The sequence below is a fragment of the Acinonyx jubatus genome, chromosome X (genome assembly GCF_027475565.1).
Source record: "Acinonyx jubatus isolate Ajub_Pintada_27869175 chromosome X, VMU_Ajub_asm_v1.0, whole genome shotgun sequence".
Taxonomy (NCBI): domain Eukaryota; kingdom Metazoa; phylum Chordata; class Mammalia; order Carnivora; family Felidae; genus Acinonyx; species Acinonyx jubatus.
The window spans coordinates 51446241-51562640 of NC_069389.1; the positions used below are offsets into that span (position 1 = coordinate 51446241).

The following is a 116400-nucleotide window of genomic DNA, read 5'->3' on the forward strand; positions in this document are numbered from 1 at the left end:
GTTCTTAAAAGAAGTTTGGTTATTGAGAGAAGATGGCAGTGGAGTATGAGGACCTTAGGCTTGCCTGGTCCCCCATGAACACAACTGGATAATGAAAAATTATCCTAAATACACCAGAAATCAATATGAAGACTGACAGAACAAACTCCACAATTAAAGGGAGAGAAGAAGCTCCATCAAAGAAAGTAGGAAGTGTGTAGTTGGGGTTTAGGGGAGAAACAGATCATGGGTACTGTGGAGAGGAGGGAGCCATTGTCATGGAGAAGAGAGAGAGAAGTCATGGTGTGAGAGAGAGAAGCACACAGAGAAATGTACAAGGAGAATGTTTCCACAAAAGTATTGGCTTGGAAAATGAGAGGGGCAGAATTTTGTGAGTTCTTGCAACCAGTGGGGCTTAAAGCCTGGACTTGTAAAGGTCAGTGGGTTTGGCTGGGTTAGAGTCTGGAAGACACTGTGCTGCTTGTGGAGAGAAGGCAGGAAAACAAGCCAGGAACAGACAGTATGGAAACAGCAATTTTAAGTTCCTGGATCACGGAGTGGAGAGATTATTTGCTCTCCTCAGAGCATGTCACTGAGAGGCAGCATTCATGGAGACACCTCTCTGGGAACAAAGGAGCTGGCTGGAAACATTTCCCTACCATGACCTTCAGCATAAACACAGAACAACTTGTGGGAAGGATTGCAGCACTGACACTGACTGCCTAACTTCCTTACACAATACCCCATTCCCCAGTGCTCTGGCAGGACTGCTTCTCAGTTAAGCTTGCCTCAGTCCCAGTGCAGAAAGCCTATCCCCTAGGAGATCAACACAAACCCATGGACACATCACATCTCTGAAACAGAGAGTTTTGTAGTTATACTGGAGTTGGTGTCAGGTCTCATTTCACAAGCTGACCAGAGCACACCTAGTTAAAACTCACCACATTCAGGGGGCACCTAGGTGGCTCAGTTAAGCATTCGACTTCAGCTTGGGTCATGATCTCACTGTTCATGAGATCGAGCCCCGCTTTGGGCTCTGTGCTGACAGCTCAGAGCCTGGATCCTGCTTTGGATTCTGTGTCTCCCTCTCTCACTGCTTCTCCCCCACTCGTGCTCTGTCTCTGTATCTCTCTCAAAAATAAATATACATTAAAAATTAAAAACAAAAAACAACACATTCAGGCCTGGGACCACACACTGCCCACAAAAACCAAGGAGAGCCTCTGCGGGTGAGTGGTCTGAAGGATAGAGCAGCCAAAACACAATAGCAGATCATACATAGCACATACCAGAGACACGCCATGAAATGTCAGGCCCTGGATAGCACATGATCTCTTCTTTATAATGCCATTGCTTTTTTTTTTTAATTTAAATTCAAGTTAGTTAACATAAAGTGTAGTCTTGGCTTCTGGAGTAGAAACCAGTGATCATTTCTTACATATGACACCCAGTGCTCATCCCCAAAAAATGTCCTCCTTAAATCCCTTCAAATATTTAAACCACCCCCCACCCACACCTCCTCCAACAACCCTTAGTTTATTCTTTGTATTTAAGAGTCTGATATGGTTTGCCTCTCTCTCTTTTATCTTATTTTTTCTTCCCTTCCCCTATGTTCATCTGTTTTGTTTCTTAAATTCTACATATGAAAACATGATATTTACCTTTCTCTGACTTATTTCGCTTAGGATAATACCCTCTAGTTCCATCCACATTGTTGCAAATGGCTAGATTATATTCCTTTATATGGCTGAGTAATATTCCACTGTATATATGCACCACATCTTCTTTATCCATTTCTCAGTCAATGGACATTTGGGCTCTTTCCATTATTTGGCAATTGTTGATGGCACTGCTATAAACATTGAAGTGCATGTGCTCCTTCGAATCAGCACTTTTGTATCCTTTGGATAAATACCTAGCGGTGCAATTCCTGGATTGTAGGGTATTTCTATTTTTTACTTTTTGAGGACCCTCCATATTGTTTTCAAGAGTGTTCACACTCTTCTGACCGACAGTGCAAAAGAGTTCCCCTTTCTCCGTATCCTCACTAACGTCTGTTGTTTCCTGAGTTGTTAATTTTAGCTATTCTGACAGGTGTGTGGTGATTTCTCATTGTGGTTTTGATCTGTATTTCCCTGATGATGACTGATGATGAGTGATATTGAGCATCTTTTCATGTGTCTCTTAGCATAAGGCCATTAGTTTTAGAAGCAAGAGACATAACTGGCTTTTCTAATACAGAGAAAAAAGGTTGAGACTTAGACAAAATGTGAAGATGGAGGAATTTATCTGAAATGAAAGAACAAGATAAAGTCCAGGCCAAAGATCTAAGTGAAACAAATATAAGTAACACACTTGATGGAGAATATAAAGGAACAATCCTAAGGATACTCAATGGGATTGAGAAAAGAATAGAAGACATCAGTGAAACCCTTACCACATAGATTAAAAGAATTAAAAAAAAAAGAATCAATTACACATGAAGAGTGCAATAATCAAGATTAGAAACAGGCTTAATGCAATGAACATCAGGCTGGAAGAAGCAGAGGGAAAAATTAGTGGCTCAGAAGACAAAGTAATGGGAAAAAATGCAGCTGAATAAAAGAGAGAAAAAAGAATTATGCACAGGAGAATATACTTAGGGAACTCAGTGACCATCAATTGTAGTAACATTTGGATTATAGGAGTCTCAAGAAGAACAGAGAAAAGGGGGAAGAAAATTTACTTGAGGAAATAATAGCTGGAAACTTCCCAAATCTGGGGAAGGAAACAGACATCCAGATCCAGGAGGCACAGAGAACTCCCATCAAGATCAACAAAGTCAGGCCAAGTCATATTCTAATTAAATTTCCAAGATATAGTGACAAAGAAAAAACCTTAAAGGCAGCAAGAAAAAGAGGTCCCTAACTTATGAGGGAAGACTCAAAGGAGAAACTTGGCAAACCAGAAGGGAGTATCATAATATATACAAAGTGCTGAATGAGAAAAATCTGCAGCCAAGAATATTCTATACAGCATGGCCATAATTCAGAATAGAAGGAGAGATAAAGAGTTTCCCAGGCAAACAAAAAGTAAAGGATCTTGTAACCACCAAACCAGCCCATCAAGACATAAAATATGTCCCCCTTTAATATAAAGGGGACTCTTTGAATGCAAAGGAGAAACCCAAAGTGACAAAAACAAGAAAAGATCAGAGAAAATCTCCAGAAGCAATGGCAAAACAGGTAATAAAATAGCAATAAATACATATCTATCAATAATTACTTTGAATGTAAATGGGCAAAATGCTCCAATCAAAAGACATAGGGTGTCAGAATGGATTAAAAAAAAAAAACAAGACCCATGTATATGCTGTCTATAAGAGACTCATTTGAGACCTAAATCCTAAAGTGATGGGATGGTGTAACATTTATCATGCAAATGGATGTAATAAGAAAGCCAGAGTAGCAATACTTATATCTGACAAAATAGACTTTAAAACAAAGACTAACAGAAGACAAAGAAGGACACCATATAATCATAAAAAGAACAATCCATCAAAAGATTAACAATTGTAACTATTTAATCACTCAACATGGTAGCACCCAAATACATAAAGCAATTAATAATAAATATAAAAGAACTAATTAATAATGTTAGAACTTTAAATCCCCACTTACATCAATAGATCATCTAAACAGAAATAATCAAGGAAATAATAGCTTTGAATGACACACTGGACCAAATTTACTTAACAAATACATTAAGAACATTCCATCCTTAAACAGCAAAATAAACATTATTTTCAAGTGCACATGTTCACAAAACGGGTCTCAACAAATACAAGATTGAAATCATACCAGGCACCTTTTCTGACTAAAACACTATGAAGCTAGAAGTCAACCACAGAAGAACTCTGGAAAGACCACAAATATTTGAAGGGAAAACAACATGCTACTGAACAATTAATAAGTCAATCAGGAAATCAAATAAGAAATATGGGGCTCCTGGGTGGCTCAGTCAGTTGAGCGTCTGACTTCAGCTCAGGTTGTGATCTCACGGTCTGTGAGTTTGAGCCCCGCATCAAGCTCTGTGCTGACAGCTCAGAGCCTGGAGCCTCCTTCGGATTCTGCGTCTCCCTCTCTCTCTGCCCCTCCCCCACTCATGCTCTGTCTCTCTCTGTCTCAAAAATAAATAAAAATTAAAAAAATATATATTAAAAAAAGAAATAAAAAATATATGGAAACAAATGTAAATTAAAACCAAACGGTCTGAAACATTTGGAATGCAGTGAATGCAGTCCTAAGAGGGAAGTATATAGCAATATAGGCCTATACCAAAAAGCAAGAAAAATCTCAAATAAACAACCTGATGTTATACCTAAGGGAGCTAGAAAAAGAACAACAAACAAAACCTAAAGCTAGCAGAAGGAAGGAAATAATAAAAATCACAACAGAAATAAGTTATATAGAAACAAATAGAAACCCCAAATAAAACAGATCAGTGAAAGCAGGAGCTGTTTCTTTGAAAAAAAATTAATAAAATTGGTAAACCTCTAACCAAACTTATCAAAAAGAAAAGAGAAAGGACCCAAATAAGTAGAATCACAAATGACAGAGGAGAAATAACAACCAACACTCAGAAGTACAAACAGTTTTAAGAGAATATTATAAAAAACTATATGTCAATAAATTGGACAACCTAGAAGAAATGGATGAATTACTAGAAACATATTAACTACCAAAAAGAAACAGGAAGAAATAGAAAAAATGAACATACCAATAACCAGCAAATAAACTGAATCTTTAGTAAAAAATATACCAACAGAATGAGAGAAGAATATTTGCAAATGGTATATCTGATAAAGGGTTAGTATTCAAAAAAATAAGTAATTTATAAAAAACACTCAAAAAACAAATAATCCAGTTAAAAAATGGGCAGAAGACATGAATAGACATTTTTTTCCAAAGATGACATACAGATGGCCAACAGACACATGAAAAGATGCTCAACATCACTCATCAATAAGGAAATACAAAACAAAACTACAGTGAGACAGTATCTCACACTAGTCAGAATGGCTAAAATTAACAACACAAGAAAAAACAGGTGTTGGTGAGGAGGTGGCAAAAGGGGAACCTTCTTGCACTGTTGGTGGGAATGCAAACTGGTGAAGCCACTCTGGAAAACAATATGGATGTTCCTCAAATAGTTAAAAATAAAGCTACCCTACAATCCAGCAATTGTACTAGTAGGTATTTATGGAAAGAATTCAAAAGTACTTATTCAAAAGGATATATGCATCCCGATGTTTATGGTATTATTATAGCCAAATAATGTAACAGCCCATGTGTCTATTGACCGATTAGTGGATAAAGAAGATATGGTATGTATACCAAATTGAATAATACTCATCCATAAAAAAGAATCAAATTTTCCCATTTGCAACAACATGGATGGAGCTGGACAGTATTATGTGAAATGAAATGAGTCAGTCAGAGAAAGACAAGTACCTTATAGTTTCACTCATATGTGGGATTTAAGAAACTAAACAGACAAAAGAGGGAAAAAAGAGAGAGAGAGAAGCAAACCAAGAAACAAACTCATAACTTTAGAGAACAAAATGATGGTTATCAGAGGGGAGGCCAGTGAGGTGATAGGTTAAATAGGTGATGGGGATTAAGGAGGGCACTTGTGATGAGCACTGTGTGATATAGATGGAAGTGTTGAATCACTAAATTGTTCCCCTGAACCTAATATTGCACTAATTATATACCTGAAACTAACCTGTATGTTAACTTGAATTTAATAAAAACTTAAAAAATAAAACATTTTCATCACCATAAAAATAAACCCTGTGTATCTTATCAGTCACTTCCCATTATTATTACAAAGATAGGGATGATACTGTCCCCACATTCAAAATATTAATTATCCTATGGGGAACATAATCATGAAAACAAATAATTAATGTCAATCTAGATTGCTGAGTGGAGGAGGCATGAACCATATCCCAGACTGGGGACAGAAGATGGTCAGGAAGATTTCCCAGTAAAGGTGTTCTTTAGCAAAGCCCTTAGCTTAGCTAATCAAAGCAAAGAGAAGGGTGACAGGGAAGCATTTCAGGCAGAGAGTAAATACAGATTATGGTGGCCAGAATTTTAATATGGCTGTAGGTCAGGGATATAGAGGTGGAGAGAAGCCAGAGTCTGGGGAGAGTGTGATAAGGGATGAAACAAGGACTTATATACTACAAAAATGAGTTTAGAATTAACTTCATAGGCACTGAGAGCCATGTAAGCGCCAAGAGTAACATTTGGCCAGGTTGGAGAATTTCATGGTGCTCCACCTCTCAGGGATTCCTGCTCAGGCTTCTAGCAAAGACTGGCTACTTCCTGGGTCCCTGGTAGGCTGGCCATGCTCCCTTTTTAAGGGTTTCTTTTATAAAGAGCTTTTTACATATTAGATATATTTATAATTCCTCTCTAACCCATCACCAAACAAAGCCCAATAAGGCCATAAAAATTAATTACATCTCAGTTCTTATTAAGACAATAAAGTCATATTTCCAATTTTTAACTCTCTGCTTCAGTTTCCCCTGTTTTTCCCCAGGCTTCTCTGAGGCTTTCTTGCTCTCTCCTCTTATTCCTGCCCTAGTGAAATTCATAGAGCCTCATTTCTACCAGGAGTCATGTTCCCCTTAATGGCCCAACATTTCTTAAAGCGATTTGTAGTAATAGGAAATATTCTCACATTTGTAGTTTCTAATAGCTTATTCTTCTGCAAACCTCATGAGAACTCCAGTACAATGGGTAATAGTTCCATTTTATTAAGAAGGAAGCTGAGTTCCAGAAAGTTGAAGTCAGAACCCAAGGTCACACGGCATTTCAGGGGCAGAATTGGGCCTTAAATCTATGTGGTCCAATGCATTACCACCAGACCAGACACCCTTTATTCACCTTCTTGGACTAATCTATTTGCTTTCTTCCCAGCTGGCCCTCACAAACCCCAAAAGAAGTTTTGCTAAAAAAAGTTTCTACTTCTTGTCCAGGGACCCTGACAAAGATGACTGAGAAGCGGCAGAGAGGCATTCAAACAGGCCCAGAAGGGCAGCATATCCCACCTTACCCTAATACCCAGAACCATGGTAGCAGGTTAGGTGAAGACCTTCAAGGCTGTAAATGATGAACATGTTCTAGTGTCCCTGCTCCTATGAAATTAAAAATGAAAATAATAAGCCATTGAAATCAGTGTAAAGAAGTTCATTAATATTCTGATATCTCTTAATATAACTTTTTATTTGAAGTTATTTATTTATGTTTATGTTTATTTATTTTTGAGAGAGAGATTATGAGTGGGGGAGGGCAGAGAGAAAGGGAGAGAGAGAATTCCAAGGAGGACTTTTGCTGCCAGCACAGAGCCCCATGGGGGGGGGGGGCTCGAACCCACAAACTGAACCATGAGATCACAACCTGAGTGGAAATCAAGAGTCGGACGCTTAACTGACTGAGCCACCCAGGAGCCCCTGAAGTCTTTTTAAATATCAAATATAAGGGTGCCCAGATGGCTCACTCAAGCATCCAACTCTTGATTTCAGTTGGAGCCCTGCACTGGGCTCTGTGCTGAACCTGCTTGGGATTCTTTATCTCTCTCTCTCTCTCTGCCGCTCCCCTGCTCGCTCTCTCTCTCTCTCTCTCTGTGTTTAAAAATAAATAAACATTAAGCACTTGCTTTGAGGGTGACTATTTGTTGGCCTATCTTCAGTACATGGTGGGTGTGTGTCTGGTGACAGCACCATGCAAATATGAGGGTTGCTTGGGCTCAATGCCATACTTACCTTGGTCCTCGGTCAGTCAGGCCTCCAGGGGGCCCTGCCAGCTCCCACCCCTGAGGAATTGGGTTCAGTAGGGGCTACCTCCAGGGCTCAATTCAGGCCTCATTCACAGGCTGTTGGCTTGATACAAAGGTTTAGGACAAAACAAGGAACTGAGGATCCCTCTCTTTTGTCTGGGTCCTACTCTCCCATTTTCTCTGCCTGTTTCTGATTCTATATATGTTTTACTTTTTCTTTTTGCTTTTTTCTTGCCCTCTGTATTTATTTCTATCTCTGAGTCTTTCTCCTTCTCTACCCCAATCTCAGATTCTGTTTCTCTTTTAATCTTATCCGTTCTGTTTCTCTACTTATTCTCGTTCCTTCTCTATTTTTTCATATCCCAGTGTCTCTTCCTTTGTTTCCTGACCTCTGTGAGCACGTGTCTTGGTTTGGTCTTTTCCCTGTCTTATTTTCTTTCCTATCCCAGAACCCACAGGGACTTCTAGAGAGCATAAGCTGCTGTATTTTGAACTTTCTTTCCAGGACAGTTAGGGATGGAGACTTAGGGCTAAATTTGAACTTTTTAGGCTTGGGTGGAGCCTCCAAAGAGACAGCTAAGGAAGGAGGGAAAACTGACTTACTTAGTAAGAGGATGGAGCCTAGGGTGGGAACTTGGCAAAGACTGTGAGTTCCAATGTTCAGTTAGTGTCCTAGTCCTGCCTTCTCTGACTAAGGCCTTGAGGCTATTTTTAGATGCTTTCAAAATATCCCAGAAGGCTCCTACCCCTCCATTCAGCCTGAGATGCCAAAGGATTCATTCATGATAAAAGAACTGAGGTCTACTTTCTATTCTTCCTCAGCTCCTACCAGCCCTGATAAAACAATAGTAATACTGCTCCAGAGTGGGACATGGAGGGAGAGGGGAGAAGTGGCAACCGATGATGAGCCAGCCAGAAAGCAGGAAGGAGGTGAATAAAGCACCTCACATTCCAAGACCTCAAAGTGTCCCAGCTGGGCGGGATACTAGAGGTCAGTTGGTCTTTCTCCCTCAATATGTGTATGTGGGGAATGCTGAAGAGGGTGCTATTAATATCTCTCAAAAGGAAGGGAGAAAGAAAGAATATCTTAGATCCATCTCCTTCACCTCTACCCTAGTTTTGTATTTCTGGCATGGATTCTGGACTCTCCCTGGGAAATCTAGTCTCTAGTAGTTTCTCTACTGGCCAGAGAAAACTTTCATATTTAAGGGTGGGGGTAGGAGTGGAAATCCAGCTCTGACTGTGTCGCTTCTGCTTAAAGAGTTCACTAGCTCTCCAGTACATATTGGATAAAATCCCAAACTTCTTAGCTTGACACAAAAGTCTAAACCTCATTGTGATTTAGTTCCCACTTATCTTTCCAAATTCTTCCCTTACTTGCAATGTTTCCCTTTGCAACCTTCAAAACTGACATTCTCCACATTCTCCTGACCTGACATTCTCTCTCTTTCTCTCTCAAACAAACAAAAAACAAACAAGCAAAAAACAATCCACAATAGTTAACACATGCCTACATGTAGAAATTCAAACAGCATAGTAAAATGAAAAGTAAAACCCCTCAAACTTTCCATGCCCTAATGCCATCCAAAGGCAACCATCTCTCCAACCTAATCCTTGTTATTCTATCCCTCTCTGATCCAGTGATAAGGGCCTCCTTGTTGTTCTAAGAACACATGAGCTACCACCTCAGGACCTTTGCCCTTGCTAATGCCTCTGCCTGGAATGCTCTTTCCCCAGACATTTTGCTTGTCCCTTCAGTTCCTTCATGTTGCTACTTAACTGTGGCCATCTCAGTGAGGCCTTCTCTGACCTCTTTATCTAAATTTAGTACTGCCCTCACATCCTTTATTTCCTCCCCTGCTTTATTATTTAGTACTTATTGCCATCTAATTTACTACCTATTAGACTGATTTATTTGTCTGTCTCTCCCACTAGAATGTAATGGCATGATGGCAATGATTTTTCTACACAGCTGTATCCTCAGTACCTAATAGAGCACGTATCAAATCATAGGTTTTCAATAAATATTCATTGAATGAAATTCAACAGGTGATAAACATAAATTCTCTTATGCATTTGAGACTATGAATAAATTCTATGCTGACCAACTGAATTTTTGTTCTTTCTTTGGTACCAAAGTGTTTTAATTACTGCAGTTTTTATGGTTGATATATGCTTTCACACTTCTCACTTGTGTACTTGCTGTTCCTTCTGCCTGGCATGAGCTTCCCTCTCCCTGGTCTATGTGGAGAACTGCTGCTTACTCTTCAAGTCTCAGCTGAAGCTCCACATTTTTGTGAAACTTTTCTGCTTCTGCAAGGCTTAATTAGATGCCCCTCCTCCATTATCCCATAATCTCTCTGTCATTTTATTTGTCATGCTGTACCTTGGTCATCTATTTACATATCTGCCTCACCTACTAAACTATAAGCTCCCTGAGGAACTACGGCTTGATGATGATATCCTTAGTGCCTAGCACAGTGCCTGGCATTCAGTAGGAGCAGCTGTAATCAGATCTGAATTTAAATCCAACTGTTCCAATTTATTGCTGTGTGATCTTGGGGAACTTACTTAACCCTGCTGAGTCCCAGTTTCATGTCCTGTAATATAGGCATCTTAATACCACATGGGGTCGTGGTGAGGATGCAATGAAATAACTCTGCATGTATAAAGTGCTGTAACAAATATGTGTACCTCTCATTAACTTGCTTGCTCTTTATGAGGAAAGTAGGGAAAATATTATGAGCTCCATTTTCCAGAGACCCTGAGAAGTGGAAGTGAATTTTCCAAGGCTGCAGAATAAATAAGTGGCAGAGCCAAGACCTCCATATGAATCTCCCAGGTTGGAAGCTTGCTCTCTGTCTGGGAAGTAAGAAGGTTATGTGCTCCAGGGTTCCTGGATCCTAAGGAAGCATGTAAATATGGTGTGCTGCCCTCAGAAAAGACTGGCACATCCTTGGCAGCATGCTTTTCCCCACTGAGGCGAATAGAGAGTGGTCCCCTTTTGCCCCCAGGTTTGTCTTAGCTTAGGTGTTCTTGGCTATCTTCTTAATCAGGGAAAAGGAGGCCATTTTTTACTGTCTGAAATAGGAGGGGGGGGTAGAACTATGAGAGTTTTTTTCCCATGAGGGGCAGCTAAAGCCTGGGCCTGCTCTGGGAGGATTCTGAGAGGGAAGGAAACCACAGGAACCTACACAGTACCGACACAGAAACCTACACATTACCTACTATTTGCCAGCCACTTTTCCATGGATCCATTCATTCAAGTAATAAACATTTGCTGTGCACCTGTCAGCATCTGTCAGGTGCTGCACTGGATGCTGGGAGTTTAGTGGTAATGAGACTGGAAGGGGAGGGTACAGATGACAAACAGGTAATAACTATAAAGAACACATAGTAGCCTTATCATTTTATGGATGAAGAAATTCGGTCTCAGAGAGGGAATATAAATTGGCCACAACACACAGCTAGTGCTGGGATCCAAAATGCATAATTGTCTAACTTTAAACCTGGTACTATTTCCACTATACCACCTACATCCCTGAACCTGCTGCCTCCAAATCATTTCCTTCACCCATCTGTCTTAGTACTTAGAATGACACCATTAGAGAGGTATTCCTATGGGGAATACCTCCAAGAATTACTTCCAAGAATTTCCTATCAACCTGTCCGGAAAACATACCTGCAAGCCTGAGAACATATATGCAGCTATTAGCATATCTCAGTTTATGAGTTTTAACCTAGCAGTCATCTAGCAGAAAGCAGAGGAGAGTAGATTCCAGGTGGTGAGTTCTGATGGAAGGCAGAGGTGGGAGGAGGAAAAGTATAATAGCTGGAATGAGGGTCTGAATGTATTAAAAGTAAATATGGATTGATATTTTTATAACCTTGGTAGTATAATACATAAATAACAAAATGAATATTGATAAAGGCTGGTGACCTAAAAATTAAGAAAATTGTGTTGCAAAAATTAAAATCAAAACACAAAGGACAAACTAGGGACAAATCGGCAAGATATTTGACATAAAAGGGGCTGACATCCTTAAAATATAAAGAAATTTTATAAATCAATAACTAAAAGATAAAACCTCAGGAAAAGTTGAGCAAATAATATGAATAAATAATTTATAAAAAAGAAATATAAATCACTAACTTAACATGAAAAGATGTTCAACTTCATTAGTAATTAAATAAATGAAAATCAAGATGAGATTGTTTTTCTTCTAGCATATTGGCAAATATTAAAATGACTAATACCCAGTATTGTTGGCATGTCAAGGTAAAAGTACTTGCATGCACTGTTTGTGGAAATGAGAGTCAGAACAATTTCTCTAAGGATTGTTTGGTGACATTGAAATTTATTTTATTTATTTTATTGAAATTTAAAATTTGCTTACACTTTGACCAACTGAGGAATAAATGTGGACCAGTGTGCAGAAATACATGCATAATGTTGTTTGATAGTACACAATAGGAAACATCCCAAGTGTCCTTTGATAGCAGAATGGTTAAATAGGCCATGGTATATCCATTCAATGACACCACTTAAAATGTTAAAATAGACTCATTTTAGTTGACATACACAGATGCCCATGAAATACTGTTGAGTGTAAAAAGCAGATTATATATCAATATGTAGAATGTAAATTATGGTGTGTGTGTGTGTGTGTGTGTGTGTGTGTGTGATACCCTGGACTATATTAATAGAAATATCATTTCTAGAAGAAGTTCATCTCTTTATTAGGCAGAGTCCAGGTCCAGCTTTGGACATGGCATGTTAACAGGCACACAGACAAATGACAAATTGGATCCTGTCCAAGAAGGAAGTGGGCTAAGAAGGAGTGGACCTAACTCAGAGAAATAGTTGAAGGAATTGGAGCCAGAGGTTAAAAATTCCAGGGAAACCAATTTTGGCTTAAATAAAAGAAGCTCTTTGAATGCCCTAACTCTCTTGTGATCAAGTAGACTGTCCAACTAAGGATTGGAGTCAGTTTCTCACCAATGAAGGTATGTAAAGAGAGGGTCACAGAGTCAGGTGGCCTCCAAGTCACTTTTCTTCTAGTTTTTGTGAGTCTCAGACTTGACAAATGCTGTGGGCCTACACTGCTGCCTGGGGCTGATGGGGAAGACAAGGGCAGGGGCCTAGAAGTGGGACCTGCAGTGAGTTAGAACAAAAAACACAATCACCCTGGCTTTCCAGCCAGACCCTTGCAGAGATCCTTTTTTTTTCCTTGCCTGGCTTCCCTGTCCCACCAGCCCCTTCCTTTTCCTACAACATCTGACCTGTGAGAACTGCAGAGCTTCCGGTAAGGAGACTGGAACTTCCACAGCTCTTTCTCCTACTGGGTCCTAATTTAAATTAGCTCCATTATTAGGCTGATAGGCAAGAGGTTACCTAGGTAGTGTGATTCCAAGGCTACTAGATCAATCCCTGTTTTAAGAGACCTCCCCAGTGTCTAATTTTTCACCATTAGTGCTTTGTTTTTTGAGTCTTGAATGCTTTCCAAAATTCTTTTGCAAAAATGCCAATAATTTCAGGAAGGAGACCACCGTAAACTGCTAGGAAAAGGAGAGGGATGGGGAAGGGGTTCTGTATTCTGCAGAAGGCCTCTTGTGAGTGTCTAGAGGAAATTTTGTATGTTGGAAGGCTAGGAAAGGAGAAGAGGGGAGAAGGCCTTTGGGGAGAAATTTTTCCATCCAAGGACCTAATCTATTTTGTGGTTAAAACTTAGAACAGCTAGACACAGTAGTTCCTAGGCTTGACTGCACATTAGAATCACCCAGAGAGCTTATAAAAATACTGGTGAACAGACTTTATTCAAGCCAGAGGATTCTATCTAATTGATCTGGCTTGGGGTCCAGGCATAGTAATTTTTGCAAATCTCCCCAGGTTTTTCTAACATTCAACCAATGCTGTGAACCACTAAGCTGTGAGAAGCCCAGTCAGATGTAATCCAGATTAGGGGAGAACAAACACGGCTAGATTAGCCTCCTGGTCCTCAGTAGGGCAGGATCATAGGGGAGAGATGATACTACTCCACTGCTCCCCAACTACATCTGCTTACCTCAAGAGTGATTATGAGCAGGAGGTCTAGTCAATTGTATAGATAACCAAACTTTCTGGTTTGCCTGGACTTTTCTCATTTTAAAACTGAAAGTCTCACATCCCTAGCAAACTGGAAAGGTTGGTGACTCTACAAAAGGTGACTGCAAGTATTTAAACCTTAAGTCATTTGAGCACTGATTGGGACAACCACTTCTTTCTCTCTCTTAGTTTTCTCTTCTTTACTAAAGAACACCAACAGCTTTTAAATGCTTGTTATGCCTCTCTCACTGGCTGCTATAAAATGAAACAATGCAAGTGAAAGAACTCAGTGATCTGTAAAACAATGCATACAATACTGGACAGAATGTTATAAATAATAAGCAGTACCTGCCAGGCTGGAAAGGTCACAGGACTATTGACAGTTAAATCTGTAATGTGCCTTGTGATGATAGAATGGCTCTCATTTATCCTTTTCTTCTCTTCCATGAGTTAATTTATCTCTTTCTCTACACTTAAAAAATTCTAGGATATCAGAGCTGGAATTGACCACTGACATCTTTCAGTCCTATACCACAATCAAATGGAGTGATGGAGGCCTAGAGAGGTAAAATAACTGATAATACAGATAACAAGATAATGCAGCTCACTAGTGGCAGAGCTAAAACTCAAACTCAGCACACCTTGGTGCCCAGCTCCTTCATTCCAGAGTCACAAAACATTGTCAAACAATATTCTTGACTCCCATAAGCCCATATGTCCTTTTGGAAGGCATCATATTTAATTTCTCCTACAAACACTGTCTGAGTTCAAAGAGAAAAAGAAGCTCAAGGAGCTGTGGGAGCTTAGGATAGGGGAACAAAATCCAGTCTGGAGAAGTGGCTATAGTCATGGAGGACATCTCAGATAAGGTGAACTGAGACTAAAAGAAAATTACTAATTTTTCGGGTAAACAGGGGCAGTGGGGGAAGGAGGAAGCAGAAGGGGAAAGGTATTTTAGATAATGGGAACAGCATGCCCAATAGCCGAAAGGAGTCAGAAAATATGGCTTTTCAGTTCAGTCTCAGTTTTTTATAACTGGAGGGCAGGATGATGGTTAAGTGGACAGATTAGGTTAGTCATATATGTCTTACTAAGGAGTTTGGGCTTTAGCTTGTAGGTGTAAGAACACCACTGAAAGTTTTTTTTTTTTTTTTGAGTCAGATATTTAACTCTCTTGAACCCAGTTTTAACTCCAGGGCAAATAGAGAAGGATTAACAAAAATAATGCAAAAGTTAGTTATCCTGAATCTCAGAACAGCACTAACACTTTCCTGGCCCAAGCTACCAGTAATGGAGCTGAAACTAAGCCATGACTGACTCATTTCTGCGATACTGGGCTGGGAGGAACCCAGCTCCTGTGTGAAGGTTTAGCCCCATCCTCCCCTATGTGGACAGAGCCAGGAAGAGTCTGAGCCCAGGCTGGCTGACCTTTCAGGTTGTCTCTCCCAGAGTATGCTCTGGGGGCAAGGGCCCAGAGCACCTGGCCCCTCTACCCTTGGCAGATACTGCTCCCTGGCAATGTGTCCCCATGGATCTCTTCTCTGGTCCTAGTCTCATCTGCACTGGGGGAATTTTCCCCATCTGTCTTCTGGGCTTTATGTAATGATCCCTCCTACTCTCAGGTCACCATAGCATGAGGTTCTCTTTTTTTCTTCTATTTGGAGTTTCCCTAAAGCATGTTCATTTAGTTGACAGTCTAATGGGGAATGACAGTCTAACAGGGAAGTCTAATGTACAATTACAGACAATTGTAATTAGAGGACAGTGGGCAAGTTTGGTGTCCAAAGCATAATGGGAGCACAGAAGCAGGAAGGGAGTTTCTGTGGGTCGTGGGGCAGCTTCCCAGTGAAAATGACTTTTGCCTTGGGTTAGCAAGGGCGAGTAGGAGTTGGCCAGGGAGAGAAGGATTATAAAACTGAGAGAACAATAGGCTCAAAGGAACAGAGCTGAGACCTACCCAAGGATGATTAGGTGTGGTTCCAACAGAGAGGAAACGAATGGTGGAGCAAGGGAGGGTAGGGAATGGGGGAGGAAATGTTGAGATAAGACAACTCAACTACTGTTGGGCCTCTTCACCTGGATGTTCATGGATACCTCAAGCTCACCATACCCAAAAACTTTATCATCTTTTCCTTACCCCACAAACTGGTTCTCTTCTAGGGTTTCTAATTACCTAGTCCTACCAGTTCTACCTCTTTAATCTCTCTCTAATTTATCCTCTTCTTTCCATTCTTAATACTACCTCCCTAGTCAGAACTGAAGAATAATGCCTTTCTTTTTCTTTTTTCTTTTTTTTTATATATATGAAATTTATTGTCAAATTGGTTTCCATACAACACCCAGTGCTCATCCCAAAAGGTGCCCTCCTCAATACCCATCACCCACCCTCCCCTCCCTCCCACCCCCCATCAACCCTCAGTTTGTTCTCAGTTTTTAAGAGTCTCTTATGTTTGGGCTCTCTCCCACTCTAACCTCTTTTTTTTTTTTCCTTCCCTTCCCCCATGGGTTTCTGTTAAGTTTCTTAGGATCCACATAAGAGTGAAACCATATGGTATCTGTCTTTCTCTGTCTGGCTTATTTCACTTAGCATCACACTCTCCAGTTCCATCCACGTTGCTACAAAAGGCCATATTTCATTCTTTCTCATTGCCACGTAGTATTCCATTGTGTATATAAACCACAATTTCTTTATCCATTAATCAGTTGATGGACATTTAGGCTCTTTCCATAATTTGAATGCCTTTCTTTTTCTATAAGAAAAAGTATGTGGCTGATCACATCTCCCTTTCCTCGTGGATTCCAGAAAGCTCAGGGATAAATTCATAGCTCAACTGTGTGAGCTCTAGTGGCTTCCATATCTTCCATATCTTACTAATTTCTTCTTCTCTTTTACCTTCATCAATAGGGTTCCTCAATTTTGACTTCCTGATTCTTACATTTTTCATTTTTATTTAAAATTGTTATTTATTTTTACTATTATTATTTTAATGTTTATTTATTTTTGACAGAGAGAGACAGAGCATGAGCGGGGAAGGGCAGAGAGAGAGGGAGACACAGAATCCGAAGCAGGCTTCGGGCTCTGAGCTGTCAGCACAGAGCCCAACGGCAGGGCTCAAACTTACAGTCCGTGAGATCATGACCTGAGCCAAAGTTGGACGTTCAACCGACTGAGCCACCCAGGTGCCCCAAATTGTTATTTATTTTTATAATTGTGTTGCTTTTCTGAGGTAAGTTGCCTCAGATCATTTGTGTAATGAGTGCAGAGATGGATAAATTGAGAGACGGTTGGCCTACAGGAGATAAAATAGCTCAGATCCTCATAATTTTTGTCTAAATTATTACAGTGGCTTCCAAACTGAGTTCTATACCCCACACTCTATCTCATCCCCTCTTATCTGTCTTCCTGTCTTGGAAGGAAGACAAAGTTAGTATTGCTTTCTAACATAGTATTACTTTCATAAGCAAAGTTAGTATTGCTTTCTAACATTACTTTAGAAAGCAATGTTATCCTTTCTAAAAGCAAAACTTTATTGTCACTCATGTGTTTTGAAAATATTAGCAGTTTCTCATCCTGAGAATAGCATTAAAAACCCTTATCATGAGGTTCAAGGCCCTTCGCAACCTTACCACCTCTCATTTATTTATACTTACCAAGTACCAACTATACCATGTGCCAAACACTGTGCTAGGCACTGGTATTCAATAGTGATTAAAAAATAGACACTGTTCCTATTCTCACAGAATTTATACATTTCTTGGGGGAGGCAGATATTACTCAACACTCAAATAAATGTATACTTAAAAACTGTGGTTAAGTTATCTGGAGGAAGACTGGCTAGTTCTCTGAAGACATATGGCAGGGACCCTTACTAAGTTTTAGAAAGTTCCACAAGAAATAATATTTTATCTAAAGAAAGGGTTGGGTTGGTGCTCACTAGGTAAGTTGTGAGAGTGGAGAAGCATGTGGCCCCTGCAGAATAAATAGCATTTTTGTAGGGGATGGATTAGAGGAAGGATGATAAATTTTAGAAACAGAAAGAAGGCCAGTGTGGCTGGGAGCCAAATAGCAACAGGGAGAATTTTTTTTTCAATATATGAAGTTTATTGTCAAATTGGTTTCCATACAACACCCAGTGCTCATCCCAAAAGGTGCCCTCTCAATACCCATTACCCACCCTCCCCTCCCTCCCACCCCCATCAACCCTCAGTTTGTTCTCAGTTTTTAAGAGTCTCTTATGCTTTGGCTCTCTTCCACTCTAACCTCTTTTTTTTTCCTTCCCCTCCCCCATGGGTTTCTGTTAAGTTTCTCAGGATCCACACAAGAGTGGAAACATATGGTATCTGCCTTTCTCTGTATGGCTTATTTCACTTAGCATCACACTTTCCAGTTCCATCCATGTTGCTACAAAAGGCCATATTTCATTCTTTCTCATTGCCACGTAGTACTCCATTGTGTATATAAACCACAATTTCTTTATCCATTCATCAGTTGATGGACATTTAGGCTCTTTCCATAATTTGGCTATTGTTGAGAGTGCTGCTATAAACACTGGGGTACAAGTGACCCTATGCATCAGTACTCCTGTATCCCTTGGGCAAATTCCTAGCAGTGCTATTGCTGGGTCATAGGGTAGGTCTATGTTTAATTTTTTGAGGAACCTCCACACTGTTTTCCGGAGTGGCTGCACCAATTTGCATTCCCACCAACAGTGCAAGAGGGTTCCCATTTCTCCACATCCTCTCCAGCATCTATAGTCTCCTGATTTGTTCATTTTGGCCACTCTGACTGGCGTGAGGTGATATCTGAGTGTGGTTTTGATTTGTATTTCCCTGATGAGGAGCGACGTTGAGCATCTTTTCATGTGCCTGTTGGCCATCTGGATGTCTTCTTTAGAGAAGTGTCAATTCATGTTTTCTGCCCATTTCTTCACTGGGTTATTTGTTTTTCAGGTGTGGAGTTTGGTGAGCTTGAGAGGCCTGAGAAAATTGAAACTTAAAAGCTTAAGTTATGGGAAACTGAAACCTAACCAAGCTCAACCAGCTTGTTCCGCTTCTGTACAATTGCTTGGCGCGCCCATGTATTCCTGATCAATCATTATTGCCTGGCACATCCATATATTCTTGATCAACCATTGTTACTTGGCACATCCGTATACTCCTGATCAATCATTGTTGCTTGGCACATCCGTGTATTCCTGATCAATCATTGTGATACCCGTACCCCCGGTTGTGGTCTGACCTAAAGGCAGGAACCAATCGAATACTGTTAAGTGTCCAACTTTAAACACCAACCAATCGCAGCTCTGTAACTGTGGAAAATTCCTGATTTCCCCATGACTTGTTTGTACCTGTCTATAAAAGGGGTGTAAAAAACCTCTCTCAGGGCCTCTTGGCGTTACCGGCAACGGGGGCGCAGAGGTCCAGGTTCGAACCTGCAATAAATGACCCTTGCTGCTTAGCTTTGACTCTGGACTCTGGTGGTTCATTTTTGGGGGTCTCTTAGACTCTGGGTGTTTCAAGCTCTTTATAGATTTTGGATACTAGCCCTTTGTCCGATATGTCATTTGCAAATATCTTTTCCCATTCCGTTGGTTGCCTTTTAGTTTTGTTGGTGGTTTCCTTTGCTGTGCAGAAGCTTTTGATCTTCATAAGGTCCCAGTAATTCACTTTTGCTTTTAATTCCCTTGCCTTTGGGGATGTGTCGAGTAAGAGATTGCTGCGGCTGAGGTCAGAGAGGTCTTTTCCTGCTTTCTCCTCTAGGGTTTGGATGGTTTCCTGTCTCACATTCAGGTCCTTTATCCATTTTGAGTTTATTTTTGTGAATGGTGTCAGAAAGTGGTCTAGTTTCAACCTTCTGCATGTTGCTGTCCAGTTCTCCCAGCACCATTTGTTAAAGAGACTGTCTTTTTTCCATTGAATGTTCTTTCCTGCTTTGTCAAAGATGAGTTGGCCATACCTTTGTGGGTCTAGTTCTGGGGCTTCTATTCTATTCCATTGGTCTATGTGTCTGTTTTTGTGCCAATCCCATGCTGTCTTGATGATTACAGCTTTGTAGTAGAGGCTAAAGTCTGGGATTGTGATGCCTCCTGCTTTGGTCTTCTTCTTCAAAATTACTTTGGCTATTTGAGGCCTTTTGTGGTTCCATATGAATTTTAGGATTGCTTGTTCTAGTTTTGAGAAGAATGCTGGTGCAATTTTGATTGGGATTGCATTGAATGTGTAGATAGCTTTGGGTAATATTGACATTTTGACAATATTTATTGTTCCAATCCATGAGCAGGGAATGTCTTTCCATTTCTTTATATCTTCTTCAATTTCTTTCATAAGCTTTCTATAGTTTTCAGCATACAGATATTTTACATCTTTGGTTAGATTTATTCCTAGGCATTTTATGCTTCTTGGTGCAACAAGAGGGAGAATTGATTGAGAGGTTAAAGAAGTAGGCAGGAACCAGACCACAAAGAGCTTTTAAAAGGTGGAGAGTGACATGATAAGATTTTAATATTGAAAAGATTACTCTGACTGATTTGTGGAGAATAGATTAGGGGAAAGCCAGAAAGGATGTGAGGAGATAAGTTAGGAACCTGCTACAGCTATCCATTCAACTTGGCTGGGACCAAAGTAGCAACAGTGGAGATGGAAAGAAGTGGACAGATTTGAAAACTAGTTAGGAGGCCCTTTGATAGGACTTGGCAGTAGACTTAACTGGCATGGGGTAAGGAAGAAGGAGGTGTTAAGGATGACTCTTGGGTTTCTGAAGGAGAACAGGTTTGATAGGGAAGATAGGAAGGGTTTTTGGAAATGTTGAATTGGAGGCATCTGTGAGGTGGAACCTGTTTGTCATATGATCTAATGCTACAGCCTCATCCAGATCCAACTTGTAGATTTCTAAATTTCTGTGATCTCTTTTGCTTCCTTGACTTTGTAGATTCTGTTCCTTCTATTTGATGCAACACTTTCCTTACCCCTCCCCTCCATTCCCACTTTCCAGGAGGAAGGAGGAGCTACAGGAAAGTCTTTAAGGTGTGACTGTGCAGGGTGTGTGCGTGTGTGTGTGTGTGTGTGTGTGTGTGTGTAGAATGAGTATAGTAGCTAAAAGTGTGGGTCCTGCATAGAGCATCTGGGCTGATATCCTGTCATCTTCAGGTGCCAATGGCCTTGAGCAAGTTACTTAATCTCTCTCAGCTTCAGCATCCTCATCTATAACATGCTGATAATAATACCTATGATTTGAGGTTGTGAGGATTAAATGAGATAATAATGCATATCAAGTCCTTAGCAAAGGGCTTGACACATAATAAGCACTCAATAAATATTGACTGTTGTTGAGTGTTTGTGTGGGTGTGTGGTGGGGAACTGATCTGAACAATGAAGACATCAGCCTGACTAGAGAAATTCAGCTGCACTTAAAAAGAGAAATGCAGTTGTAAGTGAAAGGTGGGTCTTGGCTGTGGATGAGGAGAGAGTGCCAAATATCACTGTCATCAAGTGAGCACCAAATCTAGGCTGGGAGGCCAAACCCTGTGATATTTCTACTCAGTGATATCTTTCACCAGGAGAAAATGGAGAAAAAGTAGTTGCTAAAATGCAGGGTGTATTACTTCCGCAAGGAGAAGGTTGGAATGCTCAGAATGTGGTCTAAGGGAAGAGATAAGATAGGTTCAGTATATGAGAGGTTGTGTTTAATGGAGTGGTGGCAGTAGGTTGTAGTTAAAAATATAAAATTATTATTGGATTTAGTGTCTGGAGAACTGGATTCTAATCTAGCTTTTATACTCACTGGATTTGTGGCCTTCAGGAGGGCTCATACCTTCTTTGAGCCTTTTTATGAAAAGCCCTACTATGGTAGGGCTAGTAATCTACCTTGCCATGGCAAGGAGTAAATGATACAATAAGATATAACACGTGCCAAACATACCACCACCACCACTGCAAATAACATATGAGCAAGCTTCCACCCTTGTACATGGCACAGAGAAGGTGCTCTAGAAAATGTTCTTGGTTGAAAATCATCATCTGTATATACGAAAGTATGAAAAAGAATATCTGTCATTATAGTCTAATGGGGAGTGTAATAGTTTTCTATGACTATTGTAATAAATCACTATGAACTTAGTAGCTTAAAGCAACACTAATTTATTCTCTTACAGTTCTTGAGGTCAGATGCCTAAAACGGGTTAGCAAGGCTGCATTGCTTCTGTAGACTAGAGGAGAATCCATTTCCTTGTCTTTTCCAGTTTCTTGGTTGTGAATAATCTCTCCATATCAAGGTCAGCTAATTAGTAACCTTAATTCCATCTGCAATCTTAATTCCTCTTTATTATATAATATAACACATCTCCAGGTCCTGGGATTAGGATGTGGACATCTTTGTTGGGACCATTATTCTGTTATTCTGCCTACTGTAGGAAGGTAGATATTAAGTAAACACATAGATAAAATACATTATTGCAAACGATAGTAACTGCTGTGAAGGAGACAAACATCTGGGATTGAGAATGAAGTGTTTTTCTTTTCTTGAAGGGGGGTAGAGGGCATTCTATTTTAGAAAGAATAGTTAAAGAAAGGAGTTATATTTAAGCTGAGATCTAAATGAAGAGAAAGAGCCAGTCATGCAAATAGCCAGAGGAAGAGTGTCCCCAAAAAAGTGTACCAGTCAGAAGGAACAGTATCTGCAGATGCCCTAAAGTGGGAAAAGTATGATACTGAACAAGAAGTGGAAGTATCCCTAGTCCAGCCTTGCCTAGGGAGTGGGAGAACTCAGGTAGGATCAGAATACCTTCAAGAGGTAAATGAGATGATAAATGGGTAAATATGATGAGGTAAAGTGATTTCATTACTTCCATCTCCATTTTCCATATAATCTATGATACCAGAGCCTTTAGGGATGAGAAGCAACCCCCCTAGACCATCAGGCAACCCTATGATCTCTAGGGTATACCGTGCTGATCCAGCTTCATAGAAAATGGAAACAACCAGAGTGTGGAGCACCAGAGAACTGGTACACTTACAGCTCTGGGACATAGCCAGTCAGTGGGTGGATCCAGACAGAGGTCCCTTTGCTAAAGAAGCCAGGATTATTTCATTTCTATGACAAACATTATCAATCAGGAAAGCCTGGAGCTGTGCAAGTTTCTGGGAGATGAGAAGAGAATAAAAGCCACAACCTTTGATTTTAGGAGATTTTGTTGGAGATCTGTAACTCATTTTGCAAGGGGAACAAGACCTCCCCAGTTTTCGGATCAGTTGCTAGAAGTATTTTTCCTGGGTCTCAGATCCTGCCCTGAGTCATTGTAGATACTCTGTCCAGGTTTGCTCTCAGCAGAGACACTTAACAGTCTCTATTTTTATTTTCCTCCCTTAGAATTATTCAGCTTCTGTTTTTAGGAGATGTCTCCACAGCAACAGAAGTATAGGAACTTTTGTTTTTTAACTAACTGGATTCATCCTTACTGCTCTTGAATCTGGAGACCCAGCAGAAGAACATTCGCATGGGAATCATGAGAGCTAGGTTTTCCCTGAACAAGTTCATTGGCTCCTCTTGGACTTAGTGTTCTTTATAAAATGGGGCATGTAGCCTAGCTAAAGGTGTGATATTCTAGGATTCTGATTTCTGTTTTCATCATTTCACAAGGATATGGAAGAGGTGGGGTTAGGCAATGATGAAAGATGAGGCTAGCTCTAAGATTCAGTGTTTCTATGAGTTAAACACAGAGTGCTCTCTCCAGGCTCTCTTTCTTCTCCTAAAAATTCTGACACAGAAAAATTGGCTGGATATCTTTGAGCCCAGTAATCTGGCATCACATTTGAGGTTTTGTTGATCTGAGTAAAGTACAGCCAGACCTCTCAGCCTCTAATCCCAAAGCTTTGGAGAAGAGGAGGCTGAGGGGGTTAGGTAGGGATATGTGTGTGAGAGGAAGTAGAGAACAGTTCTTCCTCTTCCCCTGAGGCATTACACCTGCCAGCAACACATCCTCTGGAGCCACTGAGGAGGTCCAGGGACACATGATGTGGCTGGTTCTGAGGGGCATGTCAAACTTGGTGGAGGGCCCTGCATTTTCCTCACTGAGACACATCTGGATATGACCTCTCATCTGCATGTATACACATGGCTGAGTTGATCATAAGCAAAGTGCCTTTGGGGGGATAGGAAGATGAAGAAGGGCTCTAAAAAATAGTTTGAAACCTGTGTTTCTCACAAACTGAGGGTTGATGGGGGGTGGGAGGGAGGGGAGGGTGAGTGATGGGTATTGAGGAGGGCACCTTTTGGGATGAGCACTGGGTGTTGTATGGAAACCAATTTGACAATAAACTTCATATATTGAAAAAAATAAACCGGTGTTTCTCAGATAAAATATATTAGAATGTTTTTTGATCTGAGACTGGAGGTTAAGGAATGAGAAAATGTGTTTCTGAGGTGAATTTACATATCAGCAACTGGAAAATACAATTTAGGCCCATCAACACACATACACTCAAGAGGACACATAAACAAGTATGGGAGCTATAGACAACACCCATATGGACAAACAGAGGCACATTTAAACCCCCAAAGACCTTGGAATTTACATTTCTATCCACATAGCTATGATCATCCATTTACCATATGTAAGCACTTCATGTTTTGCAAAAATGCTGCTCATGTTCAACTTTATATCTCCTTTGACAACAATCCTGGGAAGTATCAATTATTATTACCTGAGTTTTTACACATGAGAAAACTGGGGGTTGGGGTTAATCAATTGATTTGCCTAAATTTTTTGAACCAGTAAATGACATAACAGAGGCTAAAAATAGGTCTCCTGGTTCCAAATGCAGTGTTCTTTATGGTGTCTTGTCCAAGTGGCACTTTCTTTCCCTCTCTTATGCACATACAAAAAAAAATCATGCAGATATCTTGCTGCATATACATATATGCATATGAATAAACCGTCTACAATTCTAGCCATCAGCAGAGGGTATTGGGAAGTATTATTAAGGAGGCCTTCAGTAATGGGGGGAGGAGTCTGCCCAAACCCTTGAGCCATTCTTCCTCTGTTCCTTGTCCATTTACCTACACTTTTTCAGAGCATTGGAAATGGTTTCAATTGGCTTTGCTGAAATGAAGACTTTGATCCCCATATCTCAACATTTAGGATGTGAGGAATGGTAAAAAGAACACAATATTTCCATAATGTTTCTTGCCTGTCTCTTCCACCAGGCAGGGAGCTCTGTGAGAGTAGGGACTTCTGTCTTTTCATGTCTATATCCCTAGAGCTTAGTAGAGTGCATTGTGCATAGTAAGAATATACATACACATTTTCTGAATGAATAAAATGAGTGGCTGGATAATTAATAAAGTCAGATGGTTTAATTTCAGGTTCTTACTTGTAGTGTGATCATGACCAAGTGACATCACGTTTTTGAACCTCAGTTACCTTATCTGTCAAATAAAGATTAATACCTAACTTTCTACCTAAGATGTTCTTAGGAGTAAATGAGATAATGATTTGAAAGTGACTCTGTTACGCCACCATCTTTTCCATTTTTTCAAATGGGTAAGAAAAAGAAAACACAAGAAAAATGGGAAATAACAAAAAAAAGAAAGAGACTCTGTTTTGACTTGAAGGTTTTTAACATATTGTTTTTATAGACTCTCAGAGTATAAGAATCTCTTCTTCAACCTCCCAGAATGTGAGCTCTTCCAACCTTTGCTCACTTATCTCCTATTATGACTTCAGTACTTATTCAGTGACAGTCTTCAGTTTTAGACAGATATGATAAGAACGTTCTTCCTTGAATCTCTTTATATCTTTTTCCCAGCTCTTCTCTTTGGGGCCATATAGACATCATCTATTCCCTTTTCTTAGGGTGACCACTTTGAAGTCCAAATACATAGACAACATCCCCCTGAATCTTTTCAGAGTCAAACAACCTCAGGTCCTCCAACTGTTTTTCATGAATCCTGGGTCCCAGGCCCTTGAGAGCTAGCTCACTCTCTTATGGATATATCCCAATGTATGTGTCTCCCCTTAGAGTGGGAGGACCACAGCAGTATACACTTCTTCAAATGGGATCTGACCAGGGAAGAAAAAGGCAGAACTCTCTTTCCTTCTGGACCTTAGTCTTTTAGGTTTGAATTAACTCTCCTGGAAACCACAGCTCACTGCTAACATTTATGAAGTTCATTATCAAGTAAAACCTCAGAGGTCTTTTTTTCCAATATTTTATTTTATTTTATTTTATTTTATTTTATTTTATTTTATTTTATATACAGTGTTATATTAGTTTCAGGTGTGTAATATAGTGATTCAACAATTCCATACATTGCTTCAGAGGTCTTTTTAGCCATGCTTCTGCTAAGTCACATTTCCTCATCTTTTCCTCCTGAGGTTGACTATTTGGACTCTACCACAAATCTTACATTTGTTCTACTTTTAAGCTTTACCATTATTTGTTCTCATCATAAACCTTTGGATTCTAATTCTATTACTTACATTCTCTCCTAGATTCTTCTTTTCATTCTTTTTTGTTCTCTTCTTCCCCTTTTCTTCCTCCTTCTAGTCATGTTTCTCTTTTTTTAAACCATTTTATATGATTAAAAAAGTAATTCAGGCTCACTAAAAATTAAATAATATAGAAATATATACATTCTTAAAGAATTGTCTCTTTCTTCTCTAATCTCAGTTCTCTTTCTGGAGATAACAACTGATATGAGTTCTCTATGCATATTTCTCCTTTTCTGGGGACTTACAAACGTATGTGTAAACACATGGATATTTTAATTCATGAATAGTATCATATTATTCATATTGTTATTTAACCTGACAGTATAGTCATAGTAGTTCTTTTCATGCTAGTTTATGGTTTTAAAATGCTGAACAGCATCCTGTTAAATGAATATACCACTATATATATATATATATATATATATATATATATATATATATATATCATTAGCCCCCTAGTGAGAGATATTAAGGTTGTTTCCTTTAATTATCATAGTATCACAGTTCTTGTTAATTCCTCCTCATGCACAGTAGAGTGTTTCCCTAAGGTAGACTAGTAGCAGAGCTGGCACACACACACACACAAAAGGAAAAGAGAGTGTGTTGTAAGTGGGGGAAGGAGTAATGAGGTAGGAATAGGAGACTGTGTTCCATTAGTTTTGTCTCCTAACAGGAAAATTTGAGACTGTGTAAGTGGAAACTTGGGACCTTCCAAATCTGGACATAATACAACTTGATAGGCCAACAGTGCTGGACATGAGAATGGTAGATCCCTCTCTTCCAATGGCTTAGCTGAGCAATTTGTCCTGAGCTCCAAAGATATGCCTGGAAATGTGCTGAGCTCCTTCTGCATGGATCACAAAATTTTATCACTTTTCAGGAACAACTAAAGCCAGCCTGGAATGGAGGAAAAGAAAAAAAAAGGCAGCAGTTGACAAGACAAAGCAAGATGTGTGTGTGGTGGGGGGATACATGAGCACTGCAGACCTTGGGCACTGCAGGAGCTGGGGATAAGCAGAGAACACAAGGAGGGCAGGAGAGATCAAAGGAGGGACTTGTACAGAGATAAGAGTGAGCATGCTGTACTGTGTACATGTAGTGGGAATAGCCTGGCTCCAGGGGAAGGGCTGTGCTGCGGAGCTGTGGGAGAAAGAGAAGGCTACAAAGGTTAAGTGTGCATGTTGGGCACAGGAGGTCACCTGACGACTCTATGCACAGGTGATGGCTTCACTTCTGAAGATCACCATGATGCCTGTGATCCACAGATCCTAGATGGCCATGTGGAAGATAGCGTAGGTGGGGCATCTTGAGGGCAGGGAGACCAGGGAGCCACTGAAGGTTAACCTAGGGCACTGAATGTGAAGATGACAGGGAGAGAAGCCATGAAAGACAGACAAAAATCAGGGTCTGGTGGCTGGATGGTAGGAGCTGGGCAGAGGGGAGTTAAAGATGATGATAGTGTGCACATAAAGGACAGTGCAAACAGCAGAACCACCAACAGACACAGAGCCAAAAGGAAGGAGAGCTCCTGGGGAGGAAGAGGATCAACATCCCTTGTAGAGCCTCATATAGAACCAGGCACCTGGTCACTGCTGAAGGCATGGATGGAGTGGACAAATAGTTTCCTTCTAGGGGTATTTAGTTTGTGAACTGTGGGTCGTTCATGGAGGTTGCCATATGTTCAACAGGCTATTTGACCACATATGGTCTCTGGTCACTGGGGGTAGGACTGGGAGCTAGTGACTCTACTGGGAGACCCTTTCTGCAGGGCTAATTTCGTATTCCAAGAGGACACTGGCTCAAACTGAACTGATATTAGCTGGCTGGGAGCAGCTCTTAAAAAGTTTCCAGGCTTTTGGGGGGAAGGCCAGAGAAAAACTTGCTGTGGTCCTTTGATATGGTTAATAATAAATATTCCCAGGCACTTGATCTTGGCAAGATGCTGTATCATCACTGTTTATTATTGCCCACCTGCTATCTCAAGCTGTCTAGTCTGTCCACTGAAGTGCAGGGGTGAGATGAATCTTAAAATACATCTCCCTCCTCAAGTTTGCCTGGTCACAGGTCAGCTTGTGGAAAGGTTGTGGGAAGAATGTGGACTTTGGACTCACAAAACATGTGCCCAGATCCTTGTCCCATGATCAACAAACTGTGACTTTTGGATAAGTTGCTTCACTTCTCAAAGCTTCAAACTCTTCATTTGTACTTCTAAAGTTCCTTACTAGATATTGAAGTGTCCTCCCCACTGCTCAGCACTTGATAGGTACCTCATTAATGTTATCATGTCCCCTTTCACCTAGGGGCCTCATTAATGTTATTGTGTCCCCTTTCATCCAAATCCTAGCTTTTGCTTCCAACAAGTGGGTAGAAGATTAAGGATGATTAAAAGCAGTATTTCTCGACTGTGGAAGTTTGTATTCTCAACCATATTGTACCAGAAGGACCTATTTTCTTTGGGGAGACAGGAGTATATTCTTTTGCTTATTCTGTATTTGTTTAAAGGGTACAGCTAGCCTAGTGCTTGGGCTACTGACCCAGCAGAAGGAAGAGAGAGAGAGAGAAGGCTTCAGAGTTTGTGGCCTCAAGCTAATGTTTGCTGTTGTCTCTGTCATATTTCTCTTCTATGAATAGGGGAGAAGATCAGCTTCAGAGGCTTAGTTAATTCTTTCCTAACCATCAGCCAAGAGCAATTGTGCTGAGAGAAGCAGAAAAGATCTAATTTAGATGTAAAGGAGGACTTTCCAACAGTGATGAAAATGAAAAGCAGCCTTCAGAATGTTCTAAGTGATGGGGATCTTTCAACTATCCAATAAATGGGAGGGGGGTTGCTTCTTTATTCAAAATATCGCTGGATTCAGGACTCTGCCCTACCCAGTTCCTCTCTGGTATTGTCTCTCCTGCACTATTGTGTCCTCTAAAGGAGAAATACCATAGAGTGTAGGCTTCTTTATTGAAGTGAGTTTAAGTCTTAGGTAGGAGGTGATTAAAAGTCCAATCTCATTTTTCTCTTTAGCTTGGCATAGGCTTTCACACAAATATGCATTACACAATTCCTGCTTTCAGTTTCCTTGACTTTAGTATCCAGACTTGCCGCTGCTCCAGAATGGTCTTGGCCTCTCAGGAATGCTGAGCCTTTCCACCTGGACCACTTTCTGGCCCTAAGCCTCAAATTTTTCCCTTTGCATCTTTTATCCCTTGATTCAGATGCTCCCAGTTTCCTTGGACTCCAGCTCCAGAAATTTTCTGTGCCACCTTCTGTTCATACTAGCCCTTACCTACCTTTACTGTTTGAAAAATACTTCCCTATTCCTCATTGAACCTTCTGAATTCAGCTTTTCTGAAAATTCAAGTGTCTTTATACCTTTTACTTTCCTCACCCAGGGTAACCAATATGTTAGCCCTTATTCACATGTCTTCTCTCTGCAAACAGTGGCATATATCTCATCATATCTAAACCTAAGTGTGGAGATTACTCTGATCCCAGGAAGATTGAACTAACTCTCAATTCACATGGGATCATTACAGGGAATGGGGTGGGGGAGATCAGAAGTTCTGACCATATAGGTAAAAAGTGTTTTACAAAGAGGTAAGAAACAAAGGTGTGTTTCTCTGACCATCTTGAAGAACAAGAGAGCACCTCAGCTGCCTCTACTTTGCTTTGGAGATGGGGGGATAGCTGAGATGGGTCCCTTCTAGACATAGGGTTTTGAATGTAACCATCAAGTATGTCCAGATGCTTGACCATAATCGCCATACCCAGCTTCTGTCTGGTGAAGGTGGAGGGGTGTGGTTGGGACTACTTCCCTTGTTCTAGCTTTCAAAATTTCTTGCTTGTATTATCACAACAGCTTAACTGAGCTCTTTGTCCTCCCTATTATCCCTGAATCTGTCCTCTATGCTTGTTGCCCAATCTTGGGTAAGTTCTTTCCTTTTTTTGATCCTCAGTTTCCTCAACATGCATGGGGGCTGAACTAAACAGTTTCTGATCATCTATGCTTTCCTCCCTTTCCCATCCTTCTCCTCCTTAGTTTCCCCACCCTCTGACCTCCCTTTTTCCATTTAGACTCTTGTGCCCCTTTTCTCTTTTAATAGTGTGTTCAGCTGCTTGACATTCCCCAACCAGATTTCTCTTGTGTATTACAGGGAGTGTTGACATGGGACATGGGGAATGACACACAGGGAGTTTCCACTCTCCAGAATGGATAATGAAAGTTGAAGTCTCCAATCAACTTCCCCTCCTTTTGGCACTTAGCCTAGTTCAAGGCCCTAGTGGGCTTTAAGAGAACATAAATGGGTGAATCAGTGAGTTCCTTGAACTTCTGGGGGAAAAGAGGCATGGTAATGTCAAGGAATGTGATTGGCCATTATTGCTATCCCTGCTACTAAGGCTTTCTGGGAAGTGCTGCTCTTCCTTGAAGGGTCAACTGCTCAGCTCAAGGAAATAGTTTTGGTAGATAACTTTTTTTTCAATTCTTTAATACATCTAAAATACTTTTATTTTTTAAATTTTATTTTAAATTCCAGTATAGTTAATGCACAGTGTTATATTACTTTCAGGTATACAATATAGTGATTCAACAATTCCATACATCACCCAGTGCTTCTCACAAGTGCACTCCTTAATCCCCATCACTTGTTTAACCCATCTCCTCCATCCCCCTTCTGTCTGGTAACTATCAGTGTGTTCTCTATAGTTATGAGTCTGTTTCATGGTATGACTCTTTTTTTCACATATGATCATTTGTTTGTTTCTTAAATTCCACATATGCATGAGATTATATGGCATTTGACTTTCTCTGACTGACTTATTTCACTTAGCATTATACTTTCTAGCTCCATCCATGTCATTGCAAATGGCAAGATTTAATTCCCTTTTATGAATAAATAATGTTCCATTGTGTATATATATATATCACATCCTTTTTAACCATTCATCTATTGATGGACATGGGCTGCTTCCATAATTTGGCTATTGTAAATAATGCTGCTATAAATATAAGGGTGCATGTATCCCTTCGAATTAGTGGGTTTTTTTTGTTTTTTTTTGTTTTTTTTTTTTTTGGTAAACATACAGTAGTGCAATTACTGGATCATAGGGTAGTTGTATTTTTAACTTTTTGAGGAACCTTCATACTGTTTTCAAGAGTAGCTGCACGTTTGCATTCCCACCCCCAGTGCAAGAAGTTTCCTTTTTCTCCACATCTTCACCAACACTTGTTGTTTCTTGTGCTTTTCATTTTAGCCAATTTCTGACAGGTGTGAGGTGATATCTCCTTGCAGTTTTGATTTGCACTTCCCTGATGATGAGTTGGGCAGGGAACTTTGTGTATCCTAGCACACATCAATGAATCTTGACAGCAGTGAGAGAAACTGAGGCACACTGATTCATTAACATTGGTGAGTTGGGAAAGCAGAGGAGCAGGGAATAAGACTGCTGATTCCTGAATGAAAATGCAAAGCCAGTCTTTATACAACCCTGCTAGATTCATCTATTGTCCTAGGGAATCTACTTCTTTTCTCATCCTTTTATAATGTCAGAGTGGGAAAGGAACTTGGAAGCCCAGAACGCAGTCATTTCTTGCTCCAGAAGAGAAAACTCACGCTCAGATGGGGAAGGGAGTTACACAAGGCCATATAGTGGTCACAGAGTGAATTAGTGGCAAAGCTACAACTAGAGGCCAAGTGTCCTGACTACCCCTCTCAAATATCCATTCCACTGCTCCAAGTTGGCTCATCATCCTTGAGGTATGTGATGCCTTACTTTGTAAAGGATACTCAGACTATACTTTCACATGGTTGCTTGTGGATAGGAGAAAAAATAATTATGATCAGTCACTTTCAAAGTAAAACTCAAACTTATCCAGATAACAGCTGTAGTCTTGAACTCTGTTGTCCTGGGATTCTGGGGCCTTATGAAGTAGAATGAGTGCTGGCAGACAGACACATCTCAAAGGAGTGGACTGGGGGTGCATCCAACTTGGGCAATGATAGCCTTATTAGAAAGTAAACACAGAAATCATGAATATGTTGGGGGAGAGGATGAAGCATCAAGGCATTGATTTGAAGAAGATGAAGGCTGGGATTTGAAGGAAGGAAAATGAGTAGAGGGCAGATATAGAAAAGAAGCCCAATTCTGTTGAAAATGAGGATTGAGCAAGAATGGGGAGGAAATATGATGGGAAAAGGGATATAGAAACCTACAGAAGAGAATGAATGAAGTGTAGGAGGAGCTGAGGTAGTGTAGCCAAGAGAAGAGAAGTTTGGGGGGGGGGGTGGCATGTAATCTTTAGACCTCTAAGGAATTATTAAGGACAGTAGATGATTTGTGTGGCCACAGGGAGCAAAGCTGAGATCCACAGGAGAAAAGGAGTTCGGCTACACACAAGGACTTTCTGAGAATCAGAGCTGTCTTGAGAGGGCACAGACAGTTTTGGTAGGTAGTAAGCTCCCCATTAGTGGACACTTACTGTCAAGGGCTCTAAGCCTCTGCCAAGATTCAGCCCAGGGCCAGTCTCTGCTTTGGGGTGGGGCCAGATGGCCTGGATTCAAAGAGGTAGGGGCTGTGAAAGGGACGGGAGAAAGAGTGGGGCTGGGTCAGGGGTAGGAATCCCCGTTGGAGCTCCCAGGCCCAGCCTGAGCCCCACGTGGCTGCTGTGACCAGGCTGGGTTGGGCTGGGCTGGGCGGGGCCAGCGTCCGGCAAGAAGGCGGGCGCGAGGGCGGGGAGCCGCACGGAAGCCCGGCCACAGAAAGAAGCGGGCGACGCGACAGGGGCGGCTCTTTCCTGGGTGGGGTTTCTGAAGTCGTGGCCCGTTAGCAGGAAGCCGAGCAGTTGCCCTGACGCTAGCGAGGGACCCAATCCGAAACCCCAGTCCCGAGCCCGTGCTGTGTGTACTGTGTGCTCAGCGCTGCCCGACAGCTCCTAGCCGAACTTCCATCAACTCTGCCACTTTTGCAGCCACCATGCCTAAGACGGTGAGTCCTGAGGATGTACGCTGCTGCCTTGGGGGCTCTAGCTGACTCTGGTAGCCCCTTGCTGGTGGCTAGGAGCTTGGCCAGCAAACCGCCCACTCAGAACGCCGAGCCCTCCGCCAAGACCTGGGTTAGGGAGGGGCGAGAATGGAGTCCTCTGGTCTGGTGCGTCCTCGGGTGTGAGTGGGTGCTGGGCTAGAAGTGTGGACTAGGTGGGACCTGCCTCTTTCTCAGATTACAGTTTCCTCCGTGTGGGATGAGGCAGTAAGTAGGGTTCCTTGGGAGCCCGAGGTCTCTTCTTACCCCTGATGTGCTATGGGGGCAGGGGAAAGGAACACTTTCTCCAGTTCATGAATTGGTGCCTTTCTGAGGTGCAAAGCTGCCATGGTCCAGGAGGGGCCAGGGGAACTGAGAAGGAAGGAGGGGGTAGGAAGCTGCAATGGGCTGATCCCCCACCCCCACTCACCTTTCTCATAGCTTCCCCTGGCAGCTCCAGCTGTTTCTCACTAATAGGGGAAGAAAGAGTTGGTGGAGGAGAGAGTTGTGCAGGGACACATCAGAAGCTGTTTGCTTTTACCCAGGATCACTAATACTTAACTGGGCACCAGTCTGAGGAGAGGTCTGCTTTACTTCTAGGGTAGAAGACTGGTTTCTTCCTCCTCTCCACCGACAGATCCTTGCCCTTCCCATTGCTTAATGGGTCTCTATCTCCCCCTATCCCCTCCAGACTTTTCTGTGAGGTGTGGATTCTCCCTTGTGGGGCTGCACCTTTCTAAAATGGTGGTAGCTTCTAGGATTTGGTCTCCACCCCGCTGGCTGTTATGAGAAGAGCAGAAGCATCCTGGGAGTGGGGCCTAGGGAGGCCGGATGCCCAGAAGGGAGGGGTAGGGGAGGGGTGTGCCTGAATAATGAGTCCTGCTTGCTTTTGTGCAAGTCATGCCAAAAAGCTACTAGGGCCCTTTTCTTGTTCGGGAAGGCCTGGTGACCACACTGGCAAGCAGCTTGTTGTGCTTACAGACCCCTCTCCCTAGAGGACTACCTGAGCCTTGTAGAGCTGAGATAGTGACTAGTAGCCTTGAGAAGGGCCAAGGGTCCCTGGAGGAGAGGAGTGGGGTGCCTGGTTCTTCGGGTGTATGCTGAATTTGGTTGCCACGTTGCTGTATTCCAGCCTTTCTGTCAAGTCATTCTTGCCTTTCCAGAACCCTGTCCATCAAAACCACCAAGTTTTCAACAAGTATGTCCTTTTACCTTCTCTCCTTTAAATTGCTGTGGTGGTTTTATGACACGGGGTTTTCCCACACTTGGCTCCCCTTCCCCAACACACATAAAGTGAGAGAGAATGGTTTTGAAAAGAAAAAAGATGGAAAAAAAGCCCACTGTCTCTGCCAACACAGAAGATTATAAAGATCCTTTCAGGAGCCTCTTCTTGAGTTTAGCTCTCTGTGGGTGTTTTTACCTAAATAGATGGGTGGATCTCTGGGAACAGACTTTACCCTATGACCTCTCTTCACTAGTGGCATATTTCATGGTCAGTTCTAAGGTAGCTCACCTTTAAATGTAACTCGATGGGCCTAGAAATTGCCTCAGAGTTGCCTTAACCATCCCATCTCAGTCAGAAATGGCAAAGAAGAGCGTGGTGATCCTTTTCCTGGGCATGGAGAGAGACGAGAATGAGCTGTTTGAGGTCCAGGCTAGGGTACTGAAGTTACCTGAATACTGAAGGTATTTTTATGCAGATTGACAGAAACTTGAATCAGATTGGAAGAAGAGGGCTGAATTTTGATAGCCTGAAAACTTTGGAGAATTTTCCATGTTGTTCTGTTCAAGTAATGGTCAAATTTAGGAGAAATAACTATATCATGCTTATTAAGACCATAGAATCTTGACCTGAAAGGGACCTCTGAGACTGTCTAGTACAACTTTCTCCCCCTCCCCACCCAAATATTTCTTTTTTTAACTAATGAGGATATTAGGCTAACAGAAAGGAACCTACCTAAGGGCACATGGTGACAAAACCAAGATTGGGGTCCAAGGTTTTTGATGCTTATCCCATTGACCCTCTGTTCTGACTCAGTAATTGGGTTCTTGAAATTGAATCCCCTCTCCTGCCCAAAGCAAACTGCCCTCTGTTCTTAGGACTTCCTGGTCCTCAGATAAAAGAAAGTGGATAATTTAGGCAAAGTAACACTGGAATTTGTGTGTTCTCCTGGTGAGAGTTGAGGGTTTCACAAGGTGCCTCTTGTTATTTTTCTCATTCCTCATCACAATTCTGAGGCATCCAGGGGGCTTACACTAGTTCACTGCATGCCAGCTAGTAACTTTAGTGAAGGGAGAAAATTCTCTGTTTTCTGCTCCTTCTTTACTAGTTAGGCTATTAGGCTATTTCTGGAGTATGACAGATAGGGAAGGGTAATGGAAAAATCAAATCTGTTCATTCATATGAACCATGTCTGCAGTCTGTCAAGGCTGGGTTTCACTTTTACAGCCAATTGTCTCCCTTAGCCCAACTTCCATTAAATATATTAAAACATGCTCCTCTGTATCCTCTTTCTTCCAATTCTTGGATTATGCTTCTAGTTGCCAGTTTCCTAAGTCTGCTTTAGCAGCCAGAATGAAGAAGCTTATTAACTTGCTATCTACACTTTCTGCTGATAAGACAGTTGTAAAAACAAAGTCTTTCTCCTTCCCTGCCCTCTTTAATTTTTTTTTTTTTTGGTCACAAAGTCTTTAGGACTCCCTAAAAAGAGATTGTTTTTAATTTTCAAGGTGTTCTTGAGTTTTTGGTTTGTTAGAGTTGAAAAGGCTCTTCACAACTATCAAGTCTAACCCTTCTCATTGTATATATGGGAAAACTGAGACCCACAGATAGGGAGAGGCTGACCTAGAATGATGTAGCATGTCAGTAGTAAAGCCAGGACTTGAATCTAGGTCTTGAATCAGTCTTGGTAAAACCTTTTTATTTTGCTGAATTTTTAGCCCTAGCTCAATAGGTCAGGGGAAAGGTGATCAAGTGGTCATTAATGTGACCATCCATGTGAGCAGATATAGAGTCCAGCTTCTTGAAGTATTTGAAGGCTTCTGGATCTGCATTCAGCTAAACTTTAACAGGGACTGTGTGGACTATTTATTCTTCTGCCATTCCTAGCATTGCTTGAGCCACTGGAGTGGCACTAAAATGGTACTTCATGAATAGGAGGCAGAATATCAGTTTTTCAACCATTGAACCAGCCCTGCATACAGACTTTAGGGAAAGGAAAGGGATCAGGAATGGAAGTTATACATGAGAGAAGGTGATTCTTTGGATCCTGCATCTCTCCACTTCTTTATTTCCCCAGTTTACTCTACCATTTGTGAAAGTGTAGATGATAGAGCAGGAACTATCTTGGGGATTTCCTTTAGGCTTCTCCTTGAATAGCTTTCTGGACAGAGAGGGACTGGTTAGGCAAGAGGATCCTTGAAGGCAACAAATAATCTATACTTAGGCTTGGAGCGGGGAAGGTTGTTCTGTGAGTGGGTTGACAGAGGTGGTATTGACCACTAGTCTGCTAACTCTCCATTATTCTCTAGCTTCCCATAACAGTAGCTTGTTTTAAGGGTGTTATTTTTACTTTTCTCTCTTTCTGCTCTCAAGAGAATGCTTTACTGGATGTTGAAGGGATATTTAGAGGTCATCTGGTCTATCTCTCTAGCTCCACATCCAATTCTATGGATGAGATAAGATGACCCTTACATTTATTCTGAACTCTGTTCTAATAGTGTTGCTTGGCAATTGTCTGTCTAGGTTCCTTTGTGTCTTCTTGGGAGTCCCCCTTACTTGAATTTTCAGAGTCAAGATCCCCAGAGGGGAGAATATCTGGTTACCAACATGACCAGGGTTGGGCCTTTATGGCTAGAAGTTGCTGGAAATTGGCATTATTACAGGTTGGGAACAGTGTGTTTCTGATTTTTTAGAGATAGAATTGAATTTATAATGTACATCTTTCCTAATTCACAATCTTTTCTTGCTGCTACCATACCCACTCTTCTGCCCCAAAAGAAAAAAACAAAAAACAAAAAACAAAAAACAAAAACAGAGTACAAAGATGGTCTCCTTTGCGACAGTTTAGTGGTCAAGTAGAGAGGTGGTCTTATCATGATTGGCTGGCTTTGCTGTTCATCCTTCCCATTTCATGCTTGATAGAGCTGAAAAACTTTTCAATTACATGTTCTGATTTGTGTCATAGGAGCAGTCACTTGAAGGGTAGCTCAGGACTCCATTGGTTTGGAAAGTGGCAAGTAACACTAACCGGAGAATTTTTCTTCTCTTTTCATGTAAAAAAAACATCTTCCCTGTCCTTAATTAAGTGATCCAAATGAAGTGAATAGTTAGGCAAGTCCTTTATTCAGTCTCTTCAGTCTCTCCAATTTGTCATGAGGGTACTGAATTAGTAACAAATACACTCTAGGGATCTTAATGTCCTTGAGAGCCTTGATGATACAGCTTCAAGCCTCCCATTTATGTTTTTTTTTTCCTTAAGACATTTTTTCCCTCAAAATTTGAGTGCCTTCTATGTACCAGGCAGTGTGCTAGAATTTTCTGGATGTAAAAAGTTCAGCAGCACTTGCTAAAATGTACTTTTTTGTCCCCTTACACCTCTGGGGGCCTGTGTTTTCCTGGGTACTGAGTTCAGAATGGAGAATTTTTAGCTTGGGAGTTGGTTTGTTTCATTAGTAGCTCTGACAAGAACACTGGTATGAGTGTTCTTGGCTGCTTCTTCTTAAGTCTATGGAGGGAAAAGGACTATGTCTTTCCTTATGGAGGAACAAGAAACCAAATGACACTATATTGTGAAGGCTATGAGTTGACTGAAGAGCCTCAGGCAAACACTGAAATTCCTTCTCACTGGCTGCCAGTAGCATATACTCCCTGTAGTTCTGCTGAAATTCCAGGAAGCTTTTAGGTTATGTTTCAAATGTACTTTTAACCTTATGAGTGTGGTAGTTAGATATTGGTAAACTTTGAGGAACTGGTGGGCATAAACTAACCTCTCAAGATAACTACCACCAGTGAGCTGAGGGCTAGCTGTTGTGGGGTACAGCATTTCAAATGCATCTTTATTTAGGATGACCCAGAGCTTCCTCATCCTTAACCTTCACTTCAGCTGATTGTTATGGATTGTCTGGGTTTCTCACAGGAGTGTTTTAAACCACAGAGCAAATGACCTCATCTTAAACTTTTTAGTTCTACCTTTATGTTTTGGATGAGGATAGCAAAGTCCAGAAAAGGGAAGTGATATGAGTGAACTGATAATAAGGCTGGGACTAAACCAAAATTGCCTAGCCCCAGTGTAGAGGAGGAATTTTTGTCTGCCTTCTAAATGGCACTTGGTGCAGGGTACTCAGTGTTTTCTCCCTCTGTGCTGGGGTGACTTGACCATAGTGTTATTATGGTCATGGGAAGAGCAAGTCCTTCTGAATGTGTAGAACTGACCTCAGAGGTTACTTTATATGGAGATGATTAAGGCTCTGACAGTGCCTTTGGGACTCTGTAGCACTTCCCAGGAAGGTAAATGTTTTTTGCTTTGTCTGCAAAGGGTTGTAGAAAACAGATGCATGTGTGTTGAAGGGAGGTAAAGAAAGGAAACTAGTCACATTTTCCTGCTTGAGATTGGGCCTCAACTGTACTAAGAGTTTTTATGGACCAGAATTCTTTTCTGTACTCATAACTAGAGGAGTTATCCAGCTTGCTCAGGATCACATAAAGTTGGTAATAGTATTGAATGGAGAACTTGGCTTTCTTGATTACCAAGTTAGTGGTCTCTCACTGGATTTGCCTATCTTGGAAGAATGACTCTTTTCACCAAGGGACACAGACTTCCAGAGAATTGGCTCTGTGGTGATTACATTAACAAGATGGCTGCAGTGGAGTTCCCCTAAATAGCTTCTGCTCTAGCAGATTTCAGTCAGTGGGTGACTCAGTTCTTCTGGGGTCCCAGAATGACGTTTCTCTCTTCCTGCCCCCCTTCACCCAAATCCCTGCTTTCACTTTGCCTTTTTAGATTTATGACCTAGCAGTAGCACTGCTAGGAATTTACCCAAGGGATACAAGAGTGCTGATGCACAGGAGCACTTGTACTCCAATGTTTATAGTAGCACTTTCAACATAGTCAAATTATGGAAAGAGACTAAATGTCCATCAACTGACGAAGGGATAAAGAAGATGTGGTTTATATACACAATGGAATACTACTTGGCAATGAGAAAGAATGAAATCTGGCCATTTGCAGCAACATGGATGGAACTGGAGGGTATCATGCTAAGTGAAATAAGTCAGGCAGAGAAAGATACCATATGTTTTCACTCATATGAGGATCCTGAGAATCTTAACAGAAGGCCATGGGGGAGGGGAAGGGGGAAAATAGTTACAGAGAGGGAGGGAGACAAGCCATAAGAGACTCTTAAATACTGAGAACAAACTGAGGGTTGATGGGGGTGGGGGAGAGGGGAAAGTGGGTGATGGGCATTGAAAGGCACCTGTTGGGATGAGCACCGGGTGTTATATGGAAACCAGTTTAACAATAAATTATATTTAATATAAAAAAACTACAGTGTACTAAATTTAAAAAAAATAATAAATTTTGAGTTCTTCTCTTTCTGTATCTGACTCAGTCCTCAAGCTTGACCCATTCCTTGAGATAGGGGAACGTTATGGTATTTTCATTAGTATTTTGGTGGAAGTATTTGTTGTTGTCACAACCATTTGAATTCAGAATAGTCTCTTGGCCTCAACCCTCACTACTCATTTCTAATTGTTGCAGGCCAAACCTGGGGCAGGTGGATAACCGAAACAAAACAAAACCAAACCAAAAGACTTTTAAGGCCTTCATAGAAAGCTAACATAGAGCAGTGGGGAAAAGCACAGACTCTGGAACCAGACTGCTTGGGCTCAAATCCTAGCTCTGTGACCAATTATTTGTATACCCTTGGGCAAGTTACTTAACTTCTGTGTCTCATTTTCTTCAACTGTAAAGTGAAGACAATAATAGTACCTATCTCACAGGGTTGTTTGAGGACTGAATGGGCCAATTTGTGTAAAGTGCTTAGAACTGTGCCTAGCATCTAATAAGTTAGATGCAAATGTCAGTTATTATAACTACTTATGGAACTGAACTACTATATGCCCAGCCCTGTGCTAGGTAAAATGGTAAGAAAGAAGGCAGGCAGTTACATTCTCACCATTTATTGAGTGGTTACTAAGTACTCTTTACTATAAGGGATAGAAATAAGTGAACTGAGTATATAGTTCCTGCATTTATAGATGTCCCATTTAATTGGAGATTTAGAGCTAACTCACTTAAAAACATTTTAAGGAAAATAAATACTTTACATGACATTCTCTATAGATTTTCAGAAGAAGGGGGTTTAATGAACAGAACTTTGAAGGTGGGAGCAGTAGCTGTTCTCGGTGGGTGAGTGACATGCTTTTGGTACATGGGCATAAACCCTAGGCCAGTGCTCTCTTGAAAGTGAGTTTGTCTAAAATGAAGGAAGCCTTGAGGTGCTAATTGTTTCAAGGGGAGCCACAAAGTACATGTGACATAGACCAAGTTACTCTTTCTAGGGTCGGTGACAGCCAATAGTCCTGTCTCAAATGCCAAATGTTCTGAAGGGGTTTGTTGGGGAAGAACTGAACCTTGGGTTTTATAGAATTGGGTTAGTTACTGAAATAAATTTTACTGTCTTTGTTGCCCATGTAGGTATGTAAGAGACTTCTTCCTTCACATTTCCATATGAACTAAATCAAGGAATGGAGCTTAGTAATTACTTTTTAGGCCAGCAGCCTACAAACAGCTTTCAGTTTTCCCAATGGGCTTACTATGAGATAGGTATTTGGGAAAGATGGAAATGAGGGGATAATTTTTTAGTGTGTGATTGGAATAGGTTAAGGAGCATGTTATTTTCTGGCCAGGTCCCAGCTGTAGCATCTGGGCCTTAAACTTCAAGGAAAGACTTTTTGGGTGACTTTTAAAGCACAGTTCTTTGTGCCTGATGACAAAACCAGATCTGATGTTCCTTTCAGTGGACTTGTTGTGTTAACATAACTCCTAGGCCACAGATATGGTCATTTACCACTGAGCATGCTTAGTAGTAGTGTTTTGTCAGGTAGGTCCTATAATTGGTGACTTTAATTTTTTTAACATTTATTCATTTTTGAGGGACAGAGCATGAGTGGGGGGAGGGGAAGAGAGTGAGGGAGACACAGAATCTGAAGTAGGCTCCAGGCTTTGAGCTGTCAGCACAGAGCCTGACTTGGGGCTCAAAACCATGAACTGTGAGATCATGACCTGAGCTGAAGCCGGACGCTCAACCGACTGAACCACCCAGGCGCCCCTATAACTGGTGACTTTAAAGGCCAAATATTCTTTCTGTGTCTGGTGACCCTTCTACTTTGTGAGAATTTGGTATTTTGTGTGGCAGAGTATCAAGCAGGGCCTAATGGTAGAGAAAAGTTGAGGTGTGGGCATTTGGTCTCATAAAACAAGGAATAATCCAAAGAAATCCTTTCTTGGATATGTATTTGGGAGGTGACAGAGGTCAGGGCCTAGTAGGGGGAACAATGCATACCTATCAGGCTTGGTCAGCATTTCCTTCCCTCTCTTTTAGTCTGGGACTCCCTTAAATAACTGGGAAGGATCAGGCTTTATTTTTCTCCAGTGTAGTGTGTTTAGATAAGATTCCTGATTTTGCTGTCTTGGTCTAATCTGCCCCCTACCACTCCCTGCCACATTCCCCAACTCCTTGTCCTTTTTCAGACATCTCACCCGCAGGTTGGATGAAGTACACCAAGATGTTCTTACCTGTTGTAATCTTTGACTGTGGTTGACTATACTGTGGAATGAAGGTGTAGGGTAGGGGTCAAGGTAATAGCCAATTTGAGTGTCATCAGTTAAGTTGTACAAATCTTTGCTGTCTTCAAGGGTTTTTAAATGAGCAAAACTCCTCTCCAAACATCCTTGCTGATCTCTTGGGAGATTAATAACTCAGAAATTCCCTTGCTGAGAACAAAAACCACTTAGCCTTTTGCCTTTGAAATTTTCTTTCTTCTAACATGAAACTATCAGCAATATCAGAAATATGTAACCAGAGTAGGTCAAATCTGTCTTCCCCAGGTTTCTTACTCCTTCTGGAACCTGGGCAATGGTATGTCTAGCATATGCTTAGTGAGAACATCTGGCATTTTTCTTCAGAATTACACTATACCTCTCTGCTGGTACTTGGAGAGCTGTTCCAGCAGAGCCTGCGTTGGGCCTGGGGAAAATGTCTTTTGGTTGTCTTTCTGTCTGCCATAGCCTAGGCATTTTCCTAAGGTTGGGAGTTTGTCTCCTGGTCTTAGGCCAGTTGCCAGAGGAAACCAATGACTAAAAGCTTCCTCCCTCTGACGTCAGCTTTGGGAACCTTTCCTGATGATTCCCTACCAGTCAAGTATGCCTTATTTGGCTATTTTCTCCCCCCTCAAATGCCCTTTACCACCTCAACTAGTTCCCTGTTCTTTTTTTTTTTTTTTGGTACAGGGAACACATTTCTCAAGTTTATATAGTGCTACCTGCAAACTTTTCTTTTTTCCTAGTATAGGGCTTGCTTAGAACAGGTGGTGAGGCTCTTTGATTGAGGTGGGGGAGAAGTGGGAGAGGAGAGAGAAAGATGCAAATGCTCTGGAATTACCATAATTTCTCCATCCTTCTTTCATTTCTCCCCCTTCTTTCTTTTTTTTAAAGTTTTTAAATGTTTATTTATTTATTTTTGAGAGATACAGAGACAGAATGCGAGTGGGTTAGGGACAAAGAGAGAGGAAGACCAGAATCTGAAGCAGGCTCCAGGCTCCGAGCTGTCAGCACAGAGCCCGATGTGGAGCTATGAGATCATGACCTGAGCCGAAGTCGGATGCTCAGCCGACTGAGCCACCCAGGCGCCCCACTGTCCCCCTTCTCTCTTATCTCTCCTTGCCCTCTTGACTCAGCCTGGCCACCCCCTCTAGCTTCTTACTTAGATCTCTGATAACCTAGGGGTAGTCTTGCTTGACCTAAAAAGGCTCAGAGTGTGGGGGTGGGCAAGGTGGTGCTGGGGCTTTCAGCATCTTAAACTATTCCTTTGGAGTAAGTAAAACACTCCAGTTGGTAAATTCTTTGTGTGTGCCTTTTGTATGCCTAAACTTCTCACTTGGCTTTCCTGAATGGAATTGGTCCACTGTCTGTCTGCTTCCAATCCTCAGTCCTGAGCTGTCTAGCCCTAGGTTAGAAGAGCTGAGCTTTTTGACATTTAAAGCTTGAAGCACCTGTCTGGATGTTTTTTTTTTTTTCCTAATGCATTTTAATAGAAATGATGCAATGAAAAGAATAATGTACTTAATCAGGATATCTGGGTATTTAGTCTCTGCCTGTGTGACCTTGGGCAAGTAATTTCTATGGGCCTTAACTTTAATATCTATAAAATGAGAACATTGGATTTTTCTGTTATTATGATTTTTTTATTCCTATTCTTTAAGAAGATAGTAAGGGCTTCTTAGAAAGAGTGTTACAGAACAGAGAGTAGCAACTATTTGGAGAAGTTACCCTTTCTTTGCAATGGCATTGGGAACATTGCTTCTCCCCCCAGCTATCCATGTATAATTAACCCTCTTTATTTCAGTGAGTTCTTCTTAGAGATATTGGATCCACCTAACACAGAGATCACTGTGGGCATCCTGGCTTGGAGAGACAACTGTTGACTGAGTCCCTTGGGTGGGGCCTTGGAGTCCAGCCTGCAAACCGCAATTGCTGGTTATTTTGGGTCATTGGTGACTACAGGAAGAATAGAAGACCCTGAATTGGTCATTGTTCCAGCAGGGAAGGGGAAGACTAAGAAATAAACCAAAACTGAATGCTAATGAGATTTGACTTCCTTTACCACCTTCCTCCACAACTTAGCTACCTTAAGCCTATGAAGTTGCTTTTGGCCAAGTCTTAAATTGCTAATGTCCCCTTCCTCTTCCTCTGTTTGAGTCACTGATGTCTATGTTGCTCTTGGATGGGGAGAGCTAGGTGATGTGGGCTTGGAATAAAGGGGAGGAATTTCTAGTGAGAGAGATTGCCACATGCCTAGTGTTAAGCCTTCAACTGATTTTGCATTTTGTGAATATGGCTTCCTTTGGTGTTAGACCTGCAGATCAAAGGAGAGTGATTTCTGAATTTCCTGTCAAGGCCTAATAGGGTGATGAGGGCATAAGCAGGTTTCTAGAAATGATGTGCTCTTGGCTGGATCTGTTTTCACGCATCTTCTTCTTCCTCTTTACTGACATTTTGTAGTTCTACTTGTGAATCAAGGATCCCAGGCTGTATTTCAGCCACCTAGGAGTTGGCCATGAGTTTGATCTTCAACTGCCCTGAGCCCTCTTGAGGGAGGGCATGATATAAGTATTCTTAGTATCTGTCTTCCTTCCTTTGGAAACAAGTTCTTATGGCAGTTTAACCAGAGAAGGCTTAGTTGGGTAGAGCTGGGCAGTGGTTTTGGGTAGAAGATTCTTCCCCAACATTGGGCTAGAATAGCCTCTGGGCCATGTAAGAACTTGCTGCTGGGTGCAGACACCTTGCTGGCAGTATTTCCCTCCTATGGGCCTTGCATGTGTTGTTAACGATTCCAGCTGAAGGTGGTATATTAGAATGACTGTTGGTGAGGGAGGGTAAGCAAGCAAGTGGATGAGTGAAAAGGGGAGAAGGAAAGAAGAGTCAAACAGAAGAGTAGTAGTTATTTTTGTATTTCCCCTTTTTATAAAACCCAACATGGCATCATATGGCAAAGTTTAGTAAATAGAGGGAGAAATCTTTCATAAATCCACCATTTTAATAGAACAGTTATTATTTATGTATATTTCTTGTCATAGCTCATATGTGTATTATAATTTTCCATTGTGCATAGTGTACATAGTGTACTACATAGTAATAGTGTACTACTTCTTTTTTTAAAAAATAATGTGTATTTATTTATTTTTGAGAGAGAGAGAGAGAGTAAGTGGGAGGGGCAAGGAGAGAGAGGGAGAGAGAGAATCTCAAGCAGGCTCTGCACTGTCAGCACGGAGCCTGATGTGGGGCTCGAACTCACAAACCATGAGATCATGACCTGAGCCAAAACCAAGAGTCAGACACTTAACTGACTGAGCCACCCAGGTGCCCCCAAAAAAGTCCTACTTCTTTATCCTTACTTACTATATCACTAAAAGCTTAGGTAGATGCTTTTTAGTTTTTAAAATGAACACTTTAATGGCTTTATAAAATTCCATCCAATGGCTGTGCCATAATTTACCATTAACCTTTTGAGAGTCATTTAGATTACTCCCAGCATTTGCCAGTATTTATAACACTGCAGTAAATATGAAGAGGAGAAAATCTAAACTCCTTAGCATGGTATATAGAGAGAACCCTTTGATACCTGGCTTCATTCTAGCTCACTTTCCAGACTTAGCTCCCCACATGTATGCTATACTGTGGCTTTGTGGGATCAAAGTTTTTCAGGTAAACCATACCTTTTATATCTTTCAGCTCTAGCATGTCTTTTCTTTCAGTTTGAAATGTCAAGGGTGTCTTTTTCACCTCTCCCCACTCCATGTTACCTCCACTGGAAACTTTCTTTAATACTCCTAGGTAGTATTAGTTGCACCATCTTCTATGTGCTGACTGTACTTCTCTCATAGGAATTTCTGTTATGATACTTACCACGTGATGTTGCAACTGTCTGGGCTCCAAGACTTTCTCCTTCATTGGACTTGTTGTCTTGAAAGTTTATAATCCCCTTTGCTTCAAGAAGGGTCTCTTGTTCAGGCAGACGTGGTTAGGGATGGGTAGGTCTTTGAAGAATGTGTAGTCAGTGACAGACATGGAGGGGGAGAAGCAGCAGTAATGTATGCAAGGGATTCAACAGTGTTGGATTAGCACCTGGTGGGATATACTAGGTGCTAGTAATAGAGAAAATATACTTTGGAGTAGGAAAAGGGGCATTAGCACCTGTAGGGATAACAGGCCCCTGAGAGAGAGTCTTGTTGGTCTTGGCCCACCAGTGTAAACTTCTTAAATCATTTCAGATATCAGTTTCCTATCTGTAGTATGGAAAGAATGATAACACCCTACTTCTTAGGGTTATGGTAAACATTCAGGCACTAATGCATCTGGAAGTCCTCTGAGAGGTATGGAGCACAAGAGAGGGAGGGTAGGCCCAGGACTCTCCAGAATTTTTCTAGTTGTTCTATTAAAGTTCTTTCCTATGTGTGTTTCCTATTAAGCCTGTAAGCCCAGAATGCAAGATGCTATAGTTTCCCTGAGCAAGTCCCACAGCTTGGTGTTTTAGTGGAAGGTATGCAGGTAAGTCTCATCTCCCTACTCACCTGAGCAGCATCGCTCCAGGTAGCCTTCTTACAGCCTTACTCAAGAATGGCCCCAAATGGCTAGAAAGAGAGGTGGCACCTTCCCCTCCCAGCTATTTAGCATCAAATGAATGGTACTACAGTAGAGGGTTTCCTAACAACCCTTCAGCTAGAAGCAGAAGTATTTATTTATTTATTTATTTATTTATTTATTTATTTATTTATTTAAAAGTTTATGCATTTATTTTTGAGAGAGAGAGAGAGCACAAGTAGGGGAAAGGTGGAGAGAGAATCCCAAACAGGCTCTGTGCTGTTAGTGAGGAAGTCTGTCACAGGGCTCAAACTCATGAACCATGAGACCATGACCTGAGGGAGATCATAACCTGAGCTGAAATCAAGAGTAGGACATTTGGCCGACTCAGCCACCCAGGCACCTTGGGAGGTGGAAGTATTTATATAAGCTGCAGTGAAACTGGGTATCTTTCAGGCCTTGTGGTTAGAAGGACAAGCCTGCCATGGTTAGAAGGACAGGTCTCTGTGTCTGTCACTGACTATATGTTCCTTAGAGACTTGCCCATCCCACCTGTCTTGGGCAATTAGCTCATGGGGAACCATGAACCATGGCCAGATTTAAAGTCTTTGGATGGATATTCTCCTTCATCTAGTGTGCTTTTTGTTTTCTCCCCATACCACAATGGCTTCTTGATGCTGTCCTGGCCATTTGAAAACCCCTAAGTCACCCCGGGATTTTATGTTTTATAAGGGAAGCAAATGGTATGAATCTATGGAATATCCATTAACTATAAAACACAACAAGGAGAATGGACTTGCTCAAGATCCCATAATGAGTCAGGGACAGAATCAAGTCTTAAAGCCATGACTCTCAGGAGTATGTTCTTTCCATCCTATCAGCCTATCCCACTAGGAATGTAAACTTCATGAGAACAGGGAAAGTTTCCCACTACCCATTGTATCTCCAGTACCTAGCACAGTGTCTAACATTGAGGAGGTACTTAACAAATATATGTTGAATAGATACAGTAATAGCTACTGTTGTCAAGTCGGATTGTCTTTCATAGACTTCTTTAGCTAAGTCTACTGGAAAGCCAAACAAAATTCCAGTGGCCCACTATAAATTAGCTAATGTAGACCCAGCTGGACCCTGGCAGAATGGAGCTGTGTAGTGCCAAGGAATGGGGAGGAGTTGTCCCTCTTGTGTACCTTGGAGAGTTTGTTTACCTGTGAGTGGCCAGCTTGTTCACAGCCAATTTCCACTCCCTTTTTCCATGTCTTCACACTATGTAGTAGCATTCACACAAAAGGAGAATATTTGAATCAAAATTTTTAGTGAATTATAACAGGCATTTCTATCTGCCTTTGTGAAGCAACTCACACTTTGGCCATAGAGTACATATTTGAAGCATTACCCAGTTTTTAAATTTATTTTTTTATGTGTGCTGGTAACACAGGTAGGGCTACATTGTGCAATCTAATCCTGAGAGGTATGTGCTCCTGAGGTTTAGGAATTGAGTTGACTCCTATGCTCAGGGATGGGCATGGCCAGGCACAGATCAGGGAGGACAGCAGGGAATCATGTTTGGGAACTCAGCAGCTGTGTTCTTCTGCTTTTGCCACTGTTGCCACCACCACTGCCACCACCATCATCCAAGTTGCTTTAGGGCCCAGAGATGCATATCTTTGCAGATTTGGGCAAGTGTTAATCAAGGTAGGCTATGTTGGGAAACAAGAGAAGGTCTTCTTTTTTCTACACATTCCCAAGAATGGTATGTGACCAGTATTTTGGAAGTATAGATTGAAGCCTACTAGATAGAGTTGGGTGCTCCAAAATAGTTAAGCACCTCTGAAGGTCATCATGTCTTTAAATGCCTTCTCTATCTGTTTCTATACTGCTGAGCTAGACAACATATAGGGTATATTAACAGTCTGTGCTGTTTGGTAGGGCAGGCTTAAAGAAAGATTAATTTATTTTACAATTTGTGATTTGTTTTTTTTTTCATTATGAAACTAAGACATATTTGCTGTAAGAAATGAAACAGTACTGAAAAATATAAAATTTTCTGTCTTCTGCCCCTGACTATTCTTCAGAGAACCACCATTTACCAGTTATATTAACTTAGACTCCTTTATAAGTACATTTATACACATATAATTTTTTTTAATTCTCTAAAAAACATTTAATGTTTATTTTTGAGACAGAGAGAGGGAGACAGAGTGTGGGTGGGGGAGGGGCAGAGAGAGAGGGAGACAGAGAATCCAAGCAGGCTCCAGGTTCCCAGCTGTCAGCACAGAGCCTGATGTGGGGCTGGAAGTCATGAACTGTGAGGTCATGACCTAAGCTGAAGTCGGACGCTTAACTGTCTGAGCCACCCAGGTGCCCCTACACATATAATTTTAAACACACACATAAAACAAATCCATTCTGCAACTCTTTTTTAACTTATTTTGTGATGACCATCTTCTCATGTCAAATCAGATTTTAATGTCTGTATGGGCTCATTAATAAGCAAGTTATCAAATGGGTGGAACACTTAAAATCTATATAAATGAAAAGTGCCCATATTCTTTTTTGAGTGGAAAATAAAGAAGACATTGTAAGTGTTTGCCTTCCTGAGAGAGAAAGGCTTTATGGAGAAGGTGGGAATTGTGGACCCTTTTGTTAGCATGAAGGATGGGATGATGAAAACTATTTCCCTTTTCAAGTCCCACATCTAGAGATTGCTATTATTTCACCAGTGTCTAAATGATGTCAGTGGAATGATTGGCAGTAGGTAAACCACTTTCCTTTGCTTAATATGGACACTTCTCTCTCCTGTGGTTTTGCCAGTTTGGGGTAGCTTGATTCCAAACTGAGAGCTCTGTTCACCAGAAGACCTCTGCTACCATGGATGTTTGAGGTTAAGGAAAGAAGCTGGTGCATGCGTGTGTGTGTGTGTGTGTGTGTGTGTGTATGTGTGTGTGTGTGTGTGTGTGTGTGTGTGTGTGTGTGTTTGTGTTGGTGGTAGTCATGCACATATGCTTTTCCAGTCTTCTCCAGAGACGAGCAGTGAAGCTGGATTAGAATCCTCATCCACTATCCATACATATCAGGGATCTTGTCCAGGTGACAAGAAAGTGGAATTTTGTAGACTACTCAGCTGTAATTAAGCCATCCAGTTGAAGAGTTGAGGAGGATAGTGATTTGTGAAATACAAACAAGTATACAATATATTTTGAAAAAAAAAATCCTAGTGGCTTCTCCTGGTCTTAGAAGATATTGAAGATATTGATCATGTTGAAAGGAACCAGGTCCAATGAAGACAAGTAGAATTACCAGAATTGGAGGATCTCTTCTGTCCACTCATGGCATGCCCCTCTCTTCTTGTGTCTCTTAGTTCCCAGGCTTTCACAGTGGATGGAACAGAGCTTCTGCTTACTCAGTCTTTAATCATGGAGCCTCTGCCACCAGAGATTGACCTTGATTGGGCCAGGCCTATAGGCCACTGCAGGCATTATTGCCTTCCTCTTTAGACAAACAGGAAACTGCCTGCAGATTATAAGTAATTGGAGCTTTCTGAATCTTGTAGGGCAAGGAGAGCAAGGCTCTGAGATCAGACTCCAAAAAAGGAAGGGGAATTACATTTTGGGATACTTTAGTCTTTGGGCTGCTTGGATCCAAAGTATCTCCAGGCACTTATTTAGGCCAAGTTTTCAGGAAGAACTGTGTTTTAGCATATTGGCTGTGTGACCTTATGGGAAGTCCTTTAACTTCCCTGAGCCTCCCATTCTTCACTGGTAAAATGAAGATGATAACGCTAGCCTGAGTTGGTGGGAAACTTGGATAAGATAACACTGAAAAATCCTCAAATGTGAGTTCTGTAGAAAATGAACATACAGGCTTCAGGTGCTCAGAGAAGCTTAAGTCATGTTTTAACGGCCTCTGTCAACAAAGGCAGTGGAATGTGCCAGTGGATAAAAGACTTTCACTTCATCATTAAGAATGGTTATGATCCTGGGCACCTGGGTGGCTCAGTCTGTTGAGTGTCTGACTTGTGGTTTCAGCTTGGGTCATGATTTCACAGTTTGTGAATTCTAGCCCCACATCGGGCTCCACGATGCTGGTGTGAAGCCTGCTCGGGATTCTCTCTCTCTCCCTCTCTCTCTGCCCCTCGTGTGTGCTTTCTCTCTCTTTCTCTTAAGAATAAACAAATGAACTTAAAAAAAAGAATGGTTATGTTCCTTAAAAGGATAAGCCTCAGGGGTGCCTGGGTGGCTCAGTTGGTTAGGCGTCCGACTTCAGTTCAGGTCATGATCTCATGGTTTGTGGGTTTGAGCCCCGCATTGGGCTCTGTGCTGACAGCTCAGAGCCTGGAGCCTGCTTCGGGTTCTGTGTCTCCCTCTCTCTCTGCCCCTCCCCCACTCTCACTTTGTCTAACTCTGTCTCTCAAAAATAAATAAATGTAATGATTTTTTTTAAATGATAAGCCTCAGTTATTAGGAAAAGTTCACTTCTGTGGAATAGCTCATTTATAGACCATTTGGGATCAGTGATGCATTGCCATATAGTTAGCTCTCAACTATCCATAACAACAGTTTCTTCTTCCAGTTACCTGTGTACTGCCTTTCCTAAGCCATGTGAGCCCAGGGAATGCAAATTATCTTGGCTCTTCTGACAGCCCGAACAAGAATAATTAGGGAGATATTTTCTAAAAAAATTCCCGGACATAAAGTGGTTAGAGTGCTACTGCTGAGTTATCCATAAGGTATTACTCTTATGTTGATGTGGATGACTGACCTTAACTACAAGGAAAACAGTGAACTTTGGCTTTTGGAGCAAGGAAAGAAATAGGCTTCTACTTCCCTGGTCAGAAAAGATGGTCAGTACCATGTTTTCAAGCTGTGAACTCAGGTAGTGGTGACAAATTTATGAGACTGGGATTGAAAGGGAGTCAAGCCTTCAAAGAGTGGTGGGAGGAGAGACCACGTATGAGATCATCCTACATAGACTGTTATTCTAACAGAGGGTTTGACAAGTTATCCCTCCCCCAATATACTGGGATTTAGCCTTTGTTAGGAAGAGCCAAAACTAAAGAAATACTAAAAGAGCTCTTAGAGACCCCTCTAGGCAATTTCCCCTGGAGCTTCTAAGCTGTTGAGAAGCCCAGAAAATGGAATACTAGGGTTGGGAAGCTGGGATGGAGTTATAAATTTAGGGGATAGCTGCCTGCTTTCCAAGTAGTTCCCTGTTTAAAACAACCTTGAGATATGTGAATTTAAGGAATCCCTTTACAGGTTGGCTGGCATTGTCTTGCAGTCATTTTCCAGTGTTCCTAGCTTTCCTTATCCCTTGGCTGGACAAAAAACCAAACCAAACAAAAAAGTCTCCAACACAAATACTAATAATTTGATATGTTTGTGATATGCATCCTAGCGGTCAGAGCCCTTTCAAACACTATTATGATGTCATTTAATATTCATTAGCTCTCTCCAGTTGGCAGGTTAGGAATTATTATCCCCATATTTGCATATGGGGAAATTGAGGCTCAAAGAGGTTAAGAGACTCTACAAAAATTACTCAGTGAATGAAAAAGGGAGACAGGAGTTGAATGGAAAACAAATGTGACTTCAGTTTTAGACTCTGGAGTATTGGAAGGGGAGATGAATGTTGTTTCACAAAGGCTTAGACTTAAGCCCTAGTCATGGTTAAGCCACGTTGGAAGTGGTCAACTATCTAGTTTTTGGATGGGAGGACTTCATAGAAAGTCCTGGGAATGTTCAGTAACATAACTGGGTGGAGAGAAAGGCAGGAAGGATGGCAAGAGTCAGTCTAGGCCTGATATGGGTGAAGAGGGAAGAGGTGCTTTGAAAGGGTAATTCATAGGGAGCCCACCAGAAACAGGTTATAGAATGACATCATAAGGTAGATGGTTTAGTATAATCCCTGGCCAGATAGTCCCTGGTCACAAGTAGTTGGTAAGCCCTCAGGAATGTGACACTATCACATGGGAATGTGTCACTAGAGCAGCCAAAGCCTGTGGAAGCAAGAAGAGCAGATCTCCCTTGTCACCATCCCCTCTATGTAGGGTGTGAGCTCCTTAAAGATGGGCCATAGAGACCAGATGTGGCAAATGGAAAAACCTAGTTGATAATGGCAGATAGGCCTGGTCCTTTAGAAGGAAAAGTCATAATGTTTGCTTGATTTCGAAGCATGTGACATTGAATTTATCAGTTCTAATACATTTGTACTTATTTATTTATTTATTTATTTATTTATTTATTTATTTTTATTTTTTTCTTTACAGATCTGAAGCAGAGTTGGGAAAAGGGGGAAATTTGAACTCCTGACTCCAGTAGCTCTAGGGGCCAGAATGAAGGTGGAGTTTAACTGTTAGAACTGCTGTTCTTATAGTTGGGGGACTGAGTTTTACATGGGGCCAGCTAGGTTCCTTACCTTCTGATCCACTGGGAAAGTCTAGCTTGCCTGTGCAGTTGGTCTTGGCCAGCTTGGGGAAGCACATGTAGACTGATTTATTGTTCTGGCTTAGGGCTTTGGGTGTCAGTATTTTTTTGTAATTTTTAAATATTTATTTATTTTTGACAGAGAGAGACAGAGCATGAGCAGGGGAAAGGCAGAGAGAGAGGGAGACATAGAACCCGAAGCAGGCTCCAGGATCTGAGCTGTCAGCACAGAACCCGATATGAGACTCAAACCCATGAACAGTGAGATAATGAATGGAGCTGAAGTTGGACACTTAACTGACTGGGCCACCTAGATGCCCCAGGCATCAGTATTTTTTAAGAGTTCTTCTATTTTAACGTTGGGCTAGGGTTGATAACTCATACCTAATCAAAGCCTCTTCATGTTACATCCATAAAAAAGGATTCTGACAAAGGGGAGGCCTATGCCCATGCCCACACAGTGTGAATAGAGCTAAGCCGAGTTGTGATTTCTCCAGGGCTCTTTTCACTTCACTCTTGTAGCTGTAGGTAAAAGGTGGCCCCGATAGCTCAATTAGGCAGTCCTTAAACTTGGTCCCTGGGCCTGGATGAGATGGAAATTATGTGACCCCCAAGTGCTGGAGGAAAGAGTGGGATTCAAAGTAACTAAGTGGGGGTACATTGGTGATGCAGTCAGTTAAGTGTCAGACCCTTGATTTTGTCTCAGGTCATAATCCCAGGGTCATGGGATTGAGCCCAGCATTGGGCTCCGTGCTGAGCATGGAGCCTGCTTGGGATTCTCTCTCTCTCTCTCTCTCTCTCTCTCTCTCTCTTTCTCTGCCCCTCTCTCCCACTCTCTCTCTAAACAAAAACAAAAACAAAAAACAAAACAAACAAACAAACAAAACCCCACAAAGCAACTAACTGGGCCCAAGGGAAGTAAACAACTCTCTTTAGAGCAGGAATGTGCAGACCAGTTATGGTAGGGGAGAAAGGACAGGACAGGATGGGAAGTGAATAATGCTGTGGGCTCTAAGGCATTCAGTTAGTGGGAACATCATAGGGAGTTGGTGTGTAAGAGCCCAAGGACCCTGTGAATTCATTTTTCAGTGCCATTATAGAAGTGCTGGGCTGGGACCCTGCCCTGTGTCCACAGCAAGGTGCTTGGGAACTGGAGACTGCTTGTTGTCTGTTTCCTGCTTCAGCTACATGGCCTTTACACCCGACTAGGCCCCAGCCTCTGCTGCTTCTATACTTTTAGAGTACATGAAGTTCTCCCACAAGGCCTGGTACCATATCACAGTGTGCTTTTTAATTATGTTTTAACAGTTTTATATGTGGCATCCCAATTTTAATTGAGCTTTAGCATAAGCTTCTTCTATGGTAGGAAAGGGGTTTTTATTCTAAGACTTCCCTGGGGCACAAGAGAGTGTTTGATGTGGAGAACGAGGCAATTCCAAGAGGATATCTTGATTTCTTTTCAGCCATCAGCCTCCAAAGAAACTTTTTATTTGGAGAGAAAGGTGACTGGGAGCTTTAGGGTAGATATAGCACATACTGCATTCTGTGGGACCCAATAATTACATCTTTTCACTACTAGATGGGAAACCCTTTGAAGTAAGGGCTTGTGATAATCTTTGTATTTTTAGTGCCCAATACCCTGTCCCACACTTTTCAGGTACTCAATAGGTGCTGAATTTTCTTCTCTTTCTTCCTCCTTTGAGTCAGACTAGATTCTTCCCTTCCTGAGGGAAGAATCTGGAAGCTAACTGGGAGAAAAGGGCCACATCTGAGCATTGGCCATCAGTGGTATCCCTGTTTCTAGAAGTCCACAGTTCTTAACAGTAGTTGAATTTTAGAGTACACATGCTTTCACACATACATAGTTTTCTTTTCTTTCTTTCTTTTCTTTTTTTTTTTTTTTTCTACAAGAGAGGTAAATGTGAGGAGTCAGGGCATGGAGTGGGAGGTTAGAAGGTAGGCACTCCTGAATGGTTGTTTTTTTTTTTTTTTTTTCCTCACCACTTCTTTCTTTTTTTTTTAATTTTTTTAACGTTTTTATTTATTTTTGAGACAGAGAGAGACAGAGCATGAATGGGGAGGGGCAGGGAGAGAGGGAGACACAGAATCGGAAGCAGGCTCCAGGCTCTGAGCCATCAGCCCAGAGCCCGACGCGGGGCTTGAACTCATGGACCATGAGATCGTGACCTGAGCTGAAGTCGGACACTTAACCGACTGAGCCACTCAGGCGCCCCTCTCACCACTTCTTTATGAGAGAAGTGCTAACTGGACTCTGAGGATCCTAGACCTAGTCCAGAGGAGTGTTGACCACTAATGGAGATCTTTAGTGTTGGAGCTTTGTGGTTGGCACTAATTTCATTCTTAACTCTCCTTCCCACTGAGTTTGGCATCTCTGACTTTATTTCTTTTTATTATCCACACCTTTTCTAAATACATAAGGAGAGAAGTAAGCTATAGATGCCCCTTTGTTTCTTGAGCCCTTCATAGGCCAGCTGGGAAGGTCCTGTTCTTTTTTCTTCTTCATACATGCCTCTTGTTCTTCAAGGCCTGGGGTTTGAGCCAGAAGCCTAGGTGCTAGGCACTCCATGGCTTAGCTCCTGGACTGGAGCATACTACTGAGGGGGATCAGCATTACCCAGGGCCTTTCTGGTATGTGAATGAGCCTTTGGGAAGATGGCAAGTGCTCTAAACTTATTGCTTATTTTTTCCCAGTGCTTTTACTCAGGAAAGGAGTAGCCTACTGTTTAGGCCAGTTATCTTTAGCTAACTTTTGGATCAGACCCTTGCTGTCCATCTTCAATGGAAATTAGAATGTGAAGAGAGTTGTTAGACCAGATTTGAGGCCTTGTTGATAGTGGAGTGACTAACTTGACAATATTTGGCCTAGTCTGGCAGTTGATAAACTTGTTTCTGAGTCCTATGTTAGTAAAAATAGATTTCACATTAATTTTTTTTAAGTTTATTTATTTTGAGAGAGACAGAGAGAGCACAAGCAGGGGAGGGGCAGAGAGAGAGGGGGACACAGAACCCGAAGCAGGCTCTGTGCTGACAGCAGAAAGCCTGATATGGGGTCAAACCCATGAACCATGAGATCATGACCTGAACTGAAGTCAGACACTCAACTGACTGAGCCACTCAGGTGCACCTGATTTCACATTTCAAAAAACATTGTTAAAAGAAAAATGGGAGAATATGCAACAGAGACCTTATGGGCCTAACAGAAACAGATTCCCAATCTTTAATAGTCTATTCTCTATACTACCAATTTATTATATACCAATTTCTTATAAACTCATGACACCTCTTTCCTGAGCTATGCACATGGGAGACCTCTGAATTCTGATTTGTGATAAGGCTGTTTGTAGCCAGCCCTTTCCATGTTAGTTACTAACTAACCAAACCTCTCTGTCTCCCTCTGGGGTACACTTGGGGTCTCAGTCACTGGGGTTAAAATTAAAATTGTATCCTTCTTGGAGTAAAAAGAACCTGGTAGATGATGATTTTCTTCCAGCTCACTGTTCCTATATAAGACTTAACTTTTCATCTCATATGGCCCCAAATCTTGTAAGTACACAGCTGCTGTTGATCATAATTAAGGAGATTTGAAAATGAAAACACAAAAGTCCAAAGCTACATTCAATAGGGGATTCCAGAGCTGGGGTTCTTCCTTCTTCCTCTTCCTCCCCCCACACTTTATCCTTGGCTTTGCTGAGTCTCCTAAAATCAAGCCTGACTTTTTGAGAAGGTAACTCCTTTGTGTTCTTGCAAGACCATGCCTAAACAGAGGGGATCTTGGTACTTTTGGAGTAGAACACCATAACTGGAGTTATGGGATGGTACTACAATGTAGCTCTAGTGATAGGCTTACCCAGACAGGGAAACATTCCAGCTCTATCTGTAGCCCTTACATCCAGTGTTCTGAGGGTTTCTACTATGTTAGCTGTTGTGTGTTTTTCTGGGTACATGCCTATTCAGGCACCTATTCCCATTCATGATAAGTCTTTGGGAATCCTGGAATGGAGAGAGTGTGGTGTCAAGACTGAGTCACTCTTCTGGAAAGGTCAGAGTTCTAAGAGGAGTTGTATCAGATTTTCTAGGGACTTCTCCCTTCTGCTGTGACTGCCCTTCCCCAAACACACCTAGGCTTGCAGATACACACCCAATTCCAGACTACTTGGGAGACTCAATCACTGGCCTTCCTGACCAGAGGTGACCAGGGTACAAGGAGTTAAATAGCACTCACCAAAGCTGCTCTTATTATCCCCTTCCCTAGTGTCCTTAATGCCTTGCCTCTAACCCAACAATGTAGAAGACTTTGTGGAATATGCAAAGATGTTTCTGCCTTTAATGGCTGAACCATATTTGTGAATAGTCAGCGAGTAAGATTAGCTTAAATGGTTTTAATGTGACGATTAATAGTGAACATTCCAAGTAGAGTTGCCTCAGGTTTTCCCATGACTTTTTTTGGGTGGGGGTCTCATCAGCATTGTTCAAGGTAACTTGAGAGAAAGGATGGGTCTCAGCCAGAAGGTAAATAAAGTAGGTCAATTATGTGGCATCATTATCAGCTACTATTTATATAGTTGTATGACCTTAGGTAAGGCATTTAACCTTTCTGAACCTTAGTTTTCAATTTTTGAAATGTGGATAATGATACCCACTTCCTTCAGATTTATGAGAGAGAAAATAGCTCACACGTGTAAAAGTACATCTAGAAGGGGACCTGACACATTGAAAGTGCTTGATAAATGCCTGTTTCTCTTAATTTCTTTCATGGTATTTTACTCTCTTTAAATAGTAATTTTAGGACCCTAGTTAGGCTTTGCCTGTAATTTGTAAGTGTGCTCCCTATGATAGTGTAATAGCACTATATCTGTATGATTTTTTTTTTAAATAAGGAAACTGATATTTGAAACAATGATGCCTAATTTGAAACAATTACTGGCCTACTTTGTGGTGAACCACGCTGTGCCTTCCACTGCAGCATATTGAGGGCGTGGTGAGAATCTGTGTGGGTGTATCTTGCTTTGTGAAGAGGAATCCCAGCTCTGGGGAGCCTTGAAAATCCCAGAATGAGGGAGTGGGGGAAAAGAGACCCAGGTTATACTTGATGGGTATGGGGTGGGAAGAAGATAGGATGTGCAGAGAAGAAAATGATGAGAGGAACCCTTACTCAAGAGGGCACAACAGTTTGTGAAACCAGTGGGTCGCCACCTCTTTGCAGAAGCCAGGCAGCTGTGGCTGAGGCCCGTCCCAAGCCCTTGCTGTGCTGGTAGCTTTCACTTCCTCTTTGTGAGTGTGTGTGTGTGTGTGTGTGTGTGTGGTGGGGTGTGAGTGCAGTGGAAATCTCATTCTAGTTGCCTTTCCAGGTCTATTTGTAGGTAGACAAGTTTTCCATATGGACTGAAAGTGGGTTGTGGTAGGCTCCCTTGAGGTCTGGGGAGTGGTTCCTCCCAGGTTTGTGGGAGCTAGGGTAGAGACTATTCATTAGGCTAAGCTGGTGCCTCAGTGGGGCTCTGTGGAACAGAGCCAGATTCCTATCTATATTTGTATATTAAGACATCTTGTCTGGCTTTGTCTTCAGGAATTTCTCTCTCTGCCAGTGGAACACCTCTCCCCCAGATCTGGTGATCTGGTGCCTAATTCTGTGGTGGTGAAATGGTCTGTAATTTATTCTCTTCTGATAGATTCTGGGAGAAGAGTCCTGGAACTGGAATAGGAAGGCTTGATCCTTTGTATCTTAGGGATAGTTTTCACATGTTGGATATTTCACTGCAGCATTTGGAGGGCATACATTGTGATTCTTGCCTCTGTGTCCTCATACATGCTATTTCTCTATCCAGAACACCATGAGCTTTCCTTTCCATTTAACATCTTTTTCCTGTGACAGTCTTCTATATCTCAGGACATGTCAGCCCTTCCTCTAAAAACCTTCTGCTTTCCTACTTTCTCCATTATGGCCTGAGTGCCCCTTTATGTTTCCACAGTTCCCTTTGATTACCTCAATTACTGTTCTTGCTGTGTACAGAATGGTAATTATCCACTCACTTTTCTGCAGATCACTGCCTACCTCCACCCCAAATCTCTCACATGCTCATTCACTCACTTTCACGCACACATGTGCAAACATTAAAATCATCTCAAGACCTGGTCCATATTGGGCATCTAATAAGTTGGTATATGGAACCAGCATGTATGTCTATGTGACTGTATCAGGAGTGCAGATCCTTTCTAAAACACCTAAGGTAGGTAAGAGGTGGCCTTATTTGCTTTTCTAACACTTACTAGCATTGTAGGTACAATTTTAAGGTTTACTTTGGATTATGGAATAAGGTCTATTGCCTGGGCCATTAGGGGGGCTGCTGGGTAATTACTGTATAGGTTCTGGTAGGCCTCTTTCCTGCTGCTGCTATCTGAACAAACTAGACCAAAATTAGGGTAGTGGGGAAGGGGAATTCTTACTCTACCCAAAGAACTCGTGTGTGTGTGTGTGTGTGTGTGTGTGTGTGTGTGTGTGTGTGTGTCTGTGTAGGGTGAGTGGTTTCGTGCCCACTCACTTCAGCATTAGGGGCTACAAAGGTTGCATGTTTGTGGTGGAAGGGGTGCTAAAAACCCTAGTGTTGGCCAAATAGGTTAAACAGTTTTTACCAGTCTCAGTAATTTGATAGCTGAGCTTGTAGTTTGAAAGGCAAGATGTGGCTTTATTAACTGAAAAAAAAAAAATACAAAGCCAGCTTTTAGAGAAGTTATATCAATTTACATAGGGACCAAAACTAATAAGATGGATGTCATGTCCCTGTTCTCTTACTGACCACCCCTGCTCTGCAACTTTTCCAAAACAATCAGATCCATAGAGCTTAAGGGCATTATTTGGGCTCTTTATACCTCTGCTTCCAGGAAGATGACCATGACAAAAATGAAGACTATAAGCTATGGCAACAAACAGAGATACCTAGGGCAGGTATGACACTACTCTTCAGCCTTCAGCACATCCACTGGAGGCAGGTTCTGAGAAGTCGGTATTTTCTTAAGGTCTGTGATAAACCTTGTTCCTTGATAGGGACAAGAGTCAGATTGGGCTGTGAGATTAGGTGTGGGTAAGTAGCAGGCTGGGTGGGACTGAGGACATCCTGCTTAGGGGCGGTCAGCCAAGGTCCCTCATACAAGCCTGGACAAGGATCATGTTGCACTGAAGGTCTGCACTTAGTAAGGCAGTTCTGTTAATGGTGAAGCCTCCTGACTTCATGCTGATGAATGAGGAGGTTCTCCCTGAATATTCAGATGGAATGTTCAGCCACATTCTTTGCTATTTATAGTCTGGGAAGTGAAGACAAGGGCGAGCCAGGGAGTCAGCTGATCAGAGAGGAGTGAAGGAAAATTGAACAATTAGTGGGTTCGGGCTCTGGTACCCTCTTTCCATCCCTTCCTTTGAGTGTGTTTGGGGAGCTCTTTCTTATGGGTCTGCAGTCATTTTCTTTTTCCTAGTGGCCAAAGCCACTCTAGGCCCATTAAGACTGCCAGCAGATCAAGCTGCTTTAGCAGAAATGTTGATACATCTAAAACCCAGGTATAGTGACTTGAGTAATGTTTGGGAGACTTTTTGAAAAATAAGTTTATTGTATTTTTGCATCTCCTAGTGCATTAATCAAGGAATAACAATAGCATGTTGTATTCTAGTTTCCAAATGTAGGAAAAGTTGCCAATTTGTGTTTTTCCAGAAAATTCATTTTTCCAGAAGTACTTTGGATCATCACCATCTGTCTCTAGCATGAATCCTGTAATGTGGAAGGTGCTTTCAGTGTTAACTTGTCACCCTTCCAGTCCCTGTCTGTAAAACTGGGAGATTTACTGCAGATTACTCAGCCTGATCAGGCAAAGAACTCCAGTTCCCTCCCCAGTCAACCAAAGCCTCCTCCAGGGAGGGGAAGTGTGGTAATGACATTATCTTTCCCCAGGCAGCCACGTGTTCTCTGAGAACAGGATGTGGGGAAGGCTGGGCCCCAGTTACAGGGTTTGGGGAGGGCACAGGAAAGTGGGCTGGTGGTGTGGCCATGCGGGTTGGTACCTGCCTCCTTGGCTATGAGAGGCAGGAAGAGCCCCTGTATTCTTAAGGGTTCACTTATGTGTACTTATGTGTATAGTTATGCATACACATCTGTGTTCTTACTATAAGAAATAACTGTAATAGCCTATGAATGAGGCCCAACTCTTCAGGCTGGAGAAACTCAGTTGGTAAGGAGTGGGTGGGCCTATGCTTGCCTTGTAACTCTTGCAGCCATATACCATTTTGGCATAGTTTTGTTGGGGAAGCTGGGCCCCAGTAGAGAATGGGCCTGCTTTGTTGCTCTTTCCTGGGGCCCTAGTCACTCCTCTCCCCCCAGATGGCTCCCTAGCACACTGTGGCGATTTGCATGTTCAGTTTCCTTTCAAACCTCATCCTCTTCTTCTCCCTGCCCCCACTACTTCTTTTGGGGACCTTTGGAGATGTGCTGCCTGGGGTGGGGAAAAGAGGATGTAGCTAGCTTCCTGTGCAAGGGAGGGTGGGGTGCATGCCTTCCTGCCTGTCTGTCCACCCACCCTGTTGCCATTTACCCAGTGCTTGAGGAACTAATTGAAGAGTTCACAGGCACCAGAGGCTGAGGGGCTTTCCAGGGCAAAGGGATGGGGCTTTGCTTTTGTTGGTCTCTCTTCACAGTTCGTCACCATGGGGATTGATGGGCTTTCTTTTCCTGAATCCCAATGCTGAAAGGGCCTTTAGAGGCCAATTGGTCCAGCTACCTTAGATGGGGAAACTGAGGCCAAAAGAGTCTTTGAAGTCCTATAAAGAATAGTGGCAGAGTTGAGTAAAATTCTAGAAAGTTATCCCTGGAGCTCTCTCACTTTCCCTAAGGTGGTAGTCCAGTGGTTTGTATTTGGTTGAACTGCCTGGGAAGCTGCAGTCCCCCTTTAGCTAGAAAAGTTCTACTTTTATGTACTTCAAATTTTGAAGTTTCATGTGGTTTTCTATCTGGAAGTGTGAAGAGGCAAGAAGCTGCTAAAAATAAAATAAAATTGAAAACCACTGAGCAAGACTTATGCAGTACAGTTTGGGACACTCTACCTAGAGGGGTAAGGGATTATCCCAAGGTTACTGGGACAGACCCAGAACCAATTTCTGGCCCACTGTTCTTAGCTGGTTTCTCCTAGATAATGGTGTAGTATCCTTTACCACAAGAAGACTGTTCCTACTCCATTGCTGCCTTGATTTTCTCCCATCTCATGGACAGTTCCTCTTGTAGCAATCTGAGACAGAGCCAGAGGCCAGAGGCCAGAGGCCACTAGATTTCTTGGATGAATTAAATGGCAATAAGTAAGCCATTGGACTCTCCTGTAACCTTGAATAAGATAAACTTGTAAGGGTAAAGAACAGTGTACTAGTAGCTGGGGACACCTGGGTTCTAGTCCTCTCTCCTTCACACTTGAGCAAATTGCTGTTTACTTCACTGAGCTTCCATTTCTCCCTGCTGTAAAATGGGGCTTGTCTATGCCCTGCCTTTCATATAGAGTTGAATTCAGTGAAAGAATGCATATGAACAAGTGTCTTTTAAGCTGTAAGGCACTGTGTATGTAGGATGGGATTATTATTGTTAAGGTGAACCAGGCACCCTGGAAGAATCTGGATTGAATAATGAGGTTGCAGGAGAAAAAGAATTAAAATTTATCAAATTTAATTTAATACATACATTTAATACATGGTAAATGTCAAGCCAGGTTCTTTCCTATAAGTAAAGGAGATGATGGTTGTCCTCACAACAATCCTGTGAAGTAGGCATTATTATTCCCATTTTACTTGTAGGGAAACTGAGGATTCAAGAAGTCTAGAAAGTTGCAGTGTCCCAGGGCCCCCTGCCAGAGACCACGCTGTTGGATATTTGTGAAGAGACTCTTAGAATGTGCTGCAGTTTCCACTGGGGCTTTCTAACCCATTTCCTGCCTTATTCCAGTCTCTCTCCTCTGGTAGTGATGGGACTGTTTCTTGTTGCTTTCACATCTCAGTCTTGGGTCTTTACCCACAGCTTTCCTTGGCACCAGGCATATTTAGGTGTCCTTGTTTGGCCTTTAGATGATGGAAGAGCCTTTTGGGTCAGCCACCTTTTTGCTGACAAGAAGGCTTTCCTGCTTCCTTAGGGTGCTGGTAGGTAGAGCCAGGAATTTGTTGCTAGTCAGACAGACTAGTTCTTGGCTATGGTGATGCAGCTTGAGGACAACAGTTGTTTCCCTTCATTGGGACTTTGTTTCTTCATTTGTAAAATGGGGCTAAATATGCTTACTTCACATGTGTATAATGTACTGGTAAATATTTAAAATCAAATTTCCTGGTGAAGTCAAGATTTATACTGTTTAGTGATCCCTGTGGTGTAAATACTCTCACCATGGCTGATTCCAAGGTACCAATATGAGGTCCTTGAGGGAGGAATTGTAAAGAGATGCACATGATCAGGTCTAGTGTAAGCTGGTTCCAGTGCACCATTATTAATGACATCTATCTTAGACTCTCATTCTCATGTCCCCCACCTTCTCACATGTCTATGCAAATGTAGGACCCCCTCACCATATCTCTTCTGTTCTTCCAAGTTCTCAGAATATCTAAGAACGGGAAAATATTATTTAAGGTCTGCTCCTTGCCTGAAAGCTCTCCTGGGGAAGAGTGACTATAGAGTGTTTAAGGGACAGAGAGCTCAAGAAGGCTTTGATTAGGACTGTAGTTAGAACATTTTGATTCATGTGTTTTGGCTGGTGAGGTATCTGCATTGACTGTTTCCTCCCACTGTCTGATTCTTAACTAGATGGTAGGATGGTGGAAAGCTCTGGACAATGACCTGAATATTTGTTCATTCCAGAAAGCATTTAGCTTTCTGTTTGGAATTCCAAAGTCTCCTCCCTCTGCTGCCTGCAGAGCCTGCTCTGCTGGGTCCTAACCTCAAGGTCCCTGTCATGAGGATATTTGAGCCAGACAGCAGTTTGGAAGACCAGACCTCTCTGATCTAATCCTCAATCTCCTCTCAACAGTGTCTGTGCCAGGTGATGGTTCTTTAAATTTCCTAGGGAAAAGAATCAGCTGGGGCCAAAACGACTAATTCCCAAGATCCTCCTCTGGAGAGTCTATTTCAGTAAGTTTGGAGTGGGGTCTAGAAATCTGAGTTTTTAAATTAGTGCTTCAAATGATTCTTATGATCAATTAAGTTTGGGAAACACCACATTAGTACTGCATAACATTCTGCCAGGTTGGCATAATTATGCCCATTTTACAGGTGGAAAGATCAAGAGCTCATGGATTATTATTGGTAGAGTTGGATCTTGCACTTAGGTTTTCAGAATACAAAGTTATGTTCTTTCTACAACAGAGACATTGTTTTAGTGCACAATAATGTTTGTGGTGGTGGGGAGTGATGATACTAGGTAGCGAGGGCCAAGGATAATCCCTGCTCTATTTTACAAATAGGGAGACCAGGTTGCAGAGGGGTTTGGAGGCAGTGGCAGGACTGATTGCATCTCTCATCTTTAGTGTAGGTGGGCTGCATTCAACTCTGGAGAGCCGTTCACCAGGCCCAGCCTAAATGTCTCCATAGTTTTTTGTTTGTTTTTTGTTTTTTGTTTTTTACTTGTTGTGTTTCCCTTCCTTCAAGCATCACTCTAGCCATAATACACCAGCCCATGAGAGGCTGGTTGGTTCAGGGAACCGTATTCCATGCCAGAAGTTCCCAAATATGGCTGGGCCTTAGAATTATCTAAAGCTCCTAACTTCAGATATCCAGGTTCTTCCTCTTATATAGTAAATCTGTGAGTGGGTTTAGGGAATCTGTATTTTAAAAAAAAAAATTCCCCAGGTGATTCTGATGAGCCAGTTTTCAGCCCAGTTTGTGATTTGGAGGTCCCAGCGAGTTTTGTTTATGGGGTGGAGGTTTGTGTATTATGGTGAAATATGATTGGAGAAAATGGCAAGGCAGAGCCAAGATTAGGAAAGATCAGGCAGTCTCTGAAAAGGACAAAGTAGCATACGTGCTCTGTTGTGTTCTACCTCCCTTCAGAGCACTGCCTCTTGGGGAAAATCCCCATCCTTCCCAGAGAGAAAGCATTTATAATAATGCATGTAAGGATATGTGTATGTCTACCTGATGTACATGGCTTCATATTGTATAACCAACTAGAAATCTAATCACATTTTACAGTTTGTTCCCAAAGTGATAGTCCTTTATGCTAGAAGGGCTCTCTAGAGATCTTCTTGGGTAGCCCCAAGATCTCTACAGTTGAACACATTTTCATTTTAAATCATTCCTGAGAGGTAGGGTATTTGTAATACTATGACTAAAAAAGGGGGGGTTAGGAGTCCTCACATTCTACTTATGATGTGCTATGTATTTCCATGTCTATTATTTTAACTTAAAGCTCCCAATAACCCTGTTGTGAAGTTGATATTATTAGACCTATTTTTTTTAGATTAGGAAAGTGAGTTTCACAAAAAGGAAGGTCAAAAAAGCTCCAGAGCTTTTTTCTATTATACCATGCTCCACTCCTCTAAGAGCTTTTTTTTTTTTTTCTAATATACCATGCTCCACTCCTCTAAAGCTGAGATAATTATTTCTGGGATGAGGACTCCAATTTTGTGGGTTACCTAGATATGGGTTTAGCTGTTGACTTACCAGTAAGGTTGGCAGGCAAGAAGCTGACCCTAGCCTAGCTCTGGGGTTAAAAACAACTTTTTGACTTGGCATGGAAGCCCCCTCCTGCAGCTGCAGAGTTAACTGATCCTAGCTTCAGCAATTTTTAACACCCAGAAGTACAAGACAGGACAGAAATCCCATGAGCATTGGATAGAACTCAAGCTGAGGCTTGGATCATCTCCAGTGTGCTTCAGAGCTGTGATGCTGGAGGTTGCTGGGGTGTGTTTCTGAGCAGAGAAAGTAAAGCCCTTATCTGGTGCTCTGGTGCCTGGCATCTCCAGGCAGCTGCAAATTTTGGTCTGTGTTTCCAGTCTACATTCTTGTGAAACTTGTAGGCAGGAAACTGGGTGAAGCAGGAAACTGATGTGAGAGAATGAAGTCCAGCTGGGTGTAGCCCCAGAGAGGGGCTTTGCCCATTTATAAGACTTACTTTATCAATGATGGATCCTGTCCCCTTTTGTTTCAGTAGCATCAAAGTTTTATGAGAATTAAAGAATCTGTTCTTCTTGGCTACTTAGATATAAATCTGTTCCTCAAATTCCCTGCCTCTTTCCCTACTGCATCTCACCCTCTCCCCACCAACCTCCAGCTTGGTTCTTGCCTGTGTCTTTTATCATGGAACTTCCCAGTGATTTGCTATCCAAGTTTGTGCAAAAGAAGCTATCTTAGAAACAAGGGATCTTTGAATTTTCTTGTATGATGTGTTATGAAAGGTTTAGTCTCCCTAGAATGAGTGTTGATGAATGTCTCAGAGCCTGAAAGTTAGGCCTGCCTTCTGTTGAAACCTAGACTTCCAAGCCATGTCAGCTTGGAGTTTTTCACGGAGGCAAGGTGGTCCAGCCTCCTCTACGTAGTCTTTCAGCAGTGGTTCACTTGAGGTGTCTACTGTTTCTAAGAGTCAGGGTGGTTCTATAGTTTATTAAATAGCCAGTGGATCAAGAGCCAGGTTTTCAATCCCTGATCTCATTCTGCCTAACAGCTGCATGACTCCGGGACAGTGTCTCTCCTTTCCTGGACCTCAGCTTCCCCAGCTGTATGTTGCAGAATTTGAATCAAATTGTCTCTAAGGTTCCTTTCAGCTCTGACAGTTTAGGATTCTGAACTGTTTATTCTCTTGAAGAAGAGGGATGAGAAGTTCATAAGGATGTTATTCTGGAGGAGCCAGATGAGATTCTAGGATTGAAATCTTGAGGAATTGTAAAGAGGCTATGGTAAGGAGCTAGTGGGCAGCCCCTGTAGCTAAGGAGAGATGAACTGGGGTGGGGGTAGAGAAGTATGTGTTGTTTTATTCTGGAATATGGTTTGGCTGAGCTGAATCTGCGAGTAACTCCTGGAGATAAGTGCAAATAGGGAGGAGCTAGTTTCCTTCCTGACTTTCATGTGTTGGGTGGGGGGTAGGGGGTGGGGGACTCTGCCTCAGCCTGAGGTTGATGTAATTAAATCTGGGTTAATGGGGAAGCTACAGCTTGGTAAGGTAGCCTTACAGTTCCTGACCTTTTCAGCTTTAGCCTCTGCTCTGAACTCTCATTCCCATAGTGACAAGTTAGCTATGTTCTCATTGCTAAGAGAGATTAGTTACATGTGGAGGTTACTTCTCCAAATATATGGTGACTGGGGGAATAACACCCCATTTCCAACATGCCCTTGTCTCCCAATGCTTCTTGGGGAACTTTTGGAGGGCAGGACTGGGCCAAAGCAAGTAAAAGGGGAGCCTTGTCTCCCATGGCATTTGAAGCAATTGGAGTTATTGAAGAACTACTGCTGACCCATTAAGATATGGGTGTCCGTGGGGTTGGATGTGGCTCTCCCTTCTAGAAACTACTGGAAAAAAAGACACAGGCATAGGAAGGGTTAACCCCAGGCCGGTCTTTCTGGATGTGTTAAGGGTATGGAGATGGGGAGGAAGAGGTCAGAACAGATAACTAACTGTTCCAGGTACAATGTCTAAGTCAATAGGGAAATGGCTGAGTTGCTGGGAAGTGAGTGAGTCAGTGGAGGAGGAGGAGGGGGAGATGGAGAATGCCTCCTAGGCTGGAGATTCAAAGCAATCCTTGTTTTTCCCCTTATGGAAAACAGCTGCTTGAGGCAGTGCTGTCATCCCAAGAGGCAAGACAGACCAGGCTTTGCCCTGCCCTGCCCTGCCCTGCCCTTGCCTCAGTTCTGGCAGCAGGAAATGGTGGGTGCTGGAGCCTAAATAATGGAGATTAGGTAGTTTAAGTAACACTCTGGTGACTGTTCTTTGTCCAGGGGAGAGACTAAAGTTTTGGAGTTGCCCTGGTAAGGCTTGTCCTGCCTTTGTCCCCCTCCCTGACTTGCCTTTGTCTTCTTCATACCAGCAGTTCCACTGGAAGGATGGAGCATGTGGACTTTTGAGGAGAATGGGGAGGTGGCAGGTGGGGGTGAGGTCATTGAGCTCAGACCCAACTGGGCTGACTTGCAAGCTCTGCCCCTGCGAGGGGGCCTTCCCAAGGACTGCTTCCCAGATGTGCTCAGGCTTTCAATGCCAGAGTGTTTGGGCCTTGGCCAAAATAGTTGTCAAGGCAGTGTCTGAAGGCAACAGTGAAATCAGCATGACCAGAGAGGTAGGTGGAGTCATGATAGGAGCTCCGGGGATGTCTAGAAGACCAGTCTCCCCCCACTTAGAGCTGACTAAATTTGGTTTCAGTGATGTTAAGTGAGACTATGGGTGAAAGGGCTTGGCACATATTTGGTATTCAGTAAGCATTCATTTCCATCTGTCTGTCATGTGCTTCTATGTACTTCAGTTTCGTCATCCATGAAGTAGGACCAGTAATTTTAATTCTTTCTGGCTTACATGTCCATGCTTCAGGGAAATTATTTGTTGTTATATGACTCTTTCTCTGCTTTCTCCCCTGTCTCCTCCAAACTTCTCTCCAGGAAGGGCCATCTTGTAGCTCAGTGATATGGGGCAAGTGATGGGAAACATTGTCCTGATCTCCTTGCTATGGTCTGGCTATTGCTCACCTGTATGTTCTTAGCTCTAGGAAAAGAGAGGGCCAGTCCCTTCTTTGAAGCTGACCAGTCCCAGAGTCCAAAGTACCCCAGCTGCTACAGCCAAGGTAGCATCTGGCCTGGTTATTTTTGTTTTCTAGGCCAGCCAACTGGAGATCCCAGTTTGTTGAGGACTTTGGTTGGCAGACCACTGAGATAAGTTTGTTAGTGTCCAATGAAGAGCATTGGTGTGGGAAGTGTCCGTGTTCAATTGTTGTTCAATAAATAACAGTGTATTTATTGTTCTTGCGCTAGAGGTGGGAGGGTTAGTGTATATGAGAGGGTGATACCATCCCTACCACACTCAGACTTTTTTTGTTCCCTAAAGCCTTAGTGGTCTCTAGAGACCCAATCTTTGACCTCAGCCTGTGCCTAAATCTGCAGGGACAGGGTTTGGAAGGGATTTAATTCTCTAAGTATGAAATGCTACCCTACATAGGCCAGTTCCTCCACTCTTGCCAAGCTGAGGGGCTTCCTGGGAACTTTCTGCTGACTTTGGAGGTTTTATTTTCAGGTTCTTGCCTCCCAAACTGGACCACCCTCTTGTCACTGAAATTGCAGATGTCATGCCTAAAAGGAAGGCAGTGGGTGAGCCTTCAGTGAAGTTAGGGTGAGCATCCAGTTGGCCCTGTGAGCATCCACTGTGTGGAAGTGGTCTGATCCTGCAGTTCATCTTACACCTTAGGGTTCCAGAGAACAAGGGATCTTCTTTGATCAAGAATCCTACTCTACCTATAACCTTAAGGCCTCAGCTATATTTTTATCCTTATCTGCCCCTAACTCCAACATGCAGAAAACAGGAGAGTACCAGACCTATGACCCTTGTCATCATGACTCACATTTTCTTCTGAGTTAAGTGGTGGCAAGAATAGAAGTTCCCTTTTGTTTGCTTTCCTTTCTAATTATTTTAAACCTAAGAGTATTTGTCTTCACAGTGAAGTTCAAGAGATATCAGGCTATATTCCCTGAAGAAACAGCCACTGTGGAAATGGCAGAAACTATGAGCAGGGTTTCTGGAGAAGTAGGTTCCAGTTTGGTTTCAGCTGGACATCTTTGGATTTTAGGAGAGCCCTTGTTCTGGGGTGATGGTCTATTTAGGAGGAAGGAAGCATGGACAACACTAGCCTGTGTGACATGCGTATTCTTAACCCAGCCTTTTCTACTAGTTGATTTTTTTTAGCTTGCCTTACTTTTTTTTTAATTTTAATTTTAATTTTTTAAAATTTACATCCAAATTAGTTAGCATATAGTGCAACAATGATTTCAGGGGTAGATTCCTTAATGCCCCTTACCCATTTAGCCCTGCCCCCCTTCCACAACCCTTCCAGTAACCCTCAGTTTGTTCTCCATATTTATTAGTCTCAAAACAGAAGTTTTGTCCCCCTCCTTGTTTTTATGTTATTTTTGTTTCCCTTCCCTTATGTTCATCTGTTTTGTCTCTTAAAGTCCTCATATGAGTGAAGTCATATGATTTTTGTCTTCCTCTGACTGACTAATTTCACTTAGCATAATACCCTCCAGTTCCATCCACATAATTGCAAATGGCAAGATTTCATTCTTTTTGATTGCCGACTAATACTTCATCGTATATATATATACCACTTCTTCTTTATCCATTCATCCATCGATGGACATTTGGGCTCTTTCCATACTTTGGCTATTGTTGATAGTGATGCTATAAACATGGGGTGCATGTGTCCCTTTGAAACAGCACACCTGTATCCCATGGATAAATGCCTAGTAGTGCAATTGCTGGGTCGTAGGGTAGTTCTATTTTTACTTTTTTGACGAACCTCCATACTGTTTTCCAGAGTGGCTGCACCAGCTTGCATTACCATCTACTAGTTGATTTTATTCAAGAAACATTTATTTAACAAATATTTGACTTAAATATTTGGGCCTATGAGCTAGGCCCTGAAGATACTACATTGACATGGCCTGTGATTGACATGATCTGTGATTGCCACTGGCTTATTTCTTCTGAAGTCCTTCCCAATAGTGGAAATTAAAGGGAAATCTTAGGCTGTGGAATGTTTCCCTGGAGTCCCACCTCTTTTGTCAGTTTCCTCCCTGGGCACTTTCTTCCAAAAAGCCCTATTCTGATTCTGCCCCACTCTGCTCAGAATTTCAAGGCTCTCTGGCTACTGCTAACAGGATAAGGCCCAGCTTTCTAGCATAGCCTTCAAGGCCCTCCACCTACCTTTTAGGCCTCCCTGCCTGTTTTTCACTATGCAGGCCTCATTCACACTGGAGTAGACCTGCATGTTTGCAGGTCTTAATGAACCATCTCCATCCCTGCCTCATTCTGGGCCATTGCACATATTGATTTCTATACCTGAGACATTTGGGTGTTCTTACCCCCAACTCCTGCAGTATCCCTTCTTTTAAAATGAAGTTTATTCTCAGGGACCAGTGCAGATATCACTTTGAACTGTGGTTCCTTATTTCCACAAAAGGTTTCTTTTGTTCTGCTATGGCATTTCTCATGGTCTTCTTTGTATTCCTTGTATATTATAGTTTTCTTATTATTCAATAAGAAGTCCCCTTGGGATCAGGGACTGGTCCGATAGCTCTACTCTAACTATAGTTCCTTAAATATTGTGTCCCATTGATATTGGGTGAATTGAAATAAATTATAGGAAGCTCTTTGACCCAGAATCCTTAGGCTTCCATGAGGGTCCATGGATATAATCTGAAGTGAGAACGATCCATGAACTTGGATTGGGAAAAATTATATATTTGTTTTTACTGATCTCTCATTGAGATTTAGCTCCTCCTTCAATTATGAATATAGGCCAAAAAAAAAAAAAAAAGAAGTGGTAATAATGGCAGTACCTGTGACTTTGTCACTAGTAGAAATCTACTAACATTTTATATCATAATTTTTTGGTGATGTTTACTTTTTATTTTATTTATTTAAAAATTTATTATTGAAGTATATTGATATACAATGTTATGTTAGTTTCAGGTGTACAACATAATAATTTGACAGCTCTATACATTACTCAATTCTCTAGTTATTGTAGATTTCTCAAAGTATCACTATGCTCAACACAATGTTGAAATTACAGTAGAAATAACTAATAAGATACGGTGCTAGACATTTACTTAGTATCATAAAAAGCACATATTTTTATAACTATTTCAATATAATTGGTTTACTTATATCACTTTATTTCACGTATTTATAAAAATTCCAAAAAGGGGTCCATAGACTTTACCAGACTGCCAGAAGGGTCCATGGCACAGTAAAAAGGTGACCTTATATCCCCATGCTTAGAAGTGCTCATTTAACCAACATCCTTTGAGTACCTACTGAGTCTTTGGTATTGGGAAGTAAATCTAAGTAAGACAGAAACCTTGAGGTGATAATGAAGTCCAGTTTACTAAAAGGCCCACTGTCTCTTTTTCACCCTGTCCTATCTCCTCAAGTCATTGGTGATTTGAAGTCTCCCTTGACCCACTTCAAGGGTGATTTGAGGCTAGATGTTGAAGCCATATTCTAGCCCATTGGGCTTCATTATCCTTATCTTATGAGGGCCCATTCTACAGAGGTCACTGGATTGGCAGGAAGCCTAGGATAACACCAAGTCAAGGTGGCTAATCTTGCCTGTTGTCTTCTACTGGGGTAACTTGCCTTACTTGTTCCTGCCTTCAGGGCCTTTCCTGTCCCATTGTCAATCTTGAAATAGATTTCCTCCCTGACTCCCTGACTTCCCCAGGCCTGGTCCTCATCAGAATTGTTTAGCTGGCAAGATGGCTGTTTGACCCCCTCTTCCCCGCTAACTGACCCCTATGGTCAGGAAAGACCCAGAGGTGTCAAAGACTGATAAGACTTTATGTCTTACCCACTCCATGGGGATTTGCACTTTTGATAATTCTATTTTTAGTCTCCCACCCAATAGTACAAGTAGTATGTAAGCATCTTAGAAAATGTGGATTAGTGGGTCTTTTTTTTTTAATTTAAAGAAGAGGGAACACACTCATCACCACCCTAAAACCAAGCCTGACTAACACTTAGGCATGATTCCAATTATTATCTCTCTGTGCATACTTTTTATGGCATTGAGCTCATGCACTCTTGTTGCTTTCCCTTCCTTACTTAATATTACTGAACTATTTTACTTGGGAATGAAATAGTTTTCAGAATATTTTATATGACCTTATAACAAACCATCTTGTGGCTGTACCGTATAGATTACTTAAGCAAAATGTCCTATAATTTAAAGAATTAATCCATCATTTATTTTCATGGGAGATATTTTGTACTTTGATGTATGAAGGGCTTAATGTATCAGTTTAAATTATGAGGTTTGGATTTAGATCAGAATTCAAACCCTGTCTTCCCTACATCCTAGTGATATGACTTTAGATAACATTTATTTCTTTATCTTCATTATTTATTCAATATGGAGATAACATTATCTACTTCACAAAGTGATTGTTTATATTAAATGGGCTAGTGCACATGAATCGCCTTGTGAGTACCAAGTTTCCATACATGAAAACTACTGCATATTGCTACTAATATTACCATTACTACCAAATTTTCAGCCAAAGTAAAAAATCTCTACTGATGAAACTTCAGCTATCATTGACCTGAGATGGGGGATCTACTCATAAAAGTGGAAGGTACTTTATTCCAGTGCCTATAAAATCATGTATGTAACTACCTGTTGTTTTCATCAGTGCCTGTTCCTGTCCCTTATCCCTCTGCTGACTTGGCTTTGGTAACACTTCTGTGCAATGAACAACTACCTTTGCTGAGGCCCCTTTCCACTTTTGTTCTTAGGGAGACCAATAATTCAGGAGGTACTAACAATGCAAGTCAGTATATAGAACCATAGACAGTAGAACTGAAATGGTCATCACCTAGTGTAATTGACTTCTTTCCTTGCATTACTACTGTTGTACAGATGAGGTGAACTAAGGCCCAGGAAGGAGACAAGTCAGTATATTGATCCAGGTACAGTGCTAGGCTTGGAACCCAGTGTTCTTTATCTTGCCCTTAACTTGCGTCTGCAAAGACCAGTGCTATAGATAATTCAGGCTGTGGATCAGAGGTGGGAGGAGAATGGTGTGGGTTTACAGCTGGCTGATATAGGTGGGGAAGGCTTCCTGGAAGAAGTACAATCAACAGTTGCTTCCTCTTGATAGTAGGCTGATTTGCACTTATCTGTTTGCCCCTTGGTAAGCATTGCTCTGTGGCTATGTTTTTTTGTCTTCAGTAAGCTGGTTGGGAGCCAAGGCTGAGTTATTGTTTGTTTGTCTAAATATTCTCCTTTCCTTCTCACCAATATCTAAGTTGCTCAGATTCTTAGCATACTACTAGTTCCCTCTTCTCTTGTTGAACAGATACACTTGTCCCAGGCTCTGCTAAGCACAGACCCAGACAACTAACTTGCCTCCTTTGATCTCATTCTAGATCAATGTGCGTGTGACCACCATGGATGCAGAGCTGGAGTTTGCTATCCAGCCCAACACCACTGGGAAACAGCTGTTTGATCAAGTAAGAGAGGGGCTATTTGTTTCTTACCCTTTTCCACTTCTCCTAATAATTCCCACCACAATGCCCACTTCTTGGGAATCTCTTCTCCTACATGCTCCTCCAAGCTAGGTCAAAAGAAAGGCTGACCCATGCCTTAATAATAAAGGCAAAGTTTAACTTCAGCAGCCTGCTCCTTGGATGTCCACGATTAATCCTATCCTTGGTCCTGAACATGGAAGAAAAGAGAAGCAAGCAGGGTCTGACTCTGCTAGATGCTCTAAAAATGTTAACACTTGGAGCCTTCCTCTCAAGTTGGAAAGATATAAGCAATCTCTTCCCCCATTTTAATGACGAGACTCAGAAATTAAGTAGCTTTTTGTATCTAGCTGGTATTTGGCTGGGATTTGAATGCTACATTCTAGTCACTGCACCCCATGGCCCCTGTCACATGTTTTTGTTTTTGTTTTGCTTCCTAGTAGAAGGAAACCAAGTTATTCTCCCTGAGGTAGTATGCCCTCAAAAGAATATTTGAACTTAGGATACCACTGGGAGTGATGAATACATTATGAGGGTACTTCATAACCTGAAGTCATGCCTTGGAGTTAATGTTGAAGTCTCATTCCCATCTCTAACTCAAGGGGTGTCCCTTCACTATTATCATAAGGGATGTGCTATATAATGTAAAAGCCAGGTGGGGACCATAGAATCTTTCAGCATTCAAAGACTCTCCAAGGGCCAAGGAATGTGCCATCTGTGACCAGACTTCCAGGAGTGAAATTGTATTCCCATTTCCAGAGGCTGAGATCCCTTTAGATGGGCCATTACCACATTTCTGCTCCACTTTCTGGTGAGGTGGGGTCTGATATTGTCCAGGATGTTGGCACCACATCCTTGATGGATTTTCTAGGCCCTCTTGCTTCCCTTTCTCTTTTTCCCTCTGAGTTCCTCTGTTGTCTAAGAACTTCCCCAGAGCTGGGGAGGGAAAGGAAGAAAGTCTCCTTTGGCCTTTTCTCAGACTTCTTCCCAGATCCCTGGATCTACACATCACCCTTTTCAAGCCAAATGATGCCATCTCCTGATGTCAACATTGGGGGCTTTGTTCATTTGCTTTGGAGGGGTATAACTGTAGAGGGAGGGTGAAGAAGGCATAATTTAGACCCTAGGGCAGAAAAAATTCTTGAACAAAGAATTAACTTATTAACTTATTAACTTCAGAAAGCCAAAAGGCATGGTAATTCTTTGTTAGTGTTGGTTTGATTTGTGTACTGTGGGTGTTGTTCTGTAGGAAGCCCAGATGGTAGGGAACCCTAGCCAGATGGTATGATAGTTGTGAAAGCTACTACTTCCCAAACAAAACCTTTGACAGACTTTAATCTTTCATACTGGCTGGGGAGAGGAAAGGGAGAAAACCAGGAAGTTCATGACTTCTCAGTGGGAAAATCAGTGTTGTTTTGAGAAATATCATTTATTGAGCACTTACTATGGACTAGCCTTGGCTAGGTGCTTTAATCCTTACAATGATCCTGCCTATGAGAGATATAATATACTCTAGATTATGCAGTTTAGTAAGTTATAACATGGAGTTTCAAATACAAATCTGACTAAAAAACTATAGTTTTCCCACTGCAATATTCTGCAGGGTGAGTGAGGCTGTTTGGGTTGAGAAGACTCAAGAGAAGATGTGTTTTCTGCTTTGAGATCTCTGAAGGACTGTCATAGGAAGGAGGAAACAGTAATGTTCTGTGAGGTCAGAGGGGGAAGAGCTGGGACCCCATGGGTGAAATGGGGAAAAATATTTGAACTCAGACAAGAAGTTGAATATCTGGAACTCTTGGGGTTAGTGCAGGTCTGGATGGGGATCCACAGAGGTATGTTTCCACAGGCTATTGGGGGATATGATCTTTTCCTTCTAACTTGATGAGTCATAAGGGAAGGAGTCCATTCCATCTGGGCTTTGAGACCCATTATTCAAGGAGGCCCTCCTGGTGGAATTGGGGCCTAAGAGGAAGGAGCTGGGAGGAATTTCTTGGGAGGAATTTACCAAAGCTCTGGGGCCATCTTGGAACCCAGAAGTTGTCTGGCCAGTGACTAGAGAGGAAGCTAATTAGAGAGGAAGCACCCTCTTTGGCACCAGTAATACATAACATGCAACAATGGGAAGTCATAGCTTGAGGAGACAGAAGACCTGATTGGAAAGGGAAGTGTAGCCCCTAGTTCCTCCGTTTACTTTTGTTTCTTCTTGTGAGTGCGCACAAGAGTGTGAGCAATTCTGTCACCTACCACCACTTCTAAAGCCTGAGATTCTTCCAAGGGCTCTTTTTTAAAGTGTGTTTGTTTGTTTGTTTGTTTGTTTGTTTAGAGAGACAGAGAAAGTCAGAGAGAGGGAGCATGAGCAGGGGAGAGGCAGAGAGAGAGGGAGAGAGAATCTCAAGCAGGCTTCGCACTGTCAGCACAGATGTGGGGCTCAAAACCATGAACTATGAGATCATGACCTGAGCCAAGATCAAGAGATGGATGCTCAATTGACTGATCCATCCTGGTGCACATCCAAAAAGGCTCTTGATTATGTAGGTGCCACTAAGGGGCAGTGTTGTGACCATGAGTTCCACTTTGAGAACCCTTTGCCAGCTCCACCCCAGCCAGGGCCTCTAGCTTAACCAGCCCCTTCTCTTTAAGATTTTGACCTCTACAATAAAGGTGAAATATCAGAGCATTAATTTTTAATTGACTTATTTACTATTGACTGAAAGTCTACTGTGTCTCAAGAAAAATCTCTAAACCTATCAAACACCATCTCTGTCTTTAAGGAACTTGGAGTTCTTTGCCTATAGAAACAGAGAAAAGTAAATGCAACTTTCTTCCCAGATAGAACAAAACACCCTTGAGGTTAAGGTTGTGTATAGAGGTGGTACACAGTGTATAAAGCATGGGATTTGGTGTCAGCCTTGGGTTCAAATTCTGTCCTGCTTGAATGGCTCATTTAGCCTCTTAGGACTTTACTCTTTTCAGTAAAGTTGTAATCAAACTAATTTCACAAATTTTGTGGTCTGATTTAATCCTCAAATAAGTAAAGTGTCTGGCATACAGCAGACATTTGAGTGTTGGTTGTTCTTATTAAAGGCTAAATAAGTAGTAGAAATTGCCCTGGGAGTTCAGATAAAGAGCCACTAAATCAGGAAGATTTTCTGGCTCAGTAAATTCCTTAGGGTTTGTGTACTCTGCATTGAAGGCAACAACATTTTCTTCTCTTCCTTCCATTTTTATTTTATAAAATAACTAACATTTATTATTATAATACTAATATCTCCATCTTATAGATGAGGGGCAGAGGCTTAGAGCAGGGGGGAAGACCTATTTAAGGTCAGATAGCTAGGAAGTGATATAGTGGCTTGAATCAAGGCATATATCTTTTCCAGTTTTCCCAGTGCCTTTTGTCAGCTATATCCTCTGAGACCTCCCCTTTCTTTACCTGTTCCTATTCTAAGTGGAGGAAATTTGTCCCTAAACTTAGAATCCTAGCTGAGTGTGGTCTATCTACTTGAACTGCCACTTGAACACAGGCAGTGTAGGGCAGCAGAAACAGCATTGGTAGCAAGCCCTACTAGAACTTTTCAGTTTGTATGTTGATTTGCTTTCAGATGGGTGGTTGATAGAGCTTCTGCCAAGCCTATAATGGGATCTCAGTGGGCCTCAGGTGTTTGGGCATTGACAGAATTTTGCACATAATTTTTCATGCAGTTTTCCTTTTGAAGCTCCAGTCTTGCTTCCCAATCCTGATCTGGGATTCTGAAGTGGCTGATTACATCACTTGTTGGTTTTCTCAGATAGATGCATGGGGGTTATGGAAAAGAGGGTTCTGGGCTCCAGAATTTACCTGATCTCCCCTTCCATCCATAGATCTTAGATGTAAGCAGCATTCACATGAAGAGGAGTGACAAAAGAGGGTTCTTTCTTACATTCAGATGCTCCTAGAAATTAGTGAGGATTTTCTCAGAGGCAAATCTCTTCTCCTCACTGGACCTCAGTTTTCTAGTTTATGATGCTTGGACTCTATAATGCTGCACAGTTTGTTGTGGGAGTTTGTGTTGTGTGGCTCAATAGAATTCACAGTCAGTGTATATATAAGTGTATATAACTGGTTTTAGGAGGTACACAGAGCTGTGGGATGAATTTGATTTAGTATCTTGGAGCATCAATTTTACTTGTAGATGTTATCTATATCATTATTAAAACATTTAAGGAGTAGATGTAAAATGTGCACATGTGATTAAGATTAAACCTGAGGCTACAAAGAAATTCTGGCTTGAAGCCATCTACTTACATCCCCTGGGATATACTACCCTTTTGTGTCCTCTGAGTATATGTATTTATTATTTTCTGCTGTTTATGGATTTATTCCATGGCAGATTTGAGAAATGTTAGCTCAGGCCAGGTAAGTTGGCAGTCTAGGATCAAAGGGAACCAAGAAAGAATCTTTTTATCAGAAATGGAACCATTTCTCAGAGTGGAATGGTAAGAACCCTAGTCACTGCAGCAGCAGATGTTGTTCCTGGAACCATAACCTAGATACTCTTTCCCACTAGAAGATGGGGTTTCCATTTTGTCTGGAGTGGAAGTCTCAGCTGGAAGCAAAGCTGGAAGCAAGGGAAGCTTGGCCTCATTTGGAGACAAGAGTTGCCTGAACAAATGATTCCCAGTACCCTCTGGACCTTAATTGGAGACTTCCTAATAGCCTGTAGTCTAGGGGTCATCTGTTTTATCCTTTGTTCTTTTTCAGTCTCAATTCTGACCTTAGATCACATTTCCTTCCCTCCACACCCTCATTTCCTCACTTTGGGACTTCATTGGAAGCCGAGAGATATTGCTCATTTCTCCAAAGCCTTGGAGCCTAAGGAAATGGAAAATTTATATGCATCTGATTTCTCTGTGTTTGAAAAGGAAAAAGCAGAGCTCAGAGAGATTAAAATTCCTTACTGATCCTGAAATCTTTTTTGTTTTTGTTTTTGTTTTTTGACATCACCTTAGCTGTTATTTGTCCAACTTCTCCTCAGAGATATCCCAGATCCTAGAACTATTTTGAGTCCTGTGGTCTTCCTCTTATTACACTCCTACCCATCCTTCTAGTAAAACAAACAATGTGGTACAAAACAAGGCTAGGGAGTTCACTTCTGGGACCTCTACAACTGGCTATGTTGTCTGTACCTGCCTTGCTCCCTTTTAATTCTGGTGTCTCTGAACCTCTACAGTTGGTAGATGCAACTTGCTGCCCTACCAGTTCTGTCCCAGTCTGCCACTCCATGACCTAGCATCCTGGCCCTAATCTTCTGCATCTTCAGTGTGTCTCTCTCTCTCCTGGGGCTGACCTACTGCTTCTCACCAATTGCATCTGGACCCACTATCATTCTGCAACCCTGTGAAAATCATCAGAACTGTTAATTGGGCTCTATCTTAGAACTAGGATTAGATAATAGTGCTTTAAATGATCTTTTCTGTCCGTGCCCTGCCTCTATCCTCCACAAAAGATGCCAATATCACATTTCAACATGAGCATTTTGTATTCTACATCTAAAACCTATAGGCAGTTCCTTTTGATTGTTAACTTAGACTCAGGGACTCACCTTGCCTTTGAATCTTGGAAGTCTTTTGATCTTTTCTCATCCCATGCCCCCCACAACTTATCTTTTCTAAACATGTTCCTAGTTACCCAAGTCAGCAAGAGGTAGGTGGGAAATGGGACAGTATTTCTTAATCATTTAAAAATAAACCTAATTAGTAGACTGAACTTGAGGTAAGAAAGAGACTAGTCAAGCCATATGAGTTGTAGTAGATGGAAAAGCTTGATAGATGAAGAAGCTAAGTCCCAGAGAAGAAAATGTGCTGCATAAAGATCACACACCAAATCAGAGACAGGTGAGACTTTCACTCAGGTTTATTCATGCCTTATTCAAGCTGTGAAAGGGAAGGTTGATCACCATGCATGCCTCAGTGAGGAATGAAGTTTGATGACTGGGGGGATATATATGGCTTCTCTCCAAAGTGGTTGCTGACTGAACCTAGTGGGAAAGCCAGGAACCATATCTAGCTGCAGAGATGGTCAAAGCTCATTACCTTGCTTGGATATGTGGGCAAAAGAGAGACAAGGCAGTTAGTCGTTTGGGAACCCCAGGGCTCCTAAGCCCCTATTATTTCTTGTAATTAAAAGAGAGCATGCTAGAAAAGAAAGGGTTTTAGAGTCATGCACATCAGGATTCTAGTCTAGGCTTTATGGTTGTAGGCAGGTTGCCCCGTAAGCTTTTGTTTCTTCATTTATAAAATGGAGACAATAGCTATCTCAGGGTTTTTCAGTGTTCAGTACCTGGTACATAATAGTTACTTAATAGATATGAGATCCTTTTTCCTTGGGGCCTCTGAAGTTCTAGATTATAAGCTTTGGGAGTGACTATGGGGCCTGGCTTTGGGTGCCTAGTAGAAACTTTGTGGATATAGTGGAGGTGTGTAAGTGTGTGTGTGTGTGTGTGTGTGTGTGTGTGTGTGTGTGTGTTTTGAGGGAATATATGATTTGTTCACAAGGAAGGATATTAGAAATATTGGGTTTTTCTTCCCTGTTTCTATCTCCAGGTACATTTCTTCACCTCACTCTCCTATCTCCCCTGCCCATGCCTCAAGGTAGTCAGCATAACCAATTAGGGTGTGGCTCAACTTTATTGCCTCCATCTCCAGTGATGGGCATTCTGGGTTCAGCTGCCAGCTAGAACCATTAACATGCTAATGTCAGGGACTGGAAAACAAACCCCATCTCCTGGCTGCTCTCCCTTTCCTACCCATTTCTCAGCCACAAGGCCCACGACACAAGGGGCCCCTTAGCCACTATACATACTGAGGTACTCACCATGTTTCTACCCTCTTTCCCACTCTCAACCTGTGTGAGTGGTAAGGGGAATCATGAATAGCCTCAAATCAGGGCTGGAAAGAAGCATCTCAGCACCCAGACACAGCACATCTTTGGAGTATATAGATACCACAATGCCTGTTATGTCTCCCCAAACATTATTTCTTGGGCATTGTAAATGGGACTCAGTTAAAAGAGTGTGGGAATATTCCTACTTGCTAAAGATAAAGGAACAATCCAGCAGAACAAGATATAGGAGTTAAACCAACAATTTCTACTTCCAGCCTTTAATTCATTCTGGGAGTGGAAAGGCACATGACATCATAGAGGGAAGAAGTGGCAGAAAGCACTGGATTTGAATGTGTTTGGAGTCAAACAGACCTGATTCTGCTACTCACTAACTGAACTTTCACTTCTTGCAACCTTATTTTCACTATAAAATTGGGCTAATTGTAAATATATCACAGGGCTTGTGAAAATCAAAGAAGATAATGGATATAACGTTTTTGATGTGTGGTAGTGGTTATAAATAATAAACCTGTTCCCTACCTCATCGGAAGTATCTTGTGCAAAAGAGATGCTGACATCATTTATTGACTGCTGCCCAAGTGTATTTCCTTGCCAGACCCTGGATACCTTATGTACTTTAAAATCAGGGACCAGGGGCGCCTGGGTGGCTCAGTTGGTTAAGTGTCTGACACTTTGTTTCTGCTCAGGACATGATCTCATGGATTCATGAGTTCGAGCCCCATGTCGGGCTCTGTGTTGACAGTGCAGAGCCTGCTTGTGATTCTCTGTCTCCCTCTCTTTCTGCCCCTCCCCCACTTGTACTGTCTCTCTCAAATAAATAAACATTTTTTTAAATTAAAAAAAATAAAGTCAGGGACCAATCAACTGATGAATGGATAAAGAAGATATATATATATATATATATATATATATATATATATATATATATGTGTGTGTATATATATATATCATATATAGTGGAACATAAATATATATATATATATATAAATATATATAGTGGAACATAAATATATATATAAGTATATATATAAATATATATATAAATATATATAAATATTTATATATATAGTGGAATTTTACTCAGCCATGAAAAATGAAATCTTGCCATTTGCAGTGATGTGGATGGAACTAGAATGTATTATGCTAAGCGAAATAAGTCAGTCACAAAAAGACAAATACCATATGATTTCACTCATATGTGGAATTTAAGAAACAAACAGATGAACATGGGGGAAGGGAAGGAAAAATAAAATAAGAGAAAAACAGAGAGAGAGGCAAACCATAAGAGACTCTTAACTATAGAGAACAAACTGAGGGTTGCTAGGGGGGAGGTGGGTGGGGGGATGGGTTAAATGCGTGATGGGCATTAGGAAGCACTTGTGATGAGCCCTGGGTGTTACTGTGTAAGTGATAAATCACTAAACTCTACTCCTGAAACCAATATTACACTGTATGTTAACTAACTTGAATTTAAATAAAAACTTGGAAAAAAATAAATTCAGGGACCATGTTGGACTTTTGTATCCTCTGTCCCTGGCACAAAGTATGTATTCAATCAGTTGTTGCTTTTTATTTTCTTTTCTAGGTGGTAAAAACTATTGGCCTGAGGGAAGTTTGGTTCTTTGGTCTGCAGTACCAGGACACTAAAAGTTTCTCTACTTGGCTGAAACTCAATAAAAAGGTAACTGTTTACCCCATTGTTGGGTTTGGAATTCATTTCTCCATTACATCTTATTCATGGGGTAATATGTGCTAGCTGGAAAATTCTGGGCTGTGTTTTTCACTGGGTGGTCCATTGACCACTAGATTAGAATAAAGGCAGAGGACCTCAGCCAAGGCAGAGCTCTTGCTCTGTCTCCACTTAGACTTCTAACAGTGAGAATGGCCAACGTCCAAGGATGGAGAGACCCTTTCTTTTTTCCTGGGAGCTCTGTCTTAAACTTTGACTTGTTTTAGACCACAGCCATTAATGCCTTTTCAAGAGGGGATTAGCATCCTATTTTTTCTTGCCAAACTCAAGGGCTCTAGGAGGATTGTTTAAAAGAGAATCACTGACTCTTGAACTGGAAAGAATCTTGAGGGTCTTCTAATCTTATTTTGTCCCTGCTCCACCTGTCGACTCATACCTAACTTCCATACAGATGCTTCCCTCTTTCTTGATTTTCTATTTTTCCTCCATAGGCATCTACACATAAGTTTATTAGCACATATTTTTTCCTCCAAGTTCATAAATTGCAGCTAGTTAACATCCAATGTAATATTATTTTCAGGTGAAGAATTTAGTGATTCATTATTTACATACAACACCTGGTGCTCATAACAAGTACCCTCCATAATACCCATCATCTATTTAACCCATTCTTTCTTCATTTTCTATCTCAGTCGAACTCCAAATGAGATGATTTGAGTATATGTCCATTCAAGCTCATCACCTCCATACAGTATCTCTGCAGGAACATGGTAGTCCTCCATCTCAGTATCCTCAAACTTCCCAACTTTGTCCTTGGGGACTTCCAATGTCCTGTGGCTTGTGTTTCTGATTGTGTCTAGGGGATAGGTGCCCCACCCTCTGCTGGCAAAGTCTTCTTTTCCAGAGGAGTGGAGACATTTTCTGGGCAAATGTGGAGCTCTCAAGAGCCAACTTCAGGTTTTAAAAAGCATTCTAGTTTGTTATCTTGCCTAGCCAATTCCCAGGGCTCAATGATACATACTGGTTTTTACTTTGCTAACTTACAGTGTTGTGGGAGACTTAAAAGAGGAGCTTTCTTAAGCCTAACCTCAAAATTTGGGGGCAGTTGGATATATTGTCAGATGGTGGGATCTTAAAGGCGTATGATCATTAGTGGGTCTTAGGTCATTTCAGGAAGGAATCTCTGAAGGGAAGCAATTATGGACATGGGATTGGGTCCCCAAGTGAAAGCAATGTGTTTCCTTTCTGAATTACCAAAACAATTGTCCCCTGGCTCTTTGGGATTACCCAAATTGATGACCTTTCAGTGTTTCTCCCCATCCTACAGCCAAAATATTTTTTTGAGAGCCCATAACCTCTTATTCCCAGGTGACTGCCCAGGATGTGCGGAAGGAAAGCCCTCTACTCTTCAAGTTCCGAGCTAAGTTCTACCCTGAGGATGTATCTGAGGAATTGATCCAGGACATCACCCAGCGCCTGTTCTTCCTGCAAGTGAAGGAGGGCATTCTCAATGATGATATTTACTGCCCACCTGAGACTGCTGTGCTGCTGGCCTCCTATGCTGTCCAGTCTAAGTATGGTGACTTCAATAAGGAAGTCCACAAGTCTGGCTACTTGGCTGGGGACAAGTTGCTGCCACAAAGGTAAGGTGGTGCCTTTGGCGGGAGAGGGTTGCAGTCCATGGCTGACCAATCCCTATTACACAGGGACTGCCAGATCTGTTCCTTTCCACTAGGGTCTGTCTGAGGACCATCTTATGCTGCTCAGAGAGACATATTTGCATATGGCGCCATACTCTATTGTCTCTCTGACTCTCAAAATAAAAAGTTTTTTTTTTTCCCCTCTCTGCCTGATTACAGAACTTCTTTACTCTGGAAACAGGTGCTTGTATGGATTACCAGAGATGGCTTGACATATCCTATCCTGGTTCCATTTTCTCAATCCTTTTCACTGATTTAGACCTCTTGTATCAGAGGTTCACAGAGGAGAGAGAGAAATACCCAAGCCAGGATGTGGGGGGGGTTCCAACAGTCTTTTAATATTGACAGCCAGTGTATAGAGATTTCTGCTTTTATAAACGTCAAAGCTGAATGCTCTCAAACATTCATTATTTTTGTTTTAGCATCGCGACAACACATAAAATGAATAAGGCAGGCATTATACTTATTTCCTGGCTAAGGAAATAGAGCAGGGGCACTCACTATGAATTGCCAGATCTCTCACAGCTCATTTGAAACAGAATCAGACCTGGAGCCCTAGTCTTTTGAATTTTTAACCCTGTTTTTTTCCCTACTGCATCCAATGGCCATTTTCATAAGCTTTCAGATAGAAGGGAAAGTTCTTGATTCTGGGATCCTCAGTCCCATTGGAGCTGTGGCATATACACAACTTACCTGAAAGTGTTAGGGATAGTGGTTGTTCCCTGGAACTCTACCTGATCACTGCTTTGATGTCTGAGATGGCATATTTAAAACAAGTCTTGGGGGACCGGGGTGGCTCAGTCAGTTTAAGCATCTGACTTCAGCTCAGGTTATGATCTTGCAGTTTGTTGGTTTGTTGTTGCATCAGGCTCTGTGCTGACAGCTCAGAACCTGGAGCCTGCTTCTGATTCTGTGTGTCTCCCTCTCTCTCTGCCTCTCTCTCTCTCTCTCTCTCTCAAATAAATAAACATAAAAAAGTTAATACAAGTCTTGTTTATGATGTAGTACATCTGGGAGGTTGAGCCTGTTAGTTTCTTCCAAAGCTATTTGGGCTCAGTTCTCTGATCACACGGGCTGTGATCTCATCCCTGAGCAATTTTCTCATAAACACAAACTATTGGTCCCACAGGGATCTAGGAGAGAGTGTCCTGACTCTTAGCCTCTCAATTCAGCACAGACTCTTGATACATTACTGCCCTACTTGGAGACCACAACATATTATTGTGTGTGTGTGTGTGTGTGTGTGTGTGTGTGTGTGTGTGTGTTTGAGAGAGAGAGAGAGAGAGAGAGAGAGAGAGAGAGGGAGAGGGAGGGAGAGAGACAGAAGCAGGCAGAGGGGGATGGAGAGAGAGGATCTTAAGCAGGCTCCACTCTCAGCATGGAGCCTGACACAGGCCTCAATCTCACAATGTGAGTTTATGGCCTGAGCCGAAATCAAGAGTTGGACACTTAACTGAGCCACCCAGGTACCCCCTTAGTATTGGATTTTTTGGTTAAAACTACAAAGGAAGGTGTTTCCATTGTCTTTCTTTTCCACCCATTATTGTAACCCTCCTACATCTCAGGCAGTTCCCTATGTCTAATTAATACCTCCTGCTGTAATTTCCATCTACTTCCAATATGACTTCAGTGGGCTGACTTCCATATTTTCTTTGCATCAACCCTTCAGAGAGCTAAGTGAGCTCCCTTTTACTCCTTCATTTGGGTTTTGTGCTTGAAACTACTATCTGTTGTGTTTCCAGGGTCCTGGAGCAGCATAAACTCAACAAGGACCAGTGGGAGGAGCGGATCCAGGTGTGGCATGAGGAGCACCGGGGCATGCTTAGGTAAGCCTGCCCTGGAAACTATGGGTTCTACTGCTTTTTTTTAGGGAGAATGAGAGTAGGTTGTGGGGGAAAAGAGACAAAAGACTAAAGACACTGGAGATGTTGGAGATAAAGGGACAGGAATGCAATTTATAGGGGAAAGTAGAGATAGAAGGCAAATCAAGATTATTTTTGTGAATGATGGCAACTGTTAGCCCAAACAGTTTTGACTGTAAAGAAATGAAAGGGACCTCAGTATCCCTAGAGAACTTCTGGGGTACCAAGGGCTTCTTCCCAACAAAGAAATGGGGAAGGAGCTCTCTAAACATAGTAAATCATTTAGGTGTTGTCTAGTTCAGGAATAAATCTTCTCATTTTGCCATCACCACACTATCTGGGCTCTGCTAAGAACATTCTTGTCATAAGTGCAGAACAGGGATGCTGTCTTCCTGGGTCTAATTCATAGGCTCCCCTCTGTAACACCTCCATATCTGTCATTTAGGGAAGATGCTGTCCTAGAGTATCTGAAGATTGCCCAGGACTTGGAGATGTATGGTGTGAACTACTTCAGCATCAAGAACAAGAAAGGCTCAGAGCTGTGGCTGGGGGTGGATGCTCTAGGTCTCAACATCTATGAGCAGAATGACAGGTATAGCTCAGAGGTCTCTTAGTTTATTTGGGCCACTCTGACACCTAGGGCTAATGATGAAGTAGGACTGTACCTCCTGGGTCCCACCTGGGTCCCACCTTTTTCTACCTAGTTTAGATCAGCCCAAATGTTTGCACAACCTCCCAGGCCTCTAGATCTTGCATTGATTAGATTTGCAGTGTCTACTACAGTAGTCACTGGCCACATGTGGCTATTAAGCACTTTGAAATGTGGCTACTCTTGAATTAAGATATGTTATAAGTATAAACTATACACCAGACTTTAGAGACTTAGTGTGAAATACAGAATGTAGAATGTCTCAATATTTTTTAATATTAATCTACATGTTCAAATGATAGTATTTTGGATATACTGGGTTAAATGAACTGTTATTATATTTAATTCCACCATATTTCTTTTTACTTATTTTCATATAGCTATTAGAAAATTTAAAATTACATGTGTGGTTCTCATTATATTTCCATTGGACAGCACTAGCCTAGAACCTACCTTGTGAGGGTTTATAATTAATCCCATTCCCATATGACGATTAAATACCTTTTGGCCTATAATCCCTCTTGCTACAGACATATCTCACTTGCTTATTTTTTCCCTTTTGTCTGCCCTTGGTGAGGATGGATATAATAAATTATTGTTCCATGTAATTTCTGAATCTTAGAGCTCATTGTTTACATTATCCCAGCTGTTACAACCTCGAGAGGAAGAGTCCCAATAAAATAGGGCTGGAGATTCTTGTGAGAGATTTTTATAAGGTCCATGCCTCAACAAAAAATACAAAAAAAAAACAAACCTCAAAGATTGGGACAAGGAATAATATGTTGGTTGTAGTATCAGGAGGTCTTTTGTGCACCCTCAATACTGGCATCTGTCCTCATGGCATAGGATAACACTGGATCTACCTCTTTAAGGAAGAAGTTGGAGGCGTGGAGGGCAAACCACCAACCCTCTATGTCCTTCTTATCTTTCCCTTGTCCTGATGTTCTTGTTCTCTACAGACTGACTCCCAAGATAGGCTTTCCCTGGAGTGAAATCAGAAACATTTCTTTCAATGACAAGAAATTTGTCATCAAGCCCATTGACAAAAAAGCCCCGGTAAGTGATTCCTCCTACTGGCCAAGACAGGTACTTACCAAGACCTTGATAATGCTAGGAGCAATCATACCATCTTGCTCTCATTTTTCTGGCTTTTTTTTTTTTTTTTTTTTTTGTAGGGGGGAGGAGGCACAAAAGGAGATTGGCACCGGAAAGGGATTTTGATGCCAAGACATGGCTAACAGGCATCCTGTAGCTGGTGCCGCCCTGCTACCTGTGTCTCAGGAGAAGCATGGATGAGGGAGAGCCATAGGCAGTCTAAATGCTGCCTCTTAGCCACTGTCTTCTGCTGCCCTAATGCTCTAGGGGTGGAAACAGAGAGTGTATCTGTTTTTTAAAGCATCTAGGCTCCAGAAAGTTAAACTGTTCATGTACTTTGGCCTATTTTTAATTTTTTTAAATTTTTTTTTATTATTTTTTTAACATTTATTTATTTTTGAGACAGAGAGAGACAGAGCATGAATGGGGGAGGGTCACAGAGAGAGGGAAACACAGAATCTGAAACAGGCTCCAGGCTCCGAGCTGTCAGCACAGAGCCCGACACAGGGCCCGAACCCATGGACCGTGAGATCATGACCTGAGCCGAAGTTGGATGCTTAACCAACCAAGCCACCCAGGCGCCCCTGGCTTATTTTTAATTTTAAAGAAAGAATAGAGTCGGAAGTTCAGATCCAAAGATGATCCTCCAAACTTGTTTTTTGGTGTTACTTTGCTGCTGTCCTCTCAAGACTTATCTCCACAATAACCCAAGAACAAGAAAGGGCTTTGGGTCCATTCATTCCTTTAATATCCTCATTATACTTTTCACCCTTTCAGTTGCCTGTGGCTAATAAGACTGGAAAGCTGGTGATTGGGAGTAAGATAGAAAACAAAAAAACAAAAAAGAGTCTCCTCTTTTGGTGTACCTCATGTGCAACAAGGGTCAATGGCCATGCCCAGCCAGACCATTCTCATGAGGCCTCAATCATTCTTCTCCAGCCTTGAGGTCTCTGAACTTCTGCTGCTGGGCACTATATATATATATACATGTATATATATATATATGTATATATATATATACATGTATATATGTATATATATTATACATATATGTATATGTGTATATGTATATGTGTATATGTATATATAGTATATATAGCATATATATATATATATATATATATATATATATAATCTCATTTAACCCTCAACAGCATTGTCAGATAGTAGCATACCAATTTTATAACTGATTAAACTGAGTTTCAGAGAGATGGAGTGATTTGCCCAAGATCACACAACTAAAAATGGTAAATCTGGGATTTATACCTAAGTTATTTGACTTCTAGAGCCTGTGCTCCTTCCACTGCACACTAAGCTATATAGTAGCTTATACAGTAGTAGTTTGGGTTCAGTGGCAGAGGAGCTAGTAGTTAATCCATTATCTGATTATCTTGGTCCAGTGGTATCTGTAATAACAAACTGAGACTCACACAATTTGTGTGTGTGTGTGTGTGTTTATTGAAACCGCTGCTGTGTTCAACTTTCATAAGAAAAAGGTAAGTAATAAAGCCAGCTGAGATCAAGGGCTTCTTTTAAAAAAAGGACAGCTAGGACACTCAATGTTAAGGAGATTTAGGTATTCATGTATGTATTTACAACTTGCCTTATTCCAAAAATAATTTAAGGGGCTGTGTCTGGGATGTGCTTTTAGGAGATTACAGAAACAGTCCAGCCACCCATACTGCACTCACCAGTGTGTTATGTGGGGGTTATTGGGTCTCTAAAAGAGGCCCCTGAGATTCAGCAGGATCCCTGATTAGCAGATGTAGTCAGTTCCTATCTTTCAATTAGATTGAGGGTATTTTAGGATGCTTTCATAAGCACAAGTTGCAAGAAATTGTAGTTTGGTAGTTTTCAGAGACAAAAAACCTGGGTTCTAGTCCTGAGTCTGTTGCTAGCTTGCTATGTCACTTCACCACTCTGATAATTAATTTTCCTATTTCTAATATGAGAAAATTGGGCTAAAAAACCTTTCCTATGCTTTTGGACTTAGCTTTTCAAAAAGCAAAAGCTTACCTTCATCTGTCCCTTAAAATTCATTTTTATTATTGGTTTCCCATCAGGACTTTGTCTTTTATGCTCCCCGGCTGCGGATTAACAAGCGTATCTTGGCCCTGTGCATGGGGAACCATGAACTATACATGCGCCGCCGCAAGCCTGACACCATTGAGGTGCAGCAGATGAAGGCACAGGCCCGGGAGGAAAAGCACCAGAAACAGATGGAACGGTAGGTTCTGTGGAACTGGAGTGGAGTGGAGGCTGGGGCTGGGGAAAAGAAACTTCTCAAAGGTGTCAAATTATAAAAAACAAAAACAAAAACAAAAAACAAAGATATGAAGCCATCCTTGGATAGGTAGAGAGAGGGAGCTGTACAGGGCTGACACTTTCTCAAGTCTCAGGCATCCCTTTACCCAGGAAGCAGGCATTAGAAGCCTAGGATTTCAGAGGCTCATGAAGACATAGTTCCACATTGTCTTTGACCTTAATGTCGTTGCTCTTCTATGCAGACTCTGGGTTGCTCCAGATTATCTGACCAATGTGGTGGCATTAGCAGAAACTTTCATGCACATTTAAACATGGATTCTGTAGGGATTTTTGAGTGGAATTAGGAAGAGCCACCAGAATTTTCCTTATGAAGCCCCTGTACTCTCTCTGTAACCCCTTTGTTATTGAAAGTGTAGCAAAGCTCAGCAACATCAACATCTACTTGGGAACTTATTAGAAAGTCAGAATCTGAGACCCTACCCCAGATCTACTGACTCAGAATCTGCATCTTAAGATCCTAGGTGATCAGTTCTCCAAAGAAGCCACCAGGCACATGAAAACATCCTTAGTCTATTAGGGAAATGCAAATCAAAACTACAATGAGGTAGCACTTGATAACTCACTAATATAGAATAAGTAAATAAATCAATACAGAAAATAATAGCATTGTCAAGCATGTGGAGAAATTGAAACTCATGTAAATTACTGGTAGAAATGTAAAATGTTTCAGCTACTGTGGAAAATAGTTTGGTGGTTTCTCAAAAAGTGTAACGTAGAATTACCACATGAGGGGCACCTGGGTCGCTCAGTCGGTTGACTCTCTGACCTCTGCTCAGGTCATGATCTTGCGGTTCATGGTTTCAAGCCCTGCATTGGACTCTGTGCTGACAGTTCAGAGCCTGGATCCTGCCTCAGATTCTGTATCTCCCTCTCTCTCTCTCTACCCCTCCCGTGCTAACAATATGTCTCTCTCCCTCTCAAAAATAAATATTTTAAAAAATTAAAAAAATAAGCAGAATTATCATATGATCCCACAACTCCACTACTAGGTATATACTCAAAAGTGTTGAAAAGAGTACGTGTGGGTTGCCAGGGTGGCTCAGTCAGGTAAGCATCTGACTCTACACTAAGAGTGTGGAGCCTCCTTGGGATTCTCCCTCTCTCCCTCTCTCCCTCTCTCTCTGCCCCTCCCCTACTCACACTTTCTCTCTCTCTCCCTCAAAAGTAAATAAACTTAAAGAGTACATGTACACAAGTGTTCATATCCAAAAGGTAGAAACAGTCCAAATGCCCAACCGATGAATGGATACACAAATCGTACAACTATACAATGGAATATTATTCAGCTGTAAAAAGGAATGATGTACTGATACATATTGCAATGTTTATGAACCTCTGTAACGTTATGCTAAGTGAAAGAAACCAGACACAAAGTTCACATACTGTATGATCCCATTTATATGAAATATCTAGAATAGATAAATCTGTAGAGGCAGAATGCAAGTTGGTGGTTATTAGGGGCTATGGGGAGGAGAGATAGGAAGAGACTTGCTTAATGGATATAGGCTTTTGTTTTGGAGTGATGAAAATGTTTTTGAACTAGATAGAAGTGGCAAATATACAACATTGTGAATGTACTAAATGCCACCAAATTGTTTGCTTTATAATGGTTACTATTATATGAATTTCACCTCAATAGGTTTATTTAAAAAATGAGATCCCAGGTGATTGCTATACATTTCAAGGTTTGAGAGCACTGCTCTAGTAGGTACTCTGTCATAAAGAGTTTGGATCCTCAAGAAGCTTCTAATATAAATGAGTTCATGTCTGAGGCGTTAGACACCATGGTTCTTATTCAAAAAAATTTTACTGAGATTGGGGGCAGTTCACAGAGCTGGATCTGACAGTAACCTTCCCTCAAGGACCTTATATATAGTCTTGTAGGATAAAGAGAAAAAAAAACAGTATGTACATAACTGTTGAAGGTACAAAGGCTGGGTCATCTTTTCACTCAATAATTATTGAGCAGTGAAAAAAACCAAAAATCTCTGCTCTCAGGAATCTGATATTCTAGTGGGAAGAGGCAGAACAAATAAGCAAATTAAACAGTATGTGAGATGGTAAGAAGTGCTGTGGAGAAAAATAATAAAGGGGAAAGATGGGGAGAAGGATAGGACAAGTATTCTGAGGGCCCAGAAAAAGAAAAGACATCTAGGCTAGAGTGAGAAGGCAACCTCTTTAAAGAGGTATTGGGACAAGAAAAAGTGAATACTTGTTCTAGATTTGCAACACATTCTGGGGAAAAAAAGAGCCTAGAGCTGGGCTTCAGAGGGCAAGCAGAGTTAGGCTTAAGGACTGATACCCTAGCCATAGAGATTATTGGACTTGAAGCACAGTATCCTAGCAGAGTCAAAACTTGACTCCCTATAACTATGAGGTAGACAAGGAAGGACAAATAGGCCATTTTACAGATGGGATACTGAGAACAAGAAAAAAAGAAGTGACATAGCTAAGGTTACCCACTGGTTACCCATTGGTTACTAGTAGAGCTGGGAGTCCAGGTTGGATCTCCTGACTCAGGGACAAACTGACAGGGTACTGAGTATACTGGCCCACATGGGGCTATGATGTGAAGACAAAAATGTGGAGATAAGGCAATGTGTTCCCAACTCACAAGCTCTAAGTGTGGTAGGGGCTGAGGGTCAAGAGCAAGGGAGACTTCGGGCCTTTCCACGTAACCTTGATATACTATTCCATCCTTTCTCTGTTCTTAGTGCTCTGCTGGAAAATGAGAAGAAGAAGCGTGAGATGGCAGAAAAGGAGAAGGAGAAGATCGAACGGGAAAAGGAGGAACTGATGGAGAGACTGAAGCAGATTGAGGAACAGACTAAGAAGGCTCAGCATGGTGAGGCTTAGAGTCATTTTTTGAGACTGGGTTTTCCTAGAGCCTGACTTTATGAGCTGGAGACCCTTCTGCCTGAGCTGCAGACTCAGGCTGTATAATCCATATATGGCTACAGATAGATGAAAGATTGGGCAAGAGGAAGAGTGCCTAGAACTTTCTGCCAGCTGTGCTCTAGGGTGAAGCATCTCCAGAAGGGAAACTAGGTATTTCTTCTTCATATCTGCACTCTTCACCACTTTTCCCCCTTCTTCTCTTTCCAGAACTGGAAGAACAGACCCGCAGGGCTCTGGAGCTTGAGCAGGAGCGGAAGCGTGCCCAGAGTGAGGCTGAAAAACTAGCCAAAGAGCGTCAAGAAGCTGAAGAAGCCAAGGAAGCCCTGTTGCAGGCCTCTCAGGATCAGAAGAAGACCCAGGAACAGCTGGTAAAGCTACCAAATGGGCTAGGATTGTGGTACCTGAATTTTCTTCTCTGTCTGCCTACCTATTCACAGTTACCCTTGCCTGCAGGGCTGGCTTCTTCCAGCAGGGTGCCAGTCTATGGGCCCCCAGCAGATGGCTTATTCAGAAGCAAGATGCAAAGTCATTGGTGTGGCCCAGAAATCTTTGCAAACTGTCTTCCGTAACCCTTACTTTTATTCTACTTTCTTCTTAGCCCTTGGGTATCTGAGCTGATGACCTGACAAAGGAAAGGGAGGGAGGAAAGAAGCAAAGGGATTTACACTTAATTGACTGCCTGTGTGTTACAAGCTATGCTCGTGACTTTTCCTTTCCCCTTATTTTCTTATTTCCTCTCCAATAACCCTATGAGGTTAACCCATACAGATACTATGCCCAGATAAGGAAATTAGGGCTCAAGGAGGTTTAAGAGACTTGTCAAAGGTCACACAATGTCACTGAATAAGGATGAGAACCCATTTTTGCCTCTCTTTGAAGGGTTTGCTCTCTAAATCATATGTAAGACTATGTGTCTATGCATTTATCAGGGAGGAGGGTTAGCATCCTTACTTTTATCATGTTTCCAAGGGTTCTGTGACTCAGAAATTAAGAACCTGTGGCCCAAATTCCTTGATATATGTTCTTCCCTTGTACAGTTTGGAGTGAGAGTGCAGGAACTAAGACCTAGTTAGCAGAGGGAAGTTTCCTCTAGGATACCTGTCCAAGGTATGAGGGTGTGCATAAGCTTTTTCCCTTGTTCAGATCGTCTTGTGACACTACAGTGTCTTTCCTATACTTGTCCTGGGAGGAGTCTTAGTGGAAACCCTGAGCATTCTAGGAAAACAGGAAAGGTTCTGGTACTTTAGGTAGTGACACAGTGATCTCCAAAGCTTTATGGAGGCCCTAACTATGCAGTGGGCAGTAGTGTATGTAAGAGAAATTGAGAGGGAGAGGGATAAAGGGAAGGAGGGAGAGGGGGAGAGAGGAAAGAGAGAGAGAAAGAGATAGATGAGGAAGAGAGAAATGACATGTTTGTCTTTAGGAGGTCTATAGTCTAGATGGGGATCTCTGACTTATATGGAAATGATTTGGAGTTAAAGAATAGTAGATCTGAGAATAGGAGTGGTCTTCCAGGCTTCCTGGAGGAGGTGTGGTAAAAAGAGTCTCCAGAACAGCAAGCAAGTGGAACAGCAGGTTCCCTTTTTGTTCCCCAGGGGAACTGGTGTTGAAGATACCTGGGGCCTGAGGACCAGAAGGCTCAGCTCTCACAACCTTCCAATTTATCCATAGGCCTTGGAAATGGCAGAGTTGACAGCTCGAATCTCCCAGCTGGAGATGGCCCGACAGAAGAAGGAAAGTGAAGCTGTGGAATGGCAGCAGAAGGTGAGACACAGTGCCCAGAACAAAGCATTATGGGAAAGAGTACTATATGAATAAGTTTCAGTTCCTTAGATTCCTCAGATTTGGGCTCCTTACCCCTTCCATCCCTCCTTGACAGCAGGCATCATGAGAGAAAGAGCTCAAGGCTTTCTCAAATACTCCTATTATACAGCTGCAGAAACTAAAGACAGACAAAGTGACTTGGACTACCTGATGCCTGCCTCCTTCTGGGCTATTCTATGCACATGTAGGATGCCACAAGTTAGCCTCGTCTGACTGCTGGTCTTTCTTTCCCTCTGTTACTGGACAGGCTCAGATGGTACAAGAAGATTTGGAGAAGACCCGTGCTGAGTTGAAGACTGCTATGAGTACACCTCATGTAGCCGAGCCTGCTGAGAATGAGCAGGATGAGCAGGATGAGAATGGGGCAGAGGCCAGTGCTGACCTGCGGGCTGATGCCATGGCCAAGGACCGCAGTGAGGAGGAACGTACCACTGAGGCAGAGAAGAATGAGCGTGTGCAGAAGCATCTGAAGGTATCTAGGCAGGGCCAAAGGGTCAAAGATACCATGTACATTCTCTAGATCATCATGGGAGTTAGGCAGAGGAGCCTGTCTCAGTGGAGTGTGGGAGGCTGAGCCTTTCTATGACAAGAGCTTTAAGGGTAGGCACCCATCACTTACTCATCAGACCTGGCCCCCTATTCCTTGTTTTTTTCTTTTTGCCCCATACTCCATTTAACTTTTGTATTCAGAAAATACCCTGACCTGATTTCTACCATTATTCTACTCTTAGAGAATACCTGCCATCAATCAATTGGTCCCCTAAGTTTGTGGGGGGTTTGTTTTATTTTTGCTCCACTGCAGTCCCAAAAGGGCTGAAAATGGTCCTCAACAAATGTGTGTGTGTGTGTGTGTGTGTGTGTGTGTGTGTATAGAAACAGAGGGGTGAATGTGTGTGGAGGGGGGTAGAGAGAGAGAATCTGCTTAAGGGAAGGTAAAGTTAGATCAAGCCATTAACCCCTCATCCCCTTACACCTGCACAGGCCCTCACTTCAGAACTGGCCAATGCCCGCGATGAGTCCAAGAAGACTGCCAATGACATGATACATGCTGAGAACATGCGACTTGGCCGAGACAAATACAAGACCTTGCGTCAGATTCGGCAGGGCAATACCAAGCAGCGCATTGATGAATTTGAGTCGATGTAATGGTCACCCCAACTGTAGGGACCCCTCCTCCCTTCTTCCTTGCCCCCACACTCTTTTACTCCTGCCTAACTCACACTGTGCTGAAGCCACTAACTAGAACAGCCCTGGAGTCATGCCAAGCATTCAGTGTAGCCATGGGACCAAACCTAGCTCCTCAGCTCCCACTCACTACCTTGGACAAGTACATGGCCCACAATGGTGCCAATTGGACCCTATTTCCCTCTGTCCCATTTAATATAGCTTACAGGAAAAGACCACTTCCCTAGCTTAGAGGCACTTCGCACTTGATTTGGGAAATACCCCCTCATTTACTGTTGTTTTGTAGGGGTGAAGTGTGGTATTGGTTGAAAAATAACCCCCACACCCCTGCCACAGACTGCCTTCCTTTTCAGGGTCCTGTGATTTGCAGAAAATCACATGGTTTAGGAAAGGAGGCACGGCCCTGAGTATATGCTCTAGGATGTCAAATGACCTAGGATTAGCCCTTCCAATTCCCATTTCTTCTAGACTTATTTAGGCTTTATAATGATTGGAAGCTAAAAAGATGTTCAGTCATTCTCTATACCTCCCAGATGGGGCCTGCTACAAACTCAGTTCTAATAAGTTTTATCCCTGAGTTTAGGAATTCAGTTTCTCCCCATGGTGAGATGGCAGGAGACAGTACCTTCAAGAGACTTCACCAACGTCTTAGAAGGCTGTTGGCCATTCACTTCAGGCAAGGCTGGATAGGAGAGCCTACCCTAATGTTTTATAGGAGACTAGGCTTGTTTCAAGTGAGCTTTATGGGCGGAAAATGTATTATTCTGAGTTCCTTCCTTCGTGGGATCTGCCCCTCCCCACTCCAACCCCCAAATTCCCTCCAGCTAGAATGGTAGGGATGGTTACCCAAAAACCTAGCCAGTCCCATCCAGCACTCTTGCCAGAGGGAGGAAATGTTCACACTGGGCTTCAGTATTTTTTCTGCCAGGGTTCTAAGGTCACTTCTTTCATCAGAACTTCCATCAGAGCTATGTGGGCCACCATTCCTGCTTCAGGGCCATCCATGCCTTAGTATGGTGAGCTCTGGAGCTTGATGCCAGTTGGTTCAATTGGTGAGTGGGTAGAAGATGCTGAGTGTGGTGAGAAAAGCCTTCAGCCTTGATCCCACTGTTTACTTGACCCCCTGAGATCCTTAATAGCTCCTTTCCCTCACCCTCTCCAAGGTGATGAATGGGCCCTGCTTCTGTTTAACAAACCTCTACCCAAGTCTTGCCCCAGCTGTGCTGCCCCTTGAAGTTGTAAACCAGAGAGATGCTGGGGGCTCTGGTCTGGTCCCTTCTACACTCCAACCTCTTTCTTTCAATCCAGGATTAACCTCCCCTTCCTCTATGTTTCATGTGTGCTCTTTTTTTTTTTTACAAGTATTATATATTCTAGTAGCATCTAATTCAATATTGATTTCTGTGTTTCTTGCTAATGCACTCTTAGAAGATATTAGTCTTGAGGCAGGATCATTTTGGCCTCATTCCCTTACCATCCCCACACCTGGGAAGCATATACTATATTATTAAAGAATATTTTGCCAGAAACATTATTGCAAGAAGCTTTCAGTATTAGTGATGTCACCTGTCACTATAGGTCCTACAGTCCCGTCTTAAAATACTTGGTATTTGTTTCATTGTTTTTATTTTGCCTTCTTCCAAGAGTTTAGTTCCCAAGGGGTTATACTGTCCTTCCATGCAATGCCCCTAGCCCAGAGCCCTTGGCTTTGATCCCTCCCTGACTTCATTCTGACTTTGGGGAGTCATGTGCATTGCTGTGAATTATATTGACACTCTCTTGGTGATATGCCCTATACTAGCTAAATTCAAACCTGAAATTGTAGGGCAGTTTAGCTGCCTTAAGGGCAATAACCCATTCACAGGGAGGCTGGGAAGAAAGGTTAGATTTTGTATTTAGGTTTTTGTGTGCATGTGTATTTTGGGGGGTTTTAAAAAAATTTTTGGAGGGGTTTATGCTCAACTCATGTTCTGTTTCAGTGCCAATAAAAGGAAGACTTCTCTGTGACTTGATATTTTGTTGTAGTATGTATGAGTGGGTGGTTGTAAGATACTTCACTGTAATTTACATTCTGTAGACCACTTTCCAATCCTGGTCTCATTTCATACTCATTTCAGTCCTATGGAGAGTGGATATTACCATCCTCATTTTAGGAGGGAAGCAATGGACTTGAGAAAACACTACCCAAGGGACAAGACTGTCTGACTTAATTGCCTACACAGTTTCCAGGACTACAGGTCAACTTTTCCAGTGTAGGTGGGCCCTGAATTGATCATGGGATGCTCCTGGGCTCACTTGGACTTGGGGCTTTAGAATTTCTTGTGAAGGGTCTCTAGACTCCTCCTGGGATAGTCAGGCCCTGTCCTGCTTCCTTATTGGGAAGTACTCCAGGCTTGCCAATTTCCTACTACTTATTGCAGTTCCAATAAAGGTCAGAGAAATTACCTTGAACCCTGTTGCAAAAGGCAGTGAGGAGTGGAGTGTGAAGTGAAGATGGAGTGTATATATGTACAAAAGCTGTGGGGAAGTACTTTGTTGCTTATGAAACATGTCAATTTTATAACCTAAATGTACTTATGCTAGTTTTACAGATGAGGAAACAGACCCAGGTAAGACTTCCAGGCTGTCTTGAACCTAGCACATTGTCTCATTTACCAGTCTCCTTCTTGGTGAACCACACTTGCACAGAAAAGTAAACCATGTATTATGTGAGCTTTAAATCCTTCACAAGAAAACTTTCAGCCAGTGGTGCCTAAATTGGTCTGCACATTGGAATTGTAAAAGTTGTTTTAAAAGACCAGACCTCATCCTCAGATCAAATTACAATCTCTAGTAGTGGGATACAGCCATCAGTATATTTGATGATTCCAATGAGTAGCCAGACTTGGGAACCACTGCTCTGAGGGCATACTATTTTTTAACTTTTTTTTATTTTTAAATTTTATTTTAATTCCAGTGTAGTTAACATACAGTTATATTAGTTTCAGGTGTACCATACAGTGATTCAACAATTCCATACATAACCCAGTAGTCATCACAGCAAGTGCACTCTTTATCAACATCACCAATTTCACCCATCTCCCCTTTGCAATGTTATTGCAAATGGAAAAATTTCATTCCTTTTTATTGCTGAATAATATTCCATTATATGGTAGGAAACACAAAAGCAGCAAAAATGAATATTTATCTAAAAAATCAATGATCTCACAAAATAAAATAATATAAAATATGACAGTATATACCCAAAATTTAGGGAGGAGAGGAATAAAGAATGAGTTCAAACTTAAACAACCATCAACTTAATATAGACTGCTATACGCAGAAGAGTTTACACACAAACCTAATGGTAACCATATATCAAAAATGGAAAGAATAAAGAGAATGAAATCCAAATATATTACCAAAGAAAACCAGGAAACTGAAGAGAAAGACAAGAAATAATCAGAGAAAATCTTCAACCACAAAAGAAATAATATAATAATAAATACATATGTATCAATAATGTTGAAAGCAAGTGGACTAAATGCTCCAATAAAAAGACATAGGATGACAGAATATATATATATATATATATATATATATATATATATAACAAGCTCTATCTATATGCCACCCAGAAAAGACTCATTTTACATCAAAAAACATCTGAAGATTCAAAGTGAGGGAGTTGAGAAACATCTTGCTAACGGAGGTGAATAAAAGCTGGAGTAACAATACTTATATTGAACTTAGATTTAAAAAAAATTAACGTTTATTTGTTTTTGAGACTGTGAACAAGAGAGGGGCAGACAGAGAGGGAAACACAGAATCTGAAACAGGCTCCAGGCTCTGAGCTATCAGCACAGAGCCTGACACGGGGCTCAAACCCACAAACTGTGAGATCATGACCTGAGCTGAAGTCGGACGCTTAACCGACTGAGCCACCCAGGCGCCCCTGAACATAGTAGATTTTAAAACAAAGTAACAAAGAAGGGCACTATGTCATAATTATTAGGACAATTGATCAAGCAGATATAACAAATGTAAATACTTATGCACCAACATGGAGGCACCCAAATACATAAAACAGTTAATAACGAACATAAAAGAATGAATTGATAATGACACCATAATAGTAGGGGACTTTAACATCCCAATTACATCAATAGAGCCTCTAAACAGAATATAAACAAGAAAACAGTGGATTTGAATGATTCACTGGACCAGGTGGACTTAACATATATCCAAAACAGTTCATCTGAAAACAGCAGAATACACATTCTTTTCAAGTGCACACATAACATTCTCCAGACTAGATCACATATTAGGCCACAAAACAAGCTTCAACAAACTCAAGAAAATTGTAGTCATACCATACACCTTTTCTGATCAAAACACTACAAAACTAAAAGTCAACCACAAGAAAACATCAGGAAATCCCACAAATACATGGAGGTTAAATAACACGCTGCTAAACAATGAATGGGTCAACCAGGAAATGATATAAAAATTACATAGAAACAAATGAAAACAAAATGGTCCAAAACTATTGGAATGCAGCAAGTGTGGTCTAATATGGAAGTTTATAGTAATACAGGCAAACCTCAAGAAGAAAGAAAAATCTCAAATAACTTACCTAAACTTAGACCTAAAGGAGCTAGAGAAAGAACAACAAACAAAAGGTAAAACAGTAGAATTAAGGAAATAATAAATTTTGGAACATAAATAAGTGATATAGAAAGTAAAAATACAATAGATGGGATCAATGAAACCAGGAGGTGGTTCTTTGAAAACATCAATAAAATTTTTTGAAAATGTTATTTTTGAGAGAGTTTGTGTGTGAGTGGGGTATGGGCAGAGAGAGAGGGAGACAGAGGATCTGAAGCAGGCTGACAGCAGAGAACCCAATGTGGGTATCTGAGCTCACAAACTATGAGATCATGACCTGAGATGAAGTCGGATGATTAACCAATTGAACAACCCAAGTGCCCCCCCAAATCAGTAAAATTGATAAACCTCTCACCAGACATCAAGATAAAAGAGAAAAGACTCAAATAAAGAAAATCATAAATGAGAGAGGAGAAATAAAAACCAACACCAAGGAAACACAACAAATTATTAGAGAATATGATGAAAAACTGTATGCCAACAAATTGGACAACCAGGTAGAAATGGATAAATTCCTAGAAACAAATAAATTACAAAAACTGAAACAGGAGGAAATTAATAATGTGAATAGGCCAATAGCCAACAAATAAACTGAATCAGTAATAAAAAAATGCCCAACAAACAAAAGCCCAGTGCCAGATGGCTTCACAAGCAGAATCTAGCAAACATTTAAAGAAGAGTTGATACCTATTCTGCTCAAATTATTCCAGAAACTGGAAAGGGAAGAAAAACTTCCAAATTCATTCTATGAGGCCGGCATTATCCTGATACAAAAGCAAATCAAAGCACCACTAAAAACAAGAACTATAGGCCAATATTCTTGATGAACATTGATGCAAAAATCCTCAACAAATTACTAGCAAACCAATTCCAACAATACATATTAAAAAATCATGAATCACGAGCAAATGATATTTACTCCTGGGTTGCAAGTGTTTTCAGTATTCACAAATTAATCAACATGATACAGCACATCAAGAATCAGAAAGGATTAAAAAACATATGATCATTTCAATAGACACAATAAAAGCATTTGACAAAGCACAACATACATTCATAATGAAAACCTTCAACAAAGTAGGTTTAGAGGGAATTCACCTCAATATAATAAAGTCCATATATTAAAAACACAGTTAACGTCATTCTTAGTGTAGAAAAGCTGTGAGATTTTTCCCTAATTTCAGAAAAAAGACATGGATATCCACTCTCACCACCTTTAGTGAACATAGTACTGGAAATCCCAGCCACAGCAGTCAGAAACAAAAAGAAATAAAGGCATCCAAATTGGTAAGGAAGAAGTAAAACTGTCACCATTGCAGATGACTTGATACTCTTTATAGAAAACGCAAAAGACTCCACCAAAACACTACTAGAACTGATAAGCAAATTCAGTAATATTTCAGGATACAAAATCAATGCACAGTAATCTGTTACATTTCTATTCGCCAACAATGAAGCACAGGAAGAGAAATTATGGAATCAATCACATTTAAAATTGCACCAAAAGGGGTAAAATACCTAGGAATAAACCTAACCAAATAAGTGGAAGACATGTACTCTTAAAAGTATAAAACGCTGATGAAGGATTATTAAAAATGACACAAAGATTGAAGCATACTTCTTGCTCATGGATTGGAAGAACAAATATTGTTAAAATGTCTATACTATCCAAAACAATATACACATTTAATGCAATTTTTATCAAAATACTAATAGTATTTTTCACAGAGCTAGAAAAATCCTAAATTTGTAATCAACCACAAAAGAACCTGAGTAGACTAAGCAATCTTGAAAAAGAAAAACAATGATGGACATAATCCAATTCCAACTTCAAGTTATATTGCAAAGCTCTAGTGATCAAAACGCTTTGGTACTGGCACAAAAATAGACACATAGATCCAAAGGAACAGAATATAAAACCCAGAAATAAACCCACAAGTATATGGTCAATTAATCTTCAACAAAACAGGAAAGAATATCCAATAGGAAAAAACCAGTCTTTTCAATAAATGGGGTTGGGAAAACTGGACAGCAACATGCAAAAGAATGAAATAAACTTACACCATACACAAAAATAAATTCTAAGTGGACTCAAGACTTAAAGTAATACATAAAACCATAAAAATCTTAGAAAAGAACAAAGGCAGTAACTTCTTTGACATTGATTGTATGTAGCAACTTTTTTCTATATATGTCTCCTAAGGCAAGGAAAACAAAAGCAAAAATAAACTATTGAGACTACATCAAAATAAAAAGCTTCTGCACAACAAAGGAAACAATCAACAAACTAAAAATCAATCTTCAGAATGTGAGAAGATATTTGCAAAATGACATATCTGATAAAGGGTTAGTATCCAAAATATTAAATAACATATACAAATCAACACCCAAAAGACAAACAGTCCAATTAAAAAATGGGCAAAGGACATGAACAGACATTTCTCCAAAGACATCCAGATGGCTCACAGACACATGAAAAGATGTTCATTATCTCTTATGATCACAATTACAATGAGATATCACCTCATACCTGTCAAAATGACTAAAATCAAAAATACAAGAAACAGTGGGTGTTGGCAAGGATGTGGAGAAAAAGGAACATTCGTGCATTGTTGATGGAAATGTAAACCGGTACAGTCACCGTGGAAAGCAGTAAGGAAGTTCCTCAAGAAATTAAAAATAGAACTACCCTATGATCCAGGAATTGCACTATTGGGTATATACCCAACAAATACAAAAACACTAATTCAAAGGGATATTAGCACCTGTATGTTTACAGCAGCATTAATTACAATAGCCGAACTATGGAAGCAGTCCAAGTGTCCATCAATAGATGAATTAGATGAGTAGATAAAGAACTGGTACACACACACACACACACACACACAAGAATATTGTTCAGCCATCAAAAACAATGAAATATTACCATTTACAATGACGTGAATGGAGATAGAGACTATAATGCTAAGTGAAATAAGTCAGAGAACAAATACCATATGATTTCTTTCACTCATCTGGCAATTTAAGAAACAAAATAAGCAAATGGGAAAAAAAGAGGGAGAGTCAAACCAAGAAACAAGTTCTTAACTGTAGAGAAAAAACTAAGGGTTACCAGAGGGGAGCTGGGTGGGAAAATGGGCTAAATAGGTGATGGGATTAAGGAGGACACTTGGCCATGTTGAGCACTGGGTGATGCACGGAATTGTTGAATAGGTATATTGTACACCTGGCACTAAAGTAACACTATATGTTAACTGGAAATAACATAAAAACTTTAAAAAAAACAATAAGAAAGCAATTAACAAAATGACAATAAATGCATTCCTATCAATAATTGCTTTAAATGTAAATGAACTAAATGCTGCAATCAAAAGAGAAAGGATAACTGAATGGATAAACACCACCACCAACAGCAATAACAAATGAGATCCATCCATATGCTACCTACAAGTGTTGCCTCAGACCTAAAGACACATTTAGACTGTAAGTGGAGGGACAGAAAAAGATGTACCATGCAAATAAAAGTGAAAAAAAAACAGTCAAGATAGCAATACTCATTAGACAAAATAGACTTTAAAACAAAGATTGAAGATTATGAAGTAAAATGGTGATGTAGAAAGACCCTGAACTCTTCTTCCATGGAGCACATCAAATTACACCTATTTATAAAGCAATTCCTCCTGAAGAAGATCTGAGGGCTGACTGAACTGCTTCTGCACAAGAAAAGGTAGGAAAGAATGGTGAAAGAAAACAGTTAAGTGAGACAGAGACACAGTAATGAAGGAAGCTCCTATCCCTGATGCTACAATCTTCAGTGGGGAGGGATAGTACTGAAGGACCAGGAGCAGATTCCTCTGTCCTTGGGCACAGTAAAAGGTGGCAATTTAAAAGCAACCAGCATATAAAGGAGCCAGCCCTAGAATTCTGCCAAACAGTGGGAGGGCTGCTGGAACTCTCTTTTGGTCACAGAGACCAGAGAATGACATGGTTTATATCCTCCCCTCCACCTCAGAAGTGCAGACCAGAACAGGGTCCAGATTCCAAAATTGCATGCCACCTCAGCAAACACATGGTCCCTTAACCCACACCAGTCTTGGACACCCTGTCACATAAGAAAAAAAAGGCATGGATTAAAAGAAAAACTATGCATCAGCACTCCTGTATCCCTTGGGTAAATTCCTAGTAGTGCTACTGCTGGGTCATAAGGTAGTTCTATTTTTAATTTTTTGAGGAGGGCATTTGGGATGAGCACTGGGTATTGTATGTAAGCCAATTTGACAATAAATTATATTTAAAAAAAGAAAAACTAGCATATAAAAAAGTACCACAACTCCACCAAATTACCAGGAGGCTGCTAGAAATCTCTCCTGATGGAAGAAACTGAGAAACACAGTCTATACTCCTCCTCTACCTAAAAAAAGCACAGACCAGTGCATATTTTGAGTGCCTAACTAGCCTCAGTGAGCTCTGGGCCCATAGCCTATACTATCTCCAGCCATCTTACCAAAATGGCCACAAAGTGGTGCACAATGAGACACCACTGTTTAGTGCCCACTACAGCTCCAGCCTTTGCACTAAGGTGACACCAGCATGAAGCACCCTTGAACATGCCAGGCTCACACCACTTTTGCTTCAGGTGTTTTGCTGGGGCACCCCTAGTATATACCTAGTATGTAGTATTCCGGAACCTTCCAGGTGATATCTGCCTCATATCCAATAACCCTAAAAAGGCACACCTTGCATGGAGCACCCCAGACATCCCTGTCTGCACCAGCACCAGCTCCAGTCACCTGACCAGGGCAACCTAAGTGCTGAGGATCCCGGGACACCGAGGCTTGCATACAGTTCAGCTTCAGCTTTCCTTCCCTGTCACCCTCAATGTGGAGAGTCCCAGAACAAGACAGCTTGCAACCACTTTAGCATCCATTGTCCTGCTAGAACACGTTTTGCATGGAGAACCCAGGAAACAACACCAGTGCATTCCATATTAACTTTAGGCACCCCATTCATGGAATGCCCCAGAACCCTGTAACTTGTATCCCACCTCAGCTTCTGTCACCCCTCCAGCCATACTTCACCCTGCATGAAGAATCTTAGAAAACCCTGGCTTGTACCTACATTGGGGGCACCTTCTGCAAAATGAGTCCAGTCCTACACACTGCCTTAGCTCCAGCCACCCTGCCAAAGCAACCCCTGCACAGAGCACCCTAGGACACACAGGCTTTCACCCATTAGAGCTTTAACTCTCCTCCAAGTTCTGCACAGTAAGGACACCTCAGCCTACACCCACTTCAGCTTTAGTTGTCCTGATAGAATGCCTGCTACACAGAAAGGCCCATGACCAGGGATGTCTAGGGAAGATGGTGGCAGAGTAGGAGGACCCTAGGCCCATCTTGTCTCACGAACACAACTCAATAACTATCAAGTCATCCTAAATACCATAGAAATTGACATGAAGACTGACAGAACAAACTCCACAACTAAAGGGAAAGAAGAGGCCACATTGAAGAAGGTAGGAAGTGTGGAGACATGGTTTAGGGAAGAAATGGATCATGGGTGCTGTGGAGGGGAGGGAGCTATGGTGATGGAGAAGGGATGGAGAGAGGGAGGAGTACATAGGAGAATGCACAAGGAGAATATTTCCCCAAAGCCATTGGCTTGGAAAATGAGAAGGGCTGAATTTCATAAGTTCTTACAACCAGCAGGGCTTGAAGACAGGAGTTTTAAGGTCAGTGAGCTTGGCTGGGATACCACCTGAAAAGCACTGCAATACTAGATAGAAGGCAGGCAAACAAGCAGGAAAGGGGGAGCAGACAGCATGGAAACAGTGATCTGAAAAAATGCTTGGGGCAGAGTGGGGAGATTATTCACTCTTCTTGGAGAAAAATCCCTGAAAGACAGCATTCACAGGGATACCTCACTGGGAACAAAGGAGTTGGCTGGAGCCATTTACCTCCCACACCCATCAGCATAAACACAGTCACTTGACTTGTTGACACTGGCTGACTAACTTGCTTACACAAAACCGCATGTCCCTGTGCTCTGATGAAACTGCCTTTCTCAGTCAAAGTTGCCTTAGTCCCAGCATGGCAGGCCCTTCCCCCAGAAGACCAGCACAAACCGCATCCTACACCACCTCTCTAAATCCTGGAGTTGTAAAGGTCAACAAGCTTGACTGGGATAGAGCCAGGAAAGCACTGCACTGTTCCTGGAGAGAAGGCAGGCAAAAAGCCCTGAGACAGGGTGCAAACTGCAATTTGAAGAACACCTGGGGACCGCAGGAGACTATTCTTTATTCCAGAAACACTTCCCTGAAAGACAGCCTTCAAGAGACACCTCTCTAGGAACAAAGGAGCTGGCTAGCAACATTTCCCTCCCCCATCCCTAAGATAAACACAGAGTCACCTGGGAGAAGCAGCTCAGTGCAGACATAGGCTGCCTAACTTGCTTACATGAAACCTCATAGCCCTGTGTTCTGTGGGACTACCCTTCTCAGTCAAGCTTGCCTCAGTCACAGCACATTAGGCCCTTGCCTCAGAAGAATAGCACAAACTTTTCCCCACACCACATCTCCAGAACAGAGTGTTCCACAAAGCCTCAGTTCTGTTGGAGTTGATGTCAGGTCTCATTTCACAAGCAGATAAGAGTACACTTAGTTAAAACATACCACATTAAGGCCATGAACCACACATTGCCCACAACAGGCAAGGAGACAACTGCAGACGACTGGTCTGAAGGATAGAGCAGCCACAACACAACGTGTGAGTACAAACAGCACACACCAGAGACACTCCCTGAAGCACCAGGCACTGGACACTACACGACCTTTTTCTTCATAAAGCCATTATGTTCAGAACCAGGACACATAACTGGACTTTATAATGCAGAGAAGAAAGCTGAGACTTAGACAAAATGCCAATATGGAGAAATGTATTCCAAATTAAAGAACAAGATGAGGCTACAGTGAGAGATCTAAGGGGAATAGTTATAAATAACATACTCAAGGAAGAATATAAAGCAAAAATAATAAAAATCATAAAATAATCACTAGGCTCGAGAAAAGAAAAGAACACATCAGGTAGACTTTTACCACAGTGATAAAAGAGTTAAAAAAGAATCAATTGGAAATGAAGAACACAATAAATGAGTTTAGAAACAGACTCAATGCAATCAGTAGTAGGCTAGAAGAAGCATAAAGATGACTTAGTGACCTAGAAGACAAAATAATGGGAAAAAAATGAAGCTGAACAAAAGAGAGATAGAAGAATTAGTCAACATAAGAATAGACTTAGGGAACTCAGCAACTCCATCAAACATAGCATTTGTATTACAGGACTCCCATTGGAACAAGAGAGAAAACAGGGGGGAGGGGGGAGGACCTGGGTGGCTCAGTTGACTGGGCATCTGACTTTGGCTCAGGTCATGATCTCATGGTCCGCAAGTTCCAGCCCCATTGGGATCTGTGTTGACAGCTCAGAGCCTGAAGCCTGCTTTGGATTCTGTCTCCCTTTCTCTCTGCCCCCCCCTCCACTCTCTCTCTCTCTCTCTCTCTCTCTCTCTCTCTCTCTCTCTTTCTCTCTCTCTCTCTCTCAAAGGTAAATACACATTTAAAAATTAAAAAAAGAGAATTTTATGAAAAACCATATGCCAACAAATTGGACAACCTGGAAGAAATGGATAAATTCTTAGAAATATATAAACTACCAAAACTGAAACAGGAAGAAATATAAAACATGAACAGACTGAACATGAGTAAAGAAATAGAATAAGTAATAAAAAGTCTTCCAACAAACAAAATTCCAGGGCCAGATGGTTTCACAGCCAAATTCTACCAAACATTTAAAGAAGAGTTAACACCTATTCTTACCAAACTATTCCAAAAAATAAAAAAAGTAGGGAAAACTCCCAAATTCTTTTTATGAGGCCAGCATTGCACTGATTCCAAAACCAGAGAAAAAGTCCACTAAAAAAGAAACCACAGCCTAATATTCCTGATGAACATGGATGCAAAAAATCTCAACAAAATATTAGCAAACGAAACCCAAAAGTAAATTAAAGGAATAATTCACCATGATCAAGTAGAAGATATATTCCTGGGATGCAAGTGGTTCAATATTCACAGATCAATTAATGTGATACATATTAATAAAATAACATATAAGAACCACATGATCCTCTCAATGGGATGCAGAAAGAGCCTTTGACAAAATACAACATCTATTCATTATAAAAACCCTCCACAAAGTAGAGATAGAGGGAACATACTTCAACATAATAAAACTAATATACAAAAAAAAAACAGCTAATATCATCCTCAGGAATAAGACAGGGATGACCACCCTTGCCATTTTTTATTTAACATAGTACCGGAAGGCCTACCCTCAGCAACCAGACAACAAAAATAAACAAAAGGCATCCAAATCAGCAAAGAAGTCAAACTTCACTATTTGCAGTTGACATGATACTCTATATAGAAATCCTGAAAGGCTCCACCAAAAACATGGTAGACCTGATACACAAATTCAGTAAAGTCGCAGGATACAAAATCAACGTACAGAAACCTGTTGCGTTTCTGTACACCAGCAATGAAGCAGCACAAAGGGAAATATAGGATTCAATCTCATTACAATTACATTAAGAACAATAATATACCTAGGAAAAAACCTACCCAAAGAGGTGAAAGACCTGGATTCTCAAAACTATAAAACACTGATTACAGAAATTGAAGATGATGCAATGAAATGGAAAAACATTCCATGCTTATGAATTGGAAGAACAAATATAACAAATATTGTTAATACGTGTATACTAACCAAACAATCTTCACATCTAATGCAATCCTTATCAAAATACCAATAGCATTTTTCACAGAACTAGAACAATCCTTAAATTTGTATGGCACCACAAATTACAACATATAGCCAAAGCATCCTTGAAAAAGAAAAGAAAACCTGCAGGCATCACAGTTCCAGACTTCATGTTATAGTACAAATCTGTAGTCATCAAAACATTATGGTACTGGCACAAACATAGACACATAAGTAAATTGAACAGAATAGAAAACCCAGAAGTTAACCAACAACTGTATGGTCAATTAATCTTTGACAAAGAAGGAAACAATATCCGATAGAAAAATAACAGTGTCTTCAACAAATGCTATTGGGAAAACTGGGCAGCAACATGCAAAAGACTGAAACTGGACCACTTGCTTACACCATACTCAAAAATAAATTCAAAATAGGTTAAATACCTAAATGTGAGACAGGAAACCATAAAATCCTAGCAGAGAACAAAGGCCGTAACCTCTTTGACATTAGTCATAGACTTTTTTCTACATATGTCTCTTGAGGCAAGGGAAATAAAAGCAAATGCAAAGTATTGGGACTTCATCAAAATTAAAATCTTTTGCACAACAAAGGAAATAATCAACAAAACTAAAAGGCAACTTTTGAAATGTGAGAAGATATTTGCAATAACATATCTGATAAAGGGTTAGTATCTAAAATATATAAAGAACTTAAAAACTCAACACCCCAATATTTAATAATCCAATTAATAAATGGACAGTAGACATGAATAGATATTTTTCAAGAAGACATAAACGTGGGCAACAGGCACACAAAAAGATTATCAACATCATTGATCATCAAGGATATACACATCAAAGCTACAATGAGCTACCACCTCACGATCGTCAGAATGGCTAAAATAAACCACATAAGAAAGAACAGGTCTTGTCGAGAATGTGGAGAAGGGGAACCCTTTTACATTGTTGCTGGGAATGCAGACTGGTGCACCCACTCTGGAAAACAGTATGGAGAGTTCTCTAAAATTTAAAAATAAAACTGTCCTCCGATCCAGCAACTGTATTACTAGGTATTTACCAAAGAATAAAAATGCTGATTTGAAGGGATACATGCACCTCAATGTTTATAGCAGCATTATCAATAATAGTCAAATTATGGAAGCAGTCCAAGTGTCCATCGACTTATGAATGGATAAAGAAGAGTTGGTACACACACACACACACACACACACACACACACAGAGTATTCCTCAGCCACAAAAAAAGAATGAAATCTTGTCATTTGCAATGATGTGGATGAAGCTAGAGAATATTATGCTAAGTGAAATAAGTCAGTCAGAGCAAGACAAAAACCATATAATTTCACTTAATATGTGGAATTTAGGAACAAAACAAAAAAATCACAACATGAAAAGAGGCGGGGTGGGGGGGACCAGGAAACAGAGTATTAACTTTAGGGAACAAACTGATGATTACCAGAGGGGAATGGGTGGGAGAGCCAGTTAATTAGGTGATTGGTTTAAGGAGTGCACTTGTGATGAGCACCAGTTGATTTATGGAAGTGTTGAATCATTATATTATACACCTGAAACTAATATTACACTATATAAACTAACTGGAATTTATATAAAACTTAAAAAAAGCCCCATAGCCTCTCAGCTTGCATTACACCTCAAGCCCAGAAGCTGTCCCAGGGCACCTTCTCTGTGGAGAGCCTGGGGACACCCTGGATAATACCGTTCAGCTTCAGCTACCTTGGCAAGGTATCTTCTCTGTGTAGAGTCTTGGGACATCCTGACTTGCCACCATTTTATCCTTGGTTGTCCTGCCAGGGCATCAGCTGTGTGAAGAACCCAGAAACCACATGGATATTCACCCACTTCAGCTTTAGCTGTCCTTACAGGGACACTGTGTGGAGGGCCCCAGAACTCACAGCTCATGCCAGCCACTGCTATTATCAGACAACAAAAGTAAGCAAGAACACAGTCTATATAGAGGGTGGTAATACACAAGACCACTACTTCAAGCTTAAAAGGAGTAGCTGTTTAAAAAAAAAAGTGAAGTTTTCTCACCTAAGTGAAGTTGTTTCACCTAATCCTTAGAAACAAGCACAGAAAGTCAAGCAAAACGTGGAGACAGAGGTATATGCTCAAAAAGTAAGAATAAGAAAAAAAAAACTCAGAAAAGGGACTAAATGAAACAGATAAACAATATGCTTGAGAGAGGATTTAAAGTAGTGATCATAAAAATATTCACCAGGTTGGAGAGAAGAGTGAAAAAACTCAATAAGACCTTCAATAAAGAGATAGCAAACATGAAAAGAACTAATCAGAGCTGAAGAATACAATAATTAAAATTTAAAAAAAAGCACTAGAGAATATCAACAATATTAGCAGATGGCAAAGAATGTATCAGAAATCAAGAATACAAGGTAATGGAAAGCACCCAAGCTGAATGACCAAAAGAGAAAAAAAAAGCTTCAAAAAAGGATAAATTAAGGGATCTCTTGGAAAGCATCAGTCAAACATTCACATTGTAGATGTACCAGAAAAAAAAAAAAGAAGAAGAAGAGGCAGACAAAGGGGCAGAAAAGTTATTTAAGGAAATATTAGCTGAAGCCTCCCAAACCTAGGGAAGGAAACATATATCCAGGTTCAAGAAGCACAGAGAGTTCCAAATAAGATAAATACAAAGATATCCACAGCATGACACAAAATAATTAAAATGCCAAAGGTTAAAGAGGATGTATTAAAAGCAGTAAGAGGGAAAATTTAACTACAAAAGGTTAACTACAAGGAAAACCCTATAAGACAATCAGCTGATTCTTCAGAAGAAACTTTGCATGGCAGAAGGGAGAGACATGATATACTCAAGGTTCTGAAAGGAAAACAACAACAGCAACAACAACAAATACTGTAGCTGTCAAGGATATCATTTATATAGGAGGAGAGATGAAGAATTTATATCATTTATATAGAAGGAGAGATGAAGAGTTTCCCAAACAAACAACAGTTAAATGAAATTACCACCAACCAAGTCTTACAAGAAATGTTAAAGGGACTTTTTTTAGGTAGAAAACCATGGCCATACTTAGATGTAAGAAAATTATAAATAAAACTATGTCAAATATGACAACATATGCATAAAATGTTGATGAGGGAGTAAAGAAGAAGAAATAATTTTTGTTTAGGATGTGTTTGAACTTAATTGACCAGCAAGTTAATATAAACAGGTATATAATTTGGATATCATATATGAACCTCATGGTAACCATAAACCCAAAACCCATGATAGATACACAAATAATAAAAGGAAAGAAAGCCAAAAATAATACTGCATAAACTCATCAATAACAAAAAAGGAGAAGAAAAGAACAAGGAAAAACTATAAAAAGAAACAATATAAATAACAAAATATTAATAAGTACATACATATCAATAATTAGTTTAAATGTAAATGGTCTGAGTACTGCATTTAAAAGACATACGGTGGTAGAATGGATAAAAACCAAGACTTATTTATGTTCTAACTACAAGAGACTCATCTCAGACCTAAAGACACATCCAGACTTAAGTGAAGGGACAGAAAAACATTTACCATGCAAATAGAAGTGAAAAACAGCAACCAAGGTAATAATATTTATACCAGACAAAACAGACTTTAAGAAAAGAGACTATAACAAGAGATAAAGAAATACATTCCATAATGATAAAAGGATCAATCAATCAAACAAGAGGATACAGCACCCAGCAGCAGAACACCCATACACATAAAGCAAATAATAAAGGAGACATAAAGAAAAGTAGATGATAACACAATAATATTTGGGGGCTTTAACACCTTACATGTATGGATGATCATCCAGGCAGAAAATCAATTAAAAAAACCAGTGTTTTATGATGACACCTTAGAGCAGATTGACAAAGCACATATATACAGAACATTCCATCCTATACCAGCAGAATATACATTGTTTTCAAGTGCACATGGAATATTATCCAGAATAGATGACATGTTAGTAAAAAAAAAACAAACAAGCTGCAATAAATTTAAGAATATTGAAATAATAACATGCTTCTTTCCTACCACAAGAGTATGAAACTAGAAATCAATCAGAAGAAAAAAACTGGAAACAACACAAACACATGGAGGCTAAACAACATGATACTAAACAACCAATGGGTCAGTAAAGTAATAAAATAAGAAGTTTTTTAAAATACATGTAAACAAATGAAAGTGAGAATCCAACAGTATAAAATCTTTAGGACACAACAAAAGCAGCTCAAGGAGGGACACAGGTCTACTTCAAGAAACAAGAAAAATAATCAAGTAAACAATCTAACCTTACTCTTAAACAAAATAGAAAAAGAAGAATCCCAAGGTGAATAGAAGTAAAGAAATAATAAAGATCAGAACAGAAATAAAGACTAAATAATATTTTAAAAAATAATGTAACTAAGAGCTGGTTCTTTGAAAAGATAAATAAAATTCATAAACCCTTAACTATGAGAGAGACAAAGAGACAGAGACAGAGAGAGAAAGAGAGACAGGCAGAGACATAGAACCCAAATAAGTATAATCACAAACAACAGGGGAGAAGTAACAACTGAAACCACAGAAATACAGAGTATTATAAAAGATAGCTGTGAATGATTTTTTATGGCAACAAATCAAACAACCTTGAAGAAACCAAAAAATTCCTAGAAACAATCTTACAAAAGTGAATTAAGAAAAAATAGAAAATCTAAACGAAGCAATTACTAGTAATGAAATTGAATCTGCAATCAAAAAAACTACCCAAAAAAAAAAAATCCAGGACTAGATGGATTCACAGGTGGATTCTTCCAAACACTTAGAGAAGAGTTAGTAACTGTTCTCCTCAAACTTTTCCAAAATATAGAAGAGAAATAAAAGCTTCCGAATACATTCTATTAGGTCAACATTATACCACCCAAGCCAGACAATGACACTACAAAGAAAAAAAAAATCAAAACTATAGGCTCATATCCCTAATAATCATAGATGCAAAAATTCTTAATAGAATATTAGCAAACAAAATTAAACAATACATTAAAAGGATTATTCACCATCATCCAGTGGAATTAATTCTGGGACTGCAAGGGTGGTTTAATATTCACAAATTGATTAATGTGATACACTATAATAAAATGAAAAAATCATATGATCACTTCAACAGATGCAGAAAAAGTATTTTATAAAATTCCGACATTCATTCATGATAAAACTTCTCAACAAAGTGGGCTTGTAAGGAACATACCTCAACAAAATAAAGACCATATATGAAAAACACACAGTTAACATCACAATCAATGGTGAAAAATGAAATTTGTTTCCTCTAAAACCAAGAACAAGACAAGAATTTCCACTCGTACTCCTTTTATTAGACATATTAGTGGAAGTTTTAGCCACAGAAATCATGGGAAAAATGAGGCATCCATATTGGTAAAAATGTTAAATAGCCATTATTTGCAGATTACATGACACTATACTTGGAAAATTCTAAACACTTTACCCCCCCCCAAAAAAAAAACTACTAGAAATAATAAATGAATTCAGTAAAGTTTTAGGGCACAAAATTAATGCTCAAAAATCAGTAGCATTTTTGCACACTAATAATGAAGTAGCAGAAAGAGAAATTAAGAAAACAATTACAATCACTCTTGCACCAAAAGAATAAAATACCTAGGAATAAACGTAATTGAGGAAGTGAAAGTCCTCTGAACTCTTAAAAGTATAAGAAGCTGTTGAAAGAAATTGAAGATGACCCAAACAAATGGAAAGATATTCTATTGTAATGGTTTGGAAAAATTAATATTGTTAAAATGTCCATACTACCCAAAGCAATCTACAGATTTAATGTAATCCCTATCATAATGTCATCAGCATTTTTTTTTACAGAACTAGAACAAATAATACTAAAGTGTGTATTGAACAATAAAAGACCCCGAATAGCCAAAGAAGTCTTAGGTTGAGAAAGAAGAACAAACCTGGAAGTATCACAACTCCAGATTTCAGGATATACTACAAAGCAAAATAGTATGGTACTGGCACAAAAGTAGACACACAGATCAATGGAACAGAATAGATAGCCCAGACATAAACCCATCCTTATATACTCAATTTATGACAAAGAAGGTAAGAATATACAATGGTTGCCAAAAGACTGTCTAAAAATTGTTGGGAAAGCTGAATAGCTAAAATGAAAGAATGAGATTAGATCACTTTATAACACCATAAACAAAAATAAACTCAAAATAAATTAAAGACCTAAATGTGAAACCTGAAACCATAAAAATCCTAGAGGAGAACAGGCAGTAATATCTCTGACATCAACCATAGCAACATTTTTCTAGATATGTCTCCTACATATGGGAAACAAAGCACAAAAATAAACTACTGAG

At 41.1% G+C, this 116400-nt stretch overlaps 1 protein-coding gene across 1 annotated transcript; it reads left to right on the plus strand.

The window, feature by feature from the left end:
* The first annotated feature begins 33086 nt into the window (after positions 1-33086).
* On the plus strand, positions 33087-98537 carry MSN (moesin). The gene is made up of 13 exons (XM_027053705.2): positions 33087-33355; positions 74316-74399; positions 82883-82978; positions 84356-84630; positions 86430-86513; positions 86995-87141; positions 88158-88254; positions 90357-90520; positions 93333-93463; positions 93724-93884; positions 95188-95280; positions 95588-95812; positions 96322-98537. Exons 1-13 carry the CDS (start codon positions 33344-33346, stop codon positions 96484-96486), a joined length of 1734 nt encoding a protein of 577 aa, XP_026909506.1. The 5' UTR covers positions 33087-33343; the 3' UTR covers positions 96487-98537.
* Positions 98538-116400: the final 17863 nt, after the last annotated feature.

Excerpts from the sequence above, each read along its gene's own strand:
- MSN (XM_027053705.2), top strand. Across the intron at positions 86,514-86,994 it reads GAGCACCGGGGCATGCTTAG|GGAAGATGCTGTCCTAGAGT; the intron begins GTAAGCCTGCCC and ends TCTGTCATTTAG. Across the intron at positions 95,813-96,321 it reads GTGTGCAGAAGCATCTGAAG|GCCCTCACTTCAGAACTGGC; the intron begins GTATCTAGGCAG and ends ACACCTGCACAG.